This window comes from Xenopus laevis, chromosome 2L, assembly GCF_017654675.1.
Source record: "Xenopus laevis strain J_2021 chromosome 2L, Xenopus_laevis_v10.1, whole genome shotgun sequence".
Lineage (NCBI taxonomy): Eukaryota > Metazoa > Chordata > Amphibia > Anura > Pipidae > Xenopus > Xenopus laevis.
Window position 1 is genome coordinate 185,617,662 of NC_054373.1, and position 138,227 is coordinate 185,755,888.

The 138,227-nt window shown below is 40.9% G+C and overlaps 4 protein-coding genes across 7 annotated transcripts in view; 2 read left to right on the forward strand and 2 right to left on the reverse strand.

Moving 5' to 3' along the window:
* dgat2.L (diacylglycerol O-acyltransferase 2 L homeolog) overlaps positions 1-8,564 on the reverse strand; it is a 14,651-nt gene extending 6,087 nt beyond the window's left edge. The window contains 4 exon segments of the mRNA NM_001089735.1: positions 1,706-1,776; positions 2,606-2,713; positions 3,207-3,335; positions 8,472-8,564. Coding sequence (NP_001083204.1) covers positions 1,706-1,776; positions 2,606-2,713; positions 3,207-3,335; positions 8,472-8,511 — 348 coding nt within the window. The 5' untranslated portion in view covers positions 8,512-8,564.
* A 21,784-nt stretch (positions 8,565-30,348) lies between these two features.
* mogat2.2.L (monoacylglycerol O-acyltransferase 2, gene 2 L homeolog) lies at positions 30,349-55,076 on the reverse strand. The gene is given in 6 exon segments (NM_001096492.1): positions 30,349-30,941; positions 32,316-32,515; positions 32,918-33,092; positions 36,319-36,523; positions 50,775-50,953; positions 54,922-55,076. Coding segments are annotated over 6 exon segments (1,008 nt in total). The 5' UTR covers positions 55,016-55,076; the 3' UTR covers positions 30,349-30,786.
* Positions 55,077-64,760: 9,684 nt separating this feature from the next.
* Positions 64,761-119,119, forward strand: LOC108708821 (microtubule-associated protein 6 homolog). Of its 4 annotated transcripts, none has more exons than XM_041582825.1 (4): positions 64,773-66,142; positions 82,307-82,520; positions 88,478-88,674; positions 118,151-119,119. In XM_041582825.1, the coding sequence occupies exons 1-4, from the start codon at positions 65,379-65,381 to the stop codon at positions 118,203-118,205; spliced, it is 1,230 nt and encodes a 409-aa protein (XP_041438759.1). In that variant the 5' UTR covers positions 64,773-65,378; the 3' UTR covers positions 118,206-119,119. The 4 variants fall into 4 exon arrangements, with proteins under 4 accessions (XP_041438761.1, XP_041438759.1, XP_018103371.1 ...); XM_041582826.1 differs by lacking the exon at positions 64,773-66,142 and adding an exon at positions 67,556-68,741; XM_041582827.1 differs by lacking the exon at positions 88,478-88,674 and having other exon boundaries at positions 64,761-66,142.
* An 11,614-nt stretch (positions 119,120-130,733) lies between these two features.
* LOC108707616 (probable G-protein coupled receptor 25) lies at positions 130,734-131,885 on the forward strand. Its single transcript, XM_018245607.1, has one exon. The coding sequence runs from the start codon at positions 130,734-130,736 to the stop codon at positions 131,883-131,885; it is 1,152 nt and encodes a 383-aa protein (XP_018101096.1).
* Positions 131,886-138,227: the final 6,342 nt, after the last annotated feature.

Consider the following 138,227-nt stretch of genomic DNA (forward strand, 5'->3'; position numbering starts at 1 on the left):
CAAGAGAAAGAGCATCTGTAAATGCAACAAAGTCAGCAAAGTTTGGGGACGGGGGATATGGAGAAGAGATGTGTTTAAACAAACAAATGAAGTTGGAACACCTGTCTTGCACTCAGAAAGTGATGGCTCAGCTGTAAGTGACAAAGGTCAATACCAGCAGGAATGGAGCCAACAGCCAAGATTACTCAGCAACTGGGGAATTTTATGAACAGTCAAAGTCCTGGCAAACAAGCCACCTGGGATGCCCGTATTGATTTGGATACCTTATTAAAAGGTCATTAAAATGACAAGACTATTGTGCAAGTCTTTTATATTGTTACAGCCCATGTAAAACGGCCATTTTTTTGTATAAAAACAAACGCATTGAAAATTATTGACTGTATTGTATCACTAAGCTGCAATGAAGGTTTTGCTAATCCTCAAAGATTGATAGGGGTGAATAGATTTTAAAGGTGTACAATTCGGAATTCAGGACTCGTCTAACAAGGAATAGGCTCTAGTCAATGTTTGGGCAGGTTAGGAACAGTTTTAGATTAAACAGCCCCTCGGATGGGATGGAGGTGTCTCCAGTGGAATAATTGTCCTAATCAACCCGTTTTTTTTTTTTGTTTTTTTTTTTTTTTATCTACAGGCTGAAGACTAAAACAACTTAAGAATCTTTATTGGACTTTCATATTTAGATAAAAAAAAGTTATTTTTCACCAATAATCACAGATGTACAAATACAGGCCAGAGTACAGTGTACAAAGTACAGCTTAGTCAATACACAGAAAAATAGTTTCCCCAAGCTTCAAGTATCTGACTGCAAACAGCAATTACTGGGAGGGGTGCATTAAAATGTTAAAGACTGCTCCCAGAAAAATAGTCCCCCTCCCCAAGAGCCCATAATGACATGGTGGAGTTGTGGAGAAGTAGTTATGACCCTCTCATACATCTTCAAGCTAAGTTTATTCTTGCCCTGCAAGTCTATGGCAGAACTATTATATATTATACCTAGAGCTATTTATCTTGCTATTTTGGAGCATGGAATCCTCAGTTCATCTCCATATGACCAATGAGTCAAAATGAGAAAGCCCAAATCATGCCAACAAAATTCTTGTCTTTTAGCTTGAAAACCACATTGATGGATTGTTGAATTCCTGGTTTAGAGGCACGTTTTGGTTGCATAAAAACCAAACTGTCAAACAGAGCCTCCTGTAGGCTACCAGTCCACACAGGGGCTACCAAATAGCATCACAGCACATATTTGGCAACCCTAGGAATTTACATGCTTTTTTTGCTCCCCAACTCTTTTTACATTGGAATGTGGCTCACAGGTATAAAAGTCTGGGGACCCCTCCTCTAGCTTATGCAGTTGGTAAGTCTAATGAAGAATTTCTGTTCTTCTCAGTGCCTGGGCCATTCGCTCCATTAGCGTATCCCACCCTAACACTCTCTAGCTTCCCCTTACAAGTACAATCCCATCCCTTTCACCTCTGTAGAGAATGTTCGATTAATAAATTCTCATATGCAACTAATCCTATCAGTTAAAATACAGATATAGGAGTCTGTTACCTTAATAAGTGGCCCCATGCCAAGGAAATATACTCTTACGATTTGTTTGCTTTCCCAATCTGGTTACAGAAGGGTTCCCAACACATTAGTACCCCCTTTCCAGTTTTTAGCCTATTCTATTGGCAAAAACTTTCAGTGGAACATAACCTACCTTTACTGGAAAATAGTCTCGGAAGTAGCGCCAGACTGCCCAGTTCCTTACCCACGAGGATCGTCTGCCACCTGTAACACAGCAAACAAAATAAGTCGAGAAAATGGGGAAATCCAAATTTTGGGCTAGTCAAAGATCAGTCCAGGGACCAAATTTAACGGGAAGTGTGCCGGGACACACCTCAATTATTTAAAAAGTTAATCTAAAAATTAATTTATTCAAAAATATCTAATAAAACCACTTCAGCATACTGACCTCATGTTGCTGAAATGTTTTTATTATATATTTTTTGAATACTCACTGGAGGAACATGGGGACAGTATGCTGAATGTTTTTATTATATATTTTTGAATAAATTGTTAATTTTTACATTGTTACGGGATTTTTTTTTGAAATTCTAGTGTTTACCAATGTAGTTGGAGTGCAGTTACTCCTAGTCATCTGTAGCAGGCGCCTTAGTTCCCACCTTAATGGGTCCTACAAGGAATTTCATACAGGGAGGAGGTAGAAAGACCAGTAACATAAATAACAGCCTGATTCACATGTGTTAAGGTGGAGCAGGCAGTAACTAACATAGAAGTGATTTGGAAAGCACCCAGGATCCTTTCCTTTAAGCCATGAATCTGTAATACAGGTCTACCCAGAAACACCCAATTCTACCTGGCTCACTGCATTGCAAGGCCTATGGCACTCTATGTTCTCTCAGGTTGAGCCTCATCCCTAGTTCCTCAGCATGGCATAGCTTTCATTTCAAAGGAACGATGGCAGACGCTGGTATTGTCAGGCAGGGATTGATTTAGCCTCTTGACAAGCAGCCAGGCCATTCACAGCTACCAAAACACCTATTGTGTCATAGGCCTCATGCTTTCATTATGGATAAAAGCCAACTTCATCCATTACCTTTATATGGAGTATTCCAGTCAAGCACCATCCATGTAAAATACAAAGCTGCAATCAGCCAGAGGTCAGTGCAGAAGATGTACACAAGGACTGCAGTGCACGCCACACCTGTAAATAGAAGGGAATTCGACATTTACCCAATTGTATTTAACATATTGCAGGAGCACCAAGAATCAAACTCCTACCTTTATGAGCCAAAAAGGACTACCTATCTAGATTACTTGCAAGAAGACACCCTGCTATCGTTCCAGGGGTACCCAGGGCACAAATAAGCACTCACCCCAAATCTCCCCCTAACTGACCTTCAGCCTGGGCCCCCTTAGCTCATAACAAGGTTACAGATATATAGAAACATTGGGGTAACAATCACCCTGCTATAGTTCCAGGGGTACCCAGGGCACAAATAAACACTCACCCCAAATCTCCCCCTAACTGACCTTCAGACTGGGCCCCCTTAGCTCATAACAAGGTTACAGATATATAGAAACATTGGGGTGTCACCCTGCTATAGTTCCAGGGGTACCCAGGGCACAAATAAGCACTCACCCCAAATTGTACACTAAACAAAGTTACTGTCTGTTTTGGTAAAATTCAAAATTACCTAAAATGAGGAAGCTGAGAACCCATTGTAGAACAGAGATGATCTGAAGGTGTCTCACCACACTTGATTTGGACAGCCAAGGGATAGAGGGCAGGTCATGTACTGCTGACAGGAGACTGGACCCAGTGCCTGAAAAAGAGAAGAACTAATTTTATTCATTTTTTACCCAGTACTAAAGGGACAGAGCTGTAGAGGAACACACACTATTCTGATGAATACTCGAACTACAAAAGCAAAACAATCTGCCCTCCCCAAGCTGAATGGATTTAAGATGCTTTCCAACCTCAAACAGTTTCCTGATCAGCTTAACTCCAGCATAGCAGAATTTGGTGTGAAGGAGATTTGGACTTGGATCTGTGGCCAAACAGTAGGCGGGTTACACAACCATGGTAAATAAGTAAAAAAAAAAAAAAAAAAAAAGCCCCATCTCCTAAAAGTAAGTCTTGATAGTATATAGTTTATTAAAGTCAATACCTCTATAGAGAAGAATAAAGCAACAATACAGGCAGCCTCAGACACACAAACATTTTATTCTTGCACCCCTAGCAATTATACTCACAGGGCAACATCGCCCCTTGCAGAATTGTAAGTTTACACAACACAAGGATATGTAACATCAAGTAGACAAAGTCGCATGCAATGCGCCAGTTCCCAATGCTCCAGTTCCCAATGCTCCAGTTCCCAATGCTCCAGTTCCCAATGCTCCAGTTCCCAATGCTCCAGTTCCCAATTTATGGCTGCTCGTCAGATTTTCCCCAAGACGTTTTATGGTGAGTGACAATGGCGTAAATAGATGTTATTGGGTCCCACAGCAAATTAATTTTAAGGCCCCTCAAATATGCAGAGGTTGACCGGTTTAACCAATATATATTTAAATTGCTCATTATTTAGGGCCTCAGGGGGCCCCTATACTTCCTGCCCCCCCTGCAGCCGCAGGGTCTGCTTCCTCTGTAGTTACGCCCCTGGCGAAGGAAGTAGGAGTGTTCAGGGTTGGACTGGGCCGACGGGACATCGGGAAAAACCAGGTGGGCCCGACCCCCAGACCTACTGCCTATACACTCCCAGAACCCCCCCAATTGGTAACAGAACAGAGAAGGTGGCTGTTCCGGGGCCCAGATTCGGCAGCCCCATTCACTGACCCCCAGTCCGATGCTGGGCATGTTCTTTCCATCCTTGATCTTGAAGGCAGAAAAAGAATGCTGGGGTTTTCTGGATAACAGATCTTTCTGTAATTTGGATCTTCATACCTTAAGTCTACTAGAAAATCATATAAACATGAAAAACCCAATAGACTGGTTTTGCTTCCAATAAGGATTAATTATATCTTAGTTGGGATCAAGTACAAGAGACTTTTATTGTTACAAAGGAAAAGGACACGATTTTAAAAAATTTGGATTATTTGAATTAACAGAGGCTATGGGAGATGGACTTTCTGTAATTAAGAGCTTTCTGGATAACAGGTTTCCAAACAACGGATCCCATGCTTGTGTATATATAGCTTACATACAGACAGAACGGAGCAAGGACAGAGCAGCTAATCCTGCCCCCCCCCTGCAACTCACAGGCATTGGAAACAGAGTAAGTCAGAAGGAATCACAGGTTAAAGTCCAAGGCAGGTGCCAAATGAGGCAATAAATAAATGTATTTATGAAAGGTACAAAGAATTAAGAGAGCAGAATATTAAGATATAAATTGTAAGCACTGCTTGTTGCCACGCCCTGGATATGGAATCTGGTACTAAATGGATATTAGAAGAAAAATTCAGGTTATTGAACTATATGGCAGCTCCATGTGCGACTTTATACAAATACAACTATATCACCGGGTGGTTTAGGGCTCTTACTGATGAGCGGTTGAAGCTGCGCTCCCCTGCGTTCCTTTTTTCTGCGTTCAGCCGCAGGGGAGCGCAGGAATAGACGCATTTAGTTTTTTCCAATGGGGCTGTACTCACACAGGCGCGTGTAGGCGCCGAACGCAGGTTGAGACGCAACATGCTGCATTTTTCCTGCGTTCGGCGCCTACACGCGCCTGTGTGAGTACAGCCCCATTGGAAAAAACTAAATGCGTCTATTCCTGCGCTCCCCTGCGGCTGAACGCAGAAAAAAGGAACGCAGGGGAGCGCAGCTTCAACCGCTCGTCAGTAAGAGCCCTAATGGAAACACAGAGAGGCTTTAGGCCTTTGTTTATTTTATGAGGACTCATTAAACCGGGTATAAATATTTATGGACAGGGCTAAGTTTTCTACACGTGCATGGAAACAGGATAGCTAGCACCACAGGCTGCGGCAGGGAGTGTAACTGCACAATGTACCTGAAGGGAGCTGAACGTTGCACAATCCCCACTTATAGGGCAGCTTCCCCCCCCCCCGGCAATTTGAAATTGGAGCCAAGGCAAATTTCCTCAGTTGTCTTTAGGAGTGCACAGCTCAAGTATGGATGTTACTGTCACTTTAAGATCATTGAACAATATACTACTAAAGGTGGCCATACATCCACTGGTTTGGTGACCTGGTTACTTTAGGTGGGCACAGCGCCGGACTGGGAAGGTCAGGGTCCACCACATTGGGGCCCACACTAACCCTTGGCCCCCCCTGCCCCAGCACTCCTTCAGCCCCCAGCATGAACCTTCTCTTCTTGATCAGGGAGCACACAGTCTAAGGCAGTCATGGGGAGCAAGTATGGGTCTGCTTCACTTTGGTTTTTTTCCCGGTGTCCGACCCCAGTTGGACAAAATTAAGCTGATCCAATTGTTGGTGCGAGGATCAATCTGATCATAATAGGGATGCACCGAACCCATTATTTTGGATTTGGCCGAACGCTCAAATCCTTCGCAAAAGATTCGGCAGAATACTGAACCCTAATTTGCATATGCAAATTAGGGGTGGGAAGCGGGTTTTTTTAACTTCCTTGTTTTTGGACAAAAAGTCACAATTTCCGTACACAGCCATGGGAATTTGCATATGCAAATTAGGATTCGGTTTGGCACAAGATTTAGCCGTATCTGAATCCATCTGAAAAACGCAGAATCCTGGCTGAATCCCGAACCGAATCCTGGATTTGGTTCTGGATTAAACTGGTTCTCTGGATTAAACGGGAGAACGGCAAGGCAGCAATACAACCCACTAGTACTGCATCTTTTTATTTAGAATCCAGAATTGTGGTTTCTGATAGGTTCCCCTTTTCTTTTTTTTAGGGGCATAACTACAGAGGAAGCAGACACTTCAGCTGTAGGGGGGGCCCAGGAGGTATAGGGGCTCACACAACATCCTAACTAATGAGCAATTTCAAAACATAGTGTAAAAACAGGACAAACTCTGTATATATTGGGGCTATAAAAATAATTTGCTGTGGGGCCCAGTAACATCTAAGTTACACCTCTGGTCTTTTCAAAAGCCCACATATCAGGAAAAAAAAAAACAGCTGTAGAATTTAACAGTATACAAAATTGTTCCAGCTCTAGTAACCCATAGCAACCTGACATTTGCTGTCCGGCAGCAAAACAACGGCAACCAATCAGATGGCTTTTAGAAGGTTACAAAATCTGGAGCAAGCATAACCCTTAGAATATTTATATAACAAAGGGAAAGTTGCGCTCACCACTAATTTTTAAAACCCAATAAGCGGAGGTGCACAAAATACATAGAGACAAATACTAGAGGTCCTCTGCACTCAACCCGTTATTGATATTATAATAATGGGTTGAGTGCAGAGAATATATATATATATATATATATATATATATATATATATATATATATATATATATATATATATATATATATATATATATATATATATATATATATATTTATTTTACTGTACCTTTATAAGTACAAGATGTTGCAACACAAGAAGTGCAGTTAAACTATTAGCGAGGATGCACTCAGCTGTAACACTGACTATATAAACACATTATTGCTTTGTGCTTACATTCGGCCTCCCAAATTAGCAACATAAAAGATAATTATTTACTTCTGCTGTAAACCAGCAAGAGCTATTCACATTCAGTCGGGCTGTTCTGCTTCCAGTGGCCCTCGCTCACCCATAGGGACTGATGCAGCAATGATGATGTTGGAGAAGTTCTGATGAAATGGAGTGAGAAGATCCAGGTCAACCAGGTCACACACACCATGTAAACCATATGAATTAGTGGGACCAGGGTTGCATTGTGGGTACAGACAAAAAAAGAAGGTGTTCTATGAAGGGATCTGGTATCAAGGTCAGGGTGTCGCTTAAGACACAGAAGTAGAAACGTCAGGCTTAAGTCAAATGGGGAGATTAGGACCTACAGTTACCGGCCAAGAATAGTCTCCATAGTCTTCCATGGGGACAGTATAAGGTATTAAGGTTCCACATAAAACCTGGGAAGACTATTCCTATCCAGCAACTCTCGCTACTATTCTCCTTGTGTGACATAGGCCTTAGTGAGCATCACGTTACATCATCAATGGAGGAACCTTACAACTAGTTGCTTCCAGACTACAGCTCCTTGCAGATCATGGGATGCTGGGAGTTAGAACTTTCTACAGCGACAGGTCGTAGTCGATTTGAGTCTCAACTGCGAATAGCGATGGGCGAATTTCCAGCAAAAAAGTGTGGCACCTGCGAATCTTCGTGGAAGTTTCGCAAATGTATTTGGCGGCGGAGAAACACAGAAATTTGCTGCAAATTCGCGCTAGGTGCCCATCACTAACTGCTAATTATTATCCAACACATTCCCAGCAGCCTTACAATTCACCTAAACACAAAGTGTATTAATCCTGCCCATGGGGGGGTTATAGTATGAGCTCTGCTCTCTGGGAACAAAAGCCTCAGCTACAGGGAGTCCTTTCACATACCCAGCAGCCCTGAAACTGCTTATAGGGATGAAAAATTCCTCTTATTGTGTCCTGCTGTACCAAAGAGCTTGCAATCCACAACAGAAAATTGAACCCAGCATGCATCCAGGCTGCAACTCCCTGCATTTACCAGGACTCCCTGCATTTATTGGGTGTTACTTGGACCATGTTAATATAGGGCTGCAGTATATAAGAGCAACACTGGGTCTAAATTGGTCCAAAAAAGGGTTAATCAACACCCTAATATATAAACTATTATTTTATCAGAATTTCCCTGGCAGAAAGGAATAGTCCTACAAACACAAAACCAGCATTCATGAAAAGAAGCAGGAGATTATTAATAGGAGACAGGGGTGAAACCAAGCAGAGCTCCCTCCCCCTATAATGGCAGGTGGTAGGTTCCACAAGCCCCCCCATTGACTACTTACCGCGTAAGACCCCAGAATAGGCAGCAATGATTGTCTTCATCTTGTCAGGCCAGTGTCACAGCGCAGCCAGGTACCAAACTCAGCTCCCATTCCCCCGCAACTGCCGCCTTTGCTTCCCACTGCCAGCCTTATATAGACAAGCTGGAGGAGGAGGAGGACCGAACCAAGCGCCGGCTCGTGGGGGGGGGGGAGGAACACCTCCAGGGATCCAGCCCTGTGGAACAGAGGGAGAGTCCACTAGCTGAGCAGGTAGTAACACAGGAGCTGTGGGCCGTGGATCACGTGCTGCACATTTAGTCTCTCAGTGATACATTGTTACACACAGTGCCAGGTACTTACCTACTTCTGTAACAGCTGCCTGTGTTTGTTACAGTTCTGCTGGGGGTGTGGGCTCAGCCTGAGACATTGCTGGTTCACCTTTCAGTTAACTTTTAGGCTAATTCTAAGCAACTTTTCAATTGGCCTTCATTATTTATTTTTTATTGTTTTTCAATGATGTGCCTTCTTCGTTCAGCTTTCAAATGGGGGGTCACTGACCCCACCAAAAAAAATAACCCACAAATGCTCTGTAAGACTACAAATTTATTGTTAGTATTGCTTTTTAATTCTGCTCAGGCCCTCACTTGTCCATATTCCAAATCAGTGCATGGTTGCTAGGGTAAGTCGGACCCTAGCAACCAGATGGCTGAAATTACAAAATGGAGAGCTGCGGAATAAAAAGCTAAATAAGTAAAAAACCACAAATAATAAAAAATTAAAACAAAAAAACAAATTGTCTCAGAATATCCCTCTCTACATCATACTAACAGTTTAAAGGTGAACAACCCCTTTAAGTTAACACTTAGGGGCAAATTCACTAAGGGTCGAATATCGAGGGTTTATTAACCCTCGATATTCGACTGGGAATTAAAATCCTTCGACTTCGAATATCGAAGTCGAAGGATTTTGCGCAAAATACTTTGATCGAACGATCAAAGGAATAATCGTTCGATCGAATGATTAAATCCTTCGAATCGAATGATTCGAAGGATTTTAATCCAACAATCGAAGGAATATCCTTCGACCAAAAAAACTTTGGCAAGCCTATGGGGACCTTCCCCATAGGCTAACATTGAGTTCGGTAGCTTTTAGGTGGCGAACTAGAGGGTCGAAGTTTTTTTCTTAAAGAGACAGTACTTCGACTATCGAATAGTCGAATAGTCGAACGATTTTTAGTTCGAACCCTTCGAAGTCAAAGTCGTATTCGAGGGTCGAAGTAGCCCATTCGATGGTCGAAGTAGCCCAAAAAACACTTTTTACACAGTTTTTTTACTTCGAATCCTTCACTCGAGCTTGGTGAATGGGCCCCTTAGTATGTTATAGAATGGTCAATTCTTACCAACTTTTAAATCAGTCATAATTATTTATTCTTTATAGTTTTTCAATTATTTGCCTTCTTTTTCTGACTTTTTCTAGATTTCAAATGGGGGTCACCGGCTCCGTCTAAAAACAAATGCTCTGTAAGGCTACAAATGTATTGTTATTGTTACTTTTTATTACTCATCTTTCTATTCAGGTCTCTGCTATTTATATTCCAGTCTCTTATTCAAATAAATCCATGGTTGCTAGGGGAATTTGGACCCTAGCAACCAGATTACTGTACTTACAAACTGGAGAGCTGCTGAATAAAAAGCTAAATAACTCAACAACCACAAATAATAAAAAATGAAAACCAATTGCAAACTGTTTCAGAATATCCCTCTCTACATCATACTAACAGTTAGTTTAAAGGTGAACAACCCCTTTAAGAAATAACTGAGCTAAACTCCGCTTGCGCTCCTCTTCAGTGATCCATCGTGCGGCGCTTGATTTCTCCTCCCTGCCTTCCTTATAGGAGATAGCCAGGGAGGAGATATCGAGCGCCGCACGATGGATCGTCGCCTTGTCGCCATTTCTGAAGAGGAGCGCAAGCAGAGATTCAGTAAGTTATTTCTTAATAAAGGCTGTGCGATTTTAACGTTTAATTAGACCTGGTTGGTTTTTTTTTTTGGTGGTATACGAACACTTTTTTTAAAAGCTAAATTTGATGTTACTGGTCCTTTAAGGCAGGTGCATAACTACTGCAGGGGGGCCCAGGAAGTAAAGGGACCCCATGAAGCCCAAATATGGGCAATTTAAATATCCATCAATCTCTGAATATGTTTGGGGCCCTGAAATTAATTTGCTGTGGGGCCCAGTAACATTTAGTTATGTCTCTGAATTAACGTTTCATTTATTTGCTGCCTTGCACTGTGGATCTATGTTGCCTTGAATCACAGCGATCAATTGTTAAAGGACGGCTTCCAATAACCAATAAAGGACCAGGCTGCTCGATTTGTAGTTCTGCTTTACTGGTTAACCATTCCTGTAGGATTGTGCTGCCAAAGCATGCTGGGAGCTGTAGTTTAACACACAATTTAGTGATAAGGCTAATTAAAAACAAACTGTAGATAATGTGTGTAATCTGGTTACTAAGCACACTGACAATAGCAACAAGCCAATCATTTGAATACCAGATGAGCTGGCCACACGTGTAAAGATCTTCTGACAAACGAGAGGACATTTAACTTATGTTCCCACCTTAAAGTGACCAATTTTGGGCTGATTTGATCTTCAGCTTGAGGATTCTCACACCAGTAATGCAGGTTGTTGGGGGTAAGGACTTGTCTTGTTTGATCAGTCTCGTATCTCTTATCTCAAGTTGGGAATTTCTAAACCTGATCAATATCGGGTCCATTTTCTGGACTATGGGGGCTATTGCCCTGAAGCCAATTAAAGGGCTGGTTAACTTTTAGTATGTTATAGAATGGCACATTCCAAGCAACTTTTCAATTGGTCTTCATTATTTATTTTTCTTCTCACTCTTCCCAGCTTTCAAATAGGGGTCAATGACCCCATCTAAAAAAAATGCTCTGTAAGGCTGAAAATGTATTGTTATTGCTACTTTTTATTGAAAAAAAAATTGCAAACTGGAGAGCTGCTGAATAACAAGCTAAATAACTCAAAAACCACAAATAATAAAAAAGTGAAAACCAATTACAAATTGTCTCAGAATATCACTTTACATCATAATAAATGTTAATTTAACTGTGAACTACCCCTTTCACCAGTTTTCTGCAATATCCGTGGTTGCCTGACCCTGGAGGGTCAGACAGTGCAAGTGAAGTCAGACAGGACAGACACACAGCAGCCTTGGCCTGGACCTCTGAGCTGCAGACACCGTCTGTCACCAATTGTGACCTCCATCTTTCATTGGCAGTGCCCGTCACTTGGAAGGGATTTCTGGCTGTGGAGGGGGTGAAACCATTGCATGCAGGGTAGCAGGGATGTGGAAATGGTAGGAATGTGCTACAGGTTCAACCCATTTCTGTTGCAATAAAAAAAAATGTAATTTAGAAAGTCTCTGGCCCCCATGTATGGAGGAGTATTGGGTATTAAACAAACTTCAGCTGCTGAAGTGATTCTGGGAGTTGTAATAAAGCAGCAGCAGCTGGAAGGCCACAGGTTGGGCATAATTTTGGGGATATGTCTCATATATATATATATCCTTGATCCTTGATAAAGGTCCAAACGTGGACCGAAACGTTGGTATGCACAGTGGAATAAATGATTATTGACCAGTAATATTGGAGTGCTTATCTTCCTTATCACTATATATATATATATATATATATATATATATATATATATATATATATATATATATATATATATATATATATATATATAGTGATAAGGAAGATAAAATATATATATATATATACACAGTCATAAGAAAAAGTTAGGGAACCCCTTTTAATTCTTTGGAGTTTTGTTCATCATTGGCTGAGATTTCACAGTAGCAACTTCCTTTTAATATATAACTTGCCTTATGGGAACAGTAGTATTTCAGCAGTGACATAAAGTTTATTGGATTAACAGATAATATGCAATATGCATCATAATAAAATTAGACAGGTGCATAAATTTGGGTACCCCAACAGAGATATTACACCAATACTTAGTTACAAATGTAACAGCCTCTAGACGCCTCCTATAGCCTTTGATGAGTGTCTGGATTCTGGATGTGGCTATTTCTGACCATTGGTCCATACAAAATCTCTCCAGTTCAGTTAAATCTGATGGCTGCCGAGCATGGACAGTCTGCTTCAAATCATCCCATAGATTTTCCATGATATTCAAGTCGGGGGACTCCAGAATATTGTACTTGTCCTTCTGCATAAATGTCTTTGTAGATTTCCAAGTGAGTTTAGGGTCATTGTCTTGTTGGAATGTCCAACCCCTGCAGCGGAACTTCAACTTTGTGACTGATGCTTGAACATTATCCTGAAGAATTTGTTGATATTGGGTTGAATTCATCCGACCCTCGACTAACAAGGGCCCCAGTAGTCCCTGAACTAGCCACACAGCCCCACAGCATGATGGGACCTCCACCAAATGTGACAGTCGGTAGCAGGTGTTTTTCTTGGAATGTGATGTTCTTCCTCCGCCATGTAAAGTGCTTTTTGTTATGAGCAAATAACTATTTTTGTCTCCTCAGTCCAAAGCACTTTGTTCCAAAATGACTGTGTCTTGTCTAAATGATCTTTTCCATACAACAAGCGACTGTTTGTGTGAGTGCAGAAAGGGCTTCTCATCCCCCTGCCATACACATGTTCTTTGTGCAAATTGTGCTGAATTGTAGAACGATGTACAGATACACCTGCATCTGCAGCAAGATGTTCTTGCAGGTCTTTGGAGATGATCTTTGGGTTGTCTGTAACTATTCTCACAATCCTCCTCATATGTCGCTCCTGTATATTTCTTGGCCTGTCAGACCTGGGTTTTACAGCAACTGTGCCTGTGGCCTTCCATTTCCTCATTACATTCCTTACAGTTGGAACTGACAGTTTAAACCTCTGAGATGCTTTTTGTAGCCTTCCCCTAAACCATGATACTGAACAATCTTTGTCACTGTCAGAGGAGAGTCAAACAGAAGCACAACTTGCAATTGGTCATCTTATATAACTTTTCTCATGGTTGGACACACCTGCCTGTGAAGTTCAAGGCTTAACGAGCTAATCCAACCAATTTGGTGTTGCCAGTAATCAGTATGGAGCAGTTACATGCATTAAAATTAGCAAGGGTACCTACATTTTTGCACAACCAGTTTTTCACATTTGATGTAATTTATACAACTGAATACTGTTTCACTAAAAACTTTGTTCAGAAAACACCCCAGTACTCAGATGTTCCTGGGAAATGAAATACATACCACTGTTATCTTTTTTGTTGAAAGTGGAGTAAATTATTATTCAGGTTCCCAAACTTTTTCATACGACTGTATATACGTGCCTAGGGCGTGGGCCGGCTCTGTGTGTATATATATATATATATATATGTGTGTGTGTGTATATATATATATAAATATATATATATATATACAGATAGATAGATAGATAGACAGATAGATAGATATTGTCCTTCTTCGTGCAACAAGGTATTTCTGGTTTTGGAGAGACAAGGCATATTCCTCTACCTATAGCTCACAGCAGGGATCAATGTAATAAAGGGTACAATACCCCCTATTGCTGTATTAACTGTTGCCAACATGGTTACTAGACCTGGGCAAATTTTGTCTTTTATTACATTATCCCATTGGAGGGTGAAGCTGAGGACAAAGTTGGGGTGTAGCAGGACATGGTTCAAGAATATGAAGAGTGTGGCCAAAAATCATCCACATTTGTGTTGCTGGTGTCTCTGTAACTCTGTGTGAACTCCTTGGCTTGGGGCCCTAGATTTCTGCACCTACTTGTAGCGTTGCCTTTGCTTCAGGGTGGTCCCATGGTACAGTATGTCCCCTATAAATAATGTGTTACTCCAGGTGGCAGGTCTCCTTCCATTTATTAAAGGGTGGTTTACTTTTCAGCTAAGTTTAAGTACAGTATGTTATAGAATAGCCAATTCTAAGAAATATTTCAATTGCCCTTCATTATTTATTTTTTATAGTTTTTTTTTTAATTATTTGCCTTCTTCTGACTCTTTCCAGCTTTCAAATGGGGGTCACTGAACCCATCTAAAAAGCTACAAATATACTGTTATTGCTACTTTTTATTACTCATCTTTCTATTCAGGCCTCCCCTATTAATATCTCAGTCTCTTATTCAAATCAATGCATGGTTGCTAGGGGAATTTGAACCCTAGCAACCAGTTTGCTGAAACTGGAGACCTGCTGAATAAAAAGCTAAATAACTCAAAAACCACAAACAATAAAACATTCAAACCTGAATATCACTCTCTACATCACCCTAAGAGTTAATTTAAAGGTGAATAACCCCTTTGAGTTAACATTTAGTATGTTGTAGAATGGTCGATTCTAAGCAACTTTTAAATTGGTCATAATTATTTATTATTTATATTTTTACAGTTATTTGCCTTCTTTTTTTGACTTTTTCTAGATTTCAAATGGGGGTCACTGGCCCCGTCTAAAAACAAATGCTCTGTAGGGCTACAAATGTATTGTTATTGTTACTTTTTATTACTCATCTTTCTATTCAGGCCTCTCTTATTTATATTCCAGTCTCTTATTCAAATCAATACATGGTTGCTAGGGGAATTTGGACTTTGGCAACCAGTGCTGAAATTAAAAACGGGAGAGCTGCTGAATAAAAAGCTAAATAAGTCAAAAACCATAAAAAATGAAAACCAATTGCAAATTGTCTCAGAATATCCCTCTCTACATCATACTAACAGTTAATTTAAAGGTGAACAACCCCTTTAAATGAGATAAAGTGTGTCATATGGAGCCAATGGGAAGAGCCTGGATTCTCTCATAGACATTACTGTGCCAGGGCCGGGACTAGGGGAAGGTAGAAGATGTGTATAGGGTCCAATTGTGAGGGGGAGGGGGAGAACCATTGGGGGATGAAGTTTCGGAGCAGCTGGGGGTGATGGGGTTCATAGCTGAGTAGATTTGCCTGAGTTGCCAATACAGCTTGTCTCAGCTTTGCTCACTGATGCATATAAATCTTATTTGCCAAATTACAGAGCAATATATACAGCCCCCTGCTAATCTCTGGCTTTTACCTTTGTCTTCCTGCACTAGACCAGTACAAGCCTGACACTAACTGCTTGCTGCGAGTTTCTAACCATAATATAAATTAGTAGTCAGCCCTCAAACAAGAGGACCAACTGCAGGGAGAGGAGAGATAGGGAATGATGTCACCAAAGAAGGGGCACCAACATCTTTCACTTTACTTGCCCTTTAACCGCTGCCTTTATGTTTGTGACATTAATTAAAAGGGAAACAAATGGTGGAAAAATGTAATTACAGCATTGATAAAATGGGAGGTTCAACTTTAGATTAAATTATAGTATGTTATAGAACTTTTAGCAACTTTTCCATAGGTGTTTGTTTTTTATTTTTATTTTTTATAGTTTTCGAATGATTGGCTTTCGTCTTCTGACTCTTTCCAGCTTTCAGATGGGGGTCACTGACCCCATCTAAAAAACAAATGCTCTGTAAGGGTAGAACTACACGGGTGTTTTGACATCCGATACCTTCCGTTCTGATGCGAGGAAACGCAGGCGTCACGTCGGATGCGGCGGATCTAAAGAAAGTAATAGGAATGTCAGACGTTGTCGCGGCATGTATCCGAAATGACACGACTGTCAGATGAAGACGCAAAATGCAGCGTTCGCATCCGACGGTCGTGTTGTGTCGAATACATGCTGCGACATTCCTATTACTTTCCTTAGATTCGCCGCATCCGACGTGACGCCTGCGCTCCCTCTCGTCACAACGGAAGGTATCGGATGTCAAAACACCCCAGTAGTTCTACCCTAAGGCTACAAATGTATTATTTTTGTTGCGTTTTATTACACCTCCTTCTATTCAGGCCTTTCCTATTCATATTCCAGTCTCTTATTCAAATCAATGCATGGTTGCTAGGGGAATTTGCACCCTAGCAACCAGATTGCTTAAAATGCAAATTGAAGAGCTGCTGAATAAAAAGCTAAATAAGTCAAAAAACACAAATAATAAAAAATGAAAACCAATTGCAAAATGTCTCAGAATATCCCTCTCTACATCATACTAACAGTTAATTTCAATGTCGGACACCCACACCCTCTGGGCCCCTCAACCCAGCCACAACCCCCCTTCGGCACCCCCTGCCCCCTTTAAATGCAGTAGCCCAAAACCATGCTCCAGTTCTCAGTTGCCTGAGGGTGCTGGGAGTTGTTAAACATTGGTGGCATCAATACAAAAAAAAAAAAAAAGCTAAATGATGATGGTCAGTGTCCTGATATTATTCCACAGACTCAATGGCAGCCATCCAGGCATTAGGGCCAATAATGACTTTGCCCTTGATCGGGGTGACTTTGCATGTGCAACAGTGTCTGTAACCGTGTGTCACTTTCACTTCTCTTTGGCCAAGACCCAGATGAGATTCCTGGCCCGAGCCCATGGAGGTATTCATTTCATCACATGGATAGGGAAGAACACTGAGGGGCAGCGCAATGCACACTGGCTATGGGAAACACAGTAAAAATGGCCAAGCCTGTGAGTTATAGAATTCGGGCTCCTATGTGTCGCCTGGGGTAAAATGCAATCTTCTGCACGTCTTCAATTATATCTCTACTTATTTGTTAAAGGGGTTGTTCACCTTTAAATTAACTGTTAGTATGATGTAGAGAGGGATATTCTGAGACAATTTGCAATTGGTTTTCATTTTTTATTATTTGTGGTTTTTGAGTTATTTAGCTTTTTATTCAGCAGCTCTTCAGTTTGTAATTTCAGCCATCTGGTCGCTAGGGTCCAAATTCCCCTAGCAACCATGCACTGATTTGAATAAGAGACTGGAATATGAATAGGAGAGGCCTGAATAGAAAGATGAGTAATTAAAAGTAGCAATAACAATACATTTGTAGCCTTACAGAGCATTTGTTTTTTTATATGGGGGTTAATGACCCCCATTTGAAAGCTGGAAAGAGTCAGAAGAAGAAGGCAAAAAATTCAAAGAATACAAAAACGACATAAAAAAACAATGATCACTTGAAATGTTGCTTAGAATTAGCAATTCTATAATATACTAAAAGTTAATTCAAAGGCGACCCCCCCCCCCTTAAAGGAATCAGGCCGAATGTTCCTTCTTAAAATATCTTTCTGGTTCACTTCCAAAAAGAGCCGGGGAGATTTCTGTTACAGAATATTGTACCTTTCGGCAAATGACATTCTTACGCTTCGTTTGCCTTTCTCAGCTTTCTTATTTCTGTCTCTCTGCTCATTAAAGGGGTGCTTCGCCTTTACGTTAACTTTTTGAATATTGTAGAATTGCTCATTCTAAGCAACTTTTCAATTGGGTTTTCATTTTTTTTTTATATAGTTTTTGAATTATTTGCCTTCTACTTCTGACTCTTTCCAGCTTACAAATGGGGGGTCACTGACCCCATAAAAAAAAAACAAATACTCTGTAAGGCTACAAATGTATTGTTATTGCTACTTTTTATTCCTCATCTTTCTATTCAGGCCTCTCCTATTCATATTCCAGTCTCTTATTCATATCAGTGCAGCCCATGGAACCTTATCTACAGTCTCCCTATTGTTTGCAACAGTGCAAAAAAATTTCATTTCTTTTTTTTTCCTACTTTTAACTTTGGTCAGTTCATTACTAAACAATATGATGCAATCCATATATATTTGTGAAAGTGGGACAAAGGGCCATGAACAAGTGGTATATGTAAAAGAGACGTATTTATTTAATGACGCAATTAACCTTTGATATCTTTACATGAGTCAATGGCGCTTACTAAGTGGTCTCAGGAGTCAGTAGGACGTTGTGCCCTGGAGTCGAGCCCTTTCCCCTTGTAACTTTCATTGCGCAAGGTCTGTACAAACTTTCTTTTCTGATTTTCTGCCTTAAGGGTAAGGTCACACTGGGCGTTTTGGGGAGATTTAGTCGGCTGGCGACTAATCGCCTCGTCTTTGCGGCGACCAATCTCTCCAAATGCCTTAACTCTGTCTTGCTCCGGCTAAAATGAAAAATTGCCTGCGGCATGGCACACGCGTCACTTCATATTCCAAAGTCGCCAGAAGTTTCCTCGCGAGACAACTTCAGAATACGCCGCAAAGACGAGGCGATTAGTCGCCAGGCGACTAAATTTCCCCAAATCGCCCAGTGTGACCTTACCGTAAAACTGTGATAGTATTTTTTTATTACTATTATATTGTTTATTAATAGATTATTAGGGCAGAGAGACACGTAGGGTTGCCACCCGGCCGGTATTTTACCGGCCTAGCCGGTAAAATACCTGCCAAGGCCGGGGCCGGTATTACATATTTACTGGCAATGTAGCTGCCGGTAAATTTGTAATACTATCAAAAGGAGCCCTCGGCCTGCCCCCAATCCCCTGAAACGTCTCTTCTAGCAGCCACGGGTCTCCGTTGTGTGGCCCCGCCCCTTTTGACGTCACACCACGCCCCTTTTGATGTCACACCACGCCCATTTGAGGCCCCGCCCCCAGCAGCCGGTAAAAAAATTTTTATAAAAGGTGGCAACCCTAGACACACGTGGTGATTCGGGGAGATTTAGCCGCCCCACGACAAATCTCCTTTTCTTCGGGCAACTAATCTTCCCGAACTGCCTTCCCGCCGGCTATAATCTAAATCATTTTCCGAAGTTGCCGAGGAAACTTCGGGCGACTTCGGAAAACAAAATGCTCCGAGTGTCATCCTGTCGGCGATTTACATTCTAGCCGACAGGAAGGCAGTTCGGGGAGATTAGTCGCCCGAAGAAGAGGCGATTTGTCACCGGGTGACTAATCTCAACGTGTGTCTCTGAGGTCTCTTTTGAATTTCCTCCTGGGTTACCCATCCATCACAAGTTATCACAATTGTGTCTATTAAATAGGAATCCTTCATCAGCTGCTTCTACAGTTCTATAGACAGAGAGGAATGGAAGAATTAAACTGCGGAAAAAACATTTTCAAGGTTGGGGTTGTTTTGTTTAATGAAAATACATTTGCAAGGGGAAATAATTACTGTTATTCAGCAGCTCTCCACTTTGCAATTTGAGCAATCTGGTTGCTAGGGTCCGAATTCCCCTAGCAACCATGCGCTGATTTGAATAGGAGACTGGAATATGAAAAGGAGAGGCCTGCATAAAAAGATGAGTAATAAAAAGTTTTTTAGATGGGGTCAGTGACCCCCATTTGAGAGCTGGAAAGAGTCAGAAGAAGCTGTTAATAATTTAAAAAAAAAAAAAAAAAAAAAAAAATAATGAAGACCAATTGAAAAGTTTATTTGAATTAATTTAACTTAAAGGAGAATCACCCCTAAAAAGGCATTATTGTGTATTCACCTTACCACACTCTTAAAGCCCAAAGAGTGATCATAACCCTTTTATTGACAGAATTGGGATAATTTATCAGCCGTCCTTTGACATGTTATAGCTTTTAACTCTGCCCCTGTTCTTATCCATGATACACACACACACATCTCATTCCACTCCACATATCTCTGTAAGATGTCACTAATGATGATATTGATCAATACTGAACAGCATGGACTTAAGATCTGGAATAAACAGAACTTTGTACCTCTCTGAAATGGCAAGTGAGAGGCACCTAAGGCTTTACATGTCCCTGTGTCAGCTTGGGTGCAGTATTGGCATAGTTGTCTGTGTGTGTGTGTCTGTGTGTCTGTGTGTCTGTGTGTGTGTTCTTAAAAAAAGTAAGTTGTGCCCAGGTCACATTTCATATGACTTCACAGGTTCAAGTCAAATATAACAATCAGGACCCACTTTGGTAATACTAATATTATATGTATGTATAACAACAATGAGGTAACAGTTTCAGGATTACACAGGGCATATATAGAAACATTGGGGTAACAGTCACCCTGCTATAGTTCCAGGGGTACCCAGGGTACAAATAATCACTCACCCCAAATCTCCCCCTAACTGACCTTCAGACTGGGCCCCCTTAGCTCATAACAAGGTTACAGATATATAGAAACATTGGGGTGTCACCCTGCTATAGTTCCAGGGGTACCCAGGGTACAAATAAGCACTCACCCCAAATCTCCCCCTAACTGGCCTTCAGACTGGGCCCCTTAGCTCATAACAAGGTTACAGATATATAGAAACATTGGGGTAACAGTCACCCTGCTATAGTTCCAGGGGTACCCAGGGTACAAATAATCACTCACCCCAAATCTCCCCCTAACTGACCTTCAGACTGAACCCCCTTAGCTCATAACAAGGTTACAGATATATAGAAACATTGGGGTGTCACCCTGCTATAGTTCCAGGGGTACCCAGGGCACAAATAAACACTCACCCCAAATCTCCCCCTAACTGACCTTCAGACTGGGCCCCCTTAGCTCATAACAAGGTTACAGATATATAGAAACATTGGGGTAACAGTCACCCTGCTATAGTTCCAGGGGTACCCAGGGTACAAATAAGCACTCACCCCAAATCTCCCCCTAACTGGCCTTCAGCCTGGGCCCCCTTAGCTCATAACAAGGTTACAGATATATAGAAACATTGGGGTGTCACTCTGCTATAGTTCCAGGGGTACCCAGGGCACAAATAAACACTCACCCCAAATCTCCCCCTAACTGACCTTCAGACTGGGCCCCCTTAGCTCATAACAAGGTTACAGATATATAGAAACATTGGGGTGTCACCCTGCTATAGTTCCAGGGGTACCCAGGGCACAAATAAACACTCACCCCAAATCTCCCCCTAACTGACCTTCAGACTGGGCCCCCTTAGCTCATAACAAGGTTACACAGTGATTGCCGGTTTTATTCTCATAACTCATAATCTGATGTCTCTGTAGCTCAGAGCACAGACAGAAGAGCTGTTAGTTAGTTCTTTGGCCGTTGGACAGACAGACAGACATGGGGTCAGACAGGACAGTGTCAGTGCCAGACAGTTACATTAAAGTTGCATTTTGTTGCATAAGATAAAATTTGCCCTTAAAAGAATTTGCTGATAAGCAACAAACATTAAAGTGCTAAGACGAGTCCAGTCGGGTCAGGGCTTGGACATGACTTTCTACACACTTTATTCACAAATAGATGAAATGTCGGTAATTTCACACTTCTGTTTTCTCTAATTCCATTTTTTAATTAACTATAATCTTTGTAAAAGGGCAACTGCTCCCAAATTTGCACAATTAAATAGTATGTGATATGAAGCAACTCCCCAATAGAGATTCACTAAAATTGCCAAGCAAGTTACAGTACATGCAAATGTCATTGCTGTGTTACACAGTGTGTGTTTATCCCTTTCTGTTCTCTTGGTCACAACCAGCAGTGCAGAGAATAAAGAGATACAGACAGACAGACAGACAGACAGACAGACAGATACTGCTTTCAATAAGAATTCGTAAGATGCCTCTGCCACTTACTCCTTATCATTCCCATTCTTTATCTCTTATCTCTCTGTCCTTTCTTTGTTTATTCTCTTCACTCATTCCTCTCTCCTCTTCACTCCTTCATTCTCTCCTCACTCATTCTTCTCTCTTCTTCCCTGGTTCAATTTCTCACTCACTCATTCCTCTCTCTTCTTCACTCCTTCATTCTCTCTTCACTCATTCCTCTCTCCTCTTCACGCCTTCATTCTCTCTTCACTCATTCCTCTCTCTTCTTCACTCCTTCATTCTCTCACTCACTTATTCCTCTCTCTTCTTCACTCCTTCATTCTCTCTTCACTCATTCCTCTCTCTTCTTCACTCCTTCATTCTCTCACTCACTTATTCCTCTCTCTTCTTCACTCCTTCATTCTCTCTTCACTCATTCCTCTCTCTTCTTCACTCCTTCATTCTCTCTTCACTCATTCCTCTCTCTTTTTCACTCCTTCATTCTCTCTTCACTCATTCCTCTCTCTTCTTCACTCCTTCATTCTCTCTTCACTCATTCCTCTCTCTTCTTCACTCCTTCATTCTCTCTTCAGTCATTCCTCTCTCCTTATATCTTCGTTCTCATCCCAACTTATCACTTCTCATAATTTTGTTCTGTAGGGTAATTTAGACCTTAGCAACCAGATAGCTGAATTAGCAAACTGGAGAGCTGTTGAATAAAAATCTTAATAACTCAAAAAACACAACTAATAAAAAATGAAAACCAATGCAAATTTTCTCAGACTATCACTTTCTACATCATACTAACAGTTAATTTAAAACTGAACAACCTGTTTAAAGGGAGACTCATATGATTTTTGGGGCCATTCTTTCATTCCTGCAAACCGCTGTATGAGGCCATACAGGAACCGTGTAGAAATGGATGAATTATTTTGGCTGAAATACTATTACGTGATTTTGAAACTATTGATGCAAAGAGCATGATAGGGCCCATTTATTAAAAGGCAGCTGCGAGCCCAAGCACAGCACTTTATTTATATTCTGCAGGTTATGACGGGTAAAGCCTCACTGTGCAATGTTCTCATATAAACCAGAAATAATTGTATCTTGCACGGGATATTAAAAGAAGAGATGAAAACCAGATATTAGCTATTTCCCTGCGCTACACAATAATCAGTTAAACTGCTAAAAATAAGGAACTAATCAGCTTAGAAAGAGGAACTGAGATGTTCTGAAAGCTTGTGATTATCTTCTAGTTATCCAATAAAGGTTCCACCTTAACACCACTTTGACTATATTTCATATCAGATGTTTTACCCCATAGGGTACCCCATAAGGCTCTTTGTAATGCACTGAATGGAACTCTTATTGACTCAAGGCCAGTTAGGGGGAGATTTGGGGTGAGTGTTTATTTGTACCCTGGGTACCCCTGGAACTATAGCAGGGTGACACCCCAATGTTTCTATATATCTGTAACCTTGTTATGAGCTAAGGGGGCCCAGTCTGAAGGTCAGTTAGGGGGAGATTTGGGGTGAGTGATTATTTGTACCCTGGGTACCCCTGGATTTATAGCAGGGTGACACCCCAATGTTTCTATATATCTGTAACCTTGTTATGAGCTAAGGGGGCCCAGTCTGAAGGCCAGTTAGGGGGAGATTTGGGGTGAGTGTTTATTTGTACCCTGGGTACCCCTGGAACTATAGCAGGGTGACTGTTACCCCAATGTTTCTATATATCTGTAACCTTGTTATGAGCTAAGGGGACCCAGTATGAAGGCCAGTTAGGGGGAGATTTGGGGTGAGTGGTTATTTGTACCCTGGGTACCCCTGGAACTATAGCAGGGTGACTCTTACCCCAATGTTTCTATATATCTGTAACCTTGTTATGAGCTAAGGGGACCCAGTATGAAGGCCAGTTAGGGGGAGATTTGGGGTGAGTGGTTATTTGTACCCTGGGTACCCCTGGAACTATAGCAGGGTGACTCTTACCCCAATGTTTCTATATATCTGTAACCTTGTTATGAGCTAAGGGGACCCAGTATGAAGGCCAGTTAGGGGGAGATTTGGGGTGAGTGTTTATTTGTGCCCTGGGTACCCCTGGAACTATAGCAGGGTGACACCCCAATGTTTCTATATATCTGTAACCTTGTTATGAGCTAAGGGGGCCCAGCCTGAAGGTCAGTTAGGGGGAGATTTGGGGTGAGTGCTTATTTGTACCCTGGGTACCCCTGGAACTATAGCAGGGTGACTGTTACCCAAATGTTTCTATATATCTATAACTAGGCCAGTTAGGTTAGGGTGAGTGCTTATATGCCCTATGTACAAAGGCATATTTTGCCTGGAAGCTTCAAATAAGAAAAAACAATTAAAGAAACTAAATATTAAACTCTAAAAAAAGGAGTTGAAGTCATACTGGTAGGGGAAAAGGGGAGATAATTTTAACAAAAAGGTGAGAGATTTGTATAGGATTTTTAAGAGGTCCAAAGTTTGCCCAGGTCTAGTAACCCATAGCAACCAATCACACTTTGGTTTTTAACATTTTTATTGAAGGGCAATGGAAAGTCTGTTATTCCTTCCTTATGGCACCATTTGGGACTGTAAAAGGTTGATCAGTTGTGCCCCTTGAAACTAGAGGGCATTGCATTATACTGCCCATCTACTGCGCCCTCTGAATGCCACACAGCAGAATGGCAGTAACAGTGGATAGAGAATGAGGCCCCTGCATGGAAACTTGTGCAAAAAACAGATCCGTTTGTGCCTATTTTTGGCACTGTCCACATTGCCCCAGGCTCCATAAATGAGACCTTAAGAGCAGCCCTATTAGCAGTGGGTTCATATCAGTTATTCCAATTAGGCAAAGCATTTACAGTGAATAAAGGAGTCAGAATGAGCAGTGAATGGACAACGTAACCTTGGCATGGTGGGAGCATGGGAACTGCGTGATATACAGGGGGAAAAGGCCTTTCCTTTGTTTGTTTGGAATCTCGTAACAGAAGCAGAACATGCGAGTGGGAAGAACAAGAGTCAGTGATTTCTTTCTGATCTTACCAATGGGGCCCTCCTATAATTAGAAAGGTGAATTAAAGCTGTAGCTAAACATGAACTAAATATAGAATTCCCTGTGTAACTGCGGGACTTGCCTATTAGCTCAGTGGGATTATTTTAAGCAGATTGGTAAATACTGATGGTTTAAACGGGGTCGCCATCTGGGAGAAGAGGCTGGAGTCAGCGGCCGTGTGGTAGTCGGGGGTCAGGACAGACGTTAAGATCATATCGTTTTATCTCAAAGGGTCAGGGATTTAGTTGGGAAGGGTCGGGTGTTCCTAAAGGAGCTTCATTAGGAGGGGTTGGTGATGTTCTCAATTAATATGGGCTTTGTTCTGCTTAGTAGACATGGCCTACTTGGGGGCCAGCTGGGTAGTGGGCTAATGATAATATTGGTACATATGTGCTCAAATTTAACCTTTACCGACCTTTAAATATGGATGCAGTTGTGCAAACAGTTCAGTGGCGTAACTAGATATTACTGGGCCCCACAGAAAATTATTTTTCAGGCCTTTGAAATATCTAGAGGTTGATCTGTTTTACCAATATTTGTTTAAATTGTATGTGAATTAGGGTCTCATGGGGCCCCTATAACTCCTGGGACCCCCTGCAGCTGCAGCGTCTGCTTCCTCTGTAGTTACACCCCTGGGGTGGTTCACCTTTACGTTTACATTTAGTCTGTTATAGAACGGCTAATACTAAGCAACTTTTCAATTGGTCTTCATTATTTATTTTGTATAGTTTGATGATTTGCCATCTTCTTCTGACTAGTCCAGGTTTCAAACGGGGGTCACTGACCCCATTTAAAAAAACAAATGCTCCGTAAGGCTACACATTTATTATTATTGCTACTTTTTATTACTCCTCTTTCTATTCAGGCCTCTCCTATTCATAGTCCAGTCTCTTATTCAAATCAATGCATGGTTGCTAGGGGAATTTGGTCCCTGGCAACCAGATAGCTGAAACTGGAGAGCCGCTGAATAAAAAGCTGAATAACTCACAAATAATAAAAAATGAAAACCAATTGCAAATCGTCTCAGAATATCAGTCTCTACATCATATTAAAAGTTAATTTAGAGGTGAACAACCCCTTTAACACCATTCCTTAAAGGAACCCGAGTCCAAAGATGTTCCTTGCACTTTAGTTGTGTTTGTTGCAGGTGTATCTGTTCCTCTTCTGAATCATGTACAAAGTCCCCCTATTGAAACTAGGGAACCCTGAAGCTATGGCAACCTTCATGCTGGTGGTAATTCCAAGGTTTCTGCCAGAGCCAGGCCTCCAGCCACCAACCTCACCAACAACCCCACTCACCTTCTCCTGCTCCATGTGCAGCTGTCTTTCCTATGGAGATCTCTAGCTTTTATATACTCTAATATAGGTCATACCTCCCAATATTCTGAAATAGAAAGAGGGAAAAAAAGATTTGCCGCACTGAGCTGGACACATTTTTTGATCACACCCATTTTTGTGGCCACACATTACCATGATCATTTTACTAAATTTGGCAGGTTATCAGTGGCGGAACTACCGGGGTTGCAAAGGGTGCAGGTGTTCCAGGGCCCGTGCCCCTGCCTCCCCGATGGGGCCTGCCGCGTCCCTGAAGAAAATTTACTTGAATTGTGCGCCATTCTCTGGGGCGCATTGCACATGACGTCACCGATGGCAGTGCCGACCTGAGGCTGATTGGGTCCAATTGGGCCCGCACCAAGTAGCCAGCAGCCCGGAGGAGCTATTCCTTATTATTGTGTCTCCCCCACCCAGGACCAGCCTTAGGCCGATTGGGCCCAGCGCTAGTGGGGGCCCCAGCCGCACCCTGGCTGCAGTGGCTGGCTGGCCTGGAAACCAGTACACCCCCATTTATTTTTAAACATGGTCCGACCGTCCGAGAGCGCAGGCTGTGCTGCGGTGCTGTGCAGTGCGCACATTTTGGCCGACTCTTGGTGACAGTGATGGACCGCGACATTGCCGACGTGGGTGAGGTGTCTGGGTGGGACCGTCCACCGTTGCCATTCACCAGCACCACCAGCCTTCTCCCGCCTGCTGCGCCACAGGCCCACATGCACCGCAGTCCGCAGCTGCACAGCACCAGCACCACGGTCGACTCGGCACGCAAACTGCTGCAGAATGCCTGCAGCCAGCTGAAGTTTGCAGTCTTGCAGGCCTCCAATCTCCACAATTTACATCATGATTGAGCTGAAAGACAGATCTTAATACCTCTCATACCAGATTATTGTATGTACAACTTTCATTCAATCTTGAGTTAGTACTTAGTAGAGCCTTATTCTGGCTGGACTGACTGCATAGTGCTACAGGCTGGTGTTGCTGAAAGTTCTGGGGGTATTTATACATGGCATTGTCACCATGCCATCTTACTATTAGTTCTGGAGGTATTTATACATATCATTGCCACCATGCCATTTTACTATGAGTTCTGGGGGATTTATACATGTACTTGCCACCATGCCATCTTGCACAATGCGGCTATACATTTATTGCTATTGCTACTTTTTTTATTCAGACTCTCTGCCATTCATATTCCAGTCTTTCATTCAAATCAATTCATAGTTGCTAGGATAATTTGGACTCTAGCAACCAGACTGCTGAAATTGCAAACTGGAAATCTGCTGAATAAAAATAATGCAAAAAACAAAAAAGTTGAACTACCACTTTAATGCTGCACTGATTAACCCTGGTCATTAAAGCAGTAAAATGTATTTTAGACTCTTGTGCTTAGATCCTTTGAGTACAGGTATGGGATCTGTTATCCAGAATGTTCAGGACCTGGGGGTTTACTAATTTGGATCTTCATAAGTCTTCTTAAGTCTACTAGAAAATCATGTAAATATTAAATAAACCCAATAGGCTGGTTTTGCCTCCAATAAGGATTAATTATATCTTAGTTGGGATCAAGTACATGCTACTGTTTTATTATTTTACAGAAAAAGGAAATCATTTTTAAAAAGTTGATTATAATGGAGTCAATGGGAGACGACCTTTCCAAAATTCTGAGCTTTCTGGATAACAGGTTTCCGGATCCCATACCTGTACTAAAATACTAGTTGTATTTTTCAGATTGATTTATTTTTCTCTGTCCCTATAAACCAGCTGCATTATTCATACATATATGTGTGAGGGTATGAAGTGCAGCCAGTACAGGAACATTATTCATACATATTATAGGCAGAAATATTATTACTGTGCCATCCACAGGTACTACTATTTACTCTCCAAAGCTGCATTCTTTTCATAAGAGTAATGTTGCTGTGGACTTATATGATTGAGAACATACATGAACTAGTATTCTGAATTGGTATCTATGTATGTGATGAGCAACCATATTGATCATATTAGTGTTAGCTTAACTGCTTTTTTTAGTTTAACTGCTTCTAAGATATTAGGTCAGTAATGCTGTGTTCCAGCCCAATGCACGTGGGGGGGGGGCGGTAGGGGGCCCAGTTGTAAATTTACGTACCAGGGCCCTTAAGGGTCTAGTTACGCCCCTGCAGGTTATGAAAGTTTGAACCCATTTCTGTGAGTTATTACAGTTTTGCTAATTGCCCTTTAAGCTGCAAGTCACTGTTTCCTCGAGAGACCTGCTTATCTTAAATAGTTACAATTGTTTCGTTGCTTATCTTAAATTGTTACAAATGTATCTAAGTGCACCTGCCGCATATTCTGGGCTCTCTGCCAAAAGCCAATTAAGTTAGAAGCTTTGTATATTTTTCTGGCTGTTCAGAAAAGAGAAAGTCGGGACAGTTCAGTAACAATCCGGGACTGCGCGTCAAAATCGGGACTGTCCTATGAAAAACGGGACATTTGGAGGGTATGGAGTAGGCAGCAGAGGCATGTCCTAAATTCCCAGCTCCCCCTTTCTGGTTGCCTCTCCTTAGCTGTAGCCGTTGTTCCAGGCCCGGACTGAGAATTAAAAAAGGCCCTGGCATTTCAGGTACACAGAGGCCCAATCATCCCACACAGAGGCCCAAACAGACCCCACCAGCCCACTAAATACTGACTTTCTATGGGACCTTATAGCAGCCCCTCTGGAATTTGCCAGAACCCACAGATTGCCAGTCCGGGCCTGCGTTGTTCCCAATGGGACACCGTCAATATGTGCAACAGATTTGTGACTATGGAGTCATGGAAAGAGGCGAGTACCTTCATAAATTTAGTCTTCTAAAACTTAAACTTAAACATGAAATAAACCCAATAGTCTGGTTTTGCTTCCAATAAGGATTAATTATATCTTAGTTGGGATCAAGTACAAGCGACTGTTTTATTAAGGAAACCATTTTTAAAAATTTGGATTATTTGGACAAAATAAGGAGTCTTTGGGGATTGGCCTTTCTGTTAATTTGGAGCTTTCTGGATCAAGGGTTTCCGGATAACGGATCCCATATTTGTACTGACATCAACCAACTCTGTTTCATGTAGTAGTAACATTCAACAAGAGATTATGCAATTCTACATGAAATGAATGCGCTAATTTAGAGAAATAGGATTAGTTGCCATGGAGCTTATATCAGATTTACAGCAATTAGTGTACTGGGAGTTTGTTAGAGGATTATATTTTAATTGGAAGCAATAGATTCCAAGATATTCTGCCAAATGACTCCAGATTAGTACCGAAAACTGGAGATTTCCCCTCATTATTGGGAAAAGATATATTTAAAAAGGTGGTTCAGCTTTAAGTTTACTTTAAGAGGAAGATTTATCAAGGGTCGAATTTCGAAGTTATAGGAGTTTTTTTGAAGTTTTAAAGAGACAGTACATAATACATTTCGATATAAATAGTCAAATAGTCAAATCTTTTTCAAATTCAAATTGAATTTGGCCTATTTGAGATATATACACAAAAATAGCTTGAAATTCAATTTTTTTTACTTTTTACTTCGACCTTTCATAAATCTGCCCCAAGTATGTTATAGAATGGCTAATTCTAGGCAACTTTTCATTTTTTCTTTTATATAGTTTTTGAACTATTTGCCTTCTTCTTCTGACTCTTTCCAGCTTTCAAATGGGGGTCACTGATCCCATTTAAAAATTAAATACTCTGTAAGGCTACAAATGTAATGTTATTGCTCCTTTTTATTACTCCTCTTTCTATTCAGGCCTCTCCTGTTCATATTCCAGTCTCTTATTTAAACCAATGCATGGTTGCTAGGGTCATTTGAACCTTAGCAACCAGATGGCTGAAATTGCAAACGGGAGAGCTGCTGAATAAAAAGCGAAATAACTCATAAATAATAAAATGGAAATCAATTGCAAATCTCTATTTTCCTGCAAGGTGATAGCGTTCTAGTCCCATCCACTGCTTAAGATACAGACTCTCTGCTCCTCTCCCTATAAGGTGCTATTAGGGTTCTGGTCCCACCCTCTGCTTGAGTCACAGACTTTCTACTCCTCCCTCTTTTAGATGTCATCAATTGTGTTAATATCCTATTCAAAAAAAATTCCAAACTCGGTCTGACATTCAAGTGCACATTTATTTAAAACATATGCACCAAAAATACAAACTATGTTTTCAGATATGAAAGATCACATGAATTTAATGCCCAGCATGAAACCTGATGGGACGTTATTACAACCAATTGCTGCGACGTGTGGTCAGGGACGGTTTCTGGGGCCCTGAATATTTCAGGAAGTTTGGGGCCCCAATCAGAAGGGAGTAGGATTATGTATAAATATACAATTGAATCCTTCAAGCTGTTGTTAAACTACAACTACCAGCATCCCTCCAACAGCTGATGCTATGAGTTGTAGATCAACAACAGATGGAGGGCTGTAGGTTGGACATCCCTAATGTACATATTAAAAACCCTTTGGGTCCGTAGATGTGCAGCTCATGTCTGTTAAATGAATTGCCTATATACAGTGGCTCCAGAGTGGTACAGGGGCCCGGTCATCACACGAACGTAAGGTGCTTGTCTGCCGGGACATTGTATTTGGTTTTGTGTTCCTCAAAGAGCTTAGAGAGCTCCTCCATGTAGATCTTGTGCAGCTTGTCCACCTCCTCGCTTGATGGGTTGGGATTCTCCTCCACTCTGATTGGCTTCCCAACTGCAAAAGATAAAAGGCTCAGCATCAGGAGGATGGATTACTTCCAAGGCTCCCAAAATGGGATTAGGACCTCCTAAATGTGCTGTTGTACACCCATGTATCTTCTTGAATAATAAGGTCCTCTGAGTGGCCAAAAATGAAATGAACATTGAAGCCACTGAAGGTTTGAATGTTGGCTGTACCACATGACCAATAGGCACAACTCACTTCTTGGCACAAAAAAGCCCTACATCAGTCTAGGGTGTTTCATGTCCAACAAAAACAATCTGCAAAAGGGCATATGTGAACCCTATAACTAATACCAATTGATGGGTATTTCAATTAAAATGGGTACAACCTATTGGGGTCTCCTATAGCTAAGGTCAAATTCCCCTAATGTCTGCAAACAGATATTAGAACATTATTAATAAGGTGCCATTGGCACAGGAATGGGTGCCGCTAACAAAGTGCAGTGGACTTCAGTCACAAGGCAGATTATTTACCCATCTATCAGGCCTGTAGTTGCTTTATCTACCCTTAAAATTGACAGATTGGCTTTTTTAGCTCCCTAATTGCTTCCTTAGAAGCTTTTCCTGTGCTCATTATCTGGAACAATGCCTCCTAATTGTGGGTAAACATGGTGCTGTAAAGGTGCCACGGTTACTAATCTGCTGTGCTATTTATACCTAGAGTGCTGTGTAGCCTCTACCCCATCACACACAGACCACTTCTCTTGTGCTTCTCTGCTTATAGATGTATGTGAGAGCTGCCATATTGTTTCCCAGTAGAACATATAGCTTACGTAAAGGTTCATCTTACATTGTGGGTTTATGACCCAACTTAATTTTAAAGTTGCTCCGAGGCTGATATTTAACCTTAGCTCCCCATACCTTATGGGTTCAAGTAAATTTGTGGCTTCACTATATCCCTTCCAGCTGTCCCAAAGTTCCACCACACTGATCACAGATTCAAGGAACAAAACAACTTTTAATGTTGGAAAAATATGTTAGTGCTGTAGTACAACAGTGATGAGGGCCTACCAGGAACCAGGCGCCATATAGAATCTATCCTTGTCCTCTCTTCTACATCTACCTTTCTTCAATCTTCCATACTCCAATTCCACTCCTTGACTTTGTGCAGTCTCAACTACTTTCCATGACTTAGTAACCTCCTTTTTTTAATATAATATCCCCTTTTCTCTTGACCTGTATTCTTCAATGTTTCTTCCTCCTTTATATTCTCCACCCTTCTACTTATTCTCGATACCCTGTCCCTCTTGCCTTGTGTATCTCCTCCTCTTTCCTTTTCTGCTCTTTTCCCTCTTTCCCTTGCTCTTCTAACTCCAACATTCCTCATGTCCGCTCTTCTCAAACCCTTTACAATCACACAACATACCTATAGTAGCAATGGGCTTTCTGTAGGGAATGAGGCCAAAGCTGTATTGAAAGACACCTCTGGCATGAAACAAGGGTAAGGCGACCCCCATCATCTTCTGCAGCTTCTCTTGGATTTTTCTCAGCCATGAACCTCTTGGGTTGTCCACCTGGTCAAAGAGTTCATTTTCCCCAAAGGAAAATACTGGAACTAACGAGGCGCTAAAGAGAACAAGAATCGAAAAGGTAAAAAGTACATTCATACAGAGTTAATAGAGACCCGATGGTTAGAATATGTTATAATAAACACATCTTATTACAAAAGTTCATAAGCTATGGCTCTAGATGCAAAAAGAAGTTTCCCTGGTGCCATGTTCCACAGGGAAATGTGCTCCTCCAATAAACAGTGGTAATATAAATACAATAAATTACTCACTGGAATATTACATGACATTTTATCTTGGGTCCCATCTGATAAAGAGTATAAGCAGTTCTGGTCCAAGAGAATATATATAGCATATATGCTTTTTATCTCAATATCATTAATTATACAAACATTCAAACATACATACATACCAGGCTCCCTGTACTGTTTTAAGATAAGGAAAGTCAATAGTACATTACCCATGTAGTATTGCTAGTCGGACAAATCCTTTTCTGTTTTTAATCAAAAGGGTGAAAGCACCAGGTCGGGCATCAAGAGACTCCGGGGCTCCTCCCACAGCGATGACAACTGCGTTACCTCCTGCCTTGTTCTTCAGTAGATAACTAGCGCTATCCTTATCTGATGGAATCAGACCTGAAAACACATTGGGTTAATAGCACTTAAAATCATGATTAAACCATCATGTTACCAAAAGCCACCAAAAAACATAAGACTGTAAGCTCTCTGGGTCAGGCCCCCCTTTCTATTGCCTCTATGAATACATTTATACTGTCAGTGAACTGAGTACTCTGGTGGCCCTATTAAAATCTATGTTACATGGAGAAATGTCCCTTGCACTATACAGTTAGTTCCATTTTTCCATTATTACGTTGCTCCCCATCATTAGGAGATCCACCTTATAGTCCTGTCCAATTGAATTTTTGGGATTCTCACTCTTTTAGCTCAAGGTTTTTTTTTTTGTTAATATATGGGCCGGGCAAAGTCAAAGATAATCATGAAGTATGCTCATAGGCTGGCCAATAAGGATCCTGCATAATAACAGCTCCTCAAAAAGGGGCAGGATTTAAGACAGAGTGTCTGTGATATTTTTTTTTTTTTTTTTATAATCTTTATTTATAGTTTTAAGTATGGGGGGGGTACATTGTCATGCAAGCAATCATAGTACAAACATAGAATTGAATTAGGCAAACACAAACAACAAGTTCTTGCTCTAATTTGTTCGCTATGAAGCCATATTATAGTACAAACTTCTAAAGTAATCCGGATATGTTACCGAACTTTACCCTTCTTTGTGTAGGCTAACCAAGGGGACCATATTCTCCAATATTTGGGGCTTTCAAAATGCAAAATATAAGTAAGCTCTTCTAACTTTCTTATCTCTTCCACCCTAGCTATCCAGTCTCTTAACGTGGGGGGATGAGAATCCTTCCATTTTCCCGGTATCAAGGCTTTTGCTGCTTGGAGTAAGTGGGAGGTAAGTGAATCCAAAACAAATAAGGAAGTATCACCGGGTACATTTAATAATATTAGAGTATGATTTTCCATCAGTATTTTCTTCCCTGTGATTGTGTGTATTGCTAACAGTATATCTGTCCAAAAAGTTTTTAGTTTAGAGCAGGTCAACCATACATGTAGATGGGTGCCCTCCTCGGTATTACATCTCCAGCATTTATTTGAGGAAGAAGGATACATCTTACTAAGTCTTGATGGTGTGTAGTGCCACCTTGTAGTCAATTTGTACATGGCCTCTGCGGATCTGGAGGCTCTAGAGGCTTTGTGTGTTATTTTAAAAATTCTGCTCCATACCTGCTCAGTAAGAGTGATCCCTAACTCTCTTTCCCATGCTAGGCAAAAAGCAGGTTTATCTCTAGGTAAACCGTTCAACAACATCTTATAGAGTCTAGATAATAGTTTAACGTAGTTCGCAGACGTAGCCAGAAGATGTTCCCATGGAGTCGGAGGTCTATGCCAATCACAAGATTTGATAGACCGTAAATATCCATGTAATTGGTTGTAGTTCCAGATATCTCTAGGGTGGGGGGCCCAACGTTGTTGTATAGTTGCTAGTGGGATTGTCTTATTGTTTTTTATAAAATCAACCATCCTCGTATCCCTCCCCTTCCAAGTGCCCCATCTATCAAAGGTACCCTTTTCCATCCCTGGGGCAAAATCCGGGTGGTTCAACAAAGTTGAGAAAATATATGGGGATCTTGTAAGTCTGTAAGTTACTTTATTTTTATGCCACACCTTCAGAGTTGCTTTTATCAAAGGGTGGGTTAATGCTTCAGTAGGTAAGTTATTGACTTTCGTCCAGCTAATATTTTCTAACGGGAGAGGTAAAAAGGTCTGTTCTAAGACGCTCCAGTCCTTGTTATATTTCCCTTTGGACCAGGTATAAATGCGGGCTAAGTGAGCAGAAATATAATAAAGATGGGGGTCTGGCAAATTTAGTCCGCCTCTTTCTTTTGGGAGAATGAGTTGGTTAAATTTTAGTCTCGGACTTTTCCCCTTCCAAACAAATCTAATCACCATAGATTTAATAGTAGAAAAAAAAGCAGCGGGGATATGGATCGGTAGTACTTGGAATAAATACAACATTTTCGGGAGAAAAATCATTTTGATGGCTTGGACCCTACCCAGCCATGACAGCTGCAGCTTTCCCCATTTCTCTAATAGTTTTTGGAGAGAGCTCAGAAGTGGGAGATAGTTGTCCTCATATGCTTTGTCAAGCCGAGCTTGCAATTTAACCCCCAGATATTTAATATGAGGATTTGCCCATTTAAACGAGAAGCTCTGTTTTAATACAGTGGCTGGGGCTTCTGCTATGTTGATGTTTAAAATTTCCGACTTAGAAAGGTTTACTTTAAAGTTAGATAAATTGCCAAAAGTCTGCATTAGATTTAGGACATTAGGTAAGGAAATAGTGGGTTTAGTGATACATATTAATAAATCGTCTGCAAAGGCAGCGCACTTATATTCTTTCCCTGCTACCGTTGATCCGGAAATATTGGGATTAGTTCTTATATGAGCTAGAAGGGTTTCCATAACCAAAACAAAGAGAATCGGGGAAAGAGGGTAACCTTGTCTGGTCCCATTGAAAATATGAACACTCGGGGATAACGTACCGTTGATTTTTATTCTGGCTGAAGGTTTATTATATAATGCTAATATACGATGTCTGATTTTCTGTCCTAGGCCAAAACCATGTAGGTTCCTCTCTAAAAATGTCCAGGAAACCCTGTCGAAAGCCTTTTCGGCATCAGTTGTAAGTATCAAGGTAGGTGTGCCTTTATTGTGCGCATTTTGTATAAGGGAGATAACTTTAGCCGTATTATCTTTCCCGGACAAAGCCGGCCTGGTCAGGATGGATCAGGAATGGTAAGTATCTTTTAATCCTATTGCCCAGAATTTTCGCATAAATTTTCATATCAATGTTGATAAGGGAGGTGTCTGTGATATTTAGGTCAATCCCAGTTATGGACAGTTTCCAGTTCTGAAATTTGGGAACATAGGCATGATATGTCAGTGTTGGACTGGTGGCCAACTGGGGCTGCCGCATCAAGGGTCTGCAAACACCCTGCCTGGGCCCCCTGACCCCATCCCTGCCAACTCTATGGGCCCCCACGCCAGGCGCAACCCCCCTCCGTCCGCCTCCCACCCCACCACCAGAACATACCTGCTTTTCTTCTATCGGGGCGGGGGAGCAGGTCTGGGTCAGCAGGACCCATTTGGGTCAGGCCCACCGGATTTTTTTTTGGGCGTCAGCCCAGCCCAACCCTGGCTATGTAACATTTTATATTATGATTTCTCATCTAACTTTCCTTAAAAAAATTATGTTTATACCATAAGACACACTTACCTCCGCTCATAATATAGTCCCGAAAAAATGGAGCCCGAAACCAAAGTGGCAACATTAAGAGATAGGGAGTAATTCCCGGGAAGAGCCTGTGAAATCCAGTGGCCTCGGTGCAGAAATTAGTGAAAGCTCCAGCCACCAGCACCCCGTGGGGATGAGAACCCACAACATAGTTCTGCTGGGGGTCTAAATCTGCTGTTTTTACCAACTGCAAGGAGTCAGAAGAATAAAAAAAATATGAATATTAATAACATATTTCAGTGATGATCCTGATCATTTTTAGATTTTATTAGGACATGCAATTCACACATTTGGGTTGTGTTGAGTGTGTGACTGGGGGTTCTGTACCAATTCTGTTTGGGGGGTGCCCATATCTGGTTATAATTAGACTCCAGTGCATAATTAGAACCATTGTTATATTTTCTAGATCAATACATTTGTCTGATTGTGTTTAGCACCAGGTTATTCCTCTGAAACATTTTTAGCACAATGTGATGGTTTTGTATTATTTGGAATCATATTTAGCATCTCATGGATTAATAATGTATGTGTTTTGCCTGAGGTTTGTTCTGTATTTATGAAGCTCGTTCCTTTTATCCAGTCCTAGACTGATGGGTGTAGTTCTTTCCTTCCCTCCGGCTGCTTAGGACACTGTGACATTTAAAAATTCTTGTGAAAATCTGGGGGTGATCTTGGCCAGTGGCAGAACTCGATATTACTGGGCCCCACAGCAAATTCAATTTAGAGCCCCAGAATACTGATATACTAAGATATTTTAAAACTGCTCATTAATTACAGCTTTTCTGGACCCCCTACACTCATGGAACCCCTACAGTCTTAGGGTATTCTTCCTCTGTAGTTACTCCTCTGATCTTAGCTACTCTGTTGCCTAAAGTTGCAGAACCAAACCCTCCTCTGATTCCCTAAAGCAAATACACTATAAAGCCTCCTTCAAACTCTTCTAAGTGCTGATTGGTCTGAAGGTTGGTGGAAGAGTTCTTCATTTCCATCCATTCTTCACATACCACCATGTCCAGCTCCTTAGCTCCTTGCTTTGACTCACATGTTCGGTTTTAAAGCAATGCTTTGTGTATAGTAGGACCCATGTGAACATCTGTTTTCAAGAGGTTTTTACTTTTATATGGCTTTTTGGTTCTTTCTGGTCTTTCTCAACTCAACCTTGATGGCTTTTCTGCTCAACTCCCATATCCCCTACCTGGCCGCATGAAATAGAGCATAGGTTCCCAAACTCTGGGGATGCCAACCATAGTAGTATGAATGTACTAGATAAGATAAGGTACTAGACTAGATAAGAACTGGGTAGAGAAGCAATTTAGTCTACTAGATAGACCTTACTTGAAGGTCAGTATGGGTGGAATTTAGGGGTTGATATGTATCTGATATCCTAAATATTCTTGGAACTATCAATGTGTGAATGACAAACTAATATTCACCAATATCTGTACTCATTTCAATAGCTAAGAGGGGCATTGGCCAAAGAGTGGATCTTAATGGGGAACCCTGGCCAAAGTTTGTACCTTCAAGAGGTGCTTGACCTTGAAAACAACTGGACAACCACTGAAACAAAGTCAAGCAGGATTTTCCACTGCAGAAATCCTACAAGGTGTCTGTTTCAGAAGAATGTCAAACAGGTGCTAAACTGCACCAGTATTAGTAATTTCAATGATGCATTTTAGGATCAAAATGACATAGTAAATGAGGCAGGTTTCACACTGGCCTTGATTCACAGCTTGTAACCTTATTCTGGCATTTTATTGGGTTTGCTTAGTTCTGCCGGTGGTACCATGTACAGGGACATATCGATAAAGACCTCAGGTAACTCCTAGAGAGGTTCATTTCTATGACCTGAGCCGGTTAAATTCAAACTAGCAAAATAAATAACAGCTCATGGAATTTTGCATGAAACATTAATTAGTTACATATACAAAACAAAGAACAGGTGCTCCCGGATAGAACTGAACATTTAGGCAGCCATTGTGCATAGCCCCATGCCACCAAAATTTCTTACTTCTAGGGTAATACAAAATTCCATTGAAATGCTAGTCTGAGAATAAAGAGCAAATAAGACTAGTAATGCGTAATACTGTCTATGAAAGGTAAGTGGGTGTGATCACGAGATATGTTTTTGAACGGTAGGTGTTCAAGGCTAAGCACTAGATAATAATGCCAGGAGTTCTGCAGGATTTGCTGGACTTTGGAAGTCTTTAATGAAGTCTCAGTAAAACCTCCTGCATAGTGGCACTTTAGGCACAGAATTAGGGTCCCACTGATTGGTCAGATTACTCTAGCACCCATGACTTCCAATAAGGGTCAGCCCAACCCAGGTTAAGTTAGAAAGAACTACCTAGTGGTCCAATTGCTGGTACATTAGCTCAATGGGCCTCTGTCACCTCTTGTGATTGAAGGCTGTTGTTGAGTCCATAAAGGATGCTCAATGAGAAAATCACAGGAGGTACTGTGAATGCTACTGTAGATGGCCACACAAGGGATTTTTAGGATAAACATCCAACTGGTCAGCAGATATTGCAAAGTTTGGACATTTTGAGGAACATTTTGGGACTTCAGTCATTGGTTCACTCTGAAGAAACATCTTACAAGGCCCCTGTCTAGATCTTCAGTTTGGAGGGAGCCTCTTAAGGTTAGGTTAGGAGATGAGAAGGAGTTGAATGATTTCCTTTCAGGCATTTATTAAAGGTTCATCAAGCAGGTAATGCAGCTGCTAATTTTGGGGCCAAGAATTAATTTCCTTTCCCCTCATGATTACACCACCCGACATTATATTTCAGCCTCTGTCCCCGTTACCATGTTTTTATCTAAATTCTAAAATAAACTGAAATCACAAGCAAAAAAAGAAACAAAGGCCTCACATTTCAGCGCCACATCTATCACTTATGCTGACCTGCAGATGGGCACTGAGCTCACAATTGAACTATATGCCCTTTCCTTGGGTATACTGATTGGAAATGACACTTCGAGTGAAAGGAATTGGCATACTGGCCAGGCTGGTAAATACCATCTAGGTGGGCAGTGAGTGCCCCAATGACACCAGTGCTAATACCCCAGGGCTTGGTGTCTTGGTATCGCACTGCACCACGTCATTGCTATGTACAGTTCTCTACTATAAATTGCTCTTTATCTTTTTCTGTGGGGGCCCAGAACTGCTTTCATTGTCACCATGTATTTATAGTAGACTAGTAGTGCAAATAATCTCTCATCCTAGTTGGCCTTCAAAAAGAGATTTCAGATGCACCAGGCAGTAATTATTCCCAAATCTCACTCTAACCAGACTTTGAACTGAGCTCTCTGAGGCCCCACAGTGTTGGAACCAGTGCTATAGGGGAATAAATTAGAAGTTCTTAGGTGGTACTGCCCTGCTTTGTAATTTTTTGAGCTTTCGAGGCCACCCACCTATACCGAATTCCACCTAATCTCACTACCAACCACCCACCCACTAATACCGACTGCCACCCTCCCTCCTATACAGACTCCTACACTGACTCTCAAACGGAGTTCCAACCACCCTCCCATAATGTATACCAACCACCCTCCCATACCGACTGCTACTGCCCACCCTCCCATACAGACTCTCGCCCACCCTCCCATACAGACTCGCCCACCCTTCCATACAGACTCCTATACCACCCACCCTCCCATATCGACTACCGCCTACCCTCCCACACCGACTCCTGCCCACCCTCCCATACCAACTCTTGACCACTCTTCCATACCGACTCCTGAAATACTGACTCGGGCCCTCCATCCCATGTCGAGTTCAACCCATCCTCCCACACCAAGTACCAACCACCCATAGGCAACTCCCACCCATCCTACACACCCACCCATACCAACAACCGACCGACTCCCAGCCTCCAACCTATACCAACTCCCACCAGCTCTCCCATACCGAGTACCAACCACCCTCCCATACTGACTCCCAAACCTATACTGTTCTATTCCTACTTAGTGTCTGGAAGAACTAAAGTTGTAAGTGACATGGTTTTCTCAATGTACAGAGGGTTTGTATTTGTTCCGATTTATAAGGACAATGGGTTTCATTTGGAGGGATTGAACTTGATGGACTTTTTTCAACCTGATTTAACTATGTAACTATATAATGTCCCACACTGATCCCAGACAATTTGTCACCTCTGCAGCAAAATGTCATTCATTTCACTGTTGCTCCATTTGCACCCGCACCCCCTAAAGCAGCTGTTGATTATCATTATAAAGTTACATTGACTTTTTCATACACTTACAAATAAATATTTCTCCTTTACCCTAATGACTGCATGAAGCATCACTACATCAATTTCATGGTTGACTAAATTGTATATTTGGCAATAGAAATATTAATGTGTCTCCTGACTGCACAACCAAGAAATGTCTTGACCTCATGATTCTGAGCAATATCCTTTTTGTTCCAACATTTTCGTATGACGCAGGACAGAGGACACACAGATCCTCTCTGATCCCTATTGTAAGCAGCAGTCCTGTCCTGCTTTATGGCAGCTGAGATTCTATCTGTATAACAGAACATTCTGTCCCAGTGGCTGCACAGATCCTATCTGATCCCCATTGTAAGCAGCAGTCCTGTCCTGCTTTATGGCAGCTGAGATTCTAGCTATCTGTATAACAGAACATTCTGTCCCAGTGGCTGCACAGATCCTATCTGATCCCCATTGTAAGCAGCAGTCCTGTCCTGCTTTATGGCAGCTGAGATTCTAGCTATCTGTATAACAGAACATTCTGTCCCAGTGGCTGCACAGATCCTATCTGATCCCCATTGTAAGCAGCAGTCCTGTCCTGCTTTATGGCAGCTGAGATTCTAGCTATCTGTATAACAGAACATTCTGTCCCAGTGGCTGCACAGATCCTATCTGATCCCCATTGTAAGCAGCAGTCCTGTCCTGCTTTATGGCAGCTGAGATTCTAGCTATCTGTATAACAGAACATTCTGTCCCAGTGGCTGCACAGATCCTATCTGATCCCCATTGTAAGCAACAGTCCTGTCCTGCTTTATGGCAGCTGAGATTCTAGCTATCTGTATAACAGAACATTCTGTCCCAGTGGCTGCACAGATCCTATCTGATCCTCATTGTAAGCAGCAGTCCTGTCCTGCTTTATGGCAGCTGAGATTCTAGCTATCTGTATAACAGAACATTCTGTCCCAGTGGCTGCACAGATCCTATCTGATCCCCATTGTAAGCAACAGTCCTGTCCTGCTTTATGGCAGCTGAGATTCTAGCTATCTGTATAACAGAACATTCTGTCCCAGTGGCTGCACAGATCCTATCTGATCCCCATTGTAAGCAGCAGTCCTGTCCTGCTTTATGGCAGCTGAGATTCTAGCTATCTGTATAACAGAACATTCTGTCCCAGTGGCTGCACAGATCCTATCTGATCCCCATTGTAAGCAGCAGTCCTGTCCTGCTTTATGGCAGCTGAGATTCTAGCTATCTGTATAACAGAACATTCTGTCCCAGTGGCTGCACAGATCCTATCTGATCCTCATTGTAAGCAGCAGTCCTGTCCTGCTTTATGGCAGCTGAGATTCTAGCTATCTGTATAACAGAACATTCTGTCCCAGTGGCTGCACAGATCCTATCTGATCCCCATTGTAAGCAACAGTCCTGTCCTGCTTTATGGCAGCTGAGATTCTAGCTATCTGTATAACAGAACATTCTGTCCCAGTGGCTGCACAGATCCTATCTGATCCCCATTGTAAGCAGCAGTCCTGTCCTGCTTTATGGCAGCTGAGATTCTAGCTATCTGTATAACGCACTGAGTACCATTCCAAACAACTGGTGAATGATGGAGTATAGGACAGAGTTGTTCTGTTTGGTCCTTAAGAGATTTAACATAAAAGTTTTGCTGGGTAAAATTGGTTCAAGGTTACAAATGCAGTAATACAAGAGAAAATGATTAACTGATAAGGGGTGTTTTCTTTGATTCCCTAATACAGTGGCTGAAAAGTGCAGCAGAAACGCAGAGGAACATGGATAGAAATGGCCAATACTCCTTCTGCTGACCAATAGTATTTACTGTTAGTTCTATCCTCCCTGCACTCAGCTATCTGTTAGATAGGATTTATTGCTCTGCTCAGGTCTTTTGATGGAAGATATATGTTCCAAAGAGCAATCTAGGAATGTGTAGATACTGTGCATATTAATGTGTCGATATATGACTTACAATAAAGATGTTCAATAAAAGAACATGGAGTTGTCAGCTGTCCCTAATTCCCAAATACAGTCATTGGTTTGTACTTTCTGTCCCCGAAAGTTTGCCCATAAATGTCACATTTTCTGAAGCTGGTGACTGAAGGAATAGGAACCTTACAGGAATAAATGAGTTTAATGTACATGCTCTCACTCTATACCCAGAGTCGCTGAATGGGGTTGGAGACAATTAGATTCTAATGGCCATGAATCATGATATTGTGAGTGTGGCACAGATTTAGCTCAGTCAATCATTTAGCATTGCAGCTCTCATAAGTTAAAAAACAAGGTATGGTATATTTTTACCATTTAAGCTTTTCTCTGAAACAGCCTTTAGAATTAAACGGGGTCTGGCAGAATGCTGGGGATACTAATCCAATAAAATCCAGGGCCAGGGGGCGGTTTATAAAAAAAAAAAAAGAGACTTTGTGGCCTGAATCTAAGTGAATAAACACAAGTGGGGATCATATTGCCCTTCCAAATATTATAGTAATGTATATATGTAGGACTGAATGCTGGACAATATATTTCAGGTATAACCTATAAAATATATACAGGTAGGTGCTTATTTTAAAAATGTGTGCAATATAAAAAACTATGTATCTACTCTATTGTAAAGGATATAGGAAGTCACCCCAGAGTTATATTGTCACAGAACAACCCCTCAGTGATGTCTAATATCCTTATCATTTACAGTAGGGGGTACATTATCCCTTATAATACATGAGTGATACTCAGAGTTCCCTGTATAACTCAGCCTGCAGCCTTGTGCCTTTATATGGTCACAGAACAACCCCTCAGTGACTTCTAATATCCTTATCATTTACAGTAGGGGGTACATTATCCCTTATAATACATGAGTGATACTCAGAGTTCCCTGTATAACTCAGCCTGTAGCCTTGTGCCTTTATATGGTCACAGAACAACCCCTCAGTGACTTCTAATATCCTTATCATTTACAGTAGGGGGTACATTATCCTTATAATACATTCAATACATACAATTTGGACATGCGTTGAAATAGTCACTTGCGCCAAAACTGTCGTGCGTCAACATTATTTGGACACCCGTTGACTTTAATGTGGGCGTCAAAATTAGTGTTTTGTGAATTTCACAGGAAATTAGTGAATTTTTTGGCGAAATGGGACAAATTTGCCCATCACTGGTCGTGTAGCCCACCCCTGAGACTGCCGCAAGGAATGAGAACAGTGACTGCCGTTGAAGTCAGGATCTCACAGGGCCAGTTACATTTTATGCCACATGAATAATTAAACTGCCACGTCTGCTTTGCTGTGTTTACAGTAATTAAATCCTGTGCTGTTATTGTGAGTGTTTATTTAAGGGGTTGTTCACCTTCCAAAACTTTTTCCAGTTCATTTGGCTTCAGATTGTTCACCATAAATAAAGACTTTTTCCCGAGACTTTCTATTTTCTATTTGTGACTGTTTTTCTAATATTGAAGTTTAAAATGTAAATTTTTTACCTTCTAAAATGTGCGGGTCGAATTTTCAATCTGCACCCGATCCTAACCCGCCACTCTACATCTATATCCGACCCTAACCCGCTGCTCTGCACCTGCATCCGACCCTAACCCGCCACTCTACATCTACATCCGACCCTAACCCACCGCTCTACATCTACATCCGACCCTAACCCGCCACTCTACATCTACATCCGACCCTAACCCGCCACTCTACATCTACATCCAACCCTAACCCACCGCTCTACATCTACATCCAACCCTAACCCGCCACTCTACATCTACATCCGACCCTAACCCGCCACTCTACATCTACATCCGACACTAACCCGCCACTCTACATCTACATCCGACCCTAACCCGCCACTCTACATCTACATCCGACACTAACCCGCCACTCTACATCTACATCCGACCCTAACCCGCCACTCTACATCTACATCCGACACTAACCCGCCACTCTACATCTACATCCGACCCTAACCCGCCACTCTACATCTACATCCAACCCTAACCCGCCACTCTACATCTACATCCGACCCTAACCCGCCACCCTAACCCGCCACTCTACACCCGCATCCGACCCTAACCCACCGCTCTACATCCGACCCTAAACCGCCACTCTACACTCGCATCCGACCCTAACCCACCGCTCTACATCTACATCCGACCCTAACCCACCACTCTACATCTACATCCGACCCTAACCCACCGCTCCCGGACTAGACCCAATACAACACACAACACTACTTCTTATGTCTTTCTGAAGCAGCTCGGAGGGAGGGGTTTACCAACTGTGTAATTGATCTAAATTGATCCATTAGTTGATCCATTTCTTATCTTTATCCCTGCTGAGCAGAATCCCTGAGTTTCATTAAAGGGGCGATACACCTTTAAATTAACTTTTACTTTGTTACAGAATTCTAAGCAACTTTTCAATTGGAACAGTATTTATATTTATTTCTGATTTTTATTCCTCATCTTTATATTCAGGCCTCTCCTATTCATACAAATAATAAAAAATAAAAACGAATTGCAATTTGTCTCAAAATACCCCTCTCAATGTCATAACAAAAGTTAATAAAAAGTCTTTAGTTCTGGGGAACAATCTGAAAAAAACTAAACTGAAAAAAGTGTTTGGGAGGTGAACAGCCCATTTAAAAGAGATAACAGTCCCAGCTCTTCATACGGGGGTAACTATGTGTAAATAAAGGATATATTTCAGATTTAAAGAAATATAAACCCTCAGAAGAATGTAAAATTGCTCCGGCCGCTCTTCTGAGAACTGTTGCAATGTTAATTTATTAATTCTCTGGGTTTCACGCCACTAATATAATGGATACAAAACAACATTGTCACCTGATTGTCAATTCATTTCCAAAGAAGGAAATAATTTGATTATATTCCCATGGGAATCTGCTCTGCTGAGAAATGACAGAACTCAGGGATGTCTCTTCTCTGTCCTCTAACTTCATGTTCTGAGCAACTTCACAAAACTTCTCTTTTCCCTGGAAATTCAATTTTTGGCAGGTTGGAAAAATGACCAGCAGGTGGCGCCGTTGTTTCAAATTTACTACTTACAGAATCTGTTATCGTGAGATTATATTTCCTTTAAAGAGTAGAATAGTAAATGAGCCTGTAGTTTTTAAGCACCTGGTGGAATGTCCTTTTCTTGGATTTTTTAGGATTAAAATCACAAATAGAGACGGTGACAATGGACACACTGCGAATGGTGATGAACTGCTTATTCTGACTTAATGTGATATATTTAAAGGGGAACTAAACACTGCTGCTCAACCAAACTTTTCTGTAGTTCAGTTTCCAGCATCTCAACAAGCCGGGTGCCCTCCTCCAGGCAGGTGTTTCAGGGCTGCCTCGTGTTCAAAGAGCTGGTCCACCTTTAATTAACTTTTACTATGTTATAAAATGCCTAATTCTAAGCAACTTTTCAGATGGTCTTCATTATTTTTTATAGTTTTTGAATTCTTTTTTTTTTTCTTACTCTTTCCAGCTTTCAAATGGGGGTCACTGACCCCATCTAAAAACCATACCTCCCAACTGTCCTTTTTCGGAGGGACAGTCCCTCTTTTGACAGCTCAAGCTGCAGTCCCTCATTTGTACTGGAAAGTCCCTCTTTTCTCTGCACTGAACAGCCAGAAAAAGAAACAAAGTTTCTCACTTAATTGGCTTTTAGCAGAGAGCCCAGAACAGCTAACAGGTGCAAATAAGATACTTTGTAACAATTTTGAGACACAAAAACACAGTTTAGATAAGGAGAAATATTTTCAAACTTTCATAACCTGCCAAATTTTGTAAAACAAACATGGTAATTAGGGGGTGTGGCCACAGAAAGGGGTGTGGTCAAAAACATTGCTGCGCTACGTGCGGAAAAAATATTTTTGTCCCTCTTTTTACTTCCAAAATGTTGGGAGGTATGAAAGAACAAATGCTCAGTAAGGCTTCAAATGTATTGTTATTGCTACTTTTGATTCCTCCTCTTTCTATTCAGGCCTCTCCTATTCATATTCCAGTCTCTTATTCAAATCAGTGCATGGTTGCTAGGGGAATTGGGACCATAGCAACCAGATGGCTGAAATTGTAAACTGGAGAGCTGCTGAATAAAAACATAAGGAGCTTGTATTGGTGCAAATAGCTTTGTGAATAGCAGTTTTGGGCTTGTACTTTTGCCGTTGCATTTATAAATAAAGCAAGTGGCAGATACAGTGGGAGGAAAAGCTAAAGGCAACACCTCCCTCTGGTGGTGGAATGTCATTAGTGCACTGCTGCTGGAATAGAACTATATAAGCAGAGCAGAATAAATGAGAGCTGAATAATTTCTGAAAGGAGTTGTTCACCTTCGAGTTAACTTTTAGTACAATATAGAGATGTGTAGTGATGAGAGAATTTATACGGGAGCCATGAATTTGCAGGGAAATTTCTGAATTTCGCAATGTGCGAATTCTTTCGCGAAACTGCGGCGAAAAAAACCGCCTATTGACTTTGATGCATTTGGAGAAAAAAAGTTACCATAAGAAAAATCACCCATTGACTTTAAGGGCAGAGACACACACTCAGATTTGGGGAGATTTAGTTGTTCGGTGATAAATCGCCTCTTCTTCGGGCGACTAATCTCCCAGAACTGCCTCCCCGCCAGATAGAATCAAAATCACCGGCGGGATGGCACTCGGAGCACTTCCAGGAGATTAGTCGCCCCGAAGAAGAGGAGATTTGTCGCTGGGCGACTAATCTCCTCGAATCTGAGTGTGTGTCTCTGCCCTAATGCTTTTGGAGAAAAAAGTCGCCATAAGAAAAAACGCCCATTGAATTTAAGGGCAGAGACAGACGAGAAGATTCGGCGAGATGTAATCGCCTGGTGACAAATCACCTCTTCTTCGGTTGACTAATCTCCTCGAAGTGCTCCGAGTGCCATCCCATCGGCAATTTACATTCTAGTTGGCGGGGAGGCAGTTCGGGGAGATTAGTCTCCCCGAAAGAGAGGAGATTTGTCGCTGGGGGACTAATCTCCCTGAATCTGAGTGTGTGTCTCTGCCCTAATGCTTTTGGAGAAAAAAGTCTCCATAAGAAAAAACGCCCATTGAATTTAAGGGCAGAGACACACACTTAGATTTGGGGAGCTTTAATCTCCTAGCGATAAATCGCCTCTTCTTTGGGGTGACTAATCTCCTCGGAATGCTCCGAGTGCCATCCTGCCGGTGATTTAGATTCTTGCAGTTCGGGGAGATTAGACGCCCAAAGAAGAGGCGATTTGTCACCAGTAGTGATGGTGAATTTGTCCCACCACAAATTTCGAACTTCCAGCAAAATTAACGAAATGCCGATTTTGACGCCGACATCGGTGCCCATTAAAGTTAATGGGCGTCAGTTAATCGTCATCGGCGTCTGAATTGTCGCCATCATCTTTTCCGCCGCCAGTGTAAAAAAAAAAACTTTTGCAGCGAATTCACTAAGTTATTGCCAGCGGCGAAACACTGAAATTTGCCGCGAATTTGCCAAATAAATTCGCCCATCACTAGTCGCCAGGCAACTAATCTCCCCGAATCTCCACGTGTGTCTCTGACCTAATACATTTGGACAAAAAAGTCATCATAAGACAGATTCACTCATCATTAGAGATGTGAGATATGCTGGGAAATGGGTATAATAATGGTACAACCTCCCCTGCTGAGCCAAGCCTGGTTTCTAATATATATATTTATATTTTTTTCATTTTTTTCTTTTTTTTAACACCAGCAGTAATTTTTCCAATAGCTTTTAATAGGCGTTTCCCTTCTCGTTTTTTTCTGAAAACCAGTGTTTACGCTTTTATGCTGCTTCCAACCACTCGATGGCGCTGTGCAGGGTCTGGATGGATTGGGAGCGGCAGAAGAGGTTGCAATCCATGCACAATGTTAATGATTAGCCTGTTTGCACGAGATAAACTGGTAGAAGCAGCAGCAGCTTTCATCAGTGGGTTGTGCAACAAGCTGTTTATTTTAGTGCTGGTAATATCAGGGTGTCCCAATTCTTTCTCGGGGTGTCTGTTAACGTTTACTTATTGTAATGGGTCGGGCATGGGATATAAGTAATAAGAGCAGACAAGGTTGGGTGAGGCCGGCACAGAGCCAACTATTTATCACTACTCTACAAATATATAATATTATCGACATTCATCATTTAAATGTCAAAATCTCTCCTGCATCTGCCTCTGATTTATATTGTCTGTTTATTATACCCAGACCCTAGGGCTCACCCATAATATCCTCTACTAAAATTACCATCATAGTGACAGTACAGCTATGGGACCTCTTATACAGAATGCTCAGGACCTGGATAAAAGATCTTTCCGTGACTTGGATCTCCATACCTGAAGTCTACTAAAAAAATTATTTAAAGATTAAAGGAGAACTAAACCCTAAAAATGATTGTGGCTAAAAATGTCCTATTTTATATAGTGAACTTATTGCACGAGGCTAAAGTTTGAGCTTGTCAATAGCAGCAATGATCCAGGACTTCAAACTTGTCACAGGGGGTCACCATCTTGGAAAGTGTCTGTGACACTCACATGCTCAGTGGGCTCTGATTGGCTGTTGAGAAGCTAAGCTTAGGGCTCGTCACTAATTATCCAGCAGAAAATGAGCTTCCCTGGCTGTAATATAAGCTGATGCTACAGGTTTGCTGATTATTCAATTCTGATGCTAATTGCACTGGTTTCTGTGCTGCCATGTAGTAATTATGTGTATTAATTACTAATCAGCCTTATATTGTGACATTTCTATTCTATGTGTACTGTATATTGTGAGTGGCTCCCTAAGCTCAGTAAGTGACAGCAGCACAGAGCATGTGAATCAGTGAATCAGCAGAAAAGAAGATGGGGAGCTACTGGGGCATCTTTGGAGACACAGATCTTTACTGCTAAAGGGCTGTGGTTGCTTTGGGCTGGTACAGAAGCACAAAACATCATGTACAACATTTCTAGCTACTTCTTTAATTAGGTTTTAGGTTTCCTTTAAATAGGAAGAAGCAAATATACCAATAATGAAACTGATATGATATAGACTGGCAATACGTTTGGATACAGGTGTATTTTGCAGATAATGGAATACAGATGTTTCAGCGAATCAGGAGACAGCAGAGGCGCGGGACTGTTCACCATTGAGTTAACTGTTAGTAGGATGTAGAGAGGGATATTCTGAAACATTTTGCAATTGGTTTTCATTTTTTATTATTTGTGGTTTTTGACTTATTTAGCTTTTTATTCAGCAGCTCTCCAGTTTGCAAAGTAAGCAATCTGGTTGCCAGGGACCAAATTCTCCTAGCAACCATGCATTGCTTGATTGGAATAAGAGACTGGAATATGAATAGAAAGAGGAGTAATAAAAAGTAGCAATAATAATACATTTGTAGCCTTACAGAGCATTTGTTTTTACATGGGGTCACTGACCCCCATCTGAAAGCTGGAAAGAGTCAGAAGAAAAAAGCAAATAATAATAAAAAAAAAACTATAAATAATAAATAATGAAGACCAATTAAAACGTTTCTTGGAACGGGCCATTCAATAACTTGTTAAAAGTTAAAGTAAAGGTGAACCTCCCCTTTAATTAGAGTTGGAGCAATCCCCAGACAAGATAAGGAAAGGGTAAGTCAGCAAGTGTAGGAGTTCACAGGTCAGGGAATTGTGATTCTCTAAGATATGGCCCTGTTCCTAATGTTGTTCCAAGGAATTAACCCACGTGTGACCAACACAGCCACCATGTCATTCCCTAATTAGCCATAAAGGGAATATACTGGTTTTTATATCCGTCGCTCCAGTGAGACATAAAGGCAGAACAAATATGGCGGCTGTGTATAATAATCAGTGGCCGTGCCTGTATAATTGCTCTGCACTCGTTATTTGCCCAGGGAAAATACTGCGGGGGATTAGGGAAAATGAATAGGTTTTTACTTGCCCTTTAATATTCTTAATTAATGATAAACCATTAGCATATATTTATATTTGCCAACAGACTAAGAAGCTCCCATATTATCAGGGCCAACTTTAATGCTGGTTGGACCTTGGGCCAAGGACTGTCCAGTTGAATTATTGTTGAACTACAGTTCCCAGAACCAACTAATATCTAGAAGAAGGGCCATGGGTTGGACAACAATATTTCCCTGCTCAGTCAAGGGTGAACCCCCCAAACATCTCAAATGACATCTTGGCTTTTCTTGCCAGGATCTTGGTATTTATACTAATTTGTACTCACAGTGATTGGAAAATAATCCTTCATGTACGTCCAAATGACGTGTCTTCTCAGCCATTCACCCCTCCTGCCTCCCTTGCTTGGGGTGTCCCAGTCCAGGAACCACCAGACTCCATAAACAACACTGATGATCCAAAAGCGAGTGAAGAGGAGGACGAAGAAGAGGAGGATACAGGTCTGGGCTACAGCAAAACAGGGAAAGAGCAAGAGTGAGGGGGTGGTGGTGACTGGGGGAGGTGGTACAGGAGGGGGTGGGAAGGAGACAAGGGAACTTACTGTAGGTACAAGGCAGAAACGTATCTTAAGAAGCTTTTTATAGTTCTACATTCATAAATAAGAACGTTCATCTGAGAGGAAAATTAAGACTTTAGTATGAAAGGACCAATGACAAGAGTTGGAAACTGGTGGTCATTACAGGGGTTTGGGGGCAAGAGAATGTGAGCTCTATCCCATAGGCGTCTATCTGAACCCCTCTTGCCTACTATTCATTGACTATTATCTCTATCAGGATTAGGGCAGCTGGACTTTAGAGATGGCCGAACTGGACATGATTTAAATTGGGGCCTGAAAGAATAAATCTAAGACTTAAACTGATCATACCTTGAAAGATCCACAACAGATGTTTCCTTGATATGTCCAACCTGAGATGAGTATTATCTGGATGAGGCAATGTTTGGCCCTAGGGCCCAATGATCAGGTCACAATGAAGAAGAAACAGGACCACAAGGACCACATCAATGAGACAATTCAGTCATCACCCCAACAAGATTTTTAAACCAGTCTGGTCAATATGTAGACAATTTTTAGCCAGATATTGATCAGGTAGGCCCGTCGGAGTCAGAGATTTAAATCTGCTCGTGTATGGCCATCTTTAACTGTATTGGTTCAAGATTGGTCGATCATAGATAAAAGTTGATGGAAACATTTTATTGTCAATCAGTGGATCTACATGACATGTGAAGATGCTCTAGATTACCCTCCTTCTCTCCAATCCTCCAATCACTTCTCCCATGTAATTTCTCTTATCAGCTGCTGATTTGTCCTTTGCTAAACCTCCTGTTGCTTCATCTCACCACTCATTGCCTAAATGCCATAAAATGCACCACTTTCTGCTGATATCAGAGTCACCAAGGTCTTTCACAAGGCTTTAACCTTCCTTATTCTCCAAGTAGGGGTTCCTCCATGTGTGTGACTGTGATATGGGCCTTAGACTGTAAGCTCCACTGGGGCAGGAACTGATGGGAATGTGATAGGGACCTTAGATTGTAAGCTCCACTGGGACAGGGACTGATGGCAATGTGATAGGGACTTTAGATTGTAAACTCACTGGGGCAGGGACTGATGGGAATGTGATAGGGACCTTAGATTGTAAAATCCACTGTTACAGGGACTGATGGGAATGTGATAGGGACCTTAGATTGTAAAATCCACTGTTACAGGGACTGATGGGAATGTGATAGGGACCTTAGATTGTAAGCTCACTGGGGCAAGGACTGATGGGAATGTGATAGGGACCTTAGGTTGTAAACTCCGCTGGGGCAGGGACTGATGGGAATGTGATAGGGACCTTAGATTGTAAAATCCACTGTTACAGGGACTGATGGGAATGTGATAGGGACCTTAGATTGTAAGCTCACTGGGGCAAGGACTGATGGGAATGTGATAGGGACCTTAGATTGTAAACTCCGCTGGGGCAGGGACTGAAGGGAATGTGATAGGGACCTTAGATTGTAAAATCCACTGTTACAGGGACTGATGGGAATGTGATAGGGACCTTAGATTGTAAGCTCACTGGGGCAAGGACTGATGGGAATGTGATAGGGACCTTAGGTTGTAAACTCCGCTGGGGCAGGGACTGATGGGAATGTGATAGGGACCTTAGATTGTAAACTCCGCTGGGGTAGGGACTGATGGGAATGTGATTGGGACATTAGATTGTAAGCTCAACAGGGACAGGGACTGATGGGAATGTGATATGGACCTTAGATTGTAAGCTCCACTGGGGCAGGGACTGATGAATAATCTCTGTACAGAGCTTTAATTACAATACTACTAATACTTCTTGGCACTAGGGATAGGGGTGATTGCAACACAACCATCATTTTTTTCTTGAAGGTTAATTTGGAATAAGGGACAAAGGTTATCTTTGAAGTTTGGGCAAATGCATTTTACTCCCATGAAGATTACACTTCTAAAGTTAATCAATCAGATTATTAGCACCAAATCAGCAGTTAGAATGCGGAAACATAATTGTGGCTCATCTGGCAATGCCATTGAGAGGAGGGTGAATGAGAAACTGACTCTAAACCCATATGTCTGTTGGGAAGACCATTGGAAATAAGCCATGGATGGACCAATAAGCTGCTGGTTCTGTCTCATGGAGCAGAGTTGGCAAATTTTATTGGTCCCTATTCAACTCCTTATTAAAAAAAGCCCAACCTCCTGATCTTACATAGACCCCCAGCCTAGCTGCTACCCCGGATAAATGCCCCTTGGTGCAGATTTTGTCCAGCGGAGTTCACGACAGCCATATTCTTCTCTTCAGTAATCTTTGGAAAGTCAGTGCCGTATCGGTGCAAGCGCAGTTAGAGCAGTCTGCTGGTGTCGAACAACTACGCATTAGCCGAAAGTCACGGAAATTACCGAAGCAGCAGAAGAAGACCCAAAGATTACAGAAGAAGAAGAAGAAGGCTGCCGTGAACTCCAATGCCCTGAATCTGCACCGAGGGGTAAGTAAAAAGTTAGGGGCATTGTAGGGTAAGGCTTTTTTAAATAAGGGGTTGAATTCTCCTTTAAGACATGGCATGGGAAAATTAGAATATTAGCAGAATTTGCCATTGGTAGCCTCATATGGGTGCAGGGTGAAGCCATAATAGGTTCATAATTTTGGTGTGGATTGTAGCAACATTGGGGTAACAGTCACCCTGCTATAGTTCCAGGGGTACCCAGGGTACAAATAAGCACTCACCCCAAATCTCCCTCTAACTGACCTTCAGACTGGGCCTCCTTAGCTCATAACAAGGTTACAAATATATAGAAACATTGGGGTGTCACCCTGCTATAGTTCCAGGGGTACCCAGGGCACAAATAAGCACTCACCCCAAATCTCCCCCTAACTGACCTTCAGACTGGGCCCCCTTAGCTCATAACAAGGTTACAGATGTATAGAAACATTGGGGTGTCACCCTGCTATAGTTCCAGGGGTACCCAGGGCACAAATAATCACTCACCCCAAATCTCCCCCTAACTGACCTTCAGACTGGGCCCCCTTAGCTCATAACAAGGTTACAGATATATAGAAACATTGGGGTGTCACCCTGCTATAGTTCCAGGGGTACCCAGGGCATAAATAAACACTCACCCCAAATCCCCCCTTAACTGACGTTCAGACTGGGCCCCCTTAGCTCATAACAAGGTTACAGATATATAGAAACATTGGGGTGTCACCCTGCTATAGTTCCAGGGGTACCCAGGGCACAAATAAGCACTCACCCCAAATCTCCCCCTAACTGGCCTTCAGACTGGGCCCCCTTAGCTCATGACAAGGTTACAGATATATAGAAACATTGGGGTGTCACCCTGCTATAGTTCCAGGGGTACCCAGGGTACAAATAAACACTCACCCCAAATCTCCCCCTAACTGGCCTTCAGACTGGGCCCCCTTAGCTCATAACAAGGTTACAGATATATAGAAACATTGGTTGTCACCCTGCTATAGTTCCAGGGGTACCCAGAGTACAAATAATCACTCACCCCAAATCTCCCCCTAACTGGCCTTCAGACTGGGCCCCCTTAGCTCATAACAAGGTTACAGATATATAGAAACATTGGGGTAACAGTCACATTGCTATAGTTCCAGGGGTACCCAGGGTACTAATAAACACTCCATGCTGCTTGCTATGTAGCAGACTCCAGTCAGACCATAAGTCAAGTAATAATAATGATTAAATAGTAGAATGAATGTTTGGCTTTGCCCAAGCAATAACTTTTTACTCAAGAAGTTAAACATGTAGGAAGTCCACCCCCTTAAAACATTTCAATATATTTATATAATGGGTCAGTATATTGGACCCTGGACTATTAGTGTCTGTGCAGGGAGTGACTGGGCCTTTATTACAAATACAATGTAAATAAAATGTCAGGTTCTTACCGAGGGCGAGGAAGGAAAAGACCCACTGGAGCACAGCGGCCGTCTGTAGTCTCCTCTCGAAGGGAACATTATGGGGAGCGAATTGAATCTTCATGGTTTGCGGCACAGATGAGCTTCACACAAGGACAGACTGACGGACTGAATGCTGAGTGTGGGGTCCAAAGTCTCCCTGTTATTACCTGGTGTGAGAGCGACAAGTTGAGAGCAGTGCAGCTCTGATCAGCCTCTCTGTGTGCAATCAGCAGTGCAACCTGGTTAAACTCCAGGCACAAGGTGCTGTTCAAACAAGAGTCTGATAAATGTTTCCTATCACAGAACCAGGATTTTACTGTGTGTGAGGCAGCGGCTGTCCATGTGTATGCAGGAAAATTACTGATTATGTAAAGGAGATTTACATGTTGCTGTATGGCAGCTCATTCCTCTACAGAAACTTAATGGAATTTTTCATACAACATTAAATTGGCTTTACAGGGATGGAGAATACTGTACTGGCATGAGTTTTATGGGATCTCTCTGGACTATGAGCAAACGTAGGGGCTGTTCCTGCTGAATTGTGCTTAGTACAGGGAATACCTATGCTGCCATAGATTTATGGGATCTCTCTGTACAGTCTATGAGCAAACTTAGGGACTGTTCCTGCTGAATTGTGCTTAGTACAGGGGAATACCTATGCTGCCATAGTTTTATGGGATCTCTCTGTACAGACTATGAGCAAACATAGGGACTGTTCCTGCTGAATTGTGCTTAGTACAGGGGAATACCTATGCTGCCATAGTTTTATGGGATCTCTCTGTACAGACTATGAGCAAACATAGGGACTGTTCCTGCTGAATTGTGCTTAGTACAGGGGAATACCTATACTGTCATAGTTTTATGGGATCTCTCTGTACAGACTATGAGCAAACGTAGGGACTGTTCCTGCTGAATTGTGCTTAGTACAGGGGACATTTTTCTTTATTAAGTTCTTGCATCCTGATACAAAAAGGCTAATAAAATAGCACACCAAATAAACATTCATATATATATACATTTGCAATAAAAACGTATTTACAGAATAAAGCTATTTACATTATACAGTTGTATTCTGTATATAAATAGTCACATTGCAAGTTCTAATTTCAAAGCAAAACAAGTGGCACAGTCTGACTGTCACTCTAATCATAACAAACAAACACACTGACTCCAGGAAGGCAAAAGATTGGGCTACTCACCTAAAACTGTATGAGCCCTTTCAGAAAAATAGAAAATGGCAAAATCTACAGGGGTGAAAAGAATTAGCCCAACACCAAAGAGACATCAGGATTAGCAAAAGACTCACGGTGGGTCAAACTGAATGCCCCTCCATAGGCCTTTCCACCTTGCTTCATCCATCCTTTGTCTCTCCAAAGAACGTCTCTTCCCGAGCTCCCCCAGTATCATCTCCACCACCACTGGACAGGGGAGGACTTCTCGCCTCAGAGAAACCTTGCACCGTGCACTCCAGGTGTAAAAGCAGACAACAGAGCTGACTAAGAAAAGAGTGCCCAAATCATAACCCCTGTGTCGCTTGAATGTCCCATAGGCCCACTCCTGGTAACTACAACCAGAGAGGCAAGGAATGGCCAAGGCAACAGAGACTTGTTTGAAGACATCTATGTTAAAGGATAAGTAAACCTTTAAAATAAGTGAATGTAAAACTAATGAGGGGGCTATTCTAAGCACTTTTGTCATTTACATTCATTATTTGTTTTCTTTTTATTCCAAGATATTAAGGTATACATGTACTGTTAATATGAATGAATTTTGTTACAACAGCGCCACCTGCTGGTCAGTTTCCCACCAGTCTGACCAGCAAGTAGTCAAGGAAGTTGTCAGGAGAAAGAAAGAGGCTGATGTTCTTCTGCTTAGGAAAGATGTGAGAAAGGTTTCTAATTTTATTCCTAAGCAGAAGAACATCAGCCTCTTTCTTTCTCCTGACAACTTCCTTGACTACTTGGTGGAGTTGACTAAAGAGAGCCCTGATCTCATCACTAAGGGCAGAGACACACGCTGCTATTTCAGGAAATTAGTCACCCAGCAATAAATGGCTTCTTCTTCTTGGGGCGACTAATCTCCCTGAACTGCCTTCCCGCCGGCTAGAATGTAAAACGCCGGCGGGATGGCACCCGGATCACTTAGTTTTCTGAAGTTGCCTCACAAGGAAACTTTGGGCGACTTCGGAATGTGAAACGATCCGAGTTCCATCCCTCCGGCAATTTACATTCTAGCCGGCGGGAAGGTATTTAGGGGAGATTAGTCGCCTGAAGAAGAGACGTTTGTTGCTGGGCGACTAATCTCCCCAGTAGCCTCGTCTGCCACCACCCTTAGTCTGGACAGTCCTTCAGGGCCAGTGATGTATGAAAGTAGGAACCCAAGACTCTCCCATCCATCTCCCTTCTGGGATTAGCCCTGATCTCTCCAACTTTCCAAAATGTACTGGCCCAATAATTAGTCATTCCACTGCTGAAAAGTAAATGCAGGAGATGCTCATATAATTTAATGGAAGTATTCATATATATATATAATATATGCAATATATGTCATTTTGTGTCTGGGCTCCAATCAGATAAGAATTTGACTGATAAGATTTGGCTTTTACACTATTGGTGCTCTTGCACTTCTGTGCTGGCTCAGTTTGTTAAGTTTGTTTTTTCTTTTCTTTTCCTTTTTGTTTTTATTCTTTTACTATGCCATATTAAAATGTATAATTTACACACGTTTTACATCGGCCTCGAGAAGGCCAGATCTTCACATTGTATTACCAACCTATAAAAGTAATAAAGATATTGAATATAAAAAAGAGAAATAACAAGTGTCCTGTGCACAACTGCCTGGTTTGTGCTGCTCCCTATAAACAAAGGTTCATTTAGTCCTCAAGTGCCATGTACTTTATTTTATTACGGGACACAGACCTACCCACCACCCTGCCGTATTGGCCAGTGAATTAGATGTTGGGGATACAGATCAGGTGAGGAGGTTGGGATTATAAATGATGGGTGAGGGTTGGAAAATGGAATTGCTGCCAGTGTGTAGGGTAATTAGATTGTAAGCTCTGAAAGAGTATTCTCTGCACAATGTTGGTGCTATATAAATACAGGATAAACAAGATAACTGTATAATCAACAGGGCCAGACTGGGGTGTGTGAGTCCCACCAAGGCTGCCACAACAGGGGCCCCCCTGACACCCGCTTATTCACCAACGCCAGCCCCTCCCCCCATGTGCACACCTTATACTTCTTTTTGTCATTATCAGGGGAGGGAGGGCAGCAGGGGAGCAATGGTGGAGGGTAGACAGGGATTGGGTCTGGGTTGGTGTCTCTCTGACCAAGTCCAGCCATGATCATCAGCACTGACTGGGCTGCACAATATAATATAATAGAAATCCGTTCACTGAATGCCCAGCACCACCTTATCCCAACAAACAAAGGATAAGTTAATTCATAAATTAATAAACTACAAACGCTCACAAAATCCGAATCCATGAAAGATTCACTGGGAATCCCTGCTGTTATATCCACCCGACCCAACTACTGCTGCTGCTGCCGCTGCCTGCACCGACTGCTCATTGACGTGTGCCTAAATTCATCAATAATTCACAAAGAGCCTCATCATGGGCAAAGGAACCACAGGATCAGATCATTTCTTTTCATTTCCATTTATAGGCTGAATCTTAACATCCTTGATACAATATTGAGCTCATTTCATGCGCAATATATTTATATATATATATTTATATACACTGCTGTCTCCCCTCTTGGTCTTTAGCCATCTCTCAAAGAATGCAATTATATTGTGTATTATATTGTGTATTATATTGTGTATTATATTGTGTATTATATTGTGTATTCTATTGTGTATTATATTGTGTATTATATTGTGTATTATATTGTGTATTATATTGTGTATTATCATGATGTTACACTTTCTCCCAACAGGAGGTGCCAGCGAGTTCCGCTGTGTCTCATCCCTAAAGCACAACTTCACCCCTTTTCTTAATTTTAAATGTTTTCAAGTAGGCTCAGCAGGTGAAAACCCTGATGAGTTTATCTTTCCTTTTTTCCAAAGGAAAGCACAGATGCCGGAGGCTAATCTCTATTGTAATGGAGAGACTGTGGCACCCTCAGCTCCAGCCATCTGCTCCCTAACAACTCCCAGGGGGGCAACGAGAAAATGTGAAAAGTGAGTAACAGAGAGAGAGAGACTGTCGCTAATGTGTTTGTCATTGTCGTCTTGTCACTGTCACATCTGAACTCATAAACTACAGACAAGATTAAACAGGCTCTGTGTTATTAATGTTAAAACATGACATGGACAACCCTGTTAGCTTTATATAAAAGAGCAACTCAGAGCCCTAAATCCCCCCTAACTGGCCTTCATGCTGGACCCCCTTAGCTCATAACAAGGTTACAGATATATAGAAACATTGGGGTGTCACCCTGCTATAGTTCCAGGGGTACCCAGGGTACAAATAAGCACTCACCCCAAATCTCCCCCTAACTGACCTTCAGACTGGGCCCCCTTAGCTCATAACAAGGTTACAGATATATAGAAACATTGGGGTGTCACCCTGCTATAGTTCCAGGGGTACCCAGGGTACAAATAAGCACTCACCCCAAATCTCCCCCTAACTGACCTTCAGACTGGGCCCCCTTAGCTCATAACAAGGTTACAGATATATAGAAACATTGGGGTGTCACCCTGCTATAGTTCCAGGGGTACCCAGGGTACAAATAAGCACTCACCCCAAATCTCCCCCTAACTGACCTTCAGACTGGGCCCCCTTAGCTCATAACAAGGTTACAGATATATAGAAACATTGGGGTGTCACCCTGCTATAGTTCCAGGGGTACCCAGGGTACAAATAAACACTCACCCCAAATCTCCCCCTAACTGACCTTCAGGCTGAGGCCCCCTTAGTTCATAACAAGGTTACAGATATATAGAAACATTGGGGTGTCACCCTGCTATAGTTCCAGGGGTACCCAGGGTACAAATAAACACTCACCCCAAATCTCCCCCTAACTGACCTTCAGACTGGGCCCCCTTAGCTCATAACAAGGTTACAGATATATAGAAACATTGGGGTGTCACCCTGCTATAGTTCCAGGGGTACCCAGGGTACAAATAAGCACTCACCCCAAATCTCCCCCTAACTGACCTTCAGACTGGGCCCCCTTAGCTCATAACAAGGTTACAGATATATAGAAACATTGGGGTAACAGTCACCCTGCTATACCCACTTTCACGTCTTGCTGGGATGGGTGATAGCGTGAAATGCAAAAATAGAAGGGATGGGTGATACTGGGAGACACAAAGACTCTGGGAGGAGTGAGAATAGATTTTATAAAAGATGACAGTGAATTTGGCAGGAATTCTGTGTTTCTCCATCAATGGAATTGAGTGCATTATGTGCTGAAAGGGAAACAGTTTAGGGGGAATTAAGTTCCTATTAGATAATCAGTGCTGTATTCACTAACAGATTTGATCATCTAATGAGCCAGATGACATAAACAAAGAGGAATAATCTAAGGGGGCATTTGCCGACATTATATATTGCATTATAACATTAGAGAAGATACTAGAGGTCTCACACCCATACATTTCAGTTCAAAGCACAAAAAAACAATTAATCAGGTTTTCCAGAATTTAAGTGTAACAGTTTTTGGCAAATTGCAACATATCTGTGCCACATCATATCAGTATTGTATCTGGATTTTATCTGGATTGTATCTGTATCATATCAGTATTGTATCTGGATTTTATCTGTATTGTATCAGTATTGTATCTGTATTGTATCAGTATTGTATCAGTATTGTATCTGTATTGTATCAGTATTGTATCTGTATTGTATCAGTATTGTATCTGTATTGTATCAGTATTGTATCTGTATTGTATCTGTATTGTATCAGTATTGTATCAGTATTGTATCTGTATTGTATCTGTATTATATCAGTATTGTATCTGTATTGTATCAGTATTATATCTTTATTGTATCTGTATTATATCAGTATTGTATCTATTTTATCTGTATTGTATCAATATTGTATTTGTATTTTATCTGTATCGTATCAGTATTGTATCTATATTATATCAGTATTGTATCTGTATTATATCAGTATTGTATCTATTTTATCTGTATTGTATCTGTATTGTATCAATATTGTATCTGATGAAGTGCCAGAAAGAGGCATGAAACGCGTCAGGTGACCTAACATTTCATAGGGTAGGAGTACATCTGTAGTAGATGCCTGTTTGTTGTTTTATTACCAAATAAAGTTGGAATTTTGATTTTACGCCATACGTGTGGATTGGTTTCCTTACCTAATCCCCCACATATGATGTCTACTGGAATGGAGACCAGCATGAGGGAGCCAGCACAACATTGGGATTGGACATAGTGGAGAAGTGGCCATAACAGGGGCATGTGAGTTTTCTCTTTTTGTTTTATCTGTATTGTATCGGCATGGTTTTGTATCTGTATTGTATCTATATGGTATCAGTATTGTATCTTTATTGTATCAGTATTGTATCTGTATTGTATCAGTATTGTATCAGTATTGTATCTGTATTTTATCTGTATTGTATCAGTATTGTACCTGTATCGTATCAGTATTGTATCTATATGGTATCAGTATTGTATCTTTATTGTATCAGTATTGTATCTGTATTGTATCAGTATTGTATCAGTATTGTATCAGTATCACATCTATATCCTTTCTGTATCACAGAGTAGGAGAGACAGACAGACTGTGACTGTTTAGTTATTATAAATAATATGAACAGAGTTTAGAGCAAAACAAACCATCTATTTTGATTGGGCACAAACTGATTACAACAATCATTAATGGGACTAGTGTGGCCAGATGTGCATCACTGGGGTTCTTGAGATTAATGCCAACATAGCAACTGTTGCCTCCTCTGTCATCATAGAAATAGTACAGTCACGAGCAACTAAATGCTAAAGGCACATAACTGAACTGAATCTCACATACCTACTTTCCTGAGCTCTGGAGGGACCGAATATTTGTTTAGGGGGGATTCCATGAAGTACGATCAAACCTGCAGCTCTCCCGCTGTTACTGAACCACTGCTGGAGGTTAGAAAACAACAATAAATATCTTAAATACTGAATTTATTCTTGTTGTATGTCACTGTTAATCTGTGGGGCCCTGGGCTAGCAACCCTAGTGTTCTCCTCTTCCCCCTCCAAGTATGATTCTGGCTGATATCAAGGGAAACACAAGCCACGGCTGCTATATCACCACTGTTATTGGGGGTCTCTCCTACTTTAAAGCCATTGATTTCCCCCAACTTCGGTCTATATCACTGACTGAAGGGGCACTAGCGTTACAAATGTGAGTGCTAAAAGATGGGCAATAAAGGGACAAGGGAAGAACTATTAGTAGAAGGTCTTTGTTGGAACAGAACTGGTGTTTGGGAATTGGGGAACAGTAGCTCTAGGTTGGTTCCTGGGTGGGATGTTCATTAAAGGCATTTACTTATCTAGCCTTATAGAATAGGTATTGTTAGTGCCCAGTTTAATAGCCTTGGCTGTCTGTGTAATCATTGGTGGAAAAGAGGTGGAATGCTATCCAGGTGTAGTCATGGCCCATGGGGTGGGGGTGGGGGTGGGGTAGAGGTGGTACAGACATGGCATGTCTTTTAAATTCTTCATATGGTGGAGGGTGATGCCTGGAGCCTGGAATGGACCAAGTGAAAGAGGTTCAAAGTGAAGGATTGTCATGGCACTGTTACATAGTAGTATGGGGCCCCATGTAAACTTATGGCAGCCCTATCTTCATATAATGTTCAACTACAGTTCCCCTCAATCCACTGACAGCCAAAGGCAACAAAGCAAGTCCACCAAAATGACCCCTTATCAAAAAGCTGATCCATTGAAAGGGTAAAAGTTCAGAGCAAGGTGCAGAGCACAGTTACCAGCCCTTTCCTAAGCACCCCTATTCCCTAACTTGTGTACAGGGGGTGGGATAAGAGGAACTGAAGCACCTCCAATAGTGCAGCGATTTATTCATGGAGTGGCTGGAGGCTGAGTTCAGAGACCTCAGTTATTCACCCAGGCTGGAAGGTTGGGTGGAAAGTGCAAAAACATGGTGGATTGTGCCAATTTTTTGCACTTTGCCCTCTTTCCAGTTGTAAATGGCCCCTAATGCCTCAGCAGGGTAAAACTTGCTAATTCGGAGTTGGGAATTTCTATGTAACACAGCCACTGGGCAGGGCAAGGGGTAACTACAGTGTAAATGAGCGGACAGTACCCTGAAAGTCAGGTGGTTTTAGCTACGGCATTTCAGCACCATCTCCATCTGGACAGCTCCTGTTAAGAAATAAAGCAGAAAGGGGAAATATATGATGTTTCATCTCTGTACAGCACTACGGAATATGTCACCGATATCAAAAATTTAGGATAATAATATTTACCCTTGCCTTGGTCTATCTATCTATCTATCTATCTATCTATCTATCTATCTATCTATCGATCATCTATCTATCTATCTATCTATCTATCTATCTATCTATCTATTGATCATCTATCTATCTATCTATCTATAAATCATCTATCTATCTATCTATCTATCTATCTATCGATCATCTATCTATCTATCTATCTATCGATCATCTATCTATCTATCTATCTATCTATCTATCTATCTATAAATCATCTATCTATCTATCTATCTATCTATCTATCGATCATCTATATATCTATCAATCTATCTATCTATCTATCTATCTATCTATCTATTATCTATCTATCTATCTATCGATCGATCGATCATCTATCTATCTATCGATCGATCGATCATCTATCTATCGATCGATCGATCATCTATCTATCTATCTATCTATCTATCTATCTATCGATCATCTATATATCTATCAATCTATCTATCTATCTATCTATCTATCTATCTATCTATCAATCTATCTATCTATCTATCTATTATCTATCTATCTATCGATCGATCGATCATCTATCTATCGATCGATCGATCATCTATCTATCTATCGATCGATCGATCATCTATCTATCTATCAATCTATCTATCTATCTATATATCGATCATCTATCTATCTATCTATCGATTATCTATCTATCGATCGATCGATCGATCGATCTATCTATCTATTATCTATTATCTATCTCTCTACTGAAAAGGGCTGGATGGCAGCAATTGTCCTATATTATATATCCTTCTCTCGTTCCGCAGAGAGAAACTTCAGTGACATTTGGCTCCTGTTTATCTTCCTGTGTTCGAACTGAAACCACAGTTATTTTACCCACTTATCTGTTATGTAAACATGTGCCCTATTACCCTATTTTATGCCGGCATCCCCTGTGGTTATTCATATGAACTGGCGCAGCTCAGAGTAGGTTCAGATTCTATGGAGACTGCTCATTACTGTATATCAGAATAAAAATGCAGCACAATAATGAAGGGGTAGGGGGAAATATAAGTGTGCTTAGTAAAACAATGTTCAGAGCAATTAAAAATATTAACATCTATAATTACCTAAGAAGCGATTACAGATTTGTCTACTTCCCTGGTATTAATCAGCGGGGTATTGAATGTCTATATATATATTTGTGTCATTTAGTGAACACTCTGCACAGTCTGGAGATCAGGCTCAATAGGGGGTTGGATATATTGTTATTTAATCCCTTTGTGCTTGATCTGACCCCTTTCACAGACCATGAATAGTTAAAATGTCAGAAGCTTCTCTCCTCCCATAGAGCTGCTGCGTGCTGAGTAAAAGAAGGTGGTTTCTCTCCCCAGCAGAGAGCAGCCCACCCCCTTCCCATTGGCTTCCAGTTCAACCAGTCCCCTCATCAGCATCTGTGGATGCAGAAAGCAGTGCGGGTGGGGCCATTTCCTGCAGAGATGCTGCCCCATTGCCTCCTGAATGTTGCTGGTTGCTAGAGACACGACTGGGAGCGTCGGAGAGAGAGGGAGACAGTGGGGGTGAAGGAAGATCTCAGTGTCCTCTGCCCTCTCCGCACAACGACATAGGCCCATGGGGCTCCAGAAGTCCAGAGTAACGATTATGTAACAAAGATTCTGGAATCCTCTTAGTCCATCCGAGAATTGCTGCTGTCGTTGTTGTTGTTGCAGTTGCCCTACAGTCGATTGGAAAGACAGTGAAAGGACATCCCGGAGGTTTGCTCTGAACATGACTTGGAGAGATCTTGGTCTCCCTCTTTATCGTTTGTGAAGGGTTTGATTCCTCTGCTTAGGTTTGCCTTGGACTTGGAGTGTATGTGGGACTGCTACGCACATTGTTGATATTTGTGTGCATGCGTAGGACATTTGGAAAGGGGGGGGCAGAGAGGAGGTCTAAAGGTTCGTTCAAACTAACAAGCCCCCCACCCATTTATTTCTGTGTTTTTTGAAGAACCCCCAACCAGCTGCCAGCGTGAAGAATATGGCATGGCCCTGTATCACCAGGGCCTGCTGCATAGCCCGCTTCTGGAACCAGCTGGATAAAGGAGATATCGCAGTGCCTTTGGTTTTCAACAAGTATTCGGAGGTGACGGAAGGGTCTGCACAGTACCATGCCCACCTACAGCAGCCACAGGCTCGACTCAGTTCTGCTGCCATAGAAACACAGTCGGCAGTGGTAGAGGCAGATCATGGAGGCCAAGTTGGTTCTACCAAAGACTTGTCCCAGAAGCCTGGGCTGGGGCCTAACAAAATGCAGACCGATTCGGTCATGCGGCAGGATTACAAAGCTTGGAAAGTGAAGCCTGAACTGAGCTGCAAACCCAAAACTGAGTACCAGCCTTCGGAGGCCCCCTTTGATAACAAAACACAGTACCAGAAGGACTTTAAAGCATGGCCTATCCCTAGGCGGGGGGATCATCCTTGGATCCCTAAACCATCTCCAGGTCTCAATGCTCCAACTGCCTCCAGTGAGGCCAAGAAATCAGCTGTAGCCGTACCAGAGAACAAGCCCACTGAGCCGGCTAAAGTGGAGGCCACAGAAGAAGTTGTGCCCAAAGTTAAGGCATCAGTCACTTTCAGTGGTTTGCCCATTAAGGAACCAGTATCTAAGGAGAACCCTGAAAAGAAGAGCAGGGAGAAGTCTCCATCTGGCCAGCTTCACGTGGATGGGATGAGACCTAGGGATGCAGTGGACATGCTCAACAGGCAGATTAAGGAGGAAGGAGGAGCAGGTTCATCATACAGGTCAGACACAATTTCAGTTTGTACAATGCGCAATGTATATCTTATGTACTTCCAGCCCTCCTCTCTATATTGTCCTGAAAAACTTAATACAGTTAAGATTTTTACATGTAAAAACTTTTTTATCCACCGCAAAATCATTTCGTAAGTTGTCCCCCAGGTGTGTTCAACAACTGGCTACTGCTCCATTATTTCAGAAGTCAGAGCCAGCAGTGCAGAGAAAGTAAAAACTCCCAGAAATTACAATCGAAAGTAACGTTAACACCAGTGAAAACGTGAAATGAATGTATTTGGGGAAGCTGTTTTATTTCATTAGGCAAGTTTTTAGGCAATCCAATGAATGAAGTGATCAAGATGTGATGCAATTGATGTACAACTGCTTGTTTGTGTTGGCTGATCCCTTACTGATACACACGGCACAACACTGGGCTTGGCGAGTTCATGTGCACAGGGACTACTTCCCCTTTATTCCAACCAGCCACAAATTTCTTGGCTTTAAATGCACCAGCTAGGGAGCACCAGTGCCCATAAAGGTGCAGAAGTCTGTGGCAGATATGAAGAGCAGGGTTGCCTCCCACCCAACAGCCTTGGAAGCTTATTGTCGTGGGTGCAATTGCTCTGTGCATAGGCCCTAATGGGTGTAAAATGGTGCCCTCTAGAAGTGTTGCATTCGGGGCAATATTAAATCAGCCCGTTTACATCCAAAGGTTTTTGCTTGGTGGAACCATGGAAGCAGTTATCCACATTTATATTCTATAATAATAATCTATAATAATGATCACTGGGGGGCAATGTTTAATTGAAATCTAGGCAATGAAAACAGCATGGCAGCTCTAACTAATAAACTCAATGATGCAGTTGATTTATCTTTAAGGTGACACTTCCTCTAACATTTTCATAGTCATGGGCACAAGCAATTATAGTTACCGGTAAATATACCCATTGTCAGATATTACCGGGAAGGGAAGATATTGGTTGAGCAAAGTATATTAGTAGCAAGTTCAAGTCCATGGCTGGGCTCAATGGGCTTAATGACTGGTATAAACCTTGTGTTTGAATGGAAGCGCCAATGAGCAGAATCTTCTTTGTCTTCCTGTATCAGTCAGTATTTGTATGTATTCTGTATGTTTCATATATATATATATATATACATCCTTGCCTCCCGGCTCAGCAGCCCCAGCACATTCAGGCAGCAGGTCTCATACAGAACCATAGCCCGCAGGCAGTTGCATGAGCCAGACATGGGGGGCAATGGAAACCCACCCTTTCCTTTTAATCCAATTAAAGCCCAGTCAGGGCACAATGCGCTTGCAGATACAATGCAACAAATCAGAGCTGCAGCGAGTGGACACCAGGGGTTAAACTCTTTCAACCTCCTCCTTTTTTTTAGGTAGTGCGGCATCGTGTCGATTTCTTGCCCGTATTAAATTCTCCACCCCTACAGCCCCCCTTCCCCTTCTCTTCCTTGGCATCTGGGGACGCAGAGAGCAAGGTGGGTGGGGTCCCTGGATTTTTGTGGTGCTACCTATTTATTTTTCTCCCCGTTCTGAGCATAGATGGATTCTTCTAAGCAGGGTGTAAATATGCCATTAGAATTATAGCAGAGAAGGGGGTACATGGACATATAGTAACAAGGCGGTGAGATCACAGGAGACAAGGCTAGCCATCTTTAATTTGCCGGGAGGGATTTGTTCGGCAGCTGTTTGTTTCCATAGTGAAGGAGAGAGATGCTGCTCGCAAGGCTGTAACCAGGCATCACTGCTGCAGAAATTTTGGGCATTTGTGTTGGGAAGAAGAATTACCTGACGTGGGATAAAAAAGGGATTTCTTGGTTCCTTATTTCCGTCACTCTAATCTCAAGCTCAAGGTGCAAGAAGATGGCATGGCCTTGTGTCACCCGGGCGTGTTGCATCGCTCGTTTTGGGAACCTTCAAGACAAGGGTGACATTGCGGTGCCTTTAATGTATTCCAAATATTCCGAGGTGACAGATGGGGCTCAACCACGCCCTGGGTCTGCTGCCATAGAAACGCAGCCATCGCTCTCAGATCCATATTCTGGAAGCTTGGGCAAGTTATCAAGGGATATCTCCAAGAAGCCAGACTCTGCCAGGGGCTCGGTCATGCGCCAGGATTATAAGGCATGGAAGACGAATCCGGAACCGAGTTGCAAGCCGAGAATTGAATACCAACCTTCCGAGGCGCCTTTGGAACGCGAGACTCAATACAAGAAGGACTTTCGTTCCTGGCCCATTCCCCGCCAAGGTGACCATCCATGGATCCCAAAGCTCAGCCCAAGTCCCACCATGCCCATCATTTCCAGTGAAGATAAAAAGAAAAATGATTTTGTTGTCACCAAGGTGGCACCGGCAGAGATGAAGATAATCAAACCCGAGCCAACGGAAAATGCCAAGGGGAAGGGCCCAACCGTCTTCATTACCGCCCCAGAAATCCTGATTTCTGTCGTACAAGAAACCAAGGAGAACCAGATAAGAGAAAACTTCATGCCCAAAATGCCTGCCAAGGAGCCACCGGCACCAAGAGATACAGTGAGCCTCCACCCAACGCAGGCCAAAGGAGAAAGAGGAGCTGGTACTTCCTACAGGTCAGACTGGGTTTATATTCTCTTTATTAAATACCAGTAGATATATATATATATATATATATATATATATATATATATATATATATATATATATTAGAATCTGAAGGGTCACTTTACCATTACCTGTTTTCCCTGGTTCTGACTTTTTTTTCTTTATAGTCTGTACAGAGAGATCCCATAAAACTATGGCAGCATAGGTATTCCCTGTACTAAGCACAATTCAGCAGGAACAGTCCCCTAAGTTTGCTCATAGTCTGTACAGAGAGATCCCATAAAACTATGGCAGTATAGGTATTCCCTGTACTAAGCACAATTCAGCAGGAACAGTCCCCTAAGTTTGCTCATAGTCTGTACAGAGAGATCCCATAAAACTATGAAAGTGTAGATACTAAGGCAAGATTAAGAGGCTGGGAGATAGATCAAGTCAATTGCAACCTGCTGATTCGAGCTAACACTAAACTACAACTCTCAGCATACATATTTGTATGTTTATCAGCTGTGTGGCACATAGAGTGTTTTGCTCCAGGTTTCAGAAGGAGACTGATCCCAGTAGCAGTGCTCACACCTCCCTAGAGAATTAACTGATTATAGATGAAGAACAAGCATGTGAGATGATTTGTATAACTTTTGATTTGCTTATTTTACCCTTTATATTAAACTCATCTGATCCCCTGAACCCCTATCACTGTGTCACTGTATCAATCCAGTCATTAAAGAGCTTCAGTGACAACTCCCGGGACTCCCCCAGAATGTAACAGGCTGCACGTCATTGGCTAATAATAATAATATAACCTGCCAATCACAGCTCATGCCACAAATCTGCTCTTGTTTTGGCTCAGAAGGATCAGATTCCCTCACACACATTTCATCTGATCTGTGCCACCCCTGCCAACGAAGTGCTCCCCCAATGTGGCATCATATTGTTTTATTCACTGAGCTGAAACTGATGGGCAGCGATCTTTGTTCAACCTTCACTACTATGTGACTCCTTCACTATAGAGCACATTGTGCCCCCTCTATATGTTATATACTCCATATGGCGTATAGTGTATCACTCATGTCTTATAAGGGATAATGTACCCCCTACTGTAAATGATAAGGATATTAGAAGTCACTGAGGGGTTGTTCTGTGACCATATAAAGGCACAAGGCTGCAGGCTGAGTTATACAGGGAACTCTGAGTATCACTCATGTATTATAAGGGATAATGTACCCCCTACTGTAAATGATAAGGATATTAGAAGTCACTGAGGGGTTGTTCTGTGACCATATAAAGGCACAAGGCTGCAGGCTGAGTTATACAGGGAACTCTGAGTATCACTCATGTATTATAAGGGATAATGTACCCCCTACTGTAAATGATAAGGATATTAGAAGTCACTGAGGGGTTGTTCTGTGACCATATAAAGACACAAGGCTGCAGGCTGAGTTATACAGGGAACTCTGAGTATCACTCATGTATTATAAGGGATAATGTACCCCCTACTGTAAATGATAAGGATATTAGAAGTCACTGAGTGTTTCTGTGAATATACAAGGTTATAAATAAGTTGTGGAATGGCTTCTAATGAACTTAAGGTTAATTTGTGAACACAAAGAATTGTGTATTGTGGCTTTTGTGCACCCAAATCTTCGCCAAATTGTATGCATTTGTGTTTTTTTGTAAATTAGGTGCAATTTGCAGAAGTATGTTTGGACACAAGCGAGTAAAGTTTTCATCTATTGTAATGTGACAGCCCTTCGGAAATGTGACTTCTGTAATTGTAATGCAAAGGGTACAGCACTTCAAGTTTCAGTGAGTCATGTGACACCGGTGACATCACTAAGCTGTATATAGTGAATAAAGTGCCCCCTCTTGTAAAATATAAGGATATTATAAGTCACTGAGGAGTTCCATGACCATATAAAAGTACGAGGCCAAAGACGAAAAGTTTTTAAACAGGTTGGTCATGATACTCCAAGGTGACTTCTAATATCCTCATATTTTGCCACTGGGGGTACTTTATTTATTATAATACACAAGTTTCAGTGAGTCATGTGACAGAAATGACATCACTACTCACCGTGTATAACTGATGACATCAGAACTCACCGTTTATAAAGATATAATTTACAAGATATATGTGGATTATTATAAGGAAATATACTGGGAGAAATGCGGTGGGTCCAGAGATGCAGCAGGTTGTGTATTTGTAGAGCAGGAGGGGGTTTGTGGCAGTGGAGGGGGGAGGCATCAGAGGTTTGGGGGGTAAGGGGAGGTGAGTGGGGGCAGGAGGAGGGCTGGTCACAGGCAGGACCTCAGATGGGCTTTTGGGTCTGCAGTCAGTGTACAGGCCGTTCATGTGTATAATGTGCATAAGATACACTATGTTCTCCGTATTTATCCCACAATATTGTTTTTCCCAGAATTATGGGATTGTTCTATTTGTGCCTCAAAGCTTCACAGTTGCTGCAGTGCAAAAATATTGTAGGAATTTATTCCCAATTGGAGTGTTCCGTATGTGTGTGTTGTGTCACTGCTTTTATTTCTATTTGTCATTTCACTTCTTTCTACTCCTCATTTTATTAATTGCCCTAAATTTCAAGTGGAGCTGCCCCTGTCCAGGCTTCTGTGCCAGTCACACATACTGAGCTTCCCCTTTGGCTGTTGTGTATCTGTGTGTGTAACACTAGTGTGTGTGTAACAGGGCTTGTGTGTGTGTAACACTAGTGTGTGTGTAACAGGGCTTGTGTGTGTGTGTAACACTAGTGTGTGTATGTGTGTGTGTGTAACACTAGTGTGTGTATGTGTGTGTGTGTAACACTAGTGTGTGTGTGTGTGTGTGTGTGTGTGTGTGTGCCATACTAGTGTATGAGTGTAACAGGGCTTGTATGAATGTGTGTGTAATTCTAGTGTGTGTAACACTAGTGTGTGTGTGTGTGTGTGTGTAATACTAGTGTGTGTGTGTGTGTAATACTAGTGTGTGTGTGTGTGTAATAATAGTATGAGTGTGTGTAACACTAGTGTGTGTGTGTTTGTGTAATACTAGAGTGTGTGTGTGTGTGTCTGTAATACTAGAGTGTGTGTGTTTGTGTAATAATAGTATGAGTGTGTGTAACACTAGTGTGTGTGTGTTTGTGTAATACTAGTGTGTGTGTGTGTCTGTAATACTAGTGTGTGTGTGTGTGTAATAATAGTATGAGTGTGTGTAACACTAGTGTGTGTGTGTAATACTAGAGTGTGTGTGTGTGTGCGTGTAATAATAGTGTGTGTGTGTGATAATAGTGTGTGTGTAACACTAATGTGTACGTGTGTGTGTAATAATAGTGTGTGTGTGTAACACTAATGTGTATGTGTGTGTGTGTAATAATAGTGTGTGTGTGTAACACTAGTGTGTGTGTGTGTAACACTAGTATATGAGTGAGTGTAAGAGAGAGTCAGGCAGGAGACAGAGGGAATGGGAGAAGAAGCCGCAGAGCTGAAGAGGGAGGGGCATTAAGAACAAAGAAGCAATGGGGGAAATAATGAGAGAGAGAGAGAAGGGGCTACAGGGATATTATTGTATCTGATACTGTTGTGCAGCGATGTCTGGCCACTATATGTGCAGCCAATACAGAGACACAAGGGACAAACAAGAGACAATTGAAGCTGCTGATTTTACTCTCAGGATTCCGCTCACATCAAATGAGAAACACTGACACTTTGACCATTTGCTGCAACAACTAAACTCCTCCTAATGGCAAATACTGCAAATCTGATCCCTTTAGTCTGCCCTTTATTTCTCTACAGGCTTTGTCTCATTTCCACACGTTGTCTTTCCTCTTCCAAAGCCCAGTTTTCCTATTCAGTTAAATTTCTTCTATATTTAAGGACTCGGTGGCCCTCAAGTCTCCTGAAAGCATTAGTGTTATGTTTTGGTATCCCATCCTCGTCGCCATTTGTTGTGTTTTGGTAGCCGAGGATGAGTAGAGTTGAACAGTGCTTTATTAGCAGAGTCATGCAGCCATTACACACAGGGGCGCTTCGCCAATGAGGCGAGTTGAGGCTGTTGCCTCAGGTGGCAGTGCCCCACTAGGTACCAGGGGCAGCAAAAATGCTGCTCCTGGTACTTTAAGAGCGAATTTCCGGGGGAGGGGGGGCAGCAGCAACTGCTGCTGACTCAGGCAGCGGAGGGGCCAGGATCGCCCCTGATAGTGCCCAAGCCAGTGTGCCCCCTGCAGTGACTTATAATTATTCCAAGAATTGTGACTGGAGGTGTCTGCATATGAGTGTTCAGCAGTGGATGTTATACAACAACAAGAAAAGTGCAAAGAGGAGGCTTTTTGGAAATGTGCAAAAAAAAGGGGCACTAACTAGTTACAGGTATTGAACCTATTATGCAAAATGCTGGGGCTTTCCAGTTAACAAATTTTTCTGTAATTTGGATCTTCACACCTTAAGTCTACCAGAAAATCATACAAACATGAAATAAACCCAATAGGCTGGTTTTGCTTCCAATAAGGATTAATTATATCTTAGTTGGGATCAAGTACAAGCTACTGTTTTATTATTACACAGAAAAAGAAAATTTGGATAATTTGGATAAAATGGAGTATATAAGAGACAGCCTTGTAATTTGGATCTTTTTGTATAATGGGTTTCCGGATAATGGATCCCATACCTGTACTATATAATAAATGTAATAAACAAGGATTAGGGAGCACCAACCATCAATTATGACTTTACAAAGAATGGTGTGCAGGGTCAAGTGGATTAAACATGATGAAAAAAGAGAAAGAGTAAAGAACTGAGCCATATTGTTGCACCCTCCCATCCCTTACACCCGAAAACTCACGCACGAAGGATACTCAAACGTAACTTTTAATAAATAGTTAATTAAAGCGAATTATCCAATATGCATGAATTCAAATCCGGCAACTAGCAGGGAGACGGATCAACAGGAGGCTGTGGGTTGGTTAAATAAATGTGCGGTTATTTTGTGTCCAAATTACAAATTCAACTTGTCTATTGCGCTGATTCATCAGACTGGGTAATACATATAGACCTTATGGAGTCACTTAATGCACCAACCCCTTCACCCACACAGAGTCCCCTCCCGTGAGGCAATTAGGTAAAATGCACCGATATCCAGTAAATCACTGCCCCATAGTCTAAGTTATTATCCGGCGCCCTGCCTAACCATAAGCTAAAATTTTACCTGACGCGCGTTTGACCCGCCACTTGCAGGCTTTTGTCAAACCACTGCCTCCTGTTGATCCGTCTCCCTGCTAGTTGCCGGATTTGAATTCATGCATATCGGACAATTCGTTTTAATTAACTATTTATTAAAAGTTACGTTTTAGTATCCTTCATACATGAGTTTTCAGATGTAAGGGATGGGAGGGTGCAACAATATGGGTCAGTTCTTTTCTCTTTCCTACTAACTAGATAATAAATGTCATTTATACTTTTAAGCCCAACCCTTAATAAAATGGAACCGAATCTGAATCCTAATTTGCATATGCAAATTAGGGGTAGGAAGGGGTAAACATTTTTTACTTCCCTGTTTTATGACAAAGAGTCACGCAATTTCCCTCTCCGCCCCTAATTTGCATATGCAAATTCGGATTCGGTTCAGCCAGGCAGAAGGATTCGGTCGAATCCCGAATCCTGCTGAAAAAGCCCAAATCCTGGCCAAATCCTGAACCGAATCCTGGATTCGGTGCATCCCTAATCTCTCCATAAGTAAATGCCAAGCGGAGTAAGTGCCATGTGGCCCAGACCCACTCCCTGCCCTTACTGCCCCCTGACCACTCTCTCCATCCCTGGTCATGACAAAAGAATATACATGTATGTGCACGTGTGGGCTAAAGGGGGGGTTGCGACTGCTGCGGGGGCCAGAGTGGGTTTTGCAGCAGGGACTACATCCCCAGTAGACTCCATGTCCCCCAGTCCGACCCTAATCCTTATACTCCTGATGCTGCACCTCATGCCAAATGTTTTGGTTAGTCCAAGGTGCAAAGCACAGTCAGACTGGGGGACAAAGTGCCCCCTAAATAAGCTCCTAGAGGCTCACTCTTGTACTTATTCTCCCGATCTACTGAAATGAGCCACAATTAGTGATGGGCAAATTTATTCGCCAGGCGCGAATTTGCGGCGAATTTGCGCGATTAGCCACCAGCGAATAAATTCGTGAAACGCCCGCGAAAATTCAAAAACGAGATGCCAGCGCCGTTTCACGAATTTTTCGCCGTTTCACGAAATTCGAGAATTTTTCGGCAAAGCAAAACGGCGCAAATTCGCCCATCACTAGCCACAATATGGTGCAACACAAGTAGAGTATTGGAAGAGTTGCACAAACACCACATATGTTGCAGGTGGGGAGCTTACCTAGGGTTGCCACCTGTTTGATTTTGACCCGAACAGTTTAGTTTTTCTAAGGCCTGTTCGGGTCTCCAGTTTCTGTTCAGTTTTCAGCCTTGTGAAAACCGAACACTAATCTGGTCAATAAATTATCAAGTGCGGTTAATGTCTTATTACAGAAACAACAAAAAAAGTGCAAGTCAATCAAAAATAAGAAATTGTTTTTCTACATTAGCATTGCTGTATTTCAGAGCTTTCTGGATAACTGATTTCTGTATAATAGATCCCATATCTGTAATTAAAGGATTGGGGTTACTCATCAGGCAGAATATAGATAAGAGATAGGGTTGCTACCAGTGTGGTTTTGAACCGGACATCAAAACGTTCTGTCTGGTTTACAACATTGAGAAAACTGGATGGAAAACCAGCTAGTTGTGTCTAAAGGTGGCCATACACAGGGAGATCACCAAACGAGCAGATATTGGGCTGATCCAATCGTGGGCCCAATGATCGGATCAGAATGGAGGCAATAGAGATGGTCAGATTGCAGGACCGCACCAACAAACAGATTAGGCCTATATCCGATATCTGCCCAACTTTTGGCCAGATATTGATCGGGGAAGCCCGTCGGATGGTCCCACACATGGGCCAATGAGCTGCTGACTCGGTCTGTCGGCAGCTTTTATTGGCCTGTGAATGGGGGCCTTTAGTGAAGCAAAAGTGGCAACCCTAAGCTTACCCCAATTATTGTAACCACCTTTGCATCAACGTTTCTGGGGCTTTTCACCTTCCCTTTGTCAGGATACAGGCAAAAGTGTTACCATAACATTTAAAGCCTATCTAATCACACCTAATTACCCATGATTCCCAAAGTCCAATGTGAATCCAAAGTGAGGCTTGACACACAAATCCATCACGACACATAATCCACTGTCCAATATATTCATCCCAGTAATTATAAATCCTTGTGTGGTCATCATTTGTTCAAAAGCAAGGGTTCACGTAATCCAGGGATGCACCGAATCCAGGACTCGGCTCGGGATTCGGCCAGGATTCGGCCTTTTTCAGCAGGATTCGGATTTGGCCGAATCAAATCCAAATCCTAATTTTGCATATGCAAATTAGGGCTGGGGAGGAAAATTGCGTGACTTTTTATCAGAAAACAAGGAAGTAAAATAAAATTTTCCCCTTCCCACCCCTAATTTGCATATGCAAATTAGGGTTCGGATTCGGTTCGGTATTCGGCCGAATCTTTCGCGAAGGATTCGGGGGTTCGGTCGAATCCAAAAAAGTGGATTCGGTGCATCCCTAATGTAATCACAACATTTTTATAACCCCTGTCATTTTTATAACCCCTGTAAAGCGCAGAGAGACTGGGGGACAAAGTGCTGCCCAAATAAGCTCCAAATGGGTTTCTCTTGCACTTATTCCCCCGATCTACTGAAATGAGCCCCAATATGGTGCAAACCACTGAAATAGATCATGGCACCCCAAAGAAAGTCCAGGATAACCCACAAATAACTGTCATTACATATTTCTGAATGAGCAGAATCCTGTGTGGAAGTGGATGAGTTACACAGTATTGAGCTTGTGGTTATTAAGACATATAGGGAAATGTATTTATAACTAAGTTACTTGTGTCTCGGGAATGTCTGGACTGTATCAGGCAGAGAGGGAACTGGATCTTCCAGAAGACAAATGTTACATGAGCCGGGGCTGATGGAAAGACCAGGGGACAAGGGGAAGGTATTGGTGTGACCTGATGAGGCTGGAGAAACAGAAATAATGTGAATCCTGTAAATGGAATCACAAATAAATCAATAACCTACAGGTCAATTTCAGTGCAAAATAATAATGTGAAATGTATCTGATCCTGGGGAAAAGGAAAGCCCTTATTATTTACAGTGCGTTGATGATGCTTTTAGATTTCGTTTCTGCTCCTGATCGATTGGGTTTCATAGAAAGAGTGTCTTCTAATCATTTACTTGGATTGGGGGCTGGGATTCAAAGAGGTGTTCGAGTTCAGAGCTGCCCCCCGAGCTCTAACACCCCATAGAACAGAATGGTGTTTCGCTGCAGTTGAACCCATTCTGACAAATTCTCCATTTCAAATTTAAATAAATATGCCCCCCTCTAAAGTTTTCCCATGAATTATGCAAAACTCATAATTTGTGATAATAATGTTGGTATCATGACCCTGTTTTTAGTGGGCGGGTCTAGTCTCAAATGGGCAAATGTAATAACGTCATTAATAGAAGACTACAAATAATGTTGCCTTTTTTCATTACATGCGCAACAATTAGGTCCCTTAGTTGTCCTTAGATTGGGACCCGTCTCTCAACGCCTGCGGCACCAACATTTCTCACTCCCGGTCTCGTATTTACTGCTTAGTGTAAACCAATGTGACTGGCAGCTCAATTCATCTACTGAGTGACAAAATCCCAATTAGCGACAGAGACTGATTCGCAGCAATGTAATCCATAGAGAGTTTCCTGAAGGAACTAATCTAAATTAATGTCAGGATTATTACTTTCAAGATATTTAAGACAATGTATCCTTTATACAAATGCTGAGGGTGTCACAGCACTAACAGAGGGGTTTCACATCAGTTTTACCATATTAAAAGGAAACAATCTGAAGGTTAAGTCCCATTATTATATGAGGGGATTTTATTGTGCATAGGCCTTACTATGTCTCTTTATTACAAACTCTTGCTATTTTCTAAAGAGCCTCTATACCTGCAATTTTGTAAAGTGAATTGTGATTAGTATAGGTGACTGTTCCTGCTGAATTGTGCTTAGTACAGGGGATACCTATGCTGCCATAGTTTTATGTGATCTCTATGTACAGACTATGAGTAAACTTAGGGACTGTTCCTGCTGAATTGTGCTTAGTACAGGGAATACCTATGCTGCCATAGTTTTATGGGATCTCTCTGTACAGACTATGAGCAAACTTAGGGACTGTTCCTGCTGAATTGTGCTTAGTACAGAGGAATACCTATGCTGCCATAGTTTTATGGGATCTCTCTGTACAGACTATGAGCAAACTTAGGGGCTGTTCCTGCTGAATTGTGCTTAGTACAGGGGAATACCTATGCTGCCATAGTTTTATGGGATCTCTCTGTACAGACTATGAGCAAACTTAGGGACTGTTCCTGCTGAATTGTGCTTAGTACAGGGAATACCTATGCTGCCATAGTTTTATGGGATCTCTCTGTACAGACTATGAGCAAACTTAGGGGGCTGTTCCTGCTGAATTGTGCTTAGTACAGGGAATACCTATGCTGCCATAGTTTTATGGGATCTCTCTGTACAGACTATGAGCAAACTTAGGGGACTGTTCCTGCTGAATTGTGCTTAGTACAGGGAATACCTATGCTGCCATAGTTTTATGGGATCTCTCTGTACAGACTATGAGCAAATTTAGGGACTGTTCCTGCTGAATTGTGCTTAGTACAGGGAATACCTATGCTGCCATAGTTTTATGGGATCTCTCTGTACAGACTATGAGCAAACTTAGGGACTGTTCCTGCTGAATTGTGCTTAGTACAGGGAATACCTATGCTGCCATAGTTTTATGGGATCTCTCTGTACAGACTATGAGAACTTGAGGGACCTATATTACTTAGTATTCAACTAAAGGCAATTAGAGTTACTACCCCACTACACACATGGACTATTTCTGAGCCAGTGTATATAGTAAGACAATATGGAGCAGAAGAAGGGGCTGTTGTTGTTGCATAGTAACTATACAAAGGCAAGATGTAATAAGTAAAGCTGTACATTAGGGCTGTCAAGCTGTAGGCATGTTTAATGGGACTTGCAGGGGGGGGGGGGAAATGATTCTGCCCTTTTAAATTAAACAAAGTCTTGCAATTTCTGTCTGAAATCTTGCAAGATGGAAACAGCAGTTCCACTGAGATGTAATGTGAGAGTGAAGCAATGCAGCCAATGAGCTTGAGAGAAGAGGTTAAGTCAGTTGCTAGGGAAACAAGAGCAGCAACGGAGTTGTGTATAGAGCTAGAGGGACAATAAATCATCTGCTGCTTTAACCACAGACTGTACAGATAGGCCTGTGCCCAACCAGTTGTTTCCCTGCTTAGGATGTAGCATCAAACCCCCTATAGATCAGCCCCAACCCTGCAAAACTACCCCCAAACCTACACATTTAAAGGGGACTGTATTCAGATTCAGTCTGGTCTGTCAGGGTTCAAGAGGAACTGGATTCAGATGTTATTTGGAGAATTAGGGCAACAATAATTACAAATAACAGACAAAGGGACTGGGAAGTTCAGCCAATTAATTTAATAGTCAGATGGAAGGATAATTAATATAGAGATATTCCAAGTCATGAGATTTAAACAGTGAAGTGTCTGTGTCAGAGAGGCTTTAGGATGATTTCCAAAATGACCAAATGGCAAAGAGCTGAATGAAAATGGAGAAAAGAGGTTCAGACAGGTACAGGTGTTTGGGAGAAGGTGGGAGCATAAGGGACATTAAGAAGGGGTGCAAGGCGCACTCAGAACAAGGATTTTCCTAATGCTCCTCAGTAAATCATTATGGCTGCACCCACTTGCACCAAAGCCTAGGCGCTAAATCCTTATACTGCCTTAAGTACCAAGGCAGGGGCAGAGCCTATGATTATGACATGAAATGCGTAAGGCTTGAGATGATTGTTCAAGTAAAGTATTTTCCATTTTTTAAATTTTGGTCTGACCTGGTGTGGTTTCCAGCGTGCCCTACACCCTTTATTTTTTGTTGCTATAGGGGCACAAACTACAGAAAGAGCAGAGGGGCCCATTTATTCCATTTATCCATCACTCCTTCTGTAACTGCGAGGAGCCAACGTTCCTTGTTTTGCTACAGAAGCTTCTTGGCAGGAAGATTAAGACTCATCCCTGAGCCGCCTAATTCATTAGTCATAAACACTAAGCAAAATCGTTAGTGTGACGAGCAGTATTATAATTATACACACAGTTTAACCTGTGCCTCTCTCCAACCTCAGAGGGACAATTAAGAGGGCCAATAAACCCATCCAGAAGATTTATCTTGTAGAATTCCTTAATGTATCATCTTCAGAGTGTGCGTCAATGTTCTCATTATCGTATTCTCTACCAGCCTCTCTGTTGTGCCCTGCACGGGCTTAATGGCAGGAATTAAGGGTGAATGGGTCATCACAGGTTCTTACATATGGTCCCACCACCATTACACCATCTACTGTTCCTCATGATACAATAGAAAGTTGGGAATGTTCTTTCCCAACCATTCCACCATTCTTATAGTCAATGAAAGTCTTTGATCCACGGAGCACCAAGCCAGGTCGAAGATTGATAAATTTTCCTTTTATTGAAGATTAAATATTATACATAATAGTAAAACACCAACAGTGCATCAAACGCAGTCCATGCTTAACGCGTTTCGTAGCTTCAACGCTACTTCATCAGAAGCACCATTCTTATAGTAACTGAGGTCTCTTCATGTAGTCAGGGAAGCCAAAATATTTACTCTTCGGTCTATGATTTTCATATATGACCCAGAGAGATCAATCTATCATTTTCGAAAGTCATCTTGATTTAAGCCCTGCCCTCCTAGTAACCTAAAGTAATAGATACATCACCCACTGTCAGTATTTGCACCTTAAACCTAACTTACAAACTCCATTGAAAATACAAAGTATCATCACCCCAAGTTTTCCAACATCTATCTGGGCCAAGGCTGGGATGGAGTTGGGGGGGTGCACCCAGATCCCTTTGGATCCGATTTGGTATCTCTGCATGGCTCTGAACACAATTAGATCGTAATTACTCAATATCTATGGAAATAATAAGTTATTGACTCCTTTATATCCCTGTAAGGGTCAGGGCACACAGGCAGATTCAGGGAGATTAGTTGCCCGGCAACAAATCTCCTCTTCTTTGGGGCAACTAATCTCCCCCAACTGCCTCCCCTGCCTTTCTGTGGCTAAAATGTAAATCGCCGGTGGGATGGCACTCGGCGCAATTCGTTTTACGAAGTCGCCCAAAGTTGTGACTAATCTCTCTGAATCTGCCTGTGTGCCGTGACCCTAAATGTGGAGAAATAGAAGTGTGGCAGACTTGTACTAAGTCCAATATCATTTAAACAGAATGAATTTGATCAAAGTAGCTGGGCAGATGGAAGCTTCTCCAACCCTAAGAGACGTGCGTGTGGCCAGGACTTTAATTTTAATGTTCTCTGACTCTCGCTTATGGAATTCGATGCCAGTGGCCTAAAGAAACATTCACAGATTTGCATTATTGAAATGTAAAAGAAGAATTAGAGTTTGTAGATGACAGACCATGACAATCTATAGTGGGGAAGATCTTGGAGCTTCCTGAGTGATTGATCTGATGTTTGGATATGGATGGATTTGTTGTTTGGAAGGCTGCTGATACTGAGCCACATAAAGTCTGATACTTGAAGGACTAATGATCACTTGAAGGGTGTTCTACTGAGATGTTCTACTGAGATGTTCTACAGGTGCACACCATTGGCAATTTTTTTTAAATAATAGCTGAAAAATGAGACTTGATAGAAATGTCTCTTTGGAGATGACACAAAACTGTGCCCAGGCATGATACACCATCTTTCCAGAGACATGAAAGAATTATTGCTTTGGGATTAGACAAATGAAAGTCAGTGCTGATGAAAGCTGAGAAGGCTTAATTATCAAAGGTGAGACAACATTTTAGATAAATAATAGATAAAAAATGTGGGTGTTCACGCCTGCCAAAATCTGTTCAGCCAATGGGCACATCAATGTTTGTTTTGCTGGAAAACTTTCCATCGTGACTGCTTAACCCTTTAACTCATCATTCTCAGCCATTATAGTCTATGGGAGCCCTACACAATTCATAACATTTTCTACAAATGTTTTTAGAAAATTCAAAATAAGACTGAAAAAGATGAAGAACATTCCACTAAGAGTAGTGCTTCATGGGCCAAGCCACAAATTTGAAGGGGGCACAGTGCAAACCTGGTTCTTGATGGATCTTGATGGATCTTGATGGATCTTGATGGATCTTGATGGATCTTGATGGATCTCATTCCTTTTGGTGGTGTAATGCATTGATATGATATACTGAGGGCAATGTAATGAAATAGGCTGAGTTTGAGGTGAGGTAGCCCCACAGCGGCCAATGATCAGGAAGCGTTAGCTTGTCTCATATTGTAATACAAACATGTCATTGGATTAATCTCATCTTTGAACTTTCACTTCACAGAAATGAGTTTAGACCTTGGACTGATGTTAAACCAGTGAAGCCGATCAAAGCCAAGTCTCAATACCAGCCACCCGAGGAGAAGGTTGTCCATGAGACAAGTTACAAGGCCACATTCAAAGGGGAAAGCAACCAGCCCACAGCTGGGGACAACAAACTGACGGAGCGGAGAAGGATACGCAGTTTGTACAGTGAACCTTGTAAGGAATCCTCTAAGGTAGGTCCATGCCTGCTAGTGAATACTCTATATTCTGATTTTGTCTTTTGGGGCTGGTGGTGGAGGCTTTATCTAAGGTGGTGGGCTGGTTTAGAGTACTTTGCTGGCAGTTATAGATATTCTGTATGAGGGGAACCAAAGCTAGAAGTCCAAAATACTCATGCAGGGCTCCCTCCTTGTTGTGCTCAAACACCTGTGTCCCCAGCACCCGGATATTTTTTAATAATTTTCCGTATTGTTTGTATCACTGGCAAATTAAAAAAGCCACCAATTGAACAATACTGAGTCAGCAAGGTGACTGTAAGGCCAGGCTGCTATGAATAAATCATGGCTTTAAAGATAAACCCTCTCTACTGACGCTCACTTAAACAGGATATTCCGTGTTCCAAACTGAGTTTATAGTGTTTATTACGAAGCACTTTCTAAAATGCCGTTATAATGATTGCATTGTTTTTAAGTTTGGTGGTTATTTGATTTTACTTGCCAATGTGTCTCTACTAGTTTCTGATTTCCTTTACATTAAGGGTCACAGTTCCTTCATTTTTTCCTCTTTGAATTTGTCTAATTAAATATTAAAATGTGAAAGTGCAGTTGCTATTCTTTTACTTCCCCTTTATAAAAGCTTTAGTCCCATTGTTTGCAGGCAGTGTCAGACTGTGTCGTCCCGGGCCCACCAGGGCTGCAGCCATAGGGGCCCCCACACAATCCCTCCCAGACCCCCACCCCAGCCATGAGGATCACCTGGCAGCAACCCCCCATCCGCCCTCCTCTCCTTGGGCTCACTTTTTGCACCCAGGGCTCCAGTAGGAGTGGGAGCGGGTCTGGGTCAGCGGGTCTGGGTCAGTGGGTCCCATTGGGTTTTTCCCTGGTATCCCACCAGCCCAATCTGACCCTATTTGCAGGTTCAGTCTTGCCTGAGACTTCACTGTGTTCATACCGTCTTACCCCGTCTAACATTAGAATTATATTTTCTTTTATTAGGCACATTTTGATTTTGGTGTTGACTTGCCCTTTAAATTTATTGCCTGGAACAGAAAACCTCTAAGCCATATGACCAGGTTATCTTGCTTAATATATTAATCTCCTTGTTAGTTGATATCCAACTGTTGGCCAATAGGCTGATCATTCAAATCACTTTAAATCTTACTTCCTATATCAGAGCTCCATAAACTAAGCCATTTCCATAATGTTATAAACTGTTCAAATTTTCCCCAGGTCTAGTAACCCATAGCAACCAATCAGCTCACCATCAGTCATGCCTGCTGATTGGTTGTTATAGGTTACTGGACCAGTAGCACATTTTGCACATTTCATTAGATTGCTCCATGGTCTTTTAGGCCAAACTGTGTAACAATTATCTGTGAATGGGGCCTAAAACAATTAACATTTCTGAACAATGAATATTGGATTTAATAAGGACAAATTTGAGCTTCAGACCAGGCAGCCTGCCAATACAGTGGTCAAGGGCCCCAATCACTGGCTTCATTAGTATTCCAGTCATTTAGTCTATGAGTTTAAAGGAAAGAATGTCTAGTTATCTGGGCTATTCTACGCATGTAGTAGTGCAGAGCCATTTATATTTGGACCTTGAGTAGAACAACCTCTGATTTAAATATTAAAAGAAGCTCACTGTTACATTCTGTAGGGCAAATCAGCCATAATTACAAAAGGCAATGAGAGAAAACCTGATTACAAACAACTTCAGCTCAGATTATTGTGTTGTGTAATTACTGTGTCTCAGTCGCAATTTAGAAGACATTTCCAGCCACATAACGATTTGTTTTAATTTACCGTTTGTAAACCGATGTTACCCAATTGTGATATATGAGAAACAAACAAGAAGCAGAAAACGGGCCTAATTCTGTAGGTATTGGGCCATGGGCCAGATTCAGTTGAACAAGAAGAACTTATGTTGTGGTTCATGCTGATGTGTGTGTAGAGGTCATCTCTGTGTTTTGGGTTTGTTCTTTGTTCGCTTAACCAAATGCAACCATATGTTTTACAACAGAAGCTTTTATTAACATGTATTTATATAGCGCCAACATATTCTAAACAAATCTTTATGTTACATTGGGGACCTGTAAGGGTGAAAGTCTAGAGCATCCAACCCCATACAGGGATTCAGTTCTAAGAGAGAGGTGTCCTATGTGCTTGGATAGATGCATGAATAGATCTGCTTATTTGATGGGACTCATTGTCTATCAACACTAGGTTCAGGACTGTGTGTTCACCAAGGAGACTTGCTAAGGGGAGTTTATTAAGATCAGTTCCTCGGTAATGGAGCTGTAGTAAACAGATCTCCAGCCAACTGAGCTATCAAGCTACCAACTTATTAGAAACCTCCGGCCAATGTGTAGCATGATGATCACATAGTCAGGTCCAGATTTGTAGTAAGGCTGGCAAGTTCTAATTACAGAGCAGCAAACTGGCTGAATTTGTATAGTATACCTATAGTATAGGCACCTTGGGGGACAATTTGGACAGATCATCATGTAGTTGTCAGATTCTATCATCTGCTTATGCCTCTTCTCAACAGGTATACGAGGCAATAAGAAGAACCATAGAGTCCCTTGGTTTGGCCATTGTTTTTACTCAAGAGCACATTGCCACCAGAACAGGCCAATATAGCATCACAGTATAACATATTTAGTAGTCATGTCTGGCTTTTGTGTTCTACATCCATGCTTATCTTAAGTGTATGTTGTCCTCTTTTGCTCTGTTCAGAAATGACTTTGTTTCACGTTGTATGATTTTCTGTCTAGCTATCGCAATGCCAACATTCTAGCTCCTAGAGGCATACATTAGGTAAATATTACAAAGACACATTAGTCTATATTACTTTTATTATATTTTTGTTGCAGCTTTAGATTAAATGGATGAGATAACATAAAATATGTGTTGTGGCCTCCTGAGTCGGAATAACTGAGCTCATCAAAAGGTCTCATCAAAAAGCAGCTCATCAAAAGGTTGTGGCTTGGTTTGTACATTTGAGGGAGAGCCCAAAGCTTTGCAGGAAATTATACCTATGAATCGGTTTAGAATTTTATATTCTGCTTTATTTTCTAAGAAATAAAGATGCATTGTCTATGAAATCTGCTCATGATCAGCAATGGAAACCTTGGAATAATGGGGGACCCATAGCAGATCTCCTCATTGGTAGATATATTAAATACACCTTGATAGTGAATTGAGACTATTTTTACTTGTAGGAGTGTCAGGCAAGGGATGTAATGGATATTCATTTCTACCTTCAATATGTCTCCAGTATTAGTCCTCTAGATGTATGAGCCAAATACAACCAAAATAGCTGTCTATTTATATCATGGATATTTGTTTTTGTGATTGGCAGTATGTTACCTCCGGTTGTTCATAGTAAGAAAATGTATAATTAATTTAGGTCCAGATAGTAGTTGTTTCACTGTGGAAGACAGTTTACATTTCTCGAAGTAACACAAAGAAATTTCTAATCAAAAGGCAAATCAGAATTCTTGCATACAAAGAACGCCAAGTAGTCCACCCTATGCCGGAATCTCATAGCAATCTTTCTAGTAACCAGATTCCTAGTGTAGAGCTAATTTGCACTTAAAAGAGAAACAAACCCTTCATAAAAAAAACCCCACCCTACATAGATCCCCTCAGCCCCAGCCTAGCTCCCCCCCGCCCCCGGGCAAATGCCCCTAACTCTTTACTTACCCCTCCGTGCAGATTCTGTCCAGCGGAGTTCAAGGGCGCCATCTTCAGCCGATTCGATAATCTTCGGAGTGAGACCGGCACTTTGCCAATTTTGAAGATTCTGAAGATTAACGAAGAGAAGAAGATGGTGCCCGTGAACTCTGCTGGACAGAATCTGCACGGAGCAGTAAGTAAAGAGTTAGGGGCATTTGCCTGGGGGGGGCAGCTAGGTTGGGAGTGAGGGGGGAGGGGATCTATGTAGGGTAGGGGGTATGTTTTTTTTATTAAGGGTTTGTTTCTCCTTAAAAGGAGAACTAAACCCCCTTTCTAATAAAAACCCCTACCCTCCATAGTCTCCCCTTCCTGCTCCCCCTCGCACAGGTAAATACCCCTAAGCCAGTAATTACCCCTTGTTGCAGAGTTAGCGCAGCAGAGCTCATGGGGGCCATCTTTAACCGCTTCAGTAATTTTAGTAAGGAAGCTCCGCATCGGCGCATGCGCAGTTGGAGCATTCTCCCGGTTCGGTACAACTGCGCATATGCTGAAAGTGCAGAAAATTACCAAAGTGCTGGAAGAAGACCCGAAGATTACCGAATCGGATAAAGATGGCCCCCCTGAGCTCCACTTCCCTGACTATACAACAAGAGGTAATTACCAGCTTTGGGATATTTACTTGTGTTAACTGCTGTGCGGGGGAGAGAAGGGAGGGGGGATTATGGAGGGACGGTGGTAGGGTTTTTAGTAGACAGGGGTTTAGTTCTCCTTTAAAGGATTGTATTGAAAGATGAAGCTGAAATACTTTGTGAATATAAAAATATAAGTTAAGGATATAAGTGATAATATGTTAAAGTGCTATATACACCCAGTGGGACGGCACAGGGAAGAGAGGAACACTAATTTAAATTGCTATATAAGAAATTAATGATAGTATTCATTTTTATTAATATTACTAATAATGTTGAGACATTAAACTGCCACAGCGATTAGTACAGCATTATTGATGCTTAAATTAATTGAAAAGTGCTGTAGTATAGTAATGTAATGCAGTATATTCACATATGAGTGATAAGGGATATCCCTGCAGTGAGCTACCACCATTAACGTGGACATGCTCATAAAAGTTCTTGTGGTAACATGGGTGTGGTTTAAAGTGGGTGTGGTTTAAAACAGGGAGTGGTCAACACTGGCTTCCATTATCGGCCCTCCACCACGTAGACCAGAAAAATCCAGTCCATCCAGTCCTACAGAAGTTGGACAGCACTGCTCTATACCATTGATTATAAAAGAAAATGTTATTGGGACTTAGGGAGCCTGATGCGTTTCCTGCCTGATGGGGCACTTACTCATAGGCTAACAATATTCAGTCACTTGCTTAAATTAAAGGAGCTGTGACCAATCAAAAGTTGTGATGCAACCACCAATCCCTATTTCTAAACCACATATCTGTGGCTGTGGTTTTAATTGGTCACATCGCCTTTAAAAAGAATAAGGAGACTAAAAGTTGTTAGACCCATCAGGCATGAAACACATCAGGCTCATGTCCTAATAACATTTTCTTTTTTTTACATTTATAATCACTGTTTCGGAACACTTTTTCTTGGGGTCTCCACATCCTTTATATGTAACTGCAGCCTGTCCTTCAACTGGGGCTACTTATATTGGACTCCAAGTACTTATTTCCCCTTTCACTAATTAATTACTATCTGTAATTGGAACATCCCCTACGTGGTCTATTTAAACACCTTTATAATCGTAAGGTTCCTCCATGTAATTTTCTTCCAATATACAGTTTATTATTCTTTAAAATATATATTTTGTGACTTGTTTATGATAATAATGTAACAATATGGGTGCAACAGCAGCCTCATCCATTCTTGTGCCAACAGTTTTTTTTTATGGCAACATAATTCAATTTAAATTCAACCTGTAATCAATCAAAATTTGGAGATGTTTCTGTTTCATTGGGAATAAAACAAGTTCTACTCCCCCCACAAGCTCCATCTGTTTATCGGTAGAGTAATGTTGCATGAAGAGCCTGCAGCTGCACTATAAGCTGATTTATAAAGCACTCACTATACTAATGACAAACTTGCAAAAGGTTTGTCTAGAAGTAAAAAAAAATGTGTTTTGTCACCTGTTCCTGTAGATAACTGGGTGTATTCGACAAATCCCAAATATTGTAGCATATCAAAGCCTCTTGAACCTCTGTTCTAAACTATTTTTTTCCCCACCTCTTCGTTTCTTTGTCTTGTGTGTTTTGTGGTTTGTAACACATGTCTGTGCAGGTGGAGAAGCCTAGCGTTCAGACTTCCAAACCAAAAAAGACATCGACAAGCCATAAACCTGTGAAAAAGGCCAAAGAAAAGATCATCGCACCAGGCCGGGCTTCCAAGAAGAAGAGCGCTGAGAGCACCCCCACCACGAAGCCAGAGGAGAAGGAGAAAAGCAAGGAGATCAACAATAAACTGGCTGAGGCGAAAGAGTAATTTCACGGCACTTATTATTGTTCTTATTTTGATGATGAAGGCCACAAAATATGTTAGAGACTTTTGAATCTGCTGAGGCTCTGATTGTATTTACAATATTCCATGTGTTTCCCTTGAGAGTAGACATCACTTAGACACCTTCACAAACACGTGCCGGTTGGGAGGAATCACTCACTTTATTTATGTCTGGTATCAACGTGTTTGAATGGAACCTTAATGGGAAATATAGCACATTGAAATGGTGTTTATCTTCACATTAACATTAGAAAATAAAGACGTGGGCGTTGTTATTTTGAGGCATTGTCATCTTCATCTAGGGACTTGCTGGTCAGTGGAAACATAACCATGACTGAGCTATGATTTTGGGATAACTCTAGCTACATTTAAAATATGCCATACGTTGTCCTATATTCCTATACTTTGTCCTATATACTTTCTCACCAACCGCTTGGATGGTCCTCCCATTGGCCTCAAAGCAGATGCTTATTTTTTAATTTCTGGCTTGGAGGCAAGTCTTGGTTGTATAAAACCAGGTTTACTGCCAAACAGAGCCTCCTGTAGGGGCTACCAAATAGCCAATCACAACCCTTATGTGGCAGCTTGTGTTGCCCCCCAACTCTATTTAAATTTGAATGTGGCTCATGGGTAAAAAAAGTTTGGGGACCCTTTTGTTCTCAACTCATCAAAGATGATGCTTACATAATTATAAATGTTTCACCAAAAACAAATACTGAGGCCCAGTCAAATTAATGTCATTTATTTGAATGTAATGTTCTTTGAACATAATAGGCCACGACCACCTACCTTACCATTTTAATTTTACTGCAAATTAATGTGAGATAAATGGCACTTATTAATATGATATATTTCTCATTTTAGGTTCTCATGCAGCATAGATTCAGAGCAAATGCTCTAGGTGCTACAAATCAGTATTGGCCAGAACGCCTATGCTGGACTTTTATATGTGAAGTAGTTGTTTAAATGTACTCGCTGTAATGTTTGAATGCTGCTTTAAGGGGTTTAAAAAACCTGAGCAACATGGTTTCATGGAAAAATACTAAGAAATCAACACTGTGAGATGGGAGGTAATGGAGAGAAAGATTTAAGCAATTGGTTCCATCATAGATGGTCAACAGTCCATTGGCGGTTTCCCAATTGTTTAGGAACTACAGCTACTTAGATTCAAATGTAATTTTGCTCTTACTCATTATAGAAAAAGAGGTCAGAACAACATTTCTATTTCTCACCATGATTGTCAGTTGCAAAGCAGACTAGATATACTTCTAATAAGGATGCACTAAAAACCATAAAATTGAGTTTTGGTCCAACAGCTCTTGACCACTGGTGTTATAGTATCTAAAGCACCCTCCTGTAGTTACACCATCAAGGATTGTGATAGTAAATCACTATATTATGGACATTCCTCGTCAACGTTGTCCTATGTAGCTTCCTACAGCATGCTATGAAACTGTTTGTCCGAGACCTCCATTTATTTAGCTCAGATTTGACTATTAAGGCCTGTATGTCCCATTTATAGTACATAGGTTTGGGGGTAAGGCTTAAAATACTAGAGCCCAAAACCATTTTACCTTGGTTCTATTGCTGCTAACCACCTCTGCCTCTCAGACTTACTGTGCTCACCCATTGACATTCAGAATGGTGCCTCGGTTCGATTAGATTATATATATTCACATATAGAAAGTATAGAGAGTATATAGAGAGTGATAACTGTTATCATCAAATGTATAAGACTATCAATGTTTAGGTCCTGGCTCGACACTGAGCAAGATACAAGTAAGCACCAATAGGTAGGACACATGGATAGACATTTGGAATAATTGATATATACTGTAAGTATCTTATTAGACTGCTGCTTATGAAGGAGGAACTTTCTCTCTTGGACCACCAAAATGTAATATTGGACCACACAAGATGTCTCGATAGGATTAGGTAAAACACAAAAAGTGCCTTCCCTGGAAAAGGCAATTGTCCTTCTACTGAACCACATATAATGTATCCCCCATAACTGTCCTCTTGCCCCATACTTGAAGTGAGAATGCAAAGTAGAGCACTAGGGTTGGTGGCCATCATGTCTGGCAAATTCACATCTCTCATTGTTGATCTCAACAGAGAACATACTCACTGGAACCAAAAGCCTGATTGGCTTCCTGAGCACATTCTCCCTCTGGCAATCAGCAGACATGGGGGCTTCCAACCCTGCTGAACTGCTTTCTTATCTTAGGTATTATTCAAGTGGCTAGCTTCAGGGAGCGCTTTAGATTTGGTTCAGGAGGGCAACTGGGAACTTTTTTTTAGGAAGGCACTTTAAAAAAATAGATAATTGGGTTTCATTCTCCTTTTAGAGGCCCATGAGATGAAGCAGTAGCCACCCCATAACTACCATGCGCTCCTGGTCCTTGAATATTCAAGGGTCTTAAAAACACATGGGGGGTCATTTATCAACACTGGGCAAATTTGTCCATGGGCAGTAACCCATGGTAAGCAATCAAATTGATACATTCATTGTTCTACTTGCAGCTGGCTTTAAAAAGCTATTCACTGATTGGTTGCTGTAAGTAACTGCCCATGGGCAAATTTGCCCAGTGTTGATAAATGAGCCCCATGGTGTCCTGATCTGAGTTTATGCACTTGCTCCATCTGCCATTACGTTTATTCTTCTGGTCTGCTCTGGCATCTACTTGCCCATCCTTGGGGGGGGGGTGCTCATTTATATCTTGATACGGGTGTTCTGTGTGTGGTACTGTGTGCGTGTGTATGTACTGTACATGTGACTAGAGAGGAGCACCTTTTCCGTGATTTCAGTTTCAGGACTGATTCACAATTACTTTGAAATTGTTTCACTTGTAAATTTTCACTACAAATCAAATGATTTTGAATTGCCTAAAAAAAGCATTTCTAAAGGAGGTTTGTAGAACAAACCCATTAGCTTAAATAACACACAGCTTACCAAAACCCATGTATGTGTATATATATATATAAATATTTAAATGATTATATTAATATTATTATTATTTTTCAAAAAGGGCATTCATGTTACAAGAAATGGAACCAAGGAATATCCGTGGGGAGAAAAATCATCAGGGCTTGCTGATTTAATCCTTTTATGAGAAAAACAAGGCCTGTGATGCTTTTCAGTTCTAAAGAAACCCCTAGAGAACTGCTTCACCATTAACTGCATCTGGTTGTCATAGCAACAGTCACACTCTGAGACAACCGTTCTGTAGGGAGCTTGAGGGTGTTTTTGTGTGGTGGGTATTGTCCTCAGTGTATTGACTGCCAAATGCAGCTCTTAGTTTTATTTAGATGGAAAGTTCTTGACTTATTTGTATGAAAACCGTGTACTTGTGAAAATACCTCCCGAGTCTGCTGGATCTTTCAGAATGTGAAACATTAACGTGAGCATGTGATGGTGCCCCTTGTTTGATGTAGCTATGATGCATGCTACATGGGGAAAATATATTAGACTCTGGACAATAAATGTTTCTGTAGTTTTAATGGGTGTGCAGGGTCCACAGGGCAGTCAATGCAGTGATACTGGTGCCTCCAGAAGCTTTAGGGGTGAAACATGATATAGTGTCGGCAATAGAGTAACAAAGGATCCCATAAGGGTTAAGGGGACAGGACTATCCATAGTGTAGGGAGAGGAGTCCCATGGAATTGTCAACAGTGTAAGCAAGGCAGCAACTCTGGGGCCCAGGAGCTCTAGGGGGTGTAACTGTCCAAAGTCAAGGGAAGACAAGGACCCACCAGAAAAACTTAGATCCCAAGCTGACTCATCCATTTCTACCGTATACTCTTCACATTACATCTTATATTTTTTTCTCTCCTCACTTGAACAATGGCTATGGAACCAGCATAAAAATCCAAATGGGTGGGTTAACAGCAAAGGCCCACTGATGCCAAGAAGTGCAGTGGTACTGGGACCTTTACGTAGTCAGATGGGCTTAAGGTTGGGGAGACAATGTTGCACGGAGGAGGAAGAAGCATCTCAACCCTTTGTCTTTTAAGGTCTCCTTCTGCTCCTGATATAGACCAACCATATAACTCTCCTAACGGGTATAAAGCCAGAGCAGAATAGAGGCCCATGACATATGATTGACACAATATCAACATTGATGCCCTTTTTATTGGTCAGGGATCAGAATGTGGGTCCTCCATCTCTGTGCCGTTAGACAGGAGGCTTTTCTGCATTGACTAGTGGTACCTTTATTCTTATTCAACCCTGACTCCTGGTGTGATCTAGCAGAAAGCATGGTGATTGTAGACTTCTCAGTACTACACTTGAATATTCACAGACAACTTCTATGCAGTTGTAGATCTTAGACTTTGCTTACCATGACATGCCTGATTATTACAGAGATGTCAAGAAACTGTGCTAACCCTGTGTCCAAAGATGGCTGAGGCAAAATATTTACCTAGAAGCATTGCTGCCATTTAGACATGTTTTTGTTTGTTTTTTCATAGTTTCTTTTAATGTTGTGCAACCCATGACAAATAAGGAAATATTAAAAATACCTAGCACGAAAACTTCTTGTAACACTGCCCCAGCTAATATAACACCTTACACCACCAAAGTAGTCTGACACTAAATAAGAGAGAACTGAAGTAAGAATCCGTTGTCATGTGGACCATGACTTTTGCTAATAAGTTCTAGGATGGGGTCCACTATGATTTAGGAGATCCATTCACAGAAGTTGCAAGGTCTGGGACAAACAGTACTTTAACTTATGGTCCTTAAGCTGTTGAGAAGGGGTGAAAGGAACTCTTCGTAATTTGGACCCTATAAAGAGAACTTTGCATGTGTGTTTGGAAGAGACACCTTGTTGACAGTAGACTGACCTCATTAGCAGAAGGCATCATATCTGTAGCATGGCATCCAGTAAAGTAGCTCAAAAATATGAATGAAGTCAGTGTGTGATGATGCAACTTCTACTATGCACTCATAGATGCCAATGCTAGACTGTGAGAAGGTTTATTTATTTAATGTATTGCATTATGAAGCCCTCTTTATAATCTGCTATGGATTCCTTCTAGTGCCACTGTATTATTTGCTGTCTTGGTAGCGTTGCAAGAATAAGGATCTCCTGTGGCTCCCCATAGCATGACTGTATATACTGTATACATCAGTTTAAATGGCCTTCTGTATTCATGTTCCCATTGGGTTTTAACTGATACCATGTGCTATAAACAAGTGGGATGAACCAGGATATATGCATAGACAATGATCATAAAAAGGATCTGTGCCTTTGGAAAACACCTAAACATGGATAACGACAACTCCACCATATTTGGACTTATCAGGGTTGATGACCAAATAGTGTCCAGATTGGTCATCAAACCCTGAAGAAACTACTGGGCAGTAGAACCCAAGTTAGGGGTGGGATTGTTGGAGAAGACATTTTTCATACGTATACAATGTTACCATGCAAACAACAGGCATTACTGGTAGCCAAAGGTACCAGTGATTTTAAAATAAGCATTTTCAGGGGAACATTTTCATGGGACCAGACAAGGATTAGAAGACAGACACCCTAATCTATAGAAACATTCTGTCTATTATCCTGTTGGCCATTCCTATATCTCTTCGTGATTGTGCATGATGGTAATTCAGGTACTGTCAAATGCACTGTCAAACATGACCTTCAACCAAACTCTTAACACTGCCAATAAGACATAACAACTGCCAGTCTAGTACAACAGGGAGGAAAGGAAGGTCAAAATGTAATTTAAGGGCATTATATCAGGTTGTGGATACAGGTACACAGGGTATTGTGAACCTTGGGCTTACTAGGCTAGAGGAATAGCTATGCTCAATAAATGAAGCAACGAGGAACGAAGCTGCTTTGGTGGCATTGTATTACCAGAAGCTTGGTTATTATCAGAAGCTTGGTTATAGATTCTATTTACAACCCTTGGTATATCCTTGCATTACTGCCATCCTTAAAATCGTGGGCATCAAGGGATATTTCAGATGTATCCCTTGGAATTCTACATAGCTGTGTCAATGTTTATGCTGTAGACTCTGCACTAACTTGAGAAGGACTGAGTAAGTTCCACTGGTCTCTTCCTTCACTCATCTGACTTGAAGGCAGATAAAAAGCACCTAACACTTCTATTTTGTGGCCTCTGTTGTGTTGCTTTTCACAGACTGTCTTGTAAATGTGTGCTGCACACCACTCTTGGTGCTACTTCATACTTGCTGTTAGTATGAGAATGACTAAAAGTTTTAATGTATAACCAGAAAGATAGTGACGTGCTTGTTATCTTATGCTTGCTCAAGGTACTTTATTACAAATAAACTCTAAAGAAGGACTATCATCTTCTGATTTAATTTATTGTCTACTCAAAATAGAACTTTTTGCTCATCGTTGAAAGGGCAACTCTATGGGTTTCTGGGTTTGTTTTGTAATTTCTTGACTTTACTTTTCTCTTTAAATATCCGAAGACTTGTGCCCCCATAGCTGTTCCATTCCATGCTACAGCCAGATACATAAGTGAGGTACAGTGAGGAGTAGGGGCAAGGAAATAGAACTTTTTGAACTTTTTGCTCATTGTTGAAAGGGCAGCTCTATGGTTTTCTGGGTTTCTTTTGTCATTTCTTGACTTTACTGTTCCATATACATTTCCCACGACTTGTGGCCCCCATAGCTGTTCCATTCCATGCTACAGCCAGATACACAAGTTAGGTACAGTGAGGAGCAGATGCAAGAAACAGCAGTCCAAACAATATCAGAGACTATACTGGCTCCCATGGAAGGGTCATTCTCCACTGTGCCCTTTCCTATTGATTTAAAAGAGGATGAAATTAAATCTAATAAGATAATCATCATTATTAGTGATGGGTGAATTTGTCCCGTTGCGCTTTGCCACAAATTTTGCGAATCTCCCGCGAAATGGGTTAAACATTAGTGAGATTTTGACACCGGCACCATTAAAGTCAATGGGTGTCCGTTAATCGTCGTTGCCGTCAAAAAACAATTAAATTGATTTTTTTCCAGCAAATATTTGCTGCACATTCACGAATTTATTCACGGCGGCAAACCGCGGCAATTTGCTTGTTATCTTATGCTTGCTCAAGGTACTTTATTACAAATAAACTCTAAAGAAGGACTATCATCTTCTGATTTAATTTATTGTCTACTCAAAATAGAACTTTTTGCTCATCGTTGAAAGGGCAACTCTATGGGTTTCTGGGTTTGTTTTGTAATTTCTTGACTTTACTTTTCTCTTTAAATATCCGAAGACTTGTGCCCCCATAGCTGTTCCATTCCATGCTACAGCCAGATACATAAGTGAGGTACAGTGAGGAGTAGGGGCAAGGAAATAGAAATTTTTGAACTTTTTGCTCATTGTTGAAAGGGCAGCTCTATGGTTTTCTGGGTTTCTTTTGTCATTTCTTGACTTTACTGTTCCATATACATTTCCCACGACTTGTGGCCCCCATAGCTGTTCCATTCCATGCTACAGCCAGATACACAAGTTAGGTACAGTGAGGAGCAGATGCAAGAAACAGCAGTCCAAACAATATCAGAGACTATACTGGCTCCCATGGAAGGGTCATTCTCCACTGTGCCCTTTCCTATTGATTTAAAAGAGGATGAAATTAAATCTAATAAGATAATCATCATTATTAGTGATGGGTGAATTTGTCCCGTTGCGCTTTGCCACAAATTTTGCGAATCTCCCGCGAAATGGGTTAAACATTAGTGAGATTTTGACACCGGCACCATTAAAGTCAATGGGTGTCCGTTAATCGTCGTTGCCGTCAAAAAACAATTAAATTTTTTTCCAGCAAATATTTGCTGCACATTCACGAATTTATTCACGGCGGCAAACCGCGGCAATTTGCCACAAAATTGTGCCTGCCAAATAAATTCACCCATCACTATTCATTATCTTTCATTTTAATGATTGTTATTCTGACCCAGATATGGTATATATAAAAAACATATTTTATTTGTATTTTGCACAAATGGGGGCAACTTGGATGTTTAATTGGGGGAAGGACATGCCTATTACCATAAAATTCATATTAAAACAAAAGTATTATAGGGTACACTTACACAGAGACTCGTTATCGTCAAAGCAAGAGGCAAATAAATATACAATGATCGCTTACATCCAATAGACAATCAGGAAATAACACTCTCACCATAAACTCCCACAAAGCCAATGGGAAAAAGTGTGCAGAGAAATAATGAATTTATAGTATTGATTCATATGCTCTTTACTCCTATTCTTGGCAGTTGGTCTGCATTTGTTTGCCTTCCTCCTTACAGCTTTCAATAGGCAGCAAAAAACCTATTACTCTTTGCAGCTACAATTTTAATGTTATTTTTTTATTACTTATATTTTTATGCAGGCCCTTCTAGTCTGTCAGTCAAATCACTGGTTGGTTGCTAGGGTAAATGAGACCCTAGTAAACAAATTGCTGAGAGCTGCTAAGATGAACAAAAAAAAAGAATAACTCAGAACCCACATAATGTATGTTGTACAAAAAGTGTAGAATAGGCAGGCAAGCAATGGTCAGGATACAGAGTTCAGAATAGTCAGGCAAACAGGCAAGGGTCAAAAACCAGTATAAACAGCAGGAATCACAAAGAATATGCAACCAGGAACTAGCTAAGTAGACCTAACAACGGGCAACTTCCTCAATATGAAAATCCCTTTAAATACCATTTGAATTTCGCATTTCCCATTGCGCCGTGACGTCATCACACCGGTGCATATACCCAGAAGCGCGCGCGCAAACCATAGGAGAACCATTGATGAAGGGAAGAGAAAGCATGCGCTGGGTGTCCCCGCCGGCCACTTGTCCACCAGGGAAACCAATCCTTACAGCAGGATCATACATCAACAGTGGATAGGCATATACTCACAAGCACCAGTGGTCAGTATTATTCAACTCAGGAAAGAGAACATACACAGCAGCAATGAAGGTACACCCAGCTTTCAGCTTATATCCTAAGTGGAACCCAGGGGAATCTCTACAAGTCTGTACGCGTAGTCCCTACTTCTGGGCAGATAGTACCCGGGATCTTAATCCCTCTGACTCTCCTCGTCGGAGCCTTGAGCTGCTCAGCTAAATAGCCTGTCTATCTGTCACTCCTAGAGTCACCTCTTAGGATGAGTGGCCTATGCTTACTAGACCTGACCTGTCTAGGTTCCACTCGAGCTCTGTCTGCCTGCTCAGGCTAGAGCCAGCACAAGATGGAACCTGAGCACATGGCTACAAAGGGTTTTATACTTAAGCACAGTTCCATCTACTGGACACTGTGTGAACACCAAGGGGCATAGCTTTAAGTAAGAATAGGAACAGATCCCCCCTGCTAACTGTATTTTAGGACCCAGTTAGGTGTCTATAACACTAGGGGACTGCCTGCTAAATAATACTGTTTGACTAATTTATCAGTCCCCTACACAGTGATTAGCTTTTTTTTTTTTTTTTTTTAGCCAGCTGTAGGTTGAACACTGAAAGCTATCATCTGATTGGTTGCCACTGGTTACTGCCCAGGTGCATATTTACCCAGTGTTTCTAAATAAGCCCCTTTATGTTTTTTTAATGTGCGTAATATATTAATAACGGGCAAGTGCAAAGGACCTATTGTCATTGCCATGTGGTGCCTTTATTCAACAGATAAAACATGGATGAACACTCAGCACATAACAAACAAACTGTATATAAACTAGGTCTTATATTTAAAATAAAAGATTTCTTCCCTGTACAGCACAGAAATAGATACTGTTAGTCATATTAATTTATTTGGTGTTACTGGCCCTTGTAATGAACGTGCACTGAGTGTGCTAAATAAACAGACTGTACTTCCAGATGCAGACAGCTGGAATGATGCACCGTGGCTTTAATACGATATTCGGTGGAGCATAAATCCCCGCTGGGATCTGACAAAAATGTAGGTCAGACAGATGGCAGTGCTCAGAATACTGTGAGCAAAGAGCACCTCATATCACACACTTGTGCTTCTCTCCTTCTCTGCGAGAATACAGGAGGCAGCTCAACGCTTTCATAGTCACCTACACAGACTTTATTCATTTGACCTACCCCTCTGGGTGCAACCTTATCTCTATGGGGTTGTGAGAACATCTCCCACCCTTCATATATACCCACGTTTGAAATGTTATGGAACATACAAAGCCATAATAACTGCTCCTGCTGGTTTCTGACCTAGCTTGGGTAGGGCTTATTTGGAGAATGGTTGTTCCTTAACCATTATACTCAAGAAGGAATGTTCTTCTGAATTGGAACCATCACGGGCATTGTCTGATGTGATGTACTCGCCACACATAGGAGGCAGCAGCTCCTTAACTCTTGGTAACAATTAATTAATGAGACAAGGCAAATGTAGGTGCCACTGTCAGAATTCAGCAGAATTTACACAGGCAGAGCTGGCTACAGTATTCTCCCTTGAGTTACATCAATGGCAATTACAGAGTGGAATCCCAAGGGAGAGAAGAAAGACACATGGACTTGATGAGAGGAAGGAAAAGAAGATATCTCAATGACTGTCCCTGAGCTTGTTTTAGAGCTTCTAAGAAGATCTCTTGCATCCCAGTCCTATGCTGCACGCAGAAGGCTCATTTTCATTGGCTGCTTATGAATCCCTTGTAATTGTCTAATCACTTTATCAATTAGACATAAACTAGACTAGATCATATAGGTGACAGGTAAGACGATCCAGAGGATCAAGGCCAGGAAACCCAGGATCACTCCTAAAATGTCCATCTTCATGGAATACTCTGGTTAAAGAAGATCCAGCCAACGTTACAGACATTGCCTTGTATAACTTGTACCAAAGGGGGGGGGGTAGTTGTTTTACAATTTTAATGTCCGTACATCATATAAATGTGTGGGTCAACTTAGCCGAGGGCTGAAGAACATATGACTGTAATTTGTTCATCAGGAAAGTAGAGTCACCGTGCGGGACATTGCTCTTAAACTTGACCCATTTATATTTTGTATGTACTTATATCTACTATCTTTAGATCTGCTCCATATTTATTATTGGGGTGTGAATGCTAAAGTCCTGAGCTGGAGATATAAGTGGGGCAAGCAAATCCAAGCCTAGGTGGCTTAACCTGAACTTCCTAACCGCAGGCCTGTACTGAGTGTTCCTCCGCTTGATGTCATAACCCTTTATAGTCAGTATAGCCTGTAAGACTCCATCAGGCACATCACTTTGTATCAATGATATTAAACATTTGTGGTTTAATATGTGGTTTCCTCACTGAGAGACATGTTACGGTTCAGTCCTGGAGCTCATAGTTACTTCTATTAGAATTGCAACATGATTTGCAGCAGGTTGTGGTTACTCAACCCACACGCGCTGCTTGTTTCAGCATTCGGTGGCTTTAGAAATACGCTTCTGCTCTGTACCAAGAAATACATAATACATGAGCTTAACCAGAGCTGTTCTGATGATTGGAGAATCATTTGGTACAGTGGCGCCAGTGTAAAGGTAACAAAGAAATCATAATAAAAATTCAATGTCAATGATTTCACCAAACACAAATGTTTACCTGCCCCTACAGCTGCCTAACATACAGCTGGATTGAGATAACAGAACACATGGAACAAGGGCAGTGTCCTCAAGGATAACCGTAGGGTCAACATTACCAGTTCCCAATGGAATGCATGGGAAAATCTCTGTGCCAGTCACTGGCAGTGATAGATGGACAAAAAAACAGATTAAAAAAAACAAATCACAAGGTGACAGCCCAGGGTCACAAAACAATGTTGTGTGGGTGCTTAACTGTCCCCCAGAAGCCAACTGGTCTTCATCCCCTATTGTTACTCCACTGGGTGGGCACTACTCGGAACACACAATACTCCAAAGGCTCAAGAAGGCAAGGCATAGTCACACATAGGGGTCATTTCCAGGAGTTGTGGTCATCAGTGGCGTAACTACAGGGGGAGCAGAGGGTGCAATTGCACCAGGGCCTGCACCCCCTTGGGGTACGCCAGAGATCACACTGCAGCGCAGCATCTAGAGGGGTGTGAGGGGAACCCGGCTGCATATCCTGTGCCCAGGCGCGTAAGACATTTGTGTTTTACTGTGGATACGAGATGCTTTGCTGCCGGTATGAAAGAGCTCACTGAAAGTGCTGCGTCTCAAAGCCCTGCTGTGCTTATACAACTGCCAGGCTGTGTGAATGAATAACGGAACGCCGGGGACGTGGACTGCTTTGTCCATTCGATTCTGCTGGAACTCACATGGTCGCTCCTTGTAGAGTAAATGTATAACATGGGATGTTCACTACATGTTCTAATATGGCCCGTTATTCTTGCTTATTGCTGCTTAATTGAATGTAGCAAGTACGCTTGTGTGCTGGGTAAATTGTATAGGCCTAATTGTATTGTACCATTCAGTGTGGTGTTGGAGCTGGACGTGCAGCCTAAATGGAGTCGAGGTGCTGCTGTATTACCTGGGCTCTGTGAACTAGTGATATAGTACATGGTTACTACCTGCTAGGCTTTTCCAGAAGTCTCCTGACTGCATGAACCCTCTTTAAAGTGAAGGCTTATCAAAGGCACTATACTAGCAGGCATATTTATATAGAACTGTGCTATTCACTCATTATCTTCACCTTTTGGGGGACACACGTGGCACTTGATAATTTTTTTGGGTGTGTGGATTACATTTTCTCCTCTCCTGTTCCTGACCAATGCTTCAAATGAAATGAAAAAGGGGCATAAATACCAGGGGTGCGCACCCCCTCAGGGCCCACCAGAGCCACAATAACGGTTATCGCAGGTGGCTGGGCAGGGGGAGAGTTTACAGTGGGCACGCCAAGCAGCAGCACTCCAGTGCATGATTCATAGGGGGGGCCCGGGTGCCAATCCTGTACCATGGCCCACCGGCGCTTAGTTACGCCACTGGTGGTCATGCTAAAATAGACACAATCATTGAGGGAACTGTGCCAGGGGAACCCTAAAGACACCACCTCCTCGAAGGAGTACAAAGTCGTTAAGTTACCCTAACATTCAGAGTCAGGAAACTATTAATACCTGAGATATTATTTAACTCACTAAGAAATCCCCAGTTTCAATTTTAGTTTCAATTTCTCCAAAAAAAAATCTTTTTTAAAAATGTCTTTACTCTACAAACGGCTCAAGAAAACCAGGACACCCCAAGCGCCTAATATTCTGGTGAGATTGCTTGCACTATATACGAGTACATGTAGTGCAATATAAACTAAAATATACATACATAATGATGCCCAGTTTTGTAAAGGGGAACCCTATCAAAAATTAACCTGAAAATGTTGTTCTGAGCAATGTCTAAGCAATTGGGATTATTGGTCCACCAATATAAATTTTCAGTATTTTAGTGCTGCAGACCCCTCGGTATGGGCCCGCCTGTTCCCCGGGCCCTCTGTAGTTACTGCTTCCTCTATAGTTATGCGCCTGGAATGATGGCTCTTGAGAAAGCGTGGCATTAGCACATGAAACATATTGGGTAGCATTGCTTTGATATAAGGTCTGTAAGCGCAGTGGATGAAGACATTTGTGCTATAGTTGAGCTTGGTGCCTCTCAGTGCTTCTGCCTTCAGTTCTGAATTAAGCACAGTTGTACCTTTTGACGCATAGGAACCCTGGAGCTACCACAACCTCCAGACCAGGTGGTACCTCCAGAGTTCCCTCAGCACCCAGCGTGAAATTGCCACAGTTCAGTTGTGACAAAACAATGGGTCACACACATCCACTGTTGGACTGGCCTGCTGGGATACCAGGAAAACTCCCAGTGGGGCCAGTGGTCAATGGGCCTCTTGCTTCTAACCATTTAGCCTGTTTCATGGTCATTCCCTATTTCCTTCTTAATGGGAAAAATGCTTAAAGGGTAAGTAAAGTCTAAAATAGAATAAGGCTTGAAATACTTTATTTTGTATACTAAACATAAACTTACTGTACCACAAGCTTAATCAAACAAATGATTTATACTTTCAAAGTTGGCCACAGGGGGTCACCATCTTGTAACTTTGTTATACATCTTTGCAAGACCAAGACTGTGCACATGCTCAGTGTGATCTGGGCTGCTTAGGGATCGTCATAAATGATCAAAACAGCACAAGTCAAATAATATCTGCCAGAAGCCGATACACAAGACTGATTAATAATCAGAATATACAGACTGCACTGGGTCCTGTGTTGTCATGTAATCTAATTTTATAGTAATAGTGTCATGTAATCTGGATTTTCTAGTTTTTGTATTGTTTGATAAAAACTTTCTCCAACTCTGCAGAACCAGTGGTTAAAACAAAATAATCCTCCAAATAGAATCCCAGTTTATCTGTTTAAATCTGGCTCCATGATCCTTTTCCCTGCAACTGGAGTTGGAAACATTAAAGGGGATGTAAAGGCAAAAATAAAATCCAATCTCTATAGGGATATAGAGGATTTGCATATGCAAATTAGGATTCGGATTAGGTTTGGCCAGGTAGAAGGATTCGGCTGAATCCGAATCCTGTTGAAAAAGGCAGAATCCTGGCCGAATCCCAAACCGAATCCTGGATTCGGTGCATCCCTAAATCAAACAAAGCTGCTTGAGTTCTGCATGACTGGGAAGTAAAACGGGGGCTCCCCCTGCTGTTCATAAGTATGATTGTTTCCCTGCAGAGCAGTTAGGGACTGTCTGACAATTCTTATCCACAGCAGTAAATGAAGGGAGAATTTCACTGCATACAATCAGGATTCTTATAAAAACGGTACACATTTTTTAATTAAAGTATATTGGAGATATTTTTCATTAAATTATTTTTATTAACATGTATTTATATAGCGCCAACATATTGCGTAGCACTGTAAAGTAAATGTGATTATACAAGTACATCGCATGAATTATATACATAGAACATATGGAGTAACAAACATCACAATCAATACAGGTACAAAAAGGTGAGGAAGGCCCTATGCATAGGCATACAGTCTAAAGGGAAGGGAGTAATACACAAGGTGTGGGAGTGGGCAAGATCGAATTAAGTGGGTGAGAAATGTGGTACTGTATGTGGTGTTGCGTTTGGTAGTTAAGCAGAGTGAGGGGAGGCTTCTCAAAAGAAGTGTGTTTTAAAAGATTTCTTGAAGGCAGAAAGGTTGGGAAAAAGTCAGACAGACCGTGGGAAAGAGAGTTCCAGAGGAGGGGTGCAGCCCTTGCAAAGTCTTGAATGTGAGGAGGTAATGAGAGAAGAGTTGAGTAGCCGGTCAGTAGAGAAGTGTAGTAAGCAGTTGGGTGAGTATATAGAGATGAGTTCAGAGATGTAGGGTGGGGCAGAGTTATGAAGTGCTTTGAATGTTAGGGTCATTAATTTGAATTTGATTCTGAAAGGTAACGGAAGCCAGTGCAGGGATTGAAAGAATGGCGAGGCAGAGGAGGAGCGGTTGCTGAGGTGTATGAGCCTCGCAGCAGTGTTCATTATGGACTGGAGAGGTGACAGTCTCTGGAGGGGGAGGCCAATTAAAAGAGAGTTACAGTAGTCTAGACGCGATATGATGAGAGAGTGAATAAGAATTTTGGCAGCATCTTGGGTGATAAATGATGGTATTTTGGATATGTTCCTGGAAGTGACATGATTTAATAAGTGACTGGATATGAGGAGTGAATGACAGGGCAGAATCTAGGATAATCCCAAGGCACCGGGCCTGGGGAGAGGGGGTGATAGTGGAATTGTTAACTATGATGGATACTTCCGGTATGTTACTGGTGTTAGTTGGAGGAAAGAGAACCATTTCAGTTTTAGAGAGCTTTAATTAAAGGTAGGGTTGCGACATTCAGGTAGAGATAGTGGACAGGCAGGAGGAGGTGTCAGACTTACCGATCCAGGTGAAACCACTGACGTTGAGGAAGACAACCCTTACAGTTCCCTCACCAGTTCTACCCCTAAATAGGTACAGAGGGAGGCCAGTGAAGGTGACGTATGGGAGCCTGTAAATCTAGCTGGATACGCCAATCTGTAGTGTGACTTCAGCGCTGGATAACGTGACTGCAGGAGTACAGAGAAACACAAGATTAACGGTAGAAGCAGCAGGAAGTGAAGATCTGTAGTCGCAAGGGGAGGTTCTAGGAAGCACCTTGGCGTCAGGCGAAACAGGCTCTGGCGTGGAGACCAGCAGGAGTTGAAGATCCGCCCAAATGTTGAGGATTGGTCACGAACCTCACAGCGCAGGGAGATCAGGCAGGCATCCCAAACGACAAAATAGGAGCACACAAGGCTGGATATCAAGGGGTTAATCAGTTGTGGAAAATCAGGCAAGCAGGGTCGGCAACAGCAAATCACAGTCTATATATCAGGAATAAGCATAGCGGAAAGGTCAGAAGGCAGGCAGGGTCGGCAACAATAAATAAGTCCAATCGAAGTATCAAGGGTAATACAATGGAAAGGTCGAACAGCAAGCAGAGTTGGCAACAGTGGGTCAAATCCAAGCAGAGTTCCAGGGGTTAATACAGGAGAATAGTCAAGATGCAGAATCAAGTCAAAACCGAGTTCAATATATAAGAGAGTAACTTACTCAATATGTAGCCAGGAAATACGATGTCCGAGCACTGGAAATCCCCTCTGTGCAGACTTAAATGGAGATGCCTGCATCATCACATTGTGCTGCCTGGCTCCCTGGAATCAGCGCCATGATGCCCCCATAGTGACGTCAGTGACCCGCACCGTGCTGGAACGCACAGCGCCGGAACACACAGCGCCGACCGGACCCTGCGCCAGCTATTGAGGTAAGTCCCTGACAGCGAGTTAGGAGTTCTGGGTTGAGATCAGGAGATGAGAGATAGATCTGAGTATCGTCAGCATAGAGGTGGTAGTGGAAACCATATGAGTTGATTAATTTGCCGAGGGAGGAAGTATAGAGGGGGAATAGTAATGGTCCCAGGACAGAGCCTTGAGGAACCCCAACAGAAAGAGGTAGGGGAGAAGATGCTACTACGTTGTAGGAGACACTGAAGGAACGATTGGTGATGTAAGAAGAGAACCAGGACAGGGCTGTGTCACGAAGGCCAAGCGACTGGAGGGACTGGAGGAGGAGAGGGTGATCTACAGTGTCAAATGCAGCTGAGAGATCAAGCAGTATTAGTAGTGAGAAATAATTGTTGGCTTTAGCAGTTAAAAGGTCATCAGTTAGTCGAGTCCGAGGAGTTTCTGTGGAGTGTTGTGGCTTAAAACCAGATTGTAGGGGGTCCAGCAGGTTATTGTCAGAGAGGAATGAGGTAAGTCGGTTGTAGACTAGGCGCTCAAGTAGTTTAGAGATGAAAGGTAGCAGAGAGATAGGTCGGAGGTTGTCAAGATTGGAGGGTTTTTTCAGAATGGGGGTGACAAGAGCATGTTTTAGTTGAGAAGGAAACAGTCCAGTTGAGAGGGAAAGATTAAATAGGTGAGTTAAGGCTTCGATTAGACAAGGATTGGTATTGCGGAGAAGTTTTGAGGGAATTGGATCAAGCGGGCAGGTGGTAAGGTGAGAAGAGGCCAAAAGCTTTGAGATTCCTCATCAGTGACATAGGTGAAGGAGCACAGGAGAGACTGGGGAGTGTGGAGGGAGGGTGGTGGAAGTCTAGGGGGGTTGAGTAGTGTAATGTCCCTTCTGATAGTGTCACTTTTGTTTTTGAAGTGCTCAGCAATATCTTGAGCAGAGACAGATGTGCATGGAGGGGGTGGAGAAGGGGAAAGGAGAGTGTTAAAGGTGGAGAAAATTTGTGCTGGTTTTTTAGAAAGCGAGTTAAGGAGTGAAGTAAAGTATGTTTGTTTGGCTTGGAAGAGGCTGGTGTTATAGGAGCGCAGGGCAGATTTGTAGCTCCAAAAGTCTCATTCTGAGCGGGATTTGTACCAGCGACGCTCAAGTGCACGTGACTGTCTTTGGAGCTTTTGTATGAGCAGTATGTCACGGTTGAAGTGGTTTGGGTCTAGCGCTTTTAGTTTTTAGAGGAGCAGCTCATTTAGGGCAGTGGTGAGAGTACTATTAAAGAAAGTAATCATGGGATTTACATGCCCTTTAATAATAAGTAGATATAAAAGAGTAGAAGAATAAAAAGGTTGAGTGAGGAGAGGAGGAATAATAGTTTGGAAAGTGGGGCCACAGTCTACAGTTTTCTGGTGGGCCCCTGACATCCCAGTCCGACACTGCACACGTCACTCACTAGAAATAATGCCAGACAGTCTTCCAAAATATCTGGCGCAACATTGCCTATGTTGTATACGGTCAGTTACATCCATTGGCCAATTGGACTGCACAAAAAGACTCACCTGTTTGTGTCCACAATAACACTGGATTTCTGGGACAAAAACAAAGCATTGCTGGAAAAAAAACATGACAATTGTGCTGAAAATGGCATTTTGTGCCTCGGTAAGTGAATTCTCTTCTCTGTTGCAATGTTTTTGTGGCATTTCCAAGATGGCTGTTAATTAATTTTTTTATGATATACCATGGGTGAATATTTTTGTCCTCCCACACTATTATTCACAGACGCAGGGTGTTGGTATATGTACATAAAGGTGCCATACTTCATTAACATACTACAGCATTTTATTGCTTTTACACTTCCTCGTAGCTCTTTTCGCTTGGATTATGTGTGACAGTCTGTCTGTCCCTTTCTGTTCTCTGGTTCTCACTCCACCATGATCTTCTGCTCCATTGTTTCTTGAGTCGGTACCAGCAGTGCAGACACCTTAACAAGCCACACAGGCGCTGCTCCCAATCGCATTATGTTTACAACTATCTTTAAAACCATAAAAAAACAAAATAAAGGCAATCTGCTTAGAATGCCATTTTCTTTCATTTGTCAAACAATGGTTTTTGGGTGGAGTTTCCTCTTAAAGAAACGAAGCAGCATTAATGTGGATTGTATCTGTAGCTAATAAACAGTAATGGGGGGAGATTGGTAGTAATATGAAATATAAATTAACCTTCAATGCCAAGTGATATAAAGATTTTACGTCCCTCACCGCCCTTCCTTCCTCCTACAGATTTCATCTCCATCATCATCATTTACTGCACAACTTCTCTCTGTTTCTTCTGCTTTCGCCCCATACCCCCGTTCCCCCCACTATATGTATTAGGATGTGGTGAGAGACATTAGAGAAATAAATGATGCAACCTAAAGTAACAAACCCTTGCCCCATATTCCCGACTAATGCAGAAGAAAAAAAAAATGAACGCTACTTATCTACGTATTTGTGCGTTTCCTCCAGGCTTTAGCTACTTTTTCCAGTCATGAGATTCATCTTCAGTCCTTTGTCTGAAATCTGTTTATTTTCCTGCACCCCAATTAGTATTTAAAAAAAAAATAAAGATAAGAAGAAATTAATGAATATGGAATGACTTGAATATTATAAATCTACATATGAGTCATTTTTGTAGGCAAAATGAAACAAGATGAATGAAAATCAAACACCTGCAGATTTACAAAAGAGTAGAATTTTTTTAGTAATTCTTTCCAAAAGATGTGTTTTTCTAGGAAATCAAGGTTTTATCACATCTTTCCAATGTCATTGAGTTGTTTCTGCTGGCATCAGGAAATTTTAAATTCAACCCAACAGGCATAGTGGCAGAAAAGCTGCAAAAAAATTGGTGAATTTTGTTGAGAACTTAAATCTGCCCTTAATGATAACAATAAGGAACAACAATATTCATACAGCAAGAATCCTATGGCTGGAATAAATGGAGAGAATGTTATTCAATCATGAATTTCAGTCTTTTGAAAGAATTTGGGATGAAACCGCAGCCAGCTTTTTTGCAACCGCAGATTTATTTAAGAACCCAAACTGAGAAATCGTAGTGCTAAGTTGTGAAAAAATATCTTAATGCTAAGTTGTGAAAAAAAATTCCATTGTTTCATTCATTTTCAATGAGTAAAAATTTATTTTTTTTATAAAATAGCTTCAAGGTTGAAAATGCACCTTATTTTCACTTCTATATAAGCTGGACAATTTTTTCATTCAAATTTTCTTTTCCAATTATATTTATTAGCTTTTCAAAATGCACAGTGACAAATAATAACAGCGCATAATAATTGCACAACAAAAGTAAGTTAGCATACTTGAGATGGAGAAAAAGAAATAGATTACAATGCACAGTAAAATGGAATATAGAAAACATTGCAAATTTCAGAACTAACTGCAAATGGAAATTTTTCAAACTTTCCTCTCTATCATAAAAATAAATAAATGATGAAAACATAAGTAACCTATGAAACATCAAGGGGAGTGAATAGAATGCTCTCCAGGAGTGTACATGAATTTATTAAACATCAGTTTGTCATTAGAATTTAAAGTATCCAAATAAGGGCACCAATTGTTCAAAAATGTCTTTCTATTTGCAAAATTTCCATATCTAAATTTTTAAAATTCAGATAGGCTAATTCTTGCTGTTTGCTTAATAAGACAAACTCCTTATTAACCTTCTTAAGAAAAGTATACTTATAGGTTGAGATTTCCCCTCTAAAAAAGGGAGGTCATTGCGATGGACAACATTATCTTTCAAAAAGGAATCCCATTGTTGTTTATCATGTTAACAAAATCAGGTTTTTCTGATAAAGCAACTGGGAATGTCGAGGGAATAAAAGACTTATATGGTAAATTTATTTTTAAATCCAACAAAACATGAGCATGATCAGAAAGACCAACGGCCCCAATATCTGTTGACAAAGTTTTGTTAAAGACATCAGTAGATACAAATAAGTAATCTATCCTAGTACCTATATTATGGGGGTGAGAAAAATAAGTAAAATCTACCTCTGAAGGGTGTATGGTTCTCCAAATATCTATTATTCTACAGTTTTTGAGACAATTAGTAATTAACTTAGATTTCTCAAAGGATGGTTTATACCCTGGGCCACATTTGTGTAAAGATTTAATGTGTACTTCTTTAAAGTCACCTCCTACAATTAACTTATCCTGAGGAAGTGAAGCTATCTTTTGGGTTCACATAGAATAAAAATTTTCTTTGTCATTGTTAGGGTCGTAAATACAGCAAAAGTTCCACACTCTATTATTTATGAGAACCTCACTAAGGTCAAACCGCCCATCCTCATCTGCTTCTGAGTGAATTATTTGGACATTAAGGGATTTGTGAAATAAAATAACAACACCTCTTTTTTTCTTAAAGGCAGGGGAAAAAACTAGATGTCCAACCCAGTTTCTTTTTAATTTAATGGATTCCTTGTCTGAAAGATGTGTTTCTGGAGCATGGCTATGTCTACTTTTGTTTTTTTTTTAAAGTATCCAGAATTCTTTTCCTCTTAATATAGGAATTTAACCCATTAACATTCCATGTTAGAATTTTTAAGTTATTCATTTAGAGGGGAAAAAAGGATCTCAACCATACATGAATCCAAATCAAAATAAATAATATTAAAGATATCATCTTGAAATACAGAGAGGAAATGTATCTCAAAAATAGAAAAACTGGTAACCCAAGAAAATAAAAACAATAACCCAACAAACTGAGTTAACATCCTCAATGTTGGGATGCCAAATACAGTCTAAATAACTTCCTTTTTTCCTCAAAAGGAAGGAAACAGAACACTTTTCTCACTTTCTCACATATATGGAGAATTTAGAGATCTCGATATATGAGCAGATCTACTGTCTTTTCTCGCGACTTTTGAAGTATGTAGGGAATAGTCTTTGAAATGAGTTTTTTTCTCTCTTTGAGGTAGACAAAAATCCTGAGATGAACTATTTGATTTTGTAGAGACTGAGGATGAATCCTGTGGATTAAGTCGCTGAAGGAAATGTTGCGCTTCAATTGGATATTCGAAGATATAAATTCCTGAATTATGGAGAATTCTTAACTTGGATGGATAATTCAAAGAAAACGTAATATTAAGCTTGGATAGAGATTGGCAAATGTTGGTTAATTATTTTCTCTTTTGGGAGAGGAAGACTGAGTAATCCTGAAATAGGAGAATTCTCTTCCCTTCAATTTCTAAATTATTCAATTTCTTATATGTTTGGAAGATCAAGGTTTTTTCCGAGTAGTCTAAGAACTTAGCTATAACAGCCCGAGGTTTGAGGTTCATGTTTTCTCAAGGAGGACCTAGTCGATGAACACACTCAATTCTTATATTAGGAAGTTTGTCATATAAATGTAGTGTCTTTCTAATTGTCCTAGTTATCAGTGTGATCAATGAGTCAGTGTTGAATGATTCCGATATCCCAATAAATTTTAGATTGTTATGTCTTGTTCTATTTTCTAGGACATTCATTTTGAATTGAAGGTCAGAAATTTTTGTCTCTAACACTTCCACCTGTTTCAGTGTGGAGGTTGAATCATCTTGGACTTCTGAAATAGTTGCTTGAAGATCTTTAATCTGAACATCATGAGATTTAAGCGACTCTGAAATCTCTTGTAAATTATCTTGTAGTTTTCCAATAGCATTGTTGATTGAAGATTTAATAGAAGCTTCAATTGTGGGATTTACCAGTTTAGCAACTTCCTGATCAATAAGCGAAACATCTGTGCTAGTTAAGTTGAGTTTTGGAGAGCTTTGTTGTGAAGATCTTCCAAAATTAGGACCAGTTTCAGGACTCTTATTGGGTCTATCCTTTTTTCTATCAGTGAATTTACCATTGCTTTTCTCCATAATAAAACTATCAGAGAGGAACTCCAAAAGAGTGTCAAACCAGAGAGTAAGAAGAAATAAGGTTGTTCCTTTGCTTTTCTTTTCCCTTTTATTGTTGTTTTTTTTTTAAGTTATTATTTTTTCCCCCTTTTTTCTTTTTCTTCTCCTCCCCTTTCTTTCCCTCCTTTTTTTTGTTAGTTTTCCTTTTTCAGTTACTAAATGAATGTAATGAGTTTGTGCATAGTCTTGTAGGTAGTGAACTAAACTGATAGAATCCAAGTAAGAAGACCCATACTGCACTTGGCAAGTTCTCACATAAACTGACAAGTCTCTCAAGCTAGGCAATATTCTATAGAAAAATTAATGATATGGTTTTCACAAAGTTTTTACAGAAAATAATATTTCACACAAAAGTGTGAACCTCTGATGTAGATAAGGAGAGTATCAATGAATATCTGTAGATATTATTAATAACTGAATGCTTTCACAAAGTTATTCACAAGAAATTGCAGGCTCTCATATGTAGAAAATGGTTTGTAGACAAACTTGGCAATACTGCATCACTCAGAAGTTAACTTTGACATTGAGCTTCGATAAGCGTGAGGAGAATGCTGATAAGCTTCAGAGAGTGCTCATGAAACAGTAAGAATACTCTCACCATGTCCTTTGAAGATTGTTTTCATATCCAAAACAGAGTTGAAGAACCGTGGAAGAGAATAACTGGGTCTCTGTGTGAGGAGAAAATGTCGCTGCCTCAGCCTCAGACGGAGCACAATAAATTACTCCCGCTGACAGCACAGCAGAGAAGCGGACCTAAAGTTCACCAGTGTCTCGGGGAAAATGTAGGTTTACGGAACTCATTTTAGGACAACCTGTGGCGAAATACCCTTTCTTCCTGCGATGTCCTAGGCCTTCTGAATGGCGCATCGGTTCCTTTTACCGTCACTCAGTGTCCAAACCTGCAGTCACACCTCCGTCCTCTACCCTCCCTTCTCAGCAGTCAGTCATGTCCTAAAATGTGTTCCATATAGGTTTCCAGCTTATAAATTGCAGGACTTTCAGTTGGAGAAATGGAGATCTACACTTGGCGCTCCCTCCTCCTCGGCGCCATACCCGGAAGTCCATTCAAATTTTCAAGATTTTTTTAGATTGATAAATCTCAATTCAATCTGAAAAACCATGAAGCTGCATTTTGCTTGAACCATGACAAAAACTCTTACCTTTTAGTTTTATTAAAATTGGCCTGTATTCTTTTACAACTTGTCCGTTTTAAATAATGATATAAATCAACAAAATATAGGGCAGATTTATCAAAATTAAAAAAAATATTTCTACATTTCATGAATGAGAACTGTAGAAATAAAAATGACTAATGTGTTTTTGTTCTTTATTTAAGATAAGTTTCTTTCATTTTCTCAAGCATGAAAACAGCTAACAAAATCTTTCATAAAGAATATTAAAGAACTTGATAATTCTCTACAATTTGAGTAATTCTTTAGTAAGTGGAGTGATTGAAAGATATCCCTCTGAGCAAGTCATTTGCCCATTTGTCTTATGGGATCTCAGTAGGTTTGAGCTACTTGAAAACTTTTGGTAAAGAAAACGCCATTGAGAAGCGGCAAGAAAATTGATACATTTCTAAAAAATCTTGTTATGTGTAAGAACAGCAATTTTTAAACTGAGATTAGAATAAAATTGTGCCTTCACTGTTCAAATGGGGGAGACTATCTTCATGCCTGGTGGCATTGTCCCACTGTTTAAAACCTTTGGACTGAAGTTTATCAAATTGTCATCAACAGACTTAAATTCAAATTCCAATCTCTGCTCTTCTCGAAGATAAGCTTGACCTCCATTCCGCTATATGGTCACTATGGGATGACTTTATCTCTAACTCGATATTACAATTGAAGTATACATAATAGGATTGTGATCCAAATATGATTTTATTTTGTACTGTTTTGCATTTTAATTATAATTAGTGATGGGCGAATTTCTTGGCCAGGCGCGAATTCGGGGCGAATTTGAGCGATTCGCCGCCAGCGGATAAATTTGCGAAACGCCCGCGAAAATTTGCAGCAATAATTCACCGGCGTAAAAAAAAAAAACATTTCGCTGACGTCCAAAAAAACGGACGCCGGTGTAAAAAAAAGGCCGCCGGCATCAAAAACGAGACGCCGGCGCCGTTTTGCAATTTTTTCACCGTTTCACGAATTTTTAGCCGTTTCGCGCGAAATTCGCGAATTTTTCGGTGAAGCAAAACGGCGCAAATTCGCCCATCACTAATTATAATGCTTTTGTTTTATTTTTAACTTTATTTGCTTTATTTACTATTTTCAATTTGATTTATGTAACATAAAACTGTTTTAAATAAAGAGTTATAAAAAAAATTGCCTTTTCTTTCTTTTCACGAGGAAATATTCACCATGCCTTTTAATTGTTTATTAAGTGTTTGCATAATTCGAGAATTCTTACAAATTGAGAATTCTTTAGTAGGTGGAGTGATTTAAAGATTGTCTTCTGAACAAACTATACATTTGTTCAATAGGAAATATTCACCATGCCTTTTGATGAAGTGTTTGTATTTTATTATTTATTGCCACTTTTTACCCTTATACTGTGAAGCCAGATCACTACACGACAAGCCCATGCCGATTTCTGCATTAAAGCTTGAGCTGAATCATTTCTGTTTTCGATGGAACAATGTGTGTCTGTTTGGGTGAGGTGGCCTGTCTCTCACTTGTGGGTGGGCTGCAAAACCATAAGGCAGTTTCAGTTACTACTGACACAAACAATGTAATTACTGCCGGCACATTACTTATGCTTATGTACATTTACATCATTTATATATAGTTATTGCGCATTATTCTCATTTCAGTTTCAAATGTTCTTTGAAAGAGACAATCTTGAAAAAGATATTTTTAAAAAAATTTAAAAAGTTAAAAAAACAACAACAAACCATAGATCTAACATCTACATTAAATTTATCTGGTCAAGTGGAAAACTGTAATTTTTTGTAGAAAAAAAACTTGAATTTTTAGATATTCATTATACCCCAAAGCTGCTAAAAATCCGAATCTGACAATTCTTTATTTCAAACCAGTCAAAGTCAATGGTCAATTTGTTTCTTAACATTGTGATCTGAGCAGCAGCCCCTAACGGATATAAAATTATTTGAATATTTTCAAGTACGGCATTTTTTGGCTCCCTATGTCACGTATCTCAAATCACATCCCCCCACGATGTTTGAGACTTTGGCACTTCCAGGCCTACCACAGAAAGGCCTCATCTCCAGGATCTACAATATGTTGTCTGCTCCTCCAGACTTGGATCTGCCCAGACATAAGTACATGGAGAAATGGGATCGAGACCTCCCACACCCAGTCCAGCCTAAAGATTGGCCATTGATATGGAACAACGCTAAACGTATGGTCACTTGTGTGCGACAGAAAGAACACATTTATAAAATTTTGACCTATTGGTACTATACCCCGGACAGGCTGCACAAATTATTTCCGCAACATTCTCCCCTATGCTGGAGGAACTGTGGGCTTCAGGGTACTATGCTTCATATCTTTTGGGATTGCCCAGTGATACAGCCGCTGTGGACTGAAATCTCTCAGCTCTTGAGCCGTATCTTCCATAGCCCATTTCCGATGGATCCTATTGTCTTATTACTGGGGAAACCTATATCACGACTTCGCAATTGTGGTCAAGCTTTGGTGAACCAAATACTGACCGCAACCCGTCTGGCCATTTCGTCACACTGGAAAGACCCTGTGCCACCTACTTTGTCTGAGATAGTTTCCAGAATTAATGCTAACAGAACCTTTGAAGCTGGTATTGCCATGTTGTCTAACACTATGGAGCGGTTTATTAATATCTGGGACATATGGGATTTAAGAGAGTTAGTTGTCAATGGGTCGCAAGGAATCCACCCCCCATCTGCCACTTAGTCATGAGAGGCCTGGTGGATAGTTCTTTGATTTGATTTTCTTTAGAGTAGTTCTTTTCCTATTCTGATACAATCTGCCCCAGGTTTAGGACATCAGCTTTGTTTGCTACTTGTCTTACATCTGCCTGCTCTGCCAATTGCCGTGCTATATTAAGTTTCTCCCCTGGTGCTTTTTCATATATTTGTTTTCTTGTACCTGTATCTATTTTCATTATTTCTGCTGAACCACAGAAATGTTAAGCTGTACTGTTTACTATGATTTTGTAAAACCAATAAAAATCTAAGTTACAAAAAAAAACATTGTGATCTGAGCTGGATAATCTAATAACTGAGGTTTTCAAAAGCAAAAATCCAATAAAGTCAAGGTTTCGGAGCGTCAATTGTACGATATGAATTGACGCTCAATTTTGTCAATGTTTTGTCTCAGATTTTTAAAATTATTTATAAATTAGTTCAATTCGTAGAAGGGAGTTTGGTTTGTTTTCATAAAAAAACTAAGAATAATTTGAGGTTTAGTAAATAACCCCTTAGATGTGTCACATCAACTTGAGATTGTTGTTCAAGGAGGCTAATTTATACATTTTTAAATTGAACTTCAAGGGAACCTGTTTGGCAAAAATATTATCCCCAACCAAAGGTAGAGCCTGCACTCCAGTTGGGAGTAACAGTAGTTCTGTCTTTAAAAAATTGCCCCCACCAGTGCTAGGACACTAGTGTCCTAGCACTCGAGTGCGGCAATATTTTTAAAAAAAACTTCTGTTACTCCCAACCAGAGTGCATGCTCTATTAAACCACCCCTTTGGTTGGGGATAATATTTTTGCCCAACAGGTGCCCTTTAACATCTAAATTTGATCACAAAAAAATTGCAAATAAACTTGATTTCGTTTTTTCTTGACCGTAAACATATTTAAGAAAAACTTAAATATGAAAAATTTTATTGTCTTAATTAATAGGAAAAAACAATTTTCACGAAAATTACACAGCTCCAGTAATTTTTGTAAATAACTTTAAAAATAAATTGAATTATGCAATAGCTTGGGTATTGAAAATACACCTGCCTTTGACTATTAGAAGAAACTCACCAGTTTTTTTGAATTGTCTCAATTATTTTCATAAATATTTTATTATATTTATTATATATTATATTTTTATTATATTTTTTTATTTTGATAAATTACAAAACTTTAATTGGAAAATATAAAAATTTTAATAAATATGCCTCTTAAACTCTATATCGGTGTATTTGATTTATAAAGATATTTCAGTCATTGAAGTATCTAAAAAAACAAATACAAGGCCAAGTACAGGGTCAAGATAATAAAAGTGGACACACACAGATCCTCTCATATATATTGTCTTTTTGTGGAATCATAAAATGATTAAAATTATTTTTTCTTGCAAAAAGAAATCTGCAGACTAGAATTGGGAAGGAATTACTGACTTTACAACGTTCAGTTTTTAGCATTAATAGTCCTCTAAATATATTTTATCTTTAGATTTCACAATTAGCATCACACAGGCATTTCCAGCTTCACCTGAGTTTCACCTTTCATATTAGGTGACACATGAAGGCAGATTTAATAAAGTTTAAATTGAAGTATTTTCAAATAAGAAAAAAAACACAAAGCTGAACTCGAATATCTGGATTGCTAGCATATTTATAAAAAAAACAAGAATCACAAAAACTAATTTGTGCAAAAAGCATCCACTATATAATCTCGTTCTAGTATTCATGTTCAAGGAGTCTGCAAAATCTTGAATCTTCTTTGATAACTCCGATTTTTGTCAGCCTGGAGCTGCTGAATTTGTTTATTCAAGATTTCTTTTGTACTATAAATCATGAAAATTTCAGTTTGACAAATTCTAATATAATCGTGGCTGCACATTTTTGTTGCGGAAAACTCAAATTTCAAATTTAAATGTGAAAGAAAAGTTGCGCAAACTATAGAGTGAATTTAACACAATGGCAAACTGTGTAGCTGAAGTTATTCAACTGAATCAATGTAGGACAATCAGTGCCAGGCAGCTGCTATAAAGGCTAATAGTATAGAAAAAAGAATGTCTGTGTTGGACCAGGGCCAGATTAATTTACACGAAGGAGCTGGGCAGTGTTTTGCCTCCAATTGTCCCATTGCCCCTCCTCCAATCCTTCAACTGCTGCTCCAATTCTTCCATCGCCCCTCCTTCAATCTTTCAACTACCCTTCCTCCCTCTCTAGGCTGCTGAGAAACTTAGGAACTAGTGATATGGAGGCCAGGCTGAAGCCCGCGGGACCTGCGGGTGGGTTTGGGCCGATGTGCGCACACTATTGTCGGGCTGTGGGTCCAATCTTTTGCCTACGAACACCCCATCCGCACCTTTTACTGATCCACTGACACTTTCGTGCACACCTGTTTATATGCTCATGCCAGCCATGCCTTGCCCCCTTCTGTGACATCACAGTGTGGTCAGGGTCAGACTGGGCGGGTCACCGGGAAAAACCCGGTGGGCCCCGACTCTTGTGGGCTCCGCTGGCCCAGACCGCCCCCTGGATCATCTAAAAAAATCGTTAAAAAACCCACACATGTGCGTAAAAACGTGTAGGCGCGTCAAAATTAATGCCAGTGGAGGCCTGGACCCCAGGCTCCCCAGTCTGACCCTGAACGTGGCTAGGCAGGTATACAAATGAAGGCGTGCACCGGGTTAGGGTTGGGTGTGGGTGCTGCTGGGCCGAGATAGGGTCGGGTGTGGGTCCAGATTTGGGTGACCAGTACATCACTTTTAGTAACATTGGGTTGCTCTTGAAACACTGCTCTAGTCCCCCGGGTATGATTAGTGGATTCCTTGAGAATTACCTTATGTCTAAATATAATGGTAGTCATCCAGTTGCCATATGTAGACATGACGGTACCATGTTTTAAAAATAAAATGACAACTTTTTCTGCTTTCAGGAACCCAGCACACCCCAAGAATGATACAGACCCGGAATCCTACAACCCACAATGAATGAAATAGAGACGTCTATGTATGAGAATGTGCCATATGAAGATACTATATAGCAGGAATATCCAACTCACAATCATCCCTTTTGGGGTGAACTTCAGCTCCCAGCAGCCTCAGCTAGCAGCACTCATGACTTGCAGTTCATAACACAATTGGGTGAGCAGTGGGTGATATCCCTGCTCTGTAGTCTGCATGAAGTATGGAGCCTTCCAGATGTTTCTGCACTTTTGCCACAAGCTCGGAGGCATGAAGCAAAGCTAGATCCTTGGGATGGAGGTAGCTGATTCACCATGGCTGGAATATTATACCCTGGCAGATTCCCAAGTGCTTTTATTGTATACAGCCACCAATAAATGCCCTTGTAGGGAGGTAAAAAATATTTTTATATAGATATGGTATAGCGTAATGCATCATTTGGCCAGTGGGTGGCAGTAACAATGGACAGGAAGCTCCTGGAAAGTTTATAGAATGGGGAAGGTCCTAGGACCTGAAACATGTTTTCGGGAGTGAAGTAGGAGGAAGAGCTTCTTAGCCTGATCGAGATGTAAGAGTGAACATCTGAGAAGCCTGTACCAACCTCCCAGGCCAAGGGGTATCAGGCTGCTCTTGGTTAGGGCTTAATTAAACCTAGTTAGGTTAGGTAGCAATCTGTGGAACCAGAAAAGAGGATAGTGGGAGTTAAGCATGTGGAGGACTCGAGTAAGCAATAGAAACCTGCAGTAGAGGCAAGAAAGTGGTTATGCAGCCTAGCAGGTGAACCCACAGGAAAATGGTAGCCCACACGTTGCTTCAGAGAGAGAGGGGGGGGCTTGAATGTGCTTAAAGAGGTAGTTGACCTTTGAATTCAGTTTTAGTATGATGTAGACAGATATATTCTGAGACTATTTTATGAGTTTTTTATTATTTATCTTTAGTTCAGCAGCTCTTCTATTTCGAATTACAGCAGTTATCTGGTTGCTAGGGTACAATTTATCCCTGCAACCAATCAGCAGATGAATAGAAGAGGGGCTGAATAGACAGATAAGTAATACAAAGTAACAATAAAATTGTAGCCTTGCAGACCAATTGTGTTTTTTTGACAGGCGTGGTCAGTAACCCCCATTTGAGAGGAAAAATAGGAAGGCAAATAGTTATATAAAATAAAAAATTAAGACTAATTGAAAGGTTGGTGTAGGCCATTCTATAACCAGGGTCGGAAAAAAACGGCCCAGACCTGCTCCCCCAATCTGCTGACTCCCCAAAAAATGCACATGCGTGCCTCACGCCAGCTTTCGTGCATGTGCGTGGGGGCCCCAGAAGTTTGGAATCCAGTGGGCCCCCAATAGTCCAGTCCGACCCTGTCTATTACATACTAAAAATGAACTTAAAGCTGAACTACTATTGTAGTATATAGTCACACTAACCAGAGGCACCAGGGCTGGGAATGGCTATGCTGTTTGTTCATGATTGTTAAGAACTGCCACAATAAATTTCCAGTGTTTTGCTCAGTACAAGGATGTGTGTTCTTTTCATAAAAACAAACTAAAATGGGGAAATTTTGCAGAAAAGGGGGCAAGTACAACACCAAGCACCCAATAAAGTCCCTTGGCTGCAGGAATGGAAGGTGTCTTGTTGAAGACATTAAGGACCAAGGAGATGATTACTGAACTGACCTTCTATTATTAGTGACAAGAGAATCTGTCCCATATCGCTGAAAATTCACAAAACTTGCTGGAAACAACAAAAAATTGATAAAACTGTTTTTTTTTGACAGTGATTTTTTTTTAACACAAAATACAGTGGAAACAACTAGTGTTTTTTTCACAACTAATTTTACGCAAAATATCAAGTTAATGGGAGCTGTGATTTTTCTGCAGCAAAATTTAGCAGTAGTTTCTCAAAATGTTGAATTTCGCCACAAATCAGTGCCTTTCACACACTAGGAGCAGTTTTATCAGGAACTAATTAACCTGCCTTTATGTTTTTGCAATGTTGGAGGAAACTAGATAGAACTTGGGACCCCAGGACTACAAAGCAGCAGGGTTAACCACTGAGTTTAGTTCTATGCCTCCAATCTATGTAGACCATGCCCAGGACTAAAACCCATCCACCCAATTCTTGACCATTGCTGTCTAAATATTTCCATACAGTGGGGCAATTATTCACTATACTTCATGATCAACCACATTTTATTAAAATTATATTGCCATCAAAGAGGTCAGTAGATTTCATAAACTGGGGGTCATACAAAATCTCCTAGAGGACCACATCCTACCCACGGGCCTTCAGTTGGAAAGTCCTGTTCTTGACTAAGCCAGGAAGAATGGGGTAGTTACTGGTCAAAAATCCATTGTATCTGTTTCAGAACTACAAGTTCTATAATAACATGGGGAAACTGTACCAACCTAAATAAATAATTGGCACCACCTAGCAGATCTGGACTGGGAGTCAAAATAGGCCCTGGCATTCCAAGTACTCAAAGGCACAAATAATCCTCCTCCAGCCCATTAATAGTGATTGTCTATGGGACCTTAAAGCAGCCCCTCTGGCATTTGCCAGAACCCACAGATTGCCAGTCTGGGCCTGCCACCTGGTGAATTTGGCTTTACAAATGGAGCCAGATTCTATTCGAGAACTAAGCTTTGATTTGGGTTTTGTCCTAAAATGGCATTCATATGAACCATTCATTATTTCTCTCCGTGTTTTCACCGTGTTAGAAAAAACAAGCACCCGAGTCAAGGTACCACAATGCCATAGCTTCAAAACAAGAATAAACAGGAAATTGGCAATTTTTTTTCTTAAAAATAGTGGTTTTTGAATAACCACATCCTGGAGGCATCCTCTCAGGTTAGAATTCAAGAGCAAATAGAGAAATACAAAAAAAAACAGTTTGAATGAGATAAAGTTCACCCTGGTCCTGACCAACAATACATTCGTCAGGTGTGTAAGATCTCTCTCTACCTCAACGTTTGTGGGGCAGAAGCTATTTTGTGTTAGTTACACCTATTACACCTAGTACAGTTGAGAAATGTGCTACACCCCATAGACCACAAATAAGAACGTGTTAAGCTATTTTTAGTGTTATTAGTTTGAAAAATATCAAATGGGTCCAAATCATGTGGTTCTTTGTTAAAATTAGACACCGTATTGTTTAGAATGGTACTAGTTTAACTGGAGGGATACAGCTACACAGCAGTATTCAAAAAATCAACACAGTCTCAACCTGGAAACTGCAAACCTGTATGTCTGACATTTTTAGCAGCATCCACTGCACCTTGCTCTGAAGTCACACTTACTATGCACAAAGTCATTGGCATAGTAGGCACCCTAACAAGTCCAGACTGGCAAACTGTAAATGTGGAGGTGTATTGACACAAATATGGCATGATGCAAGTGCCCCTGTATGGCATTCAAACGGGTGCAAATTTATACTAAGCAACATCTCCCCAATAAGTAAACTATATTACAGGTATAGGATCCCTTATCCGGAAACCCGATATCCAGAAAGCTCAGAATTACGGAATGGCTGTCTCCCATAGACTGCATTTTATCCAAATAATCCAAAATTTTAAAAATCATTCCCTTTTTCTCTGTAATAATAAAACAGTAACTTGTACTTGATCCCAACTAAGATATAATTAATCCTTATTGGAAGCAAAACCAGCCTATTGGGTGTATTTAATGTTTGAATGAATTTCTAGTAGGCATGAAGACCCAAATTACGGAATGATCCATTATCCGGAAAACCCCAGGTCCCGAGCATTCTGGATAACAGGCCCCATACCGGTATTGTCTTTTTTTTTATCAAATTAACAAATTTTAACAATATTACATCATTACTTTATATTGCATGTCTTTATTTTGCTTAAAACTTTTATTATGTTCCCTCATAATCACTCCACTGGGAGACACTTAATCTATAAGCATGTCTTTTGTACAGTAAAACACATGGTTACCCAAAAAAACCTCCATGGAGACAACCCTGTTATTAGAACTGCACTCATGACCACAACTGTGAACCCAGGCCAACTGGCTTTGTTGGAGCCTTACTGAAGGCACCAATGACACCCAGAGGACAGAAGTCTCCTGCTCTACAGGGCAAAGGCATCAAAGTCATAGCCTACTGCCCAATCCTATCTGAGTTCTTATTCTTTCCCGCCCATGTTGGTTCCAACAAATGGAATGGGTCAGTTCTAGGCTGGCTGGTGCAGAGGCCATGGCCCAAAGTGGAACAGTTCTTGAGACATCTAGACCAGCTGGAGAGATGCCCAACCGAGCTTCTCTGCTAAACACTGCTCTAAAGAACCTCTGTGGGGACCCTGACACACTGCAGTGGAACACTGAACATGTAGGGGGTTATTTATCAAAGGTAGAGTTGATTTTTACCCGAAAAAGTTAAAAAAAACTTTTTTTGGGTAAATAAAAAATCGAGTTTTAAGAGATTTATTATACCCTGAAGTTGGAAATAGATTGAATCTGAAAATACACCAGCTAAAGGTGGCCATACACGGGCCGATAAAAGCTGCCGACAGACCGTGTCAGCAGCTTATTAGCCCGTGTATGGGGCCCCACGACGGGCTTCCGAAAAGTCGGCCAGATCTCGATCGGATGGGACAGAAAATCCCGTCGGATCGCGGCCGCATCTATTCGTTGATGCGGCCCCGCGATCCGACCGCCCGTTTGGGCATCGTTAGGATCCGATCGTTGGGCCCTAGGGCCCACGATCGGATCAGCCGATATTGCCCACCTCAAGGTGGGCATATCGGAGGGAGATCCGCTCATTTGGCGACATCTCCAAACGAGCGGATCTCTCCATGTATGGGCACCTTAAAACCTGTTGAGGTCCTGTAGAAGTCAATGTTAGAGGTCCCTTGAACCATTTGAAGATGTTTGTAGCCTTCACGATGTTTGAGTTTTTTTCGGTGGGTTTTTTTCTCGAAAACTCTATCAATTTGAGTGATTCAATTTTTTTTTCACCAAAAACTTGAGAATTCGAGTTTTTCACCCCGAATACATTGATTCCAGTTTTTTCACATTCAAGTTTTTTCATAGATATTAAAAAAAATATTCAAGTTGTGTGTTCATTCGAGGAATAAAAAAAACCTTACAAACTTCTAAAACTCAACCTTTGATAAATATCCCTGGATGAGTTCTTTGGAAACCACCACACCTGGAGACCCTCAGTCAGAGGTAGAATTTACTTGTCACCTTGTCACCAAAAACATACATCTTATTGGTTGCTGTGTGTTACTGCTACCTGGCAAACTTAGTGCCTTTTATTACATATGGAGGTTGATCTTCTTACAAATATTTTTTACACAAATATCATCACATTTTAATTGACAATTGCTATACATTCCACTGGACATTCATTAAGATAGGCAATTACAACCTTTTAATGGCTTAGTACATATACAGAATCATATACGAGAAGGAACTCCTTCTATACTTCCCCTTTTCGATATAAAACTGCCTAATATCTGATTAACGGCTTCCTATATGCTAATATGCTGATGCTTGATTAAAATAATGTGCTGAACTTGCGGAACTTTCCAGTGAAGCCCATGGTGCTTTTCTGTCAACACTTCTTATTTTTAACTACTTAATCACTAAGCAATATTGTGGCGTTTATACAAATGGCCTGTAGATGTCACTGTGCTCAAGACTTATACTGTGCATACCTTCTATACAGCTTGTGGTGTTAGAGTTGCTTACTGTTGTGTAATGGCTGCATGAGTCTGCTAATAAAGCACTGTTATACTCTACTCATCCTCGGCTACCAAAACATAACAACTATAGAATGTATTTATGGGCCCATTTACTAACAATCGAATTCGTTTTTTTCCACAAATCTCTAAAAATGTGTGGCCTTCTTTTTTTTAAAAAAAAACTCTATAAATTGAGTTTTATTAAGGGGGTTATTTATCAAAGGTGGAATTTTAGAGATTTTTGTAAACCTCGGATGAACTCACAACTCAAATGGTTTATAATGTAAGAAAAAACTTGAATGGGAAAAAAATCTAAAACGTTTTGGTTAAAAACCTGAAAACTCAAATTCATCGAGTTTTCGGCAGGAAAAAACTTGAATTGATTGAGTTTTAGGGCAAAACCCTCCAAAAAAATACATGAAGGTTTCAAACACCTTGAAATGGTTCCAGGGACCTCTGCCATTGACTTCTACGTGACCTTGACAGGTTTTAGCTGGTGTATTTTTGGATCCAAGATATTTCCAGCTTCGGGGTGTAATAAATCTCAGAGAGAGCTGCTCTGATCCTATTGGACCGTTTTAAATCAATTCGGACTTTTAGAGGTTATCCTATTTTTTCTGATAGGAGGAAACTTTTAGAGGTTTTTAAGGTATTTTTAGTGTATCGTTCAGAGTTATTTTCGGTTTGTACTTTTTTTTTATTTGGGTCTTTTAATAAGTCATGACATCTGTAGAGAAAATGAGTTTAGTTGTACTTTCACAAACCTCTAAAACCACTAAACTCTGACCTTTGATAAATCTGTGTATAATCTGTGTATAAAGTCAATAGAACTCACAGGATCAATTCCTGCCCTAACAATAGAGAAATGAAAGATTAGATGCAGCCAGATGTCTTGTAACCGGACCAACTGCACCTCACTCACTTACCAATCACTCTATTTCTATGGGCCATGCAATATAACGGGTCTATTTATTAAAAGTCAAGTTTTGTTTTCTCTAAATATTTGAGTTTTTAGAGATTTATTATGCCCCAAATCAGCAAAAAATTCAAATCGGAAAATACTCCAGGTAAAACCTGTTGAATTCATGTAAAGGTGGCCATACACGGGCAGATAAAGCTGTCGATATCGGTCCTGTAGAAGAATTCGGCAATTTATCTGCATGGGGGGTTCCAACTAGGCTTTGCCGAATTTGACCCGTTTCGCTTCGGCAAAAATTTGCCGCCAACGCCCATTAAAGTCTACGGACGTCAAAAAATTTTTGACGCGCAGCTAAATTTTTTTGACACGCACCGCTATACAAGTCTATGGGCGCCATTTCCGCGGAGAAACAAGGCGAAAAAATTCGCCCACCCTAGTTCCAATGGGTCTTCCCAATCTGGTCCACACCATAGTAAAAGGCCACACAGACAGCGCTAAAATCAGAAAACCCCCCCACAAGTTATAAAAAGCCATTGGTGGTCAGAACCCCATTAAAGCTTTATAAAAAACATTGTAGGCCAGGGTCCCACATAAAAGTTATAAAAAAAAAAATTGGTAGTCAGGGCCCCCTACAAGCTAAAAAAATCATTGGTGGTCAGGGCCCCCCTTCAAGTTAGAAAAAATTAATTGGTGGCTAGGGTCCCCCAGAAAAATTTTTCAAAAAATGGCCCCCCCTTACAAGTTAAAAAGAAGCATTGGTGGCCAGGAGTTTAATACAATTTAAAAAAAAAACACATTGGTGTTCAGTGGAACTTACATTAGGCTCCTTTCGTGGCTTTGGGTCTTTTGTGGTTTTATTTATTTCTCTAAAACTCTAAAAATGTGAGATTTATTATGTGTAAAAACCACAAAAAACTCTAATACACAACTTCAGCAAGTAAAAGCAGTCGAGGTCCCAGAGGAGTCAATGGGAGCTGCACTTATACTACTGGACCTTTTTTTTTCAGTGGTTTTTGGATTTGTTTTTTTTTTGTTTTTTTGCTTGTAATTGCCAAAATAACTTTAATTTTTAGAGGTTTTAGAGATATTCGTATATTCGTATTGTTCAACACTTTTTTCTGTTTGTAGTTTTTATAGTCGGATCTTTTAATATCTTTCATGGCATTCTCGGTTTTAGAGAAAGAGAGTTTTATCGTGGATTAAAAAACTCTAATACTTGGGCAATTTGCAATTGGTTTTCATTTTTTATTAGTAATTTTTTAATTGATTTAGCTTTTTATTCAGCAGCTCTCCAGTTTGAAATTTCAGCCATCTGGTTGCTAGGGCCCAACTTCCCTTAGCAACCATGTACTGATTTGAGAGACTGGAATATGAATAGGAGAGGCCTGAATAGAAAGATGAGTAATAAAAAGTAGCAATAATAATACATTTGTAGCCTTATGAAGCATTTGTTTTTGTTTTTTAGATAGGGTCAGTGACCCCATTTAAAAGCTGGAAAAAGTCAGAAGAAGCAGGCAAATAATTCAAAAACTATAAAAAACAAAAAAACAATTGAAATGTTGCTTATAATCAGCCATTCTATAACATACTAAGGGGGTTATTTACTAAACTACGAAAATCCGAAGAACCTGTTTTTTTTTTAGTATAAAATTTTAAAAACACATTTTTGGAATTTATTATACCCCTAGGATGGAAAAAGTCAGAATCCGAAAATCCGGCATCTCAGACCTGCTGAGGTTGTATAAGGCCCAAAGGTTTTTTGATATGCGCTGTGTTTCGTGCAAAAATCCGAAGTTTTGGAGGTTTTCAGGCTAAAATCCAGTTTTTGGGTGGAAATTCCGAAAAAATCATAAAAATTTTTTCCCGCCAACAAAATTGTCAGGAAAGTGTATTAATAAACAAGCCAAAAACAAAAACTGTGTGGATTTGGTCCGAGTTTCTTTCAGAAAATATTGAGATAAATATATAAGGGTCTACTCATAGAAACATTATTCCATTAAAAAATATCACATTAGAATAAACAATTTTTGTGTATTAAAAGACTCCTGTGTTGCTGTGGATGTAGGTCTCATATTAACAGTTCCCTTGTGGTTTGCTGGGACTTCAGAGAAAATGATTTATAGTTCTTATGTGTCACCCATTGTGGTTTGCAGAGAGCGCCCTTGCTAAGGTGCATTGCCTGCATGTATGCGCCCGCTCCTCGTGTCTCTATATATATACACACATACACACAGTACATACACACAGTACATACACACAGTACATACACACAGTACATACACACAGTACATACACACAGTACATACACACAGTACATACACACAGTACATACACACAGTACATACACACAGTACATACACACAGTACATACACACAGTACATACACATACAGTACATACACACAGTACATACACACAGTACATACACACAGTACATACACACAGTACATACACACAGTACATACACACAGTACATACACACAGTACATACACACAGTACATACACACAGTACATACACATAAGTACATACATAGATTGCTGTTTTCACAAGCAAGGTGCAAGTGCATTATACCCAGAGAGGGAATATAGAAGATTCAGGTACATATGAAATATAGGTGCTGCACTATTTACCATTGTTTCTACTCCCTATTTTCTTTTCAATAACTTCATTTAATTTTAGCATAAAGACACTTCTAGTTTATCGTCATCATTATACTGTATCTCTATGGCGACAGCAATTTCCAATTATATGGGAGTAACCGGGGTCCTCCCTACAAGTTAAAAAGAAAAACAGTTAAAAAAAACTTAATTGATGGTCAGGGCCCCACCCCCTACAAAACATTGGTGGTCCCATAAAAATTTTTAAAAAAAACACACTTTTTACAATAAACAATATGAGAATTACACAATGAAATAGTAGTATTATAAGACACTGCTCTCAAGAGCTTGCAATCTAAAGTTCAGTATATATATATATATATATATATATATATATATATATATATATATATATATATATATATATAGTCATGATACCGGCACTCTCGACAAAACCATTAATGTGCCTGGGTGCAGAGTCATCAGATAATCTCTATCCATTCCAAGAATCCGCACTCACAGGACTTAAAATTTAGTCCTGTTCTGCAATAAAGCTTTTTCAATTCTTAGCCCTGTGAATGCAGATTCTTGGAAATGGATATATATATATATATATATGAAACTTGGTCATAACTTTCTCCCTTTTCTGCATTTGCAATTTGTATTACTATCTGGTGTCCAAACACCCTAATATATATATATATATATATATATATATATATATATATATATATATAGATAGATAGATAGATAGATAGATAGATATAGATATAGATATTATATATATATATATATATATATATATATATATATATACATATATATATATATATATATATATATATATATATATATATATATATATATATATATATATATATATATATATATATTAGGGTGTTTGGACACCAGATAGTAATACAAATTGCAAATGCAGAAAAGGGAGAAAGTTATGACCAAGTTTCAACACTTTTTGCAGGACCCAGATTCACCCGAATAATATACAGGAATGGGACCTGTTAGCAACAGACAAAAGTTGTGAGTTTTTCTCCAAAAAGTAATAACAAAAATGTAGTTAAAAGTTTAAACCATTTATTAGGACATACAGGTGAGAGCCTGACTCGTTTCGTGCCTATTGGGGCACTTACTCATAGGCTGTGAGAAAGTGCCCCAAAAAGGCACAAAAATAGTCAGGCTCTCGCCTGTATGTCCTAATAAATGGTTTAAACTTTTAACTACATTTTTGTTATTACTTTTTGGAGAAAAACTCACAACTTTTGTCTGTTGCTACTTGTTTATGCACCTGTGGACTGGGGTGAACGGTGAGTATATTTTTCTCCCCTTACTTTCATTTCCCCTGTTATTAGATACTAATTTATAGTAGTGTTGTTATTGGCAATTTGCATCAATTTTGTTTTTTAATGGGATCTGTTATCCAGAATGCTTGGGGTTTTCCGGATAAGGGATCATACCGCAATTTGGATCTTCATACCTTAAGACTACTAGGAAATGATGTAAACATTAAATAAACCCAATAGGATTGTTTGGCCTTCAATAATGGGATCAAGTACAAGCTACTGTTTTATTACAGAGAGGAAATTATTTTTAAAAATGATTTTTTGGAGAAAATGGAGTCTATGCGAGATGACCTTCTCATAATTCAGAGCTTTCTGGATAACAGGTTTCTGGATAACGGATCCCATACCTGTATACTACTCAGACTTGAATAGGGTTTGGATTTGTTATTTGGCTGAATCTTGTGTGATTTTGGCTCATCCCTCGTTGCTACTTGACCTTTATTTGGGTTCACTTTTATTAACAGCCCTGCAAAAATGTTGAGGTCTGATAGTCATGGAATATCTGCAGGGCACGTTATTTTTTTTTATAAAAGTGGTAAATTATAATAATAATAATGACAAAAATGTAACATAAGGTTCATTACATGAAAAGGCAAAACTTTCTAAATACGTATAGTTTTATACTCAGCTCTGTTTCAGAATTACTTGAGTTTCTATTTACTCTCCCCACTTCCAGCAATCGGTCTCAGTTGCTTCATCTGAAAGACGATTATTTAATAGGTCTTTATTTATGTATTTACCGTTACTTGATTCTTTTAGAAACAAACTTTTTTTTGACAATGTCTACATTTCTCATTTCATTGAGATGGAATTTATAATTGGTTTTTTTTTCACGGTAGATACATTTTAATACTTGAAAAAAAAGGTTTATAGCAATAATTCTTAAGAATACATTTTTATTTCTCTTTAACTTTTTTTTTTAAACTAGTACTAGTAGGGGGCAGATAAAAATGAAATAATACGTTTGGAAGCAAAGAGTTTTTTTGGAATAAAAAAATTTAATACAATAATGTAATATAATATAATATGTTGTAGGAATGTTTTAACAGGGATCAAGATGAAAATCGGATAAATACGGACCAGTAAGTATGACACAATTTTAAAAGGGATATTAATAAATACTTTAAGTTACAATAATTCATAATTAGGTAAGATTATTGGGGCAAATGGTTGGATATTGTAGCGGAGCTGAATAGATGTTGGCAAATGTGAAGGAAACGTAATGATTTTGAATCTTTATAAATTGTTAGTTTTGCTGTATAAATACAAATAAACACATTCACAAATAGCCGTCAGTAACGGGGGCCGAGCTTTAGAGAAGTGTAGGAAGATTCAGAGAGGGTTTAAGAAAATGAATTATTATTTAGAAAAGAATAAAGCCGTTATTATATAATTAAGGCTACCAATATTGTCAAAAAAACACATAATAAAATGTATACAAGCAGATCGGCAGTATTTATGGCAAGAGGTGATTGGGATAAAGTTGAATGTTCTAATTTAAGGGTAAATTCTGTATTTTAAGGTTTGTAATTGTATAAAAAATCAGTATTTGAAAATTTACACTATTTTTTTGCAGTTAAACGGTGTGAGCTTCTGCCTCTTTCTCAGAAATGTGTAGTATCCCCTTGAAAATGAAGTTGCAATCTTTTTTTCCTATACAGGATATTTTTGGGGCTTTGTTCTTAGCACAGGAAACGCATGGAGAGAGAGAAGCCTAGAATAGTGGAGTCGGTGAGATTGAAGTGCCAAAATGAAGAATAACAATTTGTTTTCAGTGTGACCCGCCCCTGCGCTTGTATTGGTGGGTGTTGAGTACAAAGCACCTGTGTGTATAACCACAACATAATATGTTTACATATTAAGAACTTATATTTTCAACCCCCTACGCACTCTGCCCACACATTCTTTGGCACTGCCATCCTTCAGCTGGACCTGCATCTGTTACTGATTTGCCAGTTCTAATAGAGCCATGGCGGACGTTACTCCTTTTTATGATGAATATGCTCTTTATGATAATGACACAGAACCCTTCTGCCAGAATGAGAATTTGCCTCATGGCCAGTGGATTCTCCCTGCCCTCTACCTGTTCTTTTTTTTCTTTGGCCTTACTGGCAACGCTGTGGTGATCGCCATTGTGTCCAAGCGGAGCTCACGCCGGGCAGATATTTTCATTCTCAACCTTGCCATCTCTGACTTGTTCTTTGTGCTAACTCTACCATTTTGGGCTTCTTCGTTGGCGCTGGGTGGACAATGGCCCTTTGGGATCCACCTGTGCCGTGCCAGTGGATTTATTATTGCAGTTACACGCTGTGCCAGCTCCTTGCTAATGGCCATCATGAGTGTTGACCGGTACCTGGCTGTGATTGGGGGACACAGGATTCATCCTTTCCGCACACGGACCTGCTCCATGGGGGCTTGCTGCATCATTTGGTTTATCTCGCTTGTAAGTGGCATCCCACCTCTGATGTTTCGGCACCTGGAGCAGATGGTATGTGTAGAATCCTCTGAATCAGTGCTCAGCACGGGCATCAAGTTGGCGACTCTGTTCTTGACATTTGTCCTTCCACTAACTGTGGTCCTGTTTTGCTACAGCTGCATGGCTAAACATCTCTGGAACTATTTTGGAGGCCATCAGAATGTTGCTACAAGCAAACTGAAGCCTCGGCGTAGGCATAGCTGGCTCCGTATAGTCTCATGTGTTGTTGCTGCATACTCATTGTCTTGGTTGCCCTATAATACCCTCAGTGCTGTAACACTGGTTGACCAACTTGGAGAAGGCTTGTCCTGCCACACTTTAGTTGTAATTAACCAAGCTCTCAGTGCTACAGCTGCCATTGCCTTTGCCAACAGTTGCACCAACCCCCTCATCTACTCCATCCTAGATGCTGGCTTTAGGCACAGGACAAAGCAGGCTTTGCCCAGGATTTTCCCCATGTGCACTGCAGTTTTCAATCTGTCCTTCCCTGGCTGGAGCCAACAGTCTACTGTTGCTAGCACAGAGAGTAGCAGCTCCTACACACTGAATACATCAAAGGCCGTTGCGAATGCCAATAAAAAGGAAGGGTCAAACACAACAGAGATCACAACCTGGCACATGCCCAACACACCGGCATCATTGTGATGGACTACAATGTCTACAATGTTCTGACTGTCCAGGACTAAGGAACGTGAAAATGTCTGCAAGTAAATGGCTTTGCTTGATGTGTATAAAATCATTATATCATCTGCCCTAGAGTTACGTGTGTGTGTAAAGCATCACTCACTGAGCATATTAGTCAACATATTGACTTGTATATTCCTTGAATAGGTTTTGCTCTGTACAGAATGTAAAGTGACAAAGCATTAAAAAGTTTTAAATCGACTTACCTTCAGTGGATGTGATGGCTTTTTCTTTGGTTCCAAACAACAGAGGGGTGAGTGTGGAATCCCATGATGCTGGCATTAACTGCCAAACAAGTTGGTTGTGTTTGTAGAGATTTGGAGTAGGTCATTGGTTAAGACAGATGGGGCCATGCAAAGAATGCTGGGTGCATTGTGATGTCCATGCAAGGTCTTCAATCTATGGTAATGATGTTGATGAACTGCATCTCCCAAGATCACCGTAATGTTGAGGGTAATGTCCAGTGCATTATTCCCAGGGGTCCATTGCCAAATTTGAAACTATGGCATCCTTGTGTAGCCTTTGGAACAATCTCCCTGTTGGTTGTGGCTGACATGATGTTTGTGTTAGTCCCACAGGGGGATTTTGATATAAAAGTAGCCTGAACAAGGCAGCACCAATCCACCTAATGGAATTCCTGCTGTTCACAATCTAAAACTCCCAGCATGCTCCTCGTCCACATTCCCAGAATCCTCAGCTGGCCACTGGGGGAATAGCAAAGGGTGATAATCCAAACATGTAGGAGAGACAACACGGTGTGATACAATGGCAAGGTCTCCTGTAGAAGCCAATGCTTGGGTGAAGGGACAGCAAATGGGGGGGAAAGTCAAGAGTACAAAAACCATATGAAGGGCTATTGCTGCATTACAGACTGATGCTCAGAGATGTAACAGCAGGAGGCAGCACTGAGTTAAGTATTAGCAAAAGACGTGACAGGGTGCAGTATAGGGTGCAGTATAGGGTGCAGTATAGGGTGCAGACCAGCAGGAGGCATATGAACCATATGATAAGAATGGGTGGCTCTCCAAGGATTCTGGGAATCACAGTTTCCTCGGCCATAACAGAAATTAATGAAATATCCGGTTCTTTCATTCCTATTTAATCTGAAAACTGTGTATTTACTAGATAAATATAGTCTATATAACGATAGATATACAGTAGATAGATGAGCTTACACTCCATATAGAGATACAGAAGACCTCAAACCTAATATACAGACACAGAATTACACACGAGCACACAAATTCAAACTGCAACTGCACAAACCATGTATTAGTTCTCTGAATAGGATCCCTGGAATAAATCAAACAATTCAATTGACTAAGGGAGGACTAATTTGGATTTATTTCTGAGGTCCCATCCATGGAAGTAATACATGTGCCAAGTGCTTTGCAATCTGAAATCATGCATGTGCTATACCATATCTCCCTTTGTGACTCACAGGTACAGACAAAAGAGCTTACACTCTATATACTGATATAGGGAGAAAAGTTAGACTCTATCTATAGATTCATAAAGAGTAGCTTATACTGTATATAGAGAGAGAGAGAGAGAGAGAGAGAGAGAGAGAGAGAGAGAGAGAGAGAAGAGCTAACATTTGATATACAGACAAAGGGAGAAGAGCTTATATGCTATATACAGATATGCACAGAATAATTCACACTCTGCATGCAGACAGAGAGTGACAACCCTCACTCAATGTACAGATATAGATAGAAGAGCTTGCACTCTATACACAGATACAGGGAGAAAAGTTATTTCTCGATATACAAAGGAAGAAGAGATTCCACTTGATGTGTACAGACAGGGAGAAAACCACACACTTTATATAGATACACGGAGAAGAGCTCACACTTAATATTTATATTCAGGGAGAAGAGCTTACACTTAAGGGGTTATTTTCTAAACTCCAAAGGATGGAAAAGTCTGAATCAGAAAATCCGGCATCTCCGACCTGTCGAGGTTGCATATAAGTCAATGGGAGAAGTCCCCATGATTTTTTGATGTGCGCTGAAGCGTAAAAATAACCCGAGCAGATTTGATCGGAGTTTGCAGCACAAAATGTTGAGATAAAATCTAAATTTGATAAATAACCCCATTAGTGTACAGGGGGAAGAGCTTACACTCAATATACAGATACAGGGCGAAGGATTTACGCTCAATATACAGATACAGGGAGAAGAGTTTATGCTCGATATACAGATACAGGGAGAAGAGCTTACACTCGATATACAGATACAGGGCGAAGAGTTTATGTTTGATATACAGATACAGGGAGAAGAGCTTATGCTCGATATACAGATACAGGGAGAAGAGCTTACACTCGATATACAGATACAGGGAGAAGACCTTACACTCGATGTACAGAAACATGGGAGAAGAGCTTATACTCGGTATACAGATGCAGGGAGAAGAGCTTACACTCGATGTACAGAAACATGGGAGAAGAGCTTATACTCGGTATACAGATGCAGGGAGAAGAGCTTACACTCAATATACAGACAGAGGGAGTAGAGCTTATACTCGATATACAGATACAGGGAGAAGATCTAACAATCGATATACAGATACAGGAAGAACAGCTTACACTCGATATACAGATACAGGGAGTAGAGCTTACACTGATAACAGGGAGAAGAGCTTATGCTCGATATACAGATAGAAGAGCTTATACTTGATATACAGATACAGGGAGAAGAGCTTACACTGATAACAGGGAGAAGAGCTTATGCTCGATATACAGATAGAAGAGCTTATACTTGATATACAGATACAGGGAGAAGAGCTTACAATCAATATATAGATACAGGGAGAAGAGCTTACACACGATATACAAATAGAGGGAGTAGAGCTTACACTCAATATACAGACACAGGGAGAAGAGCTTACACTCAATATACAGATACAGGGAGAAGAGCTTACATTCGATATACATATACAGGGATAAGAGCTTACACTCGATATACAGATACAGGGAGAAGAGCTTACACTCGATATACAGATACAGGGAGAAGAGCTTACACTCGATATACAGACACAGGGAGAAGAGCTTACACTCGATATACAGACACAGGGAGAAGAGCTTACACTCGATATACAGCCACAGGGAGAAGAGCTTACACTTGATATACAGATACAGGAAGAAGAGCTTACACTCGATATACAGATACAGGGAGAAGAGCTTACACTCGATATATAGACACAGGAAGAAGAGCTTACACTCGATATTCAGATACAGGGAGAAGAGCTTACACTCGATATACAGACACAGGGAGAAGAGCTTACACTCGATATACAGACACAGGGAGAAGAGTTTACACTCGATATACAGACACAGGAAGAAGAGCTTACACTTGATATAAAGATACAGGGAGAAGAGCTTACACTTGATATACAGATACAGGGAAAAGAGCTTACACTCGATATACAGACACAGGGAGAAGAGCTTACACTTGATATAAAGATACAGGGATACAGGGACACTAGGTTTGTAAATCAGATTGAGGGTGAAGAGAAGAAGGAATATTTGCTGAGTTCTCTGTACCTTCTCTCTGAGCAGCTGGTACCAGTGCCAAGGACTGACTGGGCTGCACTCTATGTAATACCCTGCGTGACTGTCATCTCTGACTGCCTGGTGAGAACCTGACCTTCCTGTCACCTTGATGATTCATTTGGCACCAGTGCTGTTACCCATGTCGGCTTTCCATTCTGAATCACTTCTTACTTTGCCACCCCACAAGTGGTGCAGTTTGTGTGTGATGCATCTGTTTCCCACGCTCAGCCCGGGGTAACGACGAGGGCACCAACCACCCTGCCCAGACTCTCAGACTTTCCCACCAACACTTCTTCTCAATGACTTTCCATACACAGACAGTGCAGTGATCTGCTCAGTGGGTACAGTTATTTATCAAGCAGGGGAGAATTAGCAGCATCATTTAGAAAGTAAATTCACCCCAAAAAGGTGTCAGCCATGAAGATAAAAATACAGGAAATTATTGGTAACGAATTAACGAATTAACGAATGCAGAAGAAATCCCCAAAGCTCTGCAATTTTATCATGGGAGGGTGAATTTGAAATAAAAGGATAGGATTGATAAATAACTCATTGTGCAAAGGAAAAATGTTTTTTTTTTGCCACTTGTGTTTTTAAGTTGCTCCAGAGGTGGGGGAAAATCATCCCAAATAAATCTGAAGGTTAGGGAGGCTACCAGTTATAGGCTTTCTATTAGAAACGTATTATTACAGGTATGGGACCTGTTATCCAGAATATGCAGGACCTGGGGTTTTTCCGGATAATGGATCTTTCTGTAAACACAGCTTAAAGGAGTACTAAAGCTTAAAGGACCAGTAACATCAAATTTTTTTAAAAAAATAATTGTCAGTTTACATTGAAAAAAACCCACCAAGATAAATTAAACTTTAAAATCGCAAAGCAAAGAGAATAATACCTTCAATAGTAGGGCCACTTTTGTGCCTCCCGAACTGCTAGAGCAGTTTATCCATACGGACATTCTTTATCCAGTTACAGTTTTTCAAACTCTACTGAGTTGCATGACTAGACTGTGCCATTTTTTGGGCAAATTAATAACAGGACACTGAGCTGGGGGAATATGTTACAGACTATATTAGGGCAGAGCTTTTGAGAGAATATTGTTTGCAGACTTTCCATCTCCTTTAAGAAATAACTTACTGAAACTCCCCTTGCGCTCCTCTTCAGAAAAGGCAATCGCAATCCAGCGTGCGGCGCTTGATTTCTCCTCCCTGCCTTCCTTATAGGAGATAGACAAGGAGGAGAAATTGAGCACCGATCTATGGATCATCGCTCTGTCGCCTTTTCTGAAGAGTTTCGGTAAGTTATTTCTTAATAAAGGCTTTGCGATTTTAAAGTTTCATTTGTCTTGGTGGGTTTTTTTTTCAATGTATACTAACAAATTTTTTTTAAAAAAAATGTTGATGTTACTGGTCCTTTAATTGAGGAAGTAGGTAGAAATGTTGTACATGATGTTTTGTGCTTCTGTACCAGCCCAAGGCAACCACAGCCCTTTAGCAGTAAAGATCTGTGTCTCCAAAGATGCCCCAGTAGCTCCCCATCTTCTTTTCTGCTGATTCACTGCACATGCTCTGTGCTGCTGTCACTTACTGAGCTTAGGGAGCCACTCACAATATACAGTACACATAGAATAGAAATGTCACAATATAAGGCTGATTAGTAATTAATACACATAATTACTACATGGCAGCACAGAAACCAGTGCAATTAGCATCAGAATTGAATAATCAGCAAACCTGTAGCATCAGCTTATATTACAGCCAGGGAAGCTCATTTTCTGCTGGATAATTAGTGCCGAGCCCTAAGCTTAGCTTCTCAACAGCCAATCAGAGCCCACTGAGCATGTGAGTGTCACAGACACTTTCCAAGATGGTGACCCCCTGTGACAAGTTTGAAGTCCTGGATCATTGCTGCTATTGACAAGCTCAAACTTTAGCCTCGTGCAATAAGTTCACTGTATAAAATAGGACATTATTAGCCACATTCATTTTTAGGGTTTAGTTCTATTTTAAGTCTACTTAAAAATCATATAAACATTAAATAAACCCAATAGGCTGGTTTTGCTTCCAATAAGGATTAATTATCTTAGTTGGGATCAAGTACAAGCTACTGTTTTATTATTACACAGAAAAAGGAAATCATTTTAAAAAATTTAGAATATTTGATGAAAAATTGAGTCTATGGGAGATGGCCTTCCCGTAATTCAGAACTTTCTGGATAACGGATTTTGAGATACTGAATCCCATACCTGTATAAGAATATATAGCAGTTATTCTCTTTTTGGGGATGGCTAAACTTTCCTAAATCTTCATTATTCTCTACCATGAATGTTTAAAAATGCAAACATTTGTCCCCCTTCGCTGTGCTTCCATCAATCACTTCTTTGTTTCCAGGGCTGAGCCAGATCTTAACCTCCTGCACTAGAAATTGTTTGCTTGACTTACTTCTAGAATACAGATGCAACCAAACAATATTAAGGGGGTTATTTATCAAAATCTGAATTTTTCTGATGTTTTGAATAAAAAAAGTATGAACAAACTAGAATTCACAATTTACCCTTACTTCAGGAAAAAAGGCGACTTTTTCGGAGTGTTTCACTAACACCTCGACTTTTTCGGACTGTCGCATGAAAACCGCAACTTTTTTCGGATTTCACTCCCAAAAAATAAAATTATAGGGTGAAATCCCCAGAATAGCCCAAAATGTCCGGATTATCGTGTGGAACCTAGCACAGACTGGAATATTTTCAAATT

Bases quoted from the DNA above. Each gene is read 5' to 3' on its own strand.
- LOC108707616 (XM_018245607.1), top strand. From the start codon at position 130,734: ATGGCGGACGTTACTCCTTTTTATGATGAATATGCTCTTTATGATAAT.
- LOC108708821 (XM_041582825.1), top strand. From the start codon at position 65,379: ATGGCATGGCCCTGTATCACCAGGGCCTGCTGCATAGCCCGCTTCTGG. The intron at 66,143-82,306 runs GTCAGACACAAT...TTCACTTCACAG, and splicing joins GGAGCAGGTTCATCATACAG to AAATGAGTTTAGACCTTGGA. The intron at 88,675-118,150 runs GTAATTTCACGG...TTCTGCTTTCAG, and splicing joins AAACTGGCTGAGGCGAAAGA to GAACCCAGCACACCCCAAGA.